Source organism: Bos indicus x Bos taurus, chromosome 5, assembly GCF_003369695.1.
Source record: "Bos indicus x Bos taurus breed Angus x Brahman F1 hybrid chromosome 5, Bos_hybrid_MaternalHap_v2.0, whole genome shotgun sequence".
NCBI classification, from domain to species: domain Eukaryota; kingdom Metazoa; phylum Chordata; class Mammalia; order Artiodactyla; family Bovidae; genus Bos; species Bos indicus x Bos taurus.
Window position 1 is genome coordinate 51,629,035 of NC_040080.1, and position 104,615 is coordinate 51,733,649.

At 40.6% G+C, this 104,615-nt stretch overlaps 2 protein-coding genes across 3 annotated transcripts; one reads left to right on the forward strand and one right to left on the reverse strand.

Annotated features, from left to right (window-relative positions):
• The first annotated feature begins 6,697 nt into the window (after positions 1 to 6,697).
• ALDH1L2 (aldehyde dehydrogenase 1 family member L2) lies at positions 6,698 to 69,084 on the forward strand. 2 transcript variants are annotated; one of them, XM_027541908.1, is made up of 23 exons: positions 6,699 to 6,850; positions 21,227 to 21,371; positions 22,571 to 22,805; positions 24,789 to 24,954; positions 29,335 to 29,436; positions 29,638 to 29,727; positions 32,106 to 32,240; positions 33,662 to 33,787; positions 34,558 to 34,649; positions 37,286 to 37,433; positions 41,885 to 42,004; positions 42,621 to 42,748; positions 44,422 to 44,572; positions 48,174 to 48,244; positions 48,326 to 48,431; positions 52,443 to 52,530; positions 53,061 to 53,154; positions 54,314 to 54,413; positions 55,021 to 55,119; positions 57,312 to 57,477; positions 59,339 to 59,444; positions 62,153 to 62,352; positions 65,202 to 69,084. In XM_027541908.1, the coding sequence occupies exons 1-23, from the start codon at positions 6,803 to 6,805 to the stop codon at positions 65,255 to 65,257; spliced, it is 2,772 nt and encodes a 923-aa protein (XP_027397709.1). In that variant the 5' UTR covers positions 6,699 to 6,802; the 3' UTR covers positions 65,258 to 69,084. The 2 variants fall into 2 exon arrangements, with proteins under 2 accessions (XP_027397710.1, XP_027397709.1); XM_027541909.1 differs by lacking the exons at positions 59,339 to 59,444; positions 62,153 to 62,352; positions 65,202 to 69,084 and having other exon boundaries at positions 6,698 to 6,850; positions 57,356 to 57,442.
• Positions 69,085 to 71,114: 2,030 nt separating this feature from the next.
• Positions 71,115 to 82,464, reverse strand: C5H12orf45 (chromosome 5 C12orf45 homolog). The gene is made up of 4 exons (XM_027541910.1): positions 82,287 to 82,464; positions 80,093 to 80,179; positions 77,494 to 77,630; positions 71,115 to 74,795 (listed from the first exon to the last, which is right to left on the reverse strand). The coding sequence occupies exons 1-4, from the start codon at positions 82,399 to 82,401 to the stop codon at positions 74,556 to 74,558; spliced, it is 579 nt and encodes a 192-aa protein (XP_027397711.1). The 5' UTR covers positions 82,402 to 82,464; the 3' UTR covers positions 71,115 to 74,555.
• Positions 82,465 to 104,615: the final 22,151 nt, after the last annotated feature.

Below are 104,615 nucleotides of genomic sequence, written 5' to 3' on the forward strand. Positions count from 1 at the left end.
GAGTGGGTTAATTAAAATGAGAATTTATAGTCAAAACACCATTCTAAAAATGAATAACATAGAGTATTCAGCAGCACAAATTAAGAATAAACACAGACGGCTATGTTTCCAAACAGTAAAAATGACTGCACATCAGTTTGAGTCAAAAAAACAGTCAAATAAAAGGAGAGTGAAAACTCACAGAATTTTATTCTAAAATCCTGAAGTTGACTGTGAAAGTAAAAATTTTAAATGCTTAAAAAATTTATAGATTATATGACTTGCAGTTTCATAAAATTATCAGTGAATGTGCTACCTACAATTTAACATTAAATAGATTGCTGGGCAACATATCATAATTGAACAAAGCCCCTGAAAGTCAGATGCCAGTCACAGAAGTAGACACTTACTGATGGCAAACTGAGTAAAGATTTCAGTGTGATATTCTAGAAGCCCAAGACCATAAACCACTCTTCCTATACACAGCTCTACACACAGAGCTTTGTGTGGAATCTCTTGGGTTTCCATTTGGCACATCTTCTATCACCTGATGTGTAAAATCAGTTCTGACATTTGCAAAAGGTTGTACCAATTACTATATTCACAAAAATGGCACAAAAGTGAATTCAACAGGTTATGCGTGTACATACTTCGTTTGCATCTTCAACAAAAACAAAAAGATATTCTAATACTAGAGAAGTGAAAAACACTAGGACCATGGGCTCTCTTGAGTAAACATCAGTGTCACACAAAGTTAGACAGGAATGGGGAAATATTGCCCAAGAAAAAAATTCTACTTTTAAAAATGAAACAAGTTTAAGGGAAATCAAGTTCGGCTATAGAGGCACAAGTCTTTCACATTTCTTTGAAATGTGTGATATCTTCTAATCTGTGTTCTTAAACTTCTGTTTTACAAAATCTGAAAAGAAAAAGACACAAGAAAGTAATACAATAGAGATTATATGAGACCACCATTATTAGAATCATTCTATATAATACTCATTTAAATTTGTCCTCATATTTACCCTCTCTAGTGCTCTTCACTCCATTTCTGAGCTTCCATCTAGTATTAATTTTCTTTCTGCCTGAAGACTATTCCATTCCTCCCAGCCTTCCCAACTTATCCAACAATTTTTTATTATTGCTTTTATATTTTCATGTATATATCTTGTTGATATATACATATATCTCCAAGACTTTATTATTGGTTTTGTTCATATGGTCAGTGTTTACTTAAATTCCCTCACGTATTTGCCTTTTTGTCAGTCTGGGCTTCCAAGTCAGTAATTTTTCTCTTACTTGAAGGACACTCTAATATTCCTTTTTGTATGTCTACTGATAACAAAGTCTCTCAAGTTTTTTATTTTAAAGTTTGCTTTATTTCATCTCCATTTTTGCCAGCAATAGGGTTCGATCCTTTGGTTGGGGTTCCCCTGGAGAAGGAAATGGTAACTCACTCCAGTATTCTTGCCTGGAACATCCCATGGACAGAGGAGCTTGGTGGGCTACAGTCCATGGGGTCGCAAAGAGTCAGACACGACTGAGCAACTGGGCACGCATGCAGAAAGTCTAGATTAGCGGGTGTTTTTAGTTTTTGTTTGTTTGTTAACCTCTCTAGTTGCATTTGGCTTCAGTTCAGTTCAGTCCAGGCGTTCAGTTGTGTCCGACTCTTTGCGACCCCGTGAATCACAGCACGCCAGGCCTCCCTGTCCATCACCAGCTCCCGGAGTTCACTCAGACTCACGTCCATCGAGTCAGTGATGCCATCCAGCCATCTCATCCTCTGTCGTCCCCTTCTCCTCCTGCCCCCAATCCCTCCCAGCATCAGAGTCATTTCCAATGAGTCAACTCTTCACATGAGGTGGCCAAAGTACTGGAGTTAACTTCCAATTATAAAAAGAACTACATTTCTGGCTTTTATAGAGAAATTTTTAGGCATCATGTATGTTTTATTATATCTGTGTAAACATAAACTCATTTTCCAAAGTTGGGAACTGAAGTATATAACTATGGAATCTTCACTCAGGAAAAACCACACTCCTTGCTTATCCTCCCTGGTTCAGAATAATTCAAAATGAATATCAATATTTGGAAGTTTAACAGAAGCAAGGAGTCACAAAATGCAGTCAGGGAAATGGGTTAAATTGTCAAGGGACAGAGAGTATCTAAACCAAAACCCTGGATGTTTGTTGCAATTCTCCAGGCTTTAAGAATGGTTCTTTTCTAGTATACATGTATACATATCTGTATAACTGAGTGGTTTTGCCGTACATATGAAATTAACATTACATTGTACATAAACTACACTTCAATAATTTTTAAGTTATTTTTCTTTCCTTCTTACCTTCTTAAACACATGCATTCATTGATTTGTTCTCTCTTTCAACAAGTATTTTCTGAGCTCTGCTTAGTGCTAAGTACTATAAATCCTGATAAATAAGGCATGGATTCAGCCTTCAAAGAGCTTCCAGGAGAGAAGATGAAAGGTACATAAATACCAGTAACTGACTGAGGCATCCTCAGTTCAGTTCAGTCGCTCAGTTGTGTCCAACTCTTTGCAACCCCATGAATCACAGCACGCCAGGCTTCCCTGTCCATCACCAACTCCCAGAGTTCACCCAGACTCACGTCCATCGAGTCAGTGATGCCATCCAGCCATCTCATCCTCTGTCATCCCCTTCTCCTCCTGCCCCCAACCCCTCCCAGCATCAGAGTCTTTTCCAGTGAGTCAACTCTTCGCATGAGACGGCCAAAGTACTGGAGTTTCAGCTTTAGCATCCTTACTTCCAAAGAAATCCTAGGGCTGATCTCCTTCAGAATGGACTGGTTGGATCTCCTTGGTGTCCAAGGGACTCTCAAGAGTCTTCTCCAACACCACAGTTCAAAAGCATCAATTCTTTGGCGCTCAGCCTTCTTCACAGTCCAACTCTCACATCCATACATGACCACAGGAAAAACCATAGCCTTGACTGGACAGACCTTTGTTGGCAAAGTAATGTCTCTGCTTTTGAATATGCTATCTAGGTTGGTCATAACTTTCCTTCCAAGGAGTAAGCGTCTTTTAATTTCATGGCCTCAGTCACCATCTGTGGTGATTTTGGAGCCCAAAAAAAATAAAGTCTGACACTGTTTCCACTGTTTCCCCATCTCTTTCCCATGAAGTGATGGGACCGGATGCCATGATCTTCGTTTTCTGAATGTTGAGCTTTAAGCCAACTTTTTCACTCTGCACTTTCACTTTCATCAAGAGGCTTTTTAGTTCCTCTTCACATTCTGCCATAAGGGTGGTGTCATCTGCATATCTGAGATTATTGATATTTCTCCCGGCAATCTTGATTCCAGCTTGTGCTTCTTCCAGTCTAGCATTTCTCATGATGTACTCTGTATATAAGTTAAATAAGCAGGGTGAAAATATGCAGCCTTGACGTACTCCTTTTCCTATTTGGAACCACTCTGTTGTTCTATGTCCAGTTCTAACTGTTGCTTCCTGACCTGCATACAGATTTCTCAAGAGGCAGGGTCAGGTGGTCTGGTATTCCCATCTCTTGAAGAATTTTCCACAATATATTGTGATCCACACAGTCAAAGGCTTCCGCATAGCAATAAAGCAGAAATAGATGTTTTTCTGGAACTCTCTTGCTTTTTCCATGATCCAGCAGATGTTGGTAATTTGATCTCTGGTTCCTCTGCCTTTTCTAAAACCAGCTTGAACATCAGGAAGTTCACGGTTCATGTATTGCTGAAGCCTGGCTTGGAGAATTTTGAGCCTTACTTTACTAACGTGTGAGATGAGTGCAATTGTGTGGTAGTTTGAGCATTCTTTGGCATTGCCTTTCTTTGGGATGAGAATGAAAACTGACCTTTTCCAGTCCTGTGGCCACTGCTGAGTTTTCCAAATATGCTGAGGCATCCTAAGATGACCTAAATCAAATCCCTTATGGTTATACAGTGGAAGTGAGAAATAGATTTAAGGGACTAGATCTGAAAGATAGAGTGCCTGATGAACTATGGACGGAGGTTCGTGACAAGAATCAAGACCATCCCCAAGAAAAAGAAATGCAAAAAAGCAAAATGCCTGTCTGAGGAGACCTTACAAATAGCTGTGAAAAGAAGAGAAGAGAAAAGCAAAAGAGAAAGGGAAAGATTATGCAGAGTTCCAAAGAATAGCAAGGAGAGATAAGAAAGCCTTCCTCAGCGATCAAAGCAAAGAAATAGAGGAAAACAATAGAATGGGAAAAACTAGAGATATCTTCAAGAAAATTAGAGATACCAAGGGAAGATTTCATGCAAAGATGGGCACATTAAAGGACAGAAATGTTATGGACCTAACAGAAGCAGAAGATATTAAGAAAAGGTGGCAAGAACACACAGAAGAACTGTACAAAAAAGAGCTTCATGACCCCGATAATCACAATGGTGTGATCACTCACCTAGAGCCAGACATCCTGGAATATGAAGTCAAGTGGGCCTTAGGAAGCATCACTATGAAGAAAGCTAGTGGAGGTGATGGAATTCCAGTTGAGCTATTTCAAATCCTGAAAGATGATGCTGTGAAAGTGCTGCACTCAATATGCCAGCAAATTTGGAAAACTCAGCAGTGGCCATAGGACTGGAAAAGGTCAGTTTTCATTCCAATCCCAAAGAAAGGAATGCCAAAGAATGCTCAAACTACCACACAATTGCACTCATCTCACACGCTAGAAAAGTAATGCTCAAAATTCTCCAAACCAGGCTTCAGCAGTACATGAACCGTGAACTTCCAGCTGTTCAAGCTGGTTTTAGAAAAGGCAGAGGAACAAGAAATCAAACTGAGAACATCTGCTGGATCATCGAAAAAGCAAGAGAACTCCAGAAAAACATCTGCTTTATTGACTATGCCAAAGCCTTTGACTGTGTGGATCACAATAAACTGTGGGAAATTCTTCAAGAGATTGGAATACCAGAACACCTGACCTGCCTGGAGAAATCTGTATGCAGGTCAGGAAGCAACAGTTAGAACTGGACATGGAACAACAGACTGGTTCCAAATAGGTAAAGGAGTACATCAAGGCTGTATATTGTCACCCTGCTTATTTAACTCATATCATGAGAAACGTTGGGCTGGATGAAGCACAAGCTGGAATCAAGATTTCCAGGAGAAATATCAATAACCTCAGATATGCAGATGACACCACCCTTAAGGCAGAAAGTGAAGAAGAACTAAAGAGCCTCTTGATGAAAGTGAAAGAGGAGAGTGAAAAAGTTGGCTTAAAGCTCAACATTCAGAAAACGAAGATCATGACATCCAGTCCCATCACTTTATGGGAAATAGATAGGAAAACGGTGTCAGACTTTATTTTTTTGGGCTCCAAAATCATTGCAGATGGTGATTGCAGCCATGAAATTAAAAGATGCTTACTCCTTGGAAGGAAAGTTATGACCAACCTAGACAGCATATTAAAAAGCAGAGACATTACTTTGCTAACAAATGTCCGTCTAGTCAATGGACCTTTGAGTTGTATGTATGTGAGAGTTGGACTACAAAGAAAGCTGAGCGCCGAAGAATTGATGCTTTTGAACTGTGGTGTTGGAGAAGACTCTTGAGAGTCCCTTGGACTGCAAGGAGATCCAACCAGTCCATTCTAAAGGAGATCAGTCCTGAGTGTTCATTGGAAGGACTGATGTTTAAGCTGAACCTTCAACATCAACTGAAGCTGAAACTCCAATACTTTGTTTTGGCCACCTGATGTGAAGAGCTGACTCACCGGAAAAGACCCTAATGCTGGGGAAGATTGAGGGCAGGAGGGGAAGGGGACGACAGAGGATGAGATGGTTGGATGGCATCGCTGACTCAATGGACATGAGTTTGGGTAAACTCCGGGAGTGGTGATGGACAGGGAGGCCTGGGATGTTGCAGTTCATGGGGTGGCAAAGAGTCGGACACGACTGAGCGACTGAACTGAACTGAAGACATGCATAGGGAAAAATCTTTCCCAGTTCAGAGGAGTGAAAGATTACTTTGGGGATGTCAGGAGGTGGGGGAGGAAAAATAATCTGGAAAACATTTGTTTTCTCCAGGAGGCAACATTTGAGGTATACCTTTAAGCAGAGAAGGAATTTGGTCAGGCGGCAAATTTTCCTGGGAGGTATTGTCCAAGAAATCATAGACAAGTACTACATTCAGACTGAATTACAGGTGCAAAGGAATTGCAAGAAATAAGAGTAAATGCCAAACTACAGATGCCTTGAATGCCAGGCTAAGGAGTTGTGTTTGATACAGGTGTTCAACTAAAGCCTGCCTTGAGCATTTCTTCAGGGAGGTGAGGGGAAAGGACCCATCTATCTGTCTGTCGTCTATCAGGGATCATCTCTGTGCCAGGCCCTTTGTCAGGTGCTTTATACACAATCTCATTAAATGTTCTTATTAGACTACGAGGTAGGAATTGGGACCCTTACGTTGCGAAGGTGCCCCCACCCCTTACTTCCGTGGCTCCACGTTGTCTTTTCAGGACTGTGTTAAGGACATGAGTTGGGGTGTCAGATTGACCTTTAAGGCAGATCCTTATATACCTCAGAAGTGTGAGTAACTGGTAGAAGATCCCTCAACTAGTGAGGGTGGAACAGAGGCAGCCGCCAGAAGCCGTCCCTCTGGCTGGACACCAGGGCAGCTCCGGGAGATCAGCGCACGCCCCGCCCCGTCGCACGGGATTGGCCGCGGGAGCCCGGCCAGGCGAGGGGGCGGGGTCGTAACGGGGGTCCCGGGACTCGCCGGGGACCCGGAGGCTGCAGGCCGAGTCTGGGCTGAGTTGCTCCCGGGCTGCCCGCGCGAGCGCTCCTTTCCAGCATGTTGTGGCGGGGCGGCCAGGCGCTCAGGCGCTTCTCCACCGGCCGGGTGAGTTCGCCCGGGCGAGCGTCCCGGCTCTCACCCGGGGGCTGCTTTCCAGATTCGGCGTGGGCCGGGCGGCGGGGCTAGGGTGGGCAGCTGTTTACTTTGCAAGACAACGTTTGTTTGTTTGTTTTAAACTGGTAGAGTGGAGGTAAAGGTCGTAGGAGGGTCCCGAATGGGCTTGTCGAACGAGCCTTTGTCCTCTAGCGGGAGGGGCTGAGGATGTCTGTCTGGGATTGACAGGGTGGAAACAGTCAATCGACCAGGGGCACAGAATCGGCTTCCTTTCAGCTTTCATTTCAATGCTGAGACCCCTGCCTGGTTACGAGATGGAGCGGAGGTCCAGGACCGAGTCCACCTCTTGGAGGAGAGTGGCATCAAGTCGACCGGGTCCTCCTCCGCAGCCCGACAGGTGTCAGCGCTCCCGATGGGCATGCAGTGCCCATTCACACAATGGCAGTCCCAGCCGGTGACTGCCAGCTCATTATTCCGGAGCTGCAGATGGCAAGCTTTCTACGATTACCAGGCGCTGCAGAAGCAGCCACCCTGGAATACTGGTAAACAATGATGCAAGAACAGAGCCCTGGCCTGGCCCGGCCCGGCGCCTTGGAATTGCATCAGCTTCTCCAGCGATGAAATGAAGGCGGACACGTTGCATGTGGGGCTGACTTCAGCACTTCAGGGGGCCTGGGGAAGAGATGCATCTATGCATCTAGGCAGAGTCCGAGCTGTTAAGGGAAGAAAACAGATCCATCCCATGTACCTCATCTCTTTTATAGGAAGTGCATGTTTGCTGTGTTATAAAAGAGTTGGCATTTTGATTCCTCTTCTCTGCTAGAGTCATGTGTGCATGTGTACCTATCCAGATATTAAAAAAAAAAAAAAAAACTTGGAGCAGAGAGGTCTTGAGTCGCATCCAGAACTGGCCAAAAGTTGCATAAATGGGAAAGCTTTGGTCTCCCAGACAGCCACAAGTAATGAGAATTCACTTTATCCCATGCTGCCAGTTCTAGTTATTTTTGTAATAAGGGGAAAGAGACCTGTTGTGGCAAAGACTTTGCTGTTTTTCCTTTGCAGTGCTCTGGACTCCTCCTTAGCTCTCTCTTGCTACGTGGCACATGGGAATCTGTGTTGAATGGTACAGAGAGCAAGGGGCTTGTGTTTGCCTGTTTCATTGGCCTCCTCTGTCAACATCTTTAATTGTCTTTTTTGGAAGCAGACAGGATTCTTGAAGGATGAAAAGATGTCAATAGTGGGATTATATAAGCTTTCAGTAATAAAAGATGAACATCCCAGGTAGCAAATGGCATAAACAAAAACACCCAAGTGGGCAAGCACCAGGCATGGTCCGAGGTCAGGTGCCTGAGTCTGTCTCCAGGAATACATGTGGGAGAGCTGTGCCATATGGCTGGGGAGAAGGCAAGTTCTTCAGTGGCCAAAAGGAGAACATGGAATATTAGGTGTTGCATTTGGGGTGTTTTACTCTGTAGAAAATGGAGATCCATCCTTTAGACTGTATTCTATAAGAATTGTTTTAAATCAAACACGGCTGATAGGAGTGCAAAATGGTACAGTCACTTTGGACAACTGACTTTTTTTTTATAAAGGTAAACATACACCTATGACATGACCCAGCAATTGCCCTCAGAGGTATTTACCCTAAAGAAATGAAATCTTATGTTCATTGGAATATCTATTTATGGATGCTTGTTGTTGTTGTTGTTCAGTCACTTGGTCATGTCAGACTCCCTTCGACCCCATGGACTGCGGCACTCCAGGCTTCCCGGTCCTGTCCTGGATGTTTACAGAGGCTTTCTTCATAATTACCTATTTAAATGTCTTTCAGTTGGTGTCAAGATAAGCAAACTGTGGTATATCTATCCATATGGTAGACTCTTACTCAGAAAAAAAAAATGTAATGAACTATTGATAAAAACAATAGGGATGAAGCTCAAATATGTATGCTAAATGTAAGAAGATAAACCCAAAGTGTTTCATATTTATATGGGTCCTCAGGTGGTTCAGTGGTAAAGAATCCCTCTGCCAGTACAGGAGACATGGGTTCAATCCCTGGATCAGGAAGATCCCCTCAGGCCACCCACTGCAATATTCTTGCCTGGAAAATCCCATGGACAGAGGAGCCTAGCAGGCTAGAGTCCATGGTGTTACACAGAGTTGGACACGGATGAGCAACTGAGCACATATCATGCCACATTCATCTGACACTTTGGAGAGAGTGAACTATAGTGATAGAAAAAAAGACCAGTGATTATCAGGGGTTGGAGTTAGGGGGAGGGAGGGACTGTAGAGGGACAGAATGGAATTTGGCGAGATGATGGAATTGTTTTATATCTTGATTGTAGCAGGAGTTACATGACTGTATGATTGTCCAAACTCACAGAATTTTACTCTGAAAATGGTGTTTTATTGTATATACATTGTCAGTTCAGTTCAGTTCAGTCGCTCAGTCATGTCCGACTCTTTGCGACCCCATGAATTGCAGCACACCAGGCCTCCCTGTCCACCACCTACTCCCAGAGTTCACCCAGACTCACCTCCGTCGAGTCAGTGATGCCATCCAGCCATCTCATCCTCTGTCGTCCCCTTCTCTTCTTGCCCTCAATCCCTCCCAGCATCAGAGTCTTTTCCAGTGAGTCAACTCTTCGCATGAGGTGGCCAAAGTACTAGAGTTTCAGCTTTAGCATCATTCCTTCCAAAGAAATCCTAGGGCTGATCTCCTTTAGAATGGACTGGTTGGCTCTCCTTGCAGTCCAAGGGACTCTCAAGAGTCTTCTCCAATACCACAGTTCAAAAGCATCAATTCTTCAGCACTCAGCCTTCTTCACAGTCCAACTCTCACATCCATACATGACCACAGGAAAAACCATTGTCTTGACTAGATGAACCTTTGTCGGCAAAGTAATGTCTCTGCTTTTGAATATGCTATCTAGGTTGGTCATAACTTTCCTTCCAAGGAGTAAGTGTCTTTTAATTTCATGGCTGCAGTCACCATCTGTGGTGATTTTGAGCCCCAAAAAATAAAGTCTGACACTGTTTCCACTGTTTCCCCATCTCTTTCCCATGAAGTAATGGGACCGGATGCCACGATCTTCGTTTTCTGAATGTTGAGCTTTAAGCCAACTTTTTCACTCTGCACTTTCACTTTCATCAAGAGGCTTTTTAGTTCCTCTTCACATTCTGCCATAAGGGTGGTGTCATCTGCATATCTGAGATTATTGATATTTCTCCCGGCAATCTTGATTCCAGCTTGTGTTTCTTCCAGTCCAGCGTTTCTCATGATGTACTCTGCATATAAGTTAAATAATCAGGGTGACAATATACAGCCTTGACGTACTCCTTTTCCTATTTGGAACCAGTCTGTTGTTCCATGTCCAGTTCTAACTGTTGCTTCCTGACCTGCATACAGATTTCTCAAGAGGCAGGGTCAGGTGGTCTGGTATTCCCATCTCTTGAAGAATTTTCCACAGTTTATTGTGATCCACACAGTCAAAGGCTTCGGCATAGTCAATAAAGCAGAAACAGATGTTTTTCTGGAACTCTCTTGCTTTTTCCATGATCCAGCAGATGTTGGCAATTTGATCTCTGGTTCCTCTGCCTTTTCTAAAACCAGCTTGAACATCAGGAAGTTCATGGTTCACATATTGCTGAAGCCTGGCTTGGAGAATTTTGAGCATTACTTTGCTAGCGTGTGAGATGAGCACAATTGTGCGGTAGTTTGAGCATTCTTTGGCATTGCCTTTCTTTGGGATGAGAATGAAAACTGACCTTTTCCAGTCCTGTGGCCACTGCTGAGTTTTCCAAATTTGCTGGCATATTGAGTGCAGCACTTTCACAGCATCATCTTTCAGGATTTGAAATAGCTCAACTGGAATTCCATCACCTCCACTGTAGTGATGCTTTCTAAGGCCCACTTGACATCACATTCCAGGATGTCTGGCTCTAGGTCAGTGATCACACCATCGTGATTATCTGAGTCATGAAGATCTTTTTTATACATTGTACCTTCATCTTAAAAAACTTTTTAAAATCACACAGCACTTTTGAGTTTGTATTATACCAGAATCAAGGAAGAATGAAAAAAAAAATCTCTCAGAATTTAATAAAATCCAAGGAGAAAATTTACTTAAAACACTTCCTGGCATAATTAATTCTCTGTCTTAAAGAAATGGCCTTACAGTTATTTAATGATCTCAGCTTAATGATATGGCTGGATCTTTTTAAATAGTGCAACTATCAGTTCAGTCGCTCAGTCGTGTCCGACTCTTTGGGACCCCATGAATCGCAGCACGCCAGGCCTCCCTGTCCATCACCAACTCCCAGAGTTTACCCAAACTCACGTCCATCGAGTCGGTGATGCCATCCAGCCATCTCATCCTCTGTTGTCCCCTTCTCCTCCTGCCCCCAATCCCTCCCAGCATCAGAGTCTTTTCCAATGAGCCAACTATTCGCATGAGGTGGCCAAAGTATTGGAGTTTCAGCTTTAGCATCAGTCCTTCCAAAGAACACCCAGGACTGATCTCCTTTAGGAGGGACTGGTTGGATCTCCTTGCAGTCCAAGGGACTCTCAAGAGTCTTCTCCAACACCACAGTTCAAAAGCACCAATTCTTCAGCACTCAGCTTTCTTCACAGTCCAACTCTCACTGTATCTAGCAATAAAACCCTTGTCAATGAGCTATTATTGTCCACCTCCAGTATCTTGCCTGGCTGACTGCTTCTTAATTTCTCCCAATGACGGGGGCTACTTAGGCATTATATTTATTTGGCAACCTGTTACTTAGCTCCTCTGCCAGTGTCTGAGACAAGCATGACTGGTGCTCTGGGTTCAGGACTTGGGGTTACTTTATGATCCATTTCAAGAGGACCCTTCCCTGCTTCTTAGAACCAAGTACTGACTTTACATCCTAGTTCTAGCAACTAGGTCCTTGACTTGTTTCTTTATTGCATGACCCTCTGCTTTGGTGTCTAGTTTAATTTAGGACCCTCAAATTCAACTTCAAACCACATTAAATTATATATTATGTACTGAGCACTTATATATATTATGTACTGTCTAAATCCTGAAGAAATAATAATAAATACCATTGGTCTAGGACTTTATATGCAACAGGTACTGTTACAAATGCTTTGCATATACTCATTTAGTCTTCATAACATCTCAGTGAGGTAAGTAATATTAATATGCTCATTTTACAAAACAGGAAACTGAGATGCAGAGAAGTTAAAAAACTTTTTCAGAGTCTCATAGCCAAAAAAGAAGGAAAAAAAAGAAGAGATAAATAGTCCCTGCTTTCAAGGAGTTCATAGATTACTAGGACAAATGATTAAACTTGCCTTTAGGTAAAGAATAATAACAAAATGGAAATACAAATGGGGAATAAAATACGAATAGGCATTCAACCAAACTAGGACAGGGACTCTTCTGGTTGCCTTTAGCGTAGGAATCCCAAACAAAAATGCCCACAGAGGCCACACAGGTAAGACGAATGAGGCATTTGGGCTGGACTGAGTAAACCACATTCAGAGTTGAAGGACAGCATCCCCTGGTCAGCTCCAGCTGACCATTGCCACTTGGAAATGTTGATCATGGTTGACAAGCCTCCTGATTTTTAAAGAGAAGTCAGAAATTCAGCCTGCTAATGCAAAACCTCCCAAAAATCTTATCATAGTTCTTTTACTAATGCTCTGTGGGCCAAATATAATCCTCTTGTCAGGTCACTGATTTGCAGCCCCTACCATGCAACAGGGAGCTTCCCTGATAGTTCAGTTGTTACAGAATCCTCCTGCAATGCAGGAGACCCTGATTCAATTCCTGGGTCAGGAAGATCCCCTGGAGAAGGGATAGGCTACCCACTCCGGTATTCTTGGGCTTCCCTGGTGGGTCAGCTAGTAAAAAATCTGCCTGCAATGTGGGAGACCTGGGTTCTATCTCTAGGTTGGGAAGATCCACCTGGAGAAGGGAAAGGCCACCCACTCCAGTATTCTGGCCTGGAGAATTCCACGGACTGTACAGTCCATGGGGTCACAAAGAGTCAGACATGACTGAGCGACTTTCACTTCACTTCACCACTCAATAGTCCTGTACAGATGTGAGAGTTGGATAATGAAGAAGGCTGAGTGCCCAAAAGTTGATGATTTTGATTTATGGTGCTTGAGAAGGTTCTTGAGAGTCCTTTGCACAGTAAGATTAATTCAGTCAATCCAAAAAGAAATCAACCCTGAATATTTATTGGAAGGACTGTTGCTGAAGCTCTAATACTTTGGCCATTTGATGCCAAGAGCTGACTCTTTGGAAAAGACCCTGGTGCTGGGCAAGATTGAGGGCAGGAGGAGAAGGAGAAGACAGAGGATGAGATGGTTGGATGGCATCACCGATTCAATGGACATGAGTTTGACCAAACTCCATGAGATAGTGAAGGACAGGGAAGCCTGGTGTGCTGCAGTCCTTGAGATCACAAAGGGTTGGACATGACTGAGAGACTGAACAACAACAGCAACCACACACTGTGCCCAGAGCTTGGCAAATGCCCAAAACATGTTTCTTGAACAGATCTTGCACGCTGTCAGGCATGATTTGGGAAACCACGTGCCAGAGGGTCCCTTAAGAGTTAGGTATCTCGCTGTCGCAGAAAAATTCATTTTGTTTTATTCTTTTGTGAAAAAGGTCCTTTCCCATTGGAAAAACTGCCAGTTCTCACAATTTCTAACATAGGCAGCTTTGACCTTATTTTACACCCTGCTCAAATGGTTTTATTAAGAAGGGCTTTGGATTAGCTCAGACTCTTAGCACTGTGCCTTTAAGTTTTCTGTAGAAGACTGCATTTTGTTTTTTTTTTCCAATCATTAGAGCATAATGAGTTCATATTAACTTGCTTCCCAAGAGAGTTTCACCAGGATGTGGATAGCTGCGGGAATGCAATATTTGATATTAATAGTTTAAGAAGCAAAAGCCCTATATCCTGCAAAAGGCTCTTCTAATGCAGATTATCTCAAGGGAATTCCAGGATAATAGCACTTATCACCCAGATTTAGAAATACTCTGAATCATTTTATGCCCCCTTCTTCTTTCTCACCAATGTAACAGATTCTGCTGGACTCCCCATTTTTATTTTAAGGATTTTATTTTAAGAGTAGATGTCATCCATCAGCTTTAAAAAATGTGAACCTCTGCTCTGTATCCCAGTTTTGCTGACAACACTGTACATTGATACCATACTTCCTCGTTGTAAAGTCAAACTTTTGTGGTACATCCTCTCGTGCTTCTGCAAATCCTAATAAATTCTGACTATGACAAACAAACAAAACAAGCACTGAGAGTATCTCAAAGAATGTCCTCTGGTCACCAGCCTTCACCCTTTAACAAATGATAACTGTGTCCCATGTCAGGACCACCATGGTAATCCATTAGAAAGTCTGATGAAACTGTATCCCATAACTGACCTGTCAAACTATTGCCAAATTTTTCTTTAAAAAAAAAAAAGAAAAGATGGGAGGAGGAAGACCATCAACACAGGAAAGCAATAGAAGTACATCTGCTGAAGTGAAATAGATCTGAGTTTGAATCCTGCCTTTACTCCTTATTATTATTGGACATGGAACAACAGACTGGTTCCAAATAGGAAAAGGAGTATGTCAAGGCTGTATATTGTCACCCTGCTTATTTAACTTATATGCAGAGTACATCATGAGAAACACTGGACTGGAAGAAACACAAGCTGGAATCAAGATTGCTGGGAGAAATATCAATAATCTCAGATATGCAGATGACACCACCCTTATGGCAGAAAGTGAAGAGGAACTCAAAAGCCTCTTGATGAAGGTGAAAGTGGAGAGTGAAAAAGTTGGCTTAAAGCTGAACATCCAGAAAACGAAGATCATGGCATCCGGTCCCATCACTTCATGGGAAATAGATGGAGAAACAGTGGAAACAGTGTCAGACTTTATTTTTTTGGGCTCCAAAATCACCGCAGATGGTGACTGCAGCCATGAAATTGGAAGGAAAGTTATGACCAACCTAGATAGCATATTCAAAAGCAGAGACATTACTATGCCAACAAAGGTTCGTCTAGTCAAGGCTATGGTTTTTCCTGTGGTCATGTATGGATGTGAGAGTTAGACTGTGAAGAAGGCTGAGCGCCCAAGAATTGATGCTTTTGAACTGTGGTGTTGGAGAAGACTCTTGAGAGTCCCTTGGACTGCAAGGAGATCCAACCAGTCCATTCTGAAGGAGATCAGCCCTGGGATTTCTTTGGAAGGAATGATGCTAAAGCTGAAACTCCAGTACTTTGGCCACCTTATGCGGAGAGTTGACTCATTGGAAAAGACTCTGATGCTGGGAGGGATTAGGGGCAGGAGGAGAAGGGGACGACAGAGGATGAGATGGCTGGATGGCATCACTGACTCGATGGACATGAGTCTGGGTGAACTCCGGGAGTTGATGATAGACAGGGAGGCCTGGTGTGCTGCGATTCATGGGGTCGCAAAGAGTCAGACATGACTGAGTGATTGATCTGATCTGAGATGATTATTATTATTATCTGTGGCCAGGTTACTTAACTTCCCTGAGTCCTGTTTTCTCATTTGTAAAATGGATCACAGTGAGTCTTAATGATGTATGATAAGGATTTGATACATTTTTTTAATTAGTGAAAGGGGTTCAATAGAGTGCCTGCCTCATGGTACACTCCCATAGGAAAGGTTCATTATCATCGTTTTTATTTACCTGGGTATTACTTGTAGTATAATAAGAATACTAGCTGACATTTCAGTTCAGTTCAGTTCAGTTCAGTCGCTCAGTCATGTCTGACTCTTTGCGACCCCATGGACTGCAGCACACCCTGTCCATAACCAACTTCCGGAGTTTACTCAAACTCATGTCCATCGAATTGGTGATGCCATCCAACCATCTGATCCTCTGTTGTCCCATTCTCCTCCTGCCTTCAGTCATTCCCAGCATCAGGATCTTTTCCAAGGAGACAGTTCTTCACATCAGGTGGCCAAAGTATTGGAGTTTCAGCTTCAGCATCAGTCCTTCCAATGAATATTCAGGATTGATTTCCTTTAGGATGAACTGGTTTGATCTCCTTGCAGGCCAAGGAACTCTCAAGGGTCTTCTCCAACACCACAGTTCAAAAGCATTAATTCTTTGGTGCTCAGCTTTTTTTATAGTCCAACTCTCACATCCATACATGACTACTGGAAAAACCATAGCTTTGATTAGACAGACCTTTGTCGGCAAAGTAATGTCTCTGCTTTTTAATATGCTGTCTAGGTTGGTCACAGCTTTCTTCAAAGGAGCAATCGTCTTTTGATTTAATGGCTACAGTCACCATCTGCAGTGATTTTGGAGCCCCCAAAAATAAAGTCTCTCACTGTTTCCATTGTTTCCCCATCTATTTCTCATGAAGTGATGGGACTGTATGCCATGATCTTCATTTTTTGAATGTTGAGTTTGAAGCCAGCTTTTTCATTCTCCTCTTTCACTTTCATCAAGAGGCTCTTTAGTTCCTGTTCACTTTCTGCCATAAAGGTGGTATCATCTGCATATCTGAGGTTATTGATATTTCTCCCAGCAATCTTGATTCCAGCTTGTGTTTCATCCAGCCTGGCATTTCACATGATGTACTCTGCATTTAAGTTAAATAAGCAGGGTGACAATATACAGCCTTGACGTACTCCTTTTCCTATTTGGAACCAGTCTGTTGTTCCATGTCCAGTTCTAACTTGCTTCTTGACCTGCATACAGATTTCTCAGGAGGCAGATCAGGTGGTCCGGTATTCCCATCTCTTTCAGAATTTTCCACAGTTTATTATGATCCACACAGTCAAAGGCTTTGGTGTAATCAATAAAGCAGAAGTAGATGGTTTTTCTGGAACTCTCTTGCTTTTTCAATGATTCAACAGATGTTGGCAATTTGATCTCTGGTTCCTCTGCCTTTTCTAAATCCAGCTTGAACATCTGGAAGTTCACAGTTCACGTACTGTTGAAATGGCTTGGAGAATTTTGAGCATTACTTTGCTAGTGTGTGAGATGAGCACAATTGTGCAGTAGTTTGAGCATTCTTTGGCATTGCCTTTCTTTGGGATCAGAATGAAAACTGACCGTTTCCAGTCCTGTGGCCACTGCTGAGTTTTCCAAATTTGCTGGCATACTGAGTGCAGCACTTTCACAGCATCATCTTTCAGGATTTGAAATAGCTCAACTGGAATTCCATCACCTCCACTAGCTTTGTTTGTAGTGATGCTTCCTAGGGCCCATTTGACTTCACATTCCAGGATGTCTGGCTCTAGGTGAGTGATCACACCATCATGGTTATCTGAGTCATGAAGATCTTTTTTTGTATAGTTCTTCTGTATAGTTTTCATTTTTTGAGCATTTACTATTGCCACACACCACGCATTGCCACATTACAGGCTTTATCCCACTAAATCCTTATGACAATAATAATAGTAAGTTATAGGATAAGTTACTATTATTATTCAGATTTTAAGTGATACCCAGCAGCTGGTGTTATAGAAGAATGATGGCACTGACATGATAACTGGGTTAGAATCTCAGAGCTACCACTTAGTAATGATTGGACTCCAGGCTGTATCTTAATCTCTCTATTTTAATTTCTTCATCTGTGCTACGTTGCTTCAGTCATGTCTGACTCTTGGTGACTGTTGCCTGCCAGGCTCCTCTGCCCATGAGATTCTCCAGGCAAGAATACTGGAGTGGGTTGCCATCCCCTTCTCCACTTCATCTGTAAAACAACTTATTAATGGCTGTCTCTGAGAGTCATTGGGCAATCAAATGAGATAACATATATTAAATACCTGACACACCCCAGGGCTTCATTAAAATGTTTGCTATTACTTCACCACTTCTTTCTGACCCAGACTGCCCAGGGCAGACACATTTTGGAGGGATGGACACACACTCTAAACACCAGAGATTTGCTGATTTGCATATGCCTGTCAGTCAATGGAGAGCTTGTTAAAATGCAGCTTCCTGGGCTAATATGGTGCAGAGACAGGGTCCAAACTTCCTCATATGCTTTTGAGTTAATGCCAACTTCCTGAGGGTCTGACTCAGTAAATCAGGGGTGGGACCCAGGAAACCACATTTTTAACATTTCCTTCCAGCTGATTCTGCCAACACGGACCGTCAGTCCTCAGATCATACTTGGAGAAATAAGACTAAAGTAAAACATCCCAGTACAGTTCTTTAGAATTATACTAACTCACGATAAATACTTAAAATCATTAACTCTGAAATTTTCTGTTAGAAACTTGCCTTTATAGTTTCAGTTTTACCACTAAGCTCAGAAAGTGTTTCAGTGAAAGTAGAATTTCCAGAGATACTGACATGGTTTCTTTAAACACTTTCTGGGGGACTGTTGATTTAGGAATTGAAATCCCAATAATGAGATGACAGCTGGGGGCACACTACATTTGAGTCAGCTCATCCTCATGGCCCTTGATTGTTTTACGACTAATATTTAGGAAGTCTTAAAATATTTGGCATTGGTAATGGTGTGAGGTAAAAGCCAAATTTTCTAGGCTAGCAAGCGCATTGGTTCTGTATCAAGCAACAGCATTAATTATAGGATCTGAAAATAGAGTATTTACCAAACATTTTGAGTTTTTGAATGAGAGGAAATGAATAGTTACGTGTTATCTGTAGGCAAATTGAGCTGTTCTTACAGAGTAAATCTGTCTGTTTGTAAGAATCTGTTAGATGTTGAAGCTTTAGGCTCTTTGGGGATAGAAACTTTGGCTGGCCCTTGAAAGGAATTTTTAAACCCAAACCCTAATTGATTAATTATGAGCTCACAGGGAAGGTGTGAACCTGCATGCTTTTAAGTTCATGCCTAAAAAGGGATGTCATTTATGCCCTTAGTAAAGTGAATTCCTATATAAGGAATGTCATATGATATTTCTACAGAATCTAAAAAGAAATGATACAAATTATTTACAAAACAGAAACAGACAATGACTTATGGTTGCCAGGAGGGAAGAATGAGGGGAAGACATGATAGTTAGGGAGTTTGGAACCTACATATACATATTGCTATAGTTTAAATGAATAACCAACGAAATCCTACTGTGTAGCACAGCGATCTCCACTCAGTGTGGCAACTTGGATGGGAGGGGAGTTTGGGGGAGAATGGATAGATGTATATGTATGGCTGAGTCCCTTTTCTGTCCACCTGAAACTATCACAACTCTGTTAATTGGCTATATTCCAATATAAAATAAAAAGTTAAAAAAATTTTTTTAATTAAAAAAATTTAAACCAATAAATAAATAAAATAGGAAATAAGGGAAATTTAAGTTTCTTATAGTCAGAGTTTAACAGTGAGGCTTTGCTAATTTAGAATGACTTTCTGGAACATTAATGAATCCTATTCAAACTGAAGGAAAAATGTTCTATGTCCAAATCCTGTGGAGCTGAATTCTAATGTGGTGGAATGAAAGATGAAAAGAACTCTGGGGAGCCGGGGTTGGTTCTTTGCCAAAACAGGATTCACATAGGAGGTCATGACTCTCTGATTACCATCCCTACATGCACAATCCTGCATCCAGCCTGCTTCACCTGGTGACTCTCTTCACCATCTTAACAATCGTCACGTCAACACGTTACCTTAAGCTTTGTGAAAAGACTTCCTCTTGGGAGAATTTACAAAAGGTATAATTGCTTAAAGACAGTCCTTAAAAACTTTAACTCTGTTAGTGTCATTCTTATCTATATGATGTTTATATTTATTGGCCATCAGTGTATTTTTGTGCATCACTGTAGTGTTCTAAAAAGAAGGCAGACTAACACAACATTGTAAAGCAATTATACTCCAATTTCTTTTTTTAATTTGAAAAAAATAAGTTGGAAGAGATGGGCAGTGCTGGCTCATTTTAAGTACCTATGTGGGCTTTGGAGTCTGACAGCCCTGGATTCAAGTCCCACCTTTGCCTTGTTTTGCCAGTATGACCTTGGTGATAAACTAGATTTTTCTAAGCCTTGGTTTCTTCATTCATAGAATGATACAAAATGAGGGGTAAGAAAACAGGATAGTTGTGAAGATTAAATGAATGAAATAATGGGCAGACCTCAATTTCTTCTCTAAAACCTGTGGGGCCAAATGTGTTTGGGGTTCAGAGTTATTCACATTTAATAGAGTTTGTATGGTACGTAGAAACTTACGTGCACTTTATAGTAGGGTCTGGGTTAGTATCTGTAACTAAGCACATGATTGATTTTCTCTGCAGCAAAGCATACTATATTAAAGACTATAAATAGTATTGTCAGTTCAGTCAAGTTTGAAGCCAAATGATTTTGTGTTAATTTATAAGACACCTTCAAAGACTATAGAAAAACATTTTATTAGATCAATCCAGATCTTGAAACCAAATGAGTTTAGATTACTATTACTTACCAAGAATTTTGGAATTCTAGACTATGTGAAAAAACATAGAATTGTCTACTATGTGGCAAAACCTTTAAAACATTATTAAAGCTTTTACTTACACAGTGCTGTGTGTCAGACACTGCTTTAAGCCTAATAGATATTGTCATCTACTTCAATCAGAATTGTGTGAGTTGGTGTTATCTGCATTTTATAGATGAGAAAAAAAGGCAAATAGAAGTCACTTACTTGAGGTCACACAACTAATAAGGGGTGGGTGGCACTAGGCTTTGGCCTCTATATTTTACTAGATGTTGATTCTTGGCTTTTTTTTGGAGGTGAGAGATGAATCAGCTCTTATTTCTAAATTGTGGGGCATAAAACCATTGTTTTATTGAGGTAGATCTTGCTGAGAATTACACTCTTTTTAACTGTGAAACTTGGGCTTATTTGTTAACATCTGGTTTCATTTTATCAAGGAGTTGAAATACCTTGTAAAAATATATGCAATCTCAATGATTATAATGAATAATCATGTGAGTGAAAACAAAGGGAAAATGAGGAATACTTAGGTGTGAAATTACTTGCAGTATGTAGCATGTAGTCTGAGTTCAGTGTATGTCAATAAATATTTTACTTTGTAAACCTTTAAGCCTTTTGTAGTCCTTACTATCTGGTATTATTGAGAAAAGATTATTTATTATCCGTGTATCTTCTATCCATACTAATGTTGTTGTTTAGTCGCTAAAGCGTGTCTGACTTTTTTGTGACCCCATGGACTGTAACCTGCCAGGCTCCTCTGTCCATGGGATTTCCCAAGCAAGGATACTGGAGTAGGTTGCCATTTCCTTCTCCAGAGGATCTTTTCCACCTAGGGATCAGACCTGTGTCTCCTGCACTGCAGGCGGATTCTTTACCATGGAGCCACCAGGGAAACCCATCCATACTAATATCTGTCACTACTGAATTGTTTCACAGGTTTGTTTCAAAAACAAGTTGAAAGTAGCACTTATTGGTCAGAGCCTCTTTGGACAGGAGGTCTATAGTCATCTCTGCAAAGAAGGCCACCGAGTCGTGGGAGTGTTCACAGTTCCAGACAAAGATGGAAAAGCTGACCCACTTGGTGAGTGTATCTTGGAGCAACTGGATCATGGACTCTGCACTTGGCCTTCTCAGGCCAAGTCCATTTGTATGGTGGATACAGACTCAAACATTCTCCCTTCTCTTGTGGGCCTCAAGACAAAGATGCAGGCCCCCGTTGTACTGAGTTTCTCCACTTACCAATGTGGTAATCATCAGGTCCATCAGAGGAATTTCCAAGCATATGTTTTTCCTGAGTTACGCTTGTGACTTTCCAAAGGTTCTATAAGACATGTAGAATAATGTCTGATGCAGAGGTGCCAATATGAATGCAGGGAAGCCCACATCCAATGATAGCAATTGATGTGGACTTATAAAGAACACATTTATCTCAGACAAATTAATAGCGATGGCTGCTTGACTCTTAACAGTAGGTAAAGAAAATAGCCATCCTCAAAGCAAACCTACAGTGTGATTCTGATTTGCTCACTTTAGCTATGTTGAAAAAAAGGGCAAGAAACAGGTATTAGGTTAACCAAAGAGTTGATTCATTTTTTTGGTAAGATGGTACAGAAAACCCAAATGAGCTTTTTGGTCAACCCAGTAGAAACAGTCTACAGGTAGAGAATAAGAACTAGCATCTAGAAACCTTGGCTTGTGACTTGAATCTTTATAAATCACTGGTATGATGCAATATATTGGTTGGGAAATAATATCTATGATAACTCTAAGTTTATTTTCTTGAAAGAAGCAGCTCTGGTGTTTATTCTAGTTCCTGTTACTGGGAGAATTGGATAAAGGCAGTCAGAAAGTAAAAACTCCCAATTATAAGATAAGTAAGGAGTAGGGATATAATGTACAACCTGATAAATATAATGAATACTGCTGTATGTTACATATGAAAGTTGTTAAGAGGGTAAATCCAAAGCATTATCATCATAATAAAAAATCTTTTCTACTTCCTTTATTTTGTATGTATATCAGATGAAGAATGTTTACTGAGCTTACTCTGATAATCATTTTCATGATGTATGTCAGTCAAATCATTATGCTGTACACCTTAAACTTATACAGTGGGGCTTAAAGCAGCTACCTTGGGCCATGAGATGGTCAGAATCTAAATTGTTCTTCATCATGTTTTATTTATAGATGTTTCATGAAATTACAATGTGTGAACTCATAGTAATACAAAATTATGGCCCAAACTTTTTTGATGAAAATAATCTTCTCTTTCATGCTCAGCATTGGCTGCAGAGAAAAATGGGACCCCTGTGTTCAAGTTCCCTAGATGGAGAGTCAAGGGCAAGACCATAAAGGAGGTGGCAGAGGCCTACAGATCCGTGGGTGCTGAGCTCAATGTGCTTCCTTTCTGCACACAATTCATCCCCATGGATGTAATTGATGGCCCAAAGCATGGTTCCATCATTTATCACCCGTCTATCCTTCCCAGGCACAGAGGAGCTTCTGCTATCAACTGGTGAGATTTTTCTTTAAATAACCAAGATGGGCCCATTTCTGTTGCCTGTAATCTTTCTGTTTTTAACCTAGAAGATTAAGGAACTAGGTATGCTTGAACAATTGTGAGATCCTGATTGCATGAACTCCCTGAGATCTTGAGGTACTGCATAAGCCAGAACAGCATTCCCAAGAATCTTCTATGGCCTATTGGCTCCACTGGATGTAACTAGGTATTTAGCAAGCAAAGGTCCTGTGTTCAGACGAGTCTGGTTTATGCTGGATTTCTGTTTCTCAGAACTTAGAGAATTTAATATGTGCTTTCATGTGAGCATCCTAATCTCCAAGGAGGAATGTGAGTACAAAGTGTTCCTCAATTTATTTGGCCATAGAACTTTTTTTGCATAGAGTATCTCAGGTACATTTCAGGAAATGCTGAATTACCTGAAGTTATCTTTCTCATGGTCTATCTTCCCCCATTCAAGGTTAAGTTTCTTGAGGGGAGAAAGGACTATGGTCTAACGTTTTTACTGTCTTAAGGCCCAGGTTCAAGAACACTGCCTGCTCCTGCCCAGTATCATAGGTACACTATCCTGTGGGTCAAGGTGGGCCTTTCTCATCTTCTCTACCATCTCTCCTTTACCTGCATAACCCCCAGCTCTCTCTCAGGGTCAAGTTATCATATAGGCAGAAAATCTACCCTTGGTTTAAATGTGGTGAAAAACATTTAATTATATTGAGCTGACCAAAAATGTCATTCAGATTTTTCTATAACATACTATGGAAAAACTCATGTGAACTTTTTGCCCAACCCAATGCTTCAAGACTGATTACATGAATTGATTTCTTTTTGGCTCTTGTAAATAGTACTTTAGTGAATATCTTTGTATTTAAACATGTATTTTTTTCTCATTTCACATTGCTTCCATGTGCAGAATCATTGACTCAAAGTATATGAATATTTTCAAGGCTCTTGATAACACAGTGCCAATTAGTTCCTCAAGATTTCTGCAATGAGTAGTTGATTGATTGGTCAGTTGATTGAGTTGGTCTTCTTGGCTAGTAGCTCAGAGAGGTAACAATGATCTCAGTGAAGAGTATGGCTGACCTATCACTTCATACTCTGTCTATATTAGCCTGCTCTCTGATATGCTTTTATATATGTATTCCCATCTATCTGGTTTATTGTATATATTATAAGGCCTGTGTGTGTCCATACAAAGTTGCTTCAGCCGTGTCTGATTCTTTGTGACGCTATGGATTGTAGCCCTCCAGGCTCCTCTGTCCATGAGATTCTCCAGGCAAGAATACTAGAGTGGGTTGCCATGACTCTCTCCAGGGAATCTTCCAGACCCAGGGATTGAGCCCGAGTCTCTCATGTCTCCTGCACCTGCAGGCAGGTTCTTTACCACTAGCGCCACCTGGGAAGCCATAAGGTCTGTAGGGTCAGTATTTCCTCTTAGGCTAAATTTATAGAACACGTAATACAAGTAGTTGAATTAATCCACTCTCTTTTACTATTATTTATTTATAGACAATCTAATTCCAGCTCTAAGTGATGCCTATACCTGAATTATACAACCTAAATTAAACATCATTCTCCTTTCAACACTGCAATGACTATCCTCTGTTTTAGCTTTCATGATCGTATTCTGCCTAATACAGGGTCAGGTGCAATGTGGGAATTGGGCCCTGGTGGGCAAAATTACTTGATGTTGCAATAGAAAGCCAACACCTGGGAGTCAGTGAGACGTAGTACTGATAGTCTCTGATGCCTTTTCATTACTGTGTGTTAATAAGAAAGATTACAGAGATGGGGATGTATAAAATCACAGAGCCATTAAGTTGTATTTTTTTGAATGCTGATATCGTCTGGCCCTGCTCTAATTTTCACAGTAGCTTCATTCACTGTCTATTTTCCACTGTGACCACATTGTACTTTCATGTTACTAATTCACCTTATGATACAGTTAACCAATGTGTTACGTTGCAACTCTTTTCACAGGACTCTGATCATGGGAGATAAGAAAGCTGGGTTTTCTGTTTTCTGGGCTGATGACGGTTTAGACACAGGACCCATCCTTCTCCAGAGGTCGTGTGATGTGGAGCCCAATGATACAGTAGATGCGCTTTATAATCGATTTCTTTTTCCAGAAGGAATCAAGGCCATGGTCAGTACAATTATGCCATCAAGGAGAATCTAGTAAACCTTTAAAGTTTTGGCAATGTTTCTCTTTTATTGAGAATTTGCTCCTATGACTTTTTACTAAAAATAAGTCTGAAAAACAAAATTAGATTTTATTATATTTACTAATAGGATGGTATATTGAGGGAGGAAACCTGAACTTCAGAATTTCTTATTCTGTGAAGCTGACTTATTCTTCTGAGGATAGTGATCAACTGGATAAGGTAGTCATCAAACTTCATTTATTTTACCACCTGTTTGGATCTCCATCCTGTTTATAATGACTAATTGTTAAGAAGTAGCAGAATGTGAAGAAATTTTGCTATGTAATTTGGACTTCCTTCAAAAACATTTAAAATCAGTCTATGTGATAAGGCAAAATTTGACACTGCTTTATTTGTTCAGGTATGCTCTGAATTAAAAACTCAAAACATGCACATCATAAAAAAGTGATATATTAACCTGTAAAAACATTGAAAGATAATTTCAGTATTATTTAATATCTTCTAGTGTTTGATATGGTAAAAGTACAGCACAGAGGTGGACAATAAGATAATATAAAACAGCAGCCATTGATTTAGGAGAGAGGAGAGCAGTATTTTGTTTGTTATCATTTAATGATTAAGGGGGGGGGGGTGCTTCCCTAGTAGCTCAGACGGTAAGACATCTACCTGCAAGGCAGGAGACCTGGGTTTGATCCCTGGGTTGGGAAGATCCCCTGGAGAAGGAAATGGCAACCCACTCCAATATTCTTGCCTGCAGGATCCCATGGACAGAGGAGCCTGGCTGGCTACAATCCATGGGGTCACAAAGAGTTGGACACGACTGAGTGACTGACACAATGATTAAGAGAGTAGTTCTTGTTCTACCATTTGTTTAAAGAGGGAAGTCATTTAGCCTGTTTAGCCTTGGTTTCCTCATCTATAAAATGTGGACACTACTGCCTGACTTACAAGGTTGTTGTTGTGAAAATTAAATGACATTTGTGTAAAGCATCTGGTACACAGTAGGTGCTCAAAATGATCATTATAATCAAAGTAGTATTCTGTGTGTTCAGTAGCATTTGTGCAAACCTGGATTATAGCCAGAAATGGGTGGAATGAATGAGCTTAGCTTGAACCTGTCCCAGGTGGCTCCCTCCACATGCTCTTGAAGAGGTTGGAGTACTTAGCTGTGAGTATTTAGAGAGAAAACTGAGAACATGAGCTCACATAGGTTTCCCAGTGAAGGACACAGGCTCTCAACTCAAGGTAAAAATAAATGGTGCACAGAAGGGGACACAGGACACATCCCAAAGGCAATCAGACTCATGGACAGACTAATTTTTTTTTATTCCAGGTGTCCTAAACTATAAAGCAAGGTGAATTCCTTAAACATAACAATGTATTATTTTCTAGAATCATCATGATGAGCAGAAAAAACCCGCAATGACTTATTTTACAATTATCTTCCTAAAATTTCCATTGAAAAAGCAAGAGAAGATTGAAATGTGTTTAAATAAAGGAGTCATGTTTAAAAGTGCAGGCTGGATATTGACAGTAGATAGATCTGGATACAGACCCTTCTCTGACACCTACCAGCTATCTCTGTGATCTTGCTGCTGCTGCTGCTAAGTCGTTTCAGTCATGTCCGATTCTGTGTGACCCCATAGATGGCAGCCCCAGGCTCCCCCGTCCCTGGGATTCTCCAGGCAAGAACACTGGAGTGGGTTACCATTTCCTTCTCCAGTTCATGAAAGTGAAAAGTGAAAGTGAAGTTGCTCAGTCATGTCCAATTCTTAGCGACCACATGGACTGCAGCCTACCAGGCTCCTCCATCCATGGGATTTCCCAGGCAAGAGTACTGGAGTGGGTCGCCAGTGCCTTCTCTGTGATCTTGAGCTAGTTGCTTTTTCTCAAGCTAGTTGCTTGAGGCTTTTTGCAACCTCCTATGTAAAACAAGACTGATAATATCCACCTTGTAGGACTTGTGTGATGTTAGTTAGTTAGTCACTCAGTCATGTCCGACTCTTTGTGACCCCATGGATTGTAGCTGACCAGGCTTTTCCGTCCATGGAATTCTCCAGACAAGAATACGGAGTAGACTGCCATTTCCTTCTTCTAGGATCAAACCCAGGTATCCTGCATTGCAGGCAGATTCTTTACTCTCTGAGCCACCAAAGGATATTTTACATAAAGAAGCTAACCCAGGTGTGTGTGTATGTGTTAAGTCGCTTCAGTTGTGTACAATTCTTTGCGACCCTTTGGACTGCAGCCCACCAGACTCCTCTGTCCATGGGATTTGCCAGGCAAATATACTGGAGTGGGTTTCCATTTCCTATTCCAGGAGATCTTCCCTACCTGGAGATTGAACCTGAGTCTCTTATGCCTCTTGCATTGGCAAGCAGGCAGATTCTTTACTACTAGCGCCGCCTGTGAGACAGTCAATTCCTAGGCAGGTTGATAAGAAGTCTGGGGGTCCCCAAGGAGAGAGGGGTCTGGAATTCTCAAGGAGGAAAGGACAAACTTTTTTTCCCCTCTACATTCCTTAGGATTATATAACAGTAATATATCCTGCTTGAGGACAGTTTCTGGAAAAAACCTTCTGGTTAATCCTGTTATCTTAAAATGTAAATTATGGGAGTGGGCCTAGTAATGTCTTTACAACCTCCAGATATTCTTCTGATTCACTGTAATAACTAATTAGAAAGTATGTAACTCCATTGCTAACACTAGCGAGAGGGCACTTTCTGCCGCCTTCTGATGTCTATGTTAGAAGCTTTCTCTATCTCTTTTACACTTTAATAAAACTTTATTACACAAAAGCTCTGAGCGATCAAGCCTCGTCTCTGGCCCCGGATTGAATTCTGCTCCCCCGGAGGCCAAGAATCCCGGCGTCTTTCATGGTTCAGTAACAACCTTTCATCTTGGGGTTCGTCCGGGATTCTTCAGGACAAGGTAAGGATGCTTGGAGCTCTAGTTCTTTGTTCTCCTAGCAAACACGTTTTCTGCTGTACTTTACTAACTCTACAGTATGCTTGTGTGAATGAATACACTCCTTGAGCAAAACAAGTGAGGAGGAGCCCTGCTCTGAGGTTCTGCCGTGACCTCATATGGCTTATGGCAGAAACCTATCGGGGGTTTATACCGACCTGCCAATGCCAAGAAGCACCCAACGTGTCCTTCAGGGACCGACCAGAAATGGGCAAAGAGTGTGGACTGAACTCTCCTTTCTCAGTCAAACCTTCCAGTTTCTTTGACCATTTCATAACTCCTTGGGAATTAGAACTACTAACCTATCTGTCGGATCATAGACTTTCAAGGGACTTGTGATTTATGCTGTTACTGTGTACTGTTACTTAGGACCCCAACTTGGATTGGTAGTCAGGAAGCGCCTAGCCTTGCTAGGAGTCAAAAGTTCAGAAGCTAGATGGAGCATCTCTGAGGTTAAAGGTTACTCAGATTGGAAGTGCAATGGGTTTCTTCCGTTGGTAATGCTAGCTCTTAATGGGCCAGAGGAGGCTTTCCAGTGGCTTTTGTCCCAACTCCTTAGATATTCTTTCTGTGGAATCTGTGGGAATGAAATGGAAGGACTGGCCCTAATAACTCGAGGACAAAAATCAATTTTTCCTCACTGGCCAGCCCTTCACCATCTCTTTTGCTATTGCTTATTCTGGTGTGGTGATGCTTGGAAGAAACATCTCAGTTTTATGTTCATACTGGTCTTATTGTGGTCAGGAATATACTCAGGGTTGTGCCGAATGTTTCCCCCAGCAGTCTTAGCTTGGGAAGCATTCTGGAAGGTTACTGATTGCACCTCAGGTGGCATCAGAGGCAAGCAAGGTTTTAATGGTGAGGAACCGGACATCAGTCTAGGATGTCATCAGGTCTACCCCTGGTGCATCTCTGCCCTGCCTCGGTGGTAGAACTGGGAGGGACGAGTACAGCGCCTGCATCAGTAAGGAACAGACTAAGTCCGACCAAGGAAGGGAAGCTTTGGTGTAAAGTCTGTCTACACCCCCATGTAGATCAGGGAGGGATGCCTTCAGTAGAGAGATGGTCTGCTGGTTGCTTCTTTCTCTCTTACAGATTGGGGCTAACAATTCCAGACCCCTAGCTCCTCCTTGAGAACCCCAGACCCCTCTGTCCTTGGGGAACCCCGGACTTCTTATCAACCTGCCTAGGAATTGACTCTCTCACCTGGGAAGCCCCACCTAACACACTGCCTGGTACAATTATGGATTCAAAGAAATGGTAGTTATTTTATCAAAGTCTGACTCTCTGGACAGATTTATATGTAGTAATTCTGTTAAACAGAAACTTCAGTTAAACAGACCATGTCATTGTTGACCACTGGACTCTAACACCGGTAACATGTTTGGCTTTAGGTGGAAGCTGTCCAACTCATAGCTGATGGTAAAGCTCCTCGCATTCCCCAGTCAGAAGAAGGAGCAACATATGAAGGTATCCAGAAAAAGGAAAATGCTAAGGTATTTATATCAACTCAGTTACGCATCTCAGAATTCACTGTCCCCCACCTTCGAGCAGTTCTCAGTGTACCATTTCCTCAATGAAAGGAAAATCTCCAAGCCCCCTGCCCTATCCCTACCCATGTCTGCCACTGATGAAGAGAAATGTTTCTCCTGCCTTTGAGACTTGAGAAGTTCAACCTGTGCTTTGCACATTCCTAGATCTCTTGGAATCAGTCTGCTGAAGCTTTACATAACTGGATCCGAGGTCATGATAAAGTCCCTGGAGCCTGGGCAGAGATAAATGGACAGGTATGTTCTAGGGGCCCAATGTTTTCTTTCGGCATGTGACCTTTGTAAGAGGCATTACTCATGAGTCTAGGCGTCCCCTGGTTCTTCCTTTGCTTGTGAGGAGAGTTTGTGTTCTAGGTACACATGACCAACTAAAGAGTTTAGGTACACTAGCCAGCTAAAAGAGCCTAGGTACACATGGTCATGTGGTCCATTTTTTACTCCACACATATGGAGCATTTGATGTGAGGCAGACACTAGGCACAGCCTCTGCTCTCAGGGAGACTGCAGTTTTATGGAGAAAGCAGGGAAATGAATAAGCACTCACAAGACAGTAAGACAAACGCTGTAACTGAGGTCCAGGCTCAGGTATCTTAGGAAAGGCTTCCTAGAAAAGTTGTTTGGCTTGCACTTCAAGAAGAGGTCAACAAGTAGAGAATGAGACACAGAGTTAAAGACCAGAGGTAGGAGAGCATGTTACCCAGACAGGAACTTGCAGTAGAGTTCAGAGAAGCTGGGGCCTCAGATGTGAGGACTGGGAGTGAGAGGATGGGGAAGAGATGCTGCAGGGGTGGTGGGCAGGGGCAGGAAAAGCCTTCTGATACCTGGGGAAACTCCACTCAACTCAGCTTCTCCAGCTTCGCCTCCTCTAGGAAGTCTCCTGACCTCATACTCCCAGCCTGGCAGGACTGGGTATCCGTTTTCTCCTTTCCAGTAATGCCCTGCCTAGCTCTGACTCAGCATATTGTCTATTGTAAGCATTTCTTTATGTATCTATCCCTCTACCCACCATAGACTGGGAGCCCCTCAAGGGCAAGGGCATCATGCTGTTGTCTTGATAGTCTCAGCCCTTCAGCTGGGTCCTCAGTGCATATTAGATATCAATAAAACTATATGGGATCAGTGAAGAACCAAAGGTGGAAGTCCAGTGCCATGGTTAAGAGTAAGGAATTGGAGGGTACTACGCTAAGTGAAATAAATCAGAGAAAGACAAATGCCATATGATATCACTTATATATGGAATCTAAAAAATACAACAAAGTAGTGAATATAATAAGAAATAAACAGACTCCAAATATAGAGAACAAACTAGTGGTTACCAGTGGGGAGAGGGAAGAGGGGAGGAGCAAGACAGGAGTAGGGAATTGAGAGGTACAAATTATTATGTATAAAGTAAGCTACAAGTACATATTGTACTTCAATAAAACATTTTGTCATGGACATCCTTATACAAATGTACTCTTGATTACATGAGGAATACTGGATATACATCTTGGACTACAGTGACATCATATAGCATATGAATATATTTTATCACTATTGATAATGCCTTGTTTTTCAAAGCAGTTATACTCACAGACACACCAAAAGTGTGGGATCTGAAGCCAGAATGTTTCCAGTAAAATTCTGGCATTGCCTCTATTTGCTGTATAACCATGGGCAGGCTACTTAACCATTGAGTACCTTGGTTTCCTTGTTGCAGAATGAGACTAATAATAGTGCCTCCCTCATTGGTTTGGGGTTGTTGTAAAGATGCAATGAGTTAATACATGTTAATTCATCTAAGAACTTAGTCCCTGACATAGAATAAATATTCAATAAATATTAAATAATAGAGTTGTCAATAAATGGTAGCTAATGACCATGGAATTATAAGAGAATTATATAAGAATTATATATGGAATTATATAAGAATCTGCCTACCAATGTAGAAGATGTAAGAGACACAGGTTCAATCCTTGGGTTGGCTCCTGTATTCTTGCCTGGGAAATCCCATGGACAAAGGAGCCTGGCAGGCTACAGTCCATGAGGTCACAGAGAGTCAGACACGACTGAGTGACTGAGCACACACGCAAGCATAGAATTATAGTAATTATTATAATAACAATAACAAGTCAATTAATATCCAGTTCTCTTAGTTCCAGTCTGGATCCGGTCTTGTTTCCATGAGCTTACCCACAAAGCTTCCTGCACCTCCATCACACATTCCACTGCAATGCAATAGTCTGTTTACTACTCTGCACCTGCCTCCCTGAGCCCACATCAATACCTCCACTTCCCACAAAAACTCTACCTTCAGGCTGCAAAGTCTGTGAGAGCTTTCATGTCATTCACTTGTGTGTCAATGCAAATAAATGATACATGTATACTTGCATCCCCTGGATGTGGGGTGTTTTTCAACTCTTCAGTCATACCCTCACAGACTGTCTCTTGCTTTGTGTCATTCCGATAGGTGCTTGATATAGTCTCTTACACTGGCAGTGGGAGGTCCCTCATTTTGGCATAAATGAGAATGTCAGCTGTTTTTTTTTTTTTTTGCAGGGCATGCTGCTTTCATACACCCTTATAAACAGCCTTCATTTCCTCCTTTCACAACTTGGGTTTGGTCTCTTTACTAGGTGGTCACTTTCTATGGCTCGTCATTGCTGAATAGCTCCGTCCCTCCTGGAGAACCACTGGAAATTAAAGGTGCTGAGAAGCCTGGTCTTGTTACCAAAAATGGACTTGTTCTTTTCGGTAACGACGGAAAAGCAGTGAGTGCTCGATAGGGTTACCTATAAAATCACTTTGGTGGTTTCCTTCAATTACCCAAGCTCTTGAGGGAGTCTGGCAGGGTAGACTCCCAGGACAGTCTGGCTGTGCAGTGGGATATAGGAGGTTTAAGATGTCTGTGGCCCATTTCTCTCTGGGGATGAGCTGGCTTTATGTGCCTTGATTGAGAACCAGGCATCTCAGGATGGACCCACAGGACCTGCACGGCCTGCTCCGTGATACAGTAGAAAGAGCTTAGCGTTTGGTCAGGAGCCAGGCTGTGAATCCCTGCTCTGTCACTCACTGGTGTGAGCAGGATGCCTCTCCCTCGGAGGCTCCGTTTCTCCGTCTACAGAACGGAGAGCGTGGTCTGGTCTGGGAGGATCAGGTGGTGTGAGCCTCCTCAGATGGTCCTCCCTTTGCCAATAGGGAGATGCCCATCTGCACTGCCTGCACTTGGGAGCATGAACTCTGGCCCTCGGTGGGCTCTTGGGCAGGTGCCCAGTGAGCAAAACAAAAGGGAATTTGCAGCTCACAGATACCTTCTCCTGGCTCACAGGATACATCAGTTAGTAAGATGGTAGGCCTCAGAGTCCAGCTAGTCCTGGGTTGTAACCTCAGCTCTGTTACTTGCTGTGAAGCACTGGGAAAATTACTAAACCTCACTGAGCCTTCATTTGCTTATCAGTAAAATGGGGAAAATAAGGACATTATCCCCATTCTCTGCATCTGTCAGGATTTAGGAGACTGAATAAGATACTCAGCATATACGTACTTAGCACTGTGCGTGCTGCAGACTAAGAGTTCAGAAGATGGTAGTAGAGGCAGTAATAGTGCTATTAGTAGCAGTGGTACTCATTGTCAGCTTTAGACCCAATTCCTCTATGCAAGTGTCAATTTTAGGGGTGTTTATCATCCATTTTGAGATATATCTACCCCTGGACTTAACTTTCTCCTCTCTGCAGCCATAACTGAAATACCATTTCAGCCCTTTTACACATAGTAGGTAGTGCTTTTAATCCATATTTTCCTATTTGCCAAATAAGCTGGTCCTTATACTCACATACAGAGAAGGCAATGGCAAGCCACTCTAGTACTCTTGCCTAGAAAATCCCATGGATGGAGGAGCCTGGTGGGCTACAGTCCATGGAGTCACTACGAGTCGGTCACAACTGAATGAATTCACTTTCACTTTTCACTTTCACGCAATGGAGAAGGAAATGGCAACCCACTCCAGTGTTCTTGCCTGGAGAATCCCAGGGACGGCAGAGCCTGGTGGGCTGCTGTCTATGGGGTCGCACAGAGTCGGACACAAGTGAAGCGACTTAGCAGCATACTCACATAAGACTCTTTCTGACACCAATCTCACTTTTGAATTGTCCTAATTCTCAATTCTTCTGCTTGTTTTGTCTTTATTTTACAGCTGATGGTGAGAAACCTGCAGTTTGAAGATGGAAAAATGATTCCTGCCTCTCAGTACTTTTCATCGGGTGAGATGTCAATGGTGGAACTCACAGCCGAAGAGGTGAAGGTGGCGGAGACCATCAAGGTGAACACGTGAAGTTTTTAAAGTTCCTTGTCTTGGAACAATTCTTGTAACCATTTTTGTAACTCGTACCATTAATCCTCAAAGGAGGTGGGATGAAACTTTTATTTCCTCTTTTTTTGTATTAGCTGCAAAAGGAAATCAATGCCAAAATTTATATGCACATTTATTTCTCATTCATATAAGTAATCCAAGGCAGTTCTAGGTTTGCATGGGGGTAAAGTGGGAATATGAGGGTTAGGGGTGGAGTCAAGCAAGAACCCAGGCTCTACTATCTTCAAGGACCTGCTGGGTGTTATCTCCATCCCAGACAGCCAGGAAGAGCAAAAGAGCACAGAAAATTGTGTGACAAAGGTTTTGCATGGGCCACGATTGACAGTGTTATTGTTGTTTAGTCGCTAAGTCACGCCTGACTCTTTTGCAACCCCGTGGACTGTAGCCCACCAGGCTCCTGTGTCCATGGGATTTCCCAGGCAAGAATGCTGGAGCGGGTTGCCATTTCCTTCTCCAGGGGATCTTCCCAATCCAGAGATTGAACCCACATCTCCTGCATTGGCAGGTGGATCTTTTTAACCACTGAGCCACTAGAGAAGCAAGATTGACAGCACAGGTCACTTACATTCATATTCACTGGCTAGAAGTTGGTCAAACGGCCCTCTCTAATTGAAGAGATGCTGAGACATGTAAAGAAGTAGGTTTCGTGAGAAGCTAGCTGGTCTCTGCCAGTGTTCTACACGGCAGCTCCCTCATAAAGTTTCCCTCGTGTCGTGTAGGTCATCTGGGCTGGAATTTTGAGCAATGTCCCTGCTATTGAAGATTCAACAGACTTCTTTAAATCTGGAGCAAGCTCAATGGATGTTGCCAGGTAAAACCACCACCTTAGTGACTCACACCCCTGCACCAGGGATTTTCACTTTGACCTTGAAAATCGAATCTAAATCCTTTGTACTAGATCTCATCACTCTATCATACCCATCTATTATATTTCTCTTTCCTTCATCTTTCTTTGCTTGTTTCCATGGTCAAATACATGTATTTGTTCTCTTTTCTTTGTTGCTAACTATGAGTGTTTTCATATTGACTATACACCTAGAAAACCACCCTACTAATTGTTTATTTCACTTAAAAATATGTCTTCATATTTCACATTTCTTCAAATTTCTCATATTTCTGATTCTCCTCCAATTGGAATTGGGAAGCTCTGAGTGGAGAATGTTAATTGGAATTTTCCTATATAATTGCATCTAAAAGGATATCTAACATTGATTATGCTTACCCCAAATCTTTTTTCCTAACTCCCCAAGTTACCCAGTATGGTATATCTAGAATGAGGATTATCAGACTTCTTGCAAGAGTAAGGGTAGTCACTCTATAGTCAGAATTTCTCTGCAGAAGTTTGCAATAGGTAGAAAGGGCTAGAGGACTAGAAAGCCACCCTCTATGGCATGAAGAGCAGACCAGGATCCTAATAGTGGAGAGTCTTGTAGAGGTGCTTTTCCTTTGAGGGCCACCGTATGGCTTTTTACTAAATAAACAAGGTAAAAGTCTTCATGTTGACAAAGCAAGTGTTCTTGATGAATATTCTGTTCATGTATTCATTCATGTATTTTTTAAAATAATTTTTATTGGAGTATAGTTAACTTTCAGTGCTGTTATTTTCTGCTATATAGCAAAGTGAATCAGTTACACATTGTTGACTAAAAAATACAGTCGCAACCTGAAAGTAGAGAGTTATTTTATTTCGTGGGAATGTTTAGGACTCTGAGCCCAGGAGACAGCATCTCAGTAGCTCTGAGAAAACTGCTCCAAGGAGGCAGGAGGGGAAGTCTGGCTATATACAAGTATGCAACAAGGGGAGCAGGCCATCTGAACGTCAAAAATCAGGTATCCGAGCTAAGGAATTTGGCATTCTGTGTATGGGGAGATGCACGCCTCTGGGCTTGCTGAATTCATTCCTTTCACATGCAGCTCAGCTACCTGGGCACAATCCTGTTTCCCTGTTCACCTTGCTTCTTGCACCCCCCAGCTCCTCAACAATCCCCATGGGGGTGGCAGCATCTGCTGGATCTCAGTTTTGGGAGCCCTTATTCACATTTGGAGGCCAGAAATCACTGATAGCTATGACATTTTTTAGGAGAAGGCAATGGCACCCCTTTCCAGTACTCTTGCCTGAAAAATCCCATGGACGGAAGAGCCTGGTACGCTGCAGTCCATGGGGTCGCTAAGAGTCGGACACAACTGAGCAACTTCACTTTCACTTTTCACTTTCTGCATTGGAGAAGGAAATGGCAACCCACTCCAGTGTTCTTACCTGGAGAACCCTAGGGACGGGGGAGCCTGGTGGGCTGCCATCTATGGGGTCTCACAGAGTTGGACATGACTGAAGCAACTTAGCAGCAGCATGACATTTTTTGTTTATTGAAATGGCAGGAGATATTTTCATTTCACACATGCACATATGTTCACTCTTGTTTAGATTTTATACTCATATAGGTCACTACAGAGCATTGGGTAGAGTTCCTTGTGCTATACAGTAGGTTCTTCTTATTAGTTATCTATCTTATATACGTGTGTGTGTGTGTACACACTCAGTTGTGGTCCAACTTTTTGTGGCCCCATAGACAGTAGCCCACCAGGCTCCTCTGTCCATGGAATTTTCCAGGCAAGAACACTGGAGTGGGTTGCCATTTTGTATTCCAGGGGATCTTCCTGACCCAGGGACAAACCCACGTCTCCTGCATCTCCTGCACTGGCAGGCAGATTCTTCGCTAACTACACTGCTTGGGAAGGTTCTATTTAGTACCCACCTTAGCCATGTGGGCTTTCCTGGTGGCTCAGAGGGTAAAGAATCCGCCTGCAGTATAGGAGATGAGGGTTCGATCCCTGGGTTGGGAAGATCCCCTGAAGAAGGGTATGGCTACCCCTTCCAGTATTCTTGCCTGGGTAATTCCATGGATGGAGGAGCCTGACAGGCTACAGTCCATGGGGTCCCAAAGAGTTGAACACAACTGAGCAACTAAAACTTTCACTTAGCCATGTAATACAAACAAATGTTTGTTTTATTCTTACACCGGATCCAGAGAAAACAGTCTATGATGTGACTTTGGTCTCTCATAATGATCACAGTTCAGAACTTTTCTTTATTCTTTATTCCTTGAGTACTTTCGAAAGGATAGAAACAGATTTTATGTGCCCTTTATCACCTGCTGTGTGCTGTGCTTAGTCGCTCAGCGAAGAGTGGTGTCCAACTCTTCTCTCGAAAGTAATGAAAATATCTTTGCTTCAGTTTCTTATATTAAAAAAAATTGCCACTGTCTTTTGAGAAAGCTTTAACATTTTTTTCCTCTCAATCTCATTAATTTCTCTTACTAATATAGACGATCTCATGGACTATAAATAAGTATGTGACATACGTCCTACTTCAAAGCAACCTAAATGTAATCATACAGTCCTCGAAACTCTAAAAAAATGTAAGTAATGTGAGCTGGTTTTTCTTTTCAGACTGGTTGAAGAGATAAGACAGAAGTGTGGGGGGCTTCAGTTACAGAATGAGGATGTTTATATGGCCACCAAATTTGAAGACTTCATCCAAAAGGTCGTGAGGAAACTGAGAGGAGAGGATCAGGAAGCAGAGCTGGTGGTGGATTATGTAAGCCTGTCCGTGGTGTTGAAAAGCTACATGGTTAAGACCTTCATGCTATAGAAGAATGCTGTGCCTTTCATGCTTTTACATTTACAACTTTCTTAAAATGACAGTTTTGAGATTTTAATTCAGATACCACACATTTCACCTTTTTAAAAATGTATAATTCATTGTTTTTGAGTATATTCACTGAGTTGTGCAACCATGACCACGATCTGATTATGGGACTTTTTTTTTTTTACCTCCCCTAAAGAAACTCCATATCCACTGGCATTCATGCTCTCCTCTCCTCGGCCCTGGCACCAGGAAACCACCAATTTACTTTCTGTCTCTATGGATTTGCCTATTTGAGACATTTCATACATGTGGAATTAGGCGATATTCTTTCACTCAGCTAATGTGTTCAAGGTTCATCTAGATTCATCGACATTCTAGAGTAGATTATCACTTTATCCCTTTTCCTGGCCAAGCAATAGTCCATCATGTGGATAACTATGTTTTATTTATCCTTTCCTTGGTTGGTGTACATTTGAGTTGTTTCTGCTTTTTGGCTATTATAAATTACACTGCTATGAAAAGTCACGTAGGGTTGGCCAAAAAGTTCATTTGTGTTTTTGGTAAGATGTAACAGAAAAACCTGAATGGACTTTTTGGCCAATATAAGTTTTTGTGTGAACATATGTTCTCAATTCTCTTGGGTAAATATCTGGAAGTGGAATTGGTGAGTCATATGGGAGCTCTTGTGTTTAACTTTTTAGGAACGACCAGTCTGCTTTCCCAAGTGCCTACACCATGTTACACTGCCACTAGCCATGTAGGAAGCTTCTGATTTCTCGTGTTCTCGCCAGCATATGCTGTTGTCTGATTTTTTCTATTTCAGCTGTCCTAGTGGGTGTGAAGCAGTATCTCACTGCGGTTTTGCTTTACATTTTCCTAATGACTAGTGATACACATCTTTTCATGTGCTTATTGGCCATTTGTATATATTCTTTGGAGAAATATCTGCTCAACTCCTTTGTTGTTTGGCTGTACCAGGGGCTTGTGGGGTCTTAGTTTCTCAACCAGGGATGGAACCCAAGCCCCTGGCCGTGAGAATGCCTAGTCCTAACCACTGGACCACCAGGGAAGTCCCTCAAACCCTTCACCTGTTTTTTTAATTGGGATATTTATCTTCTTAATTTTTTAGTTGTAAATGACCTTAGTATATTTTAAATAGTAGCCCCTAATCAGATACATTATTTGTAAATATTTTCTCCCATTCTGTGGGTTTTCTTTTCACTTTTTTGATACTATCCTTTAACACACACAAGTTTTAAAATGTGATTAAGTTTGATTAATCTGTTTGTGCTTTGGCCACTTGTGCTTCTATAAGTCTTGATTTATGCCTCTTTCTCTCCTCTCTTCCTCCTTACTGCTCTTTTTTGTTAAATGGATATTGTCTAGTATGCCCTTTTAATCTCATTGTTTATTTTGCTATATACTTTTAGTTATTTCCTTAGTGGCTGAGGATTCCTAGAGACGTTTTTCTTAAAACATTCTTGCCCAGATTAATACCAGTTTAATACTAATAGTGTAGAAAAAATCTGTTGTAGTATAGCTCTGCTCCCTACCCACTTACCTGTGCTATTATTGTCATACAAATACCTCTTTATACAGTATAAGCCCATCAACATAGTCTTATAATTATCGCTTTATGCAGTTTTCTTTTAAATCAGATAGGAGAAGAAAGGAGTTTAAAATAAAAATTACATTTATATTGACTTATGTTTACCTTTGTTGGTTTTCTTTATCTTTTCAGGTAGATTTAAATCACTGTCTTGTGTTCTTTCATTCTGTCAATGACACCTTTTAGTCTTTTTCGAAAGGCAATGTGCTAGCAATGAAGTATCTTAGTTTTTGTTCGTTTGAGAATGACTTAATTTGTCCTTTGTTCTTGAAGGATATTCTTGCTGTATATGGAATTTTTGGTTGACATTCTCTTTCTTTCAGCACTTTTAATATATAATCTTATTGCTTTCTGGCCTCTGTGTTTCCGAGGATAAGTCATCTGTTAATTTTATTGAGGATCACTTTCACGTGATGAGTTGCTTCTTCTCCCTTGCTGCTTTCAAGATTCCCTTTTTGTCTTTGTCTTTTGACCATTTTATCATGATGTGTTTAGGATGGATCTCTTTGAGATTTGTCTACTTGAAGTTTATTGAGCTTCTTGGATGTGCAGATTAGTTTTTTTAATAAAATTTGGGATATTTTCTGCCATTATTTCTTCAAATATTCATTCTACCCCTTCATCCCTCTCCCCTCATTCTGAGACTCTCTTTATGCACATGTTAGTACATATGATAGTGTCCTGCAGGCTTCTAAGGCTATATTCATTTTTAAAATTATTTTTCTTTCCTATTTTCACACTGGATGTCTCCATTGACCCATTGTTTGGTTTTCTATTTCTTTCTTCTGCCTGCTTGACTCTCCTGTTGAACCCCTCTAATGACTTTTAAAATTTCAGTTATTGCTCATTGCTTTTTATGGTTAAGTAGTATTCCTTTGTAGGTTTTATATATATATATATTTTTTTGTATAGTAAAATATTATATAAATATATATATATATCTCACATCTTCATACATTGATGGACATTTAGGTTGTTTCCTTGTCTTGGCTATTGTAAATTGTGCTGCTATGAACACTGTAGTGTATGTTATCTTTTCATAATTAGAGTTTTGTCTGGATATATGCCTAGGACTAGGATTGCTGGATGATATGATACTGTTGCAGGAAGGGGACACCTTCCAGGGCCCGAAACTGGGCTCTTGTCTAACACTGGAAATGAATTGTCCGAGGAGACACATGTGCTGACAAAGCAAGAGATTTTATTGGGAAAGGGTGCCCAGATGGAGGGCAGTAGGGTAAGGGAACCCAGGAGAACTGCTCTGCCACATGGCTTGCAGTCTCAGGTTTTATGGTGATGGGATTAGTTTCCAGGTTGTCTTTAGCCAATCATCTGACTTAGAGTCCTTCCTGGTGGTGCACGCCTTGTTCAGCCAAGATGGATGCCAGAGAGAAGGATTCTAGGAGGTGGTTGGACATGTGGTGTCTCCTTTTGACCTTTCCTGAACTCTTCCGGTTGGTGGAGGCTTATTAGTTCTGTGTTCCTTACTGAGACCACCTGTCATAAAACAACTCATGCAAATTGTTACTATGGTGCCTGGCCAGGGTGGGCGGTTTCAATCAGTGTGCTTCCCCTAACAATACTACTTTTAGTTTTTTAAGGAACCTCCAGCACCCGACTCCAGTACTCTTGTCTGGAAAATCCCGTGGATGGAGGAGCCTGGTGGGCTACAGTCCATGGTGTCGCTGAGAGTCGGACACGACTGAGCGACTTCACTTTCACTTTTCACTCTTATGCATTGGAGAAAGAAATGGCAACCCACTCCAGAGTTCTTGCCTTGAGAATCCCAGGGACAGGGGAGCCTGATGGGCTGCCGTCTATGGGATCGCACAGAGTCAGACACGACTGAAGCGACTTAGCAGCAGCAGCAGCATACCATTTCCTGTAGTGGCTATACCAATTTACTTCCCACCAACAATGTAGGAGGGTTCCCTTTTCTCCACACCCTCTCCAACATTTGTTATTTGTAGACTTTTTAATGATGGCCATTCTGACCAGTGTGAGGTGGTACCTCACTGTAGTTTGGATTTGCATTTCTCTAATAATTAGTGATGATGAGCAGCAAACTACACGTTTGCTATTTTTTTGTTTCTTTTTTAAGCATCCTCAATTTCTCTATATAAAATAATTTCTTAAATCATTAAATTTTCTCTTTAATACCTTTAATTGAAGTGAGATTTTATGCCAATAGTTCTCTTTCACATATATTATTTTAATTATGTCTCTTAATGATTGTATGAGGCAGGTATATTATCATTTTATTGTTGAAACAAACCGAGATTTATAGAGGTTAATGGACGAATATAAATTCACTTGCCAGCTAATAGTACAGACTACAATTTAAGCAGCACATATGTAAGAGGGGGAGACTGAAAATGGGGAAGGAGACTGGAAAGAAAACTTAAAATGTCACCAGTATGAAAGTAAAGAGTGTTGATGGGCAATTTCAAAAATTTGCGTGACAGCAATGGCTGAACTCCACAAGTGGTGGCACTAGATGGCGGTGTTTCCATTATCTGGAGATCTTCTGAGTCATCTTTCATCTCAACGAGGAAGAGACAGATCTTTACAATGCCCGACTCAGACCACTTTGGTCGTCACAGAAGCTGACCTCCTGTCTCAATGGCCACTCTAAGCATCATAAGGCCTAACTATTACATCTGCTTGTCTCTTCTGAACAGTAAGCACTGGAGTCCCACTGACAACTTTTCTGTCTGCATTAGTGAATAAGCTTCTTTTTTGCATAAATATAGAAATCTGTTGATTTTATTAATGTAACTCTCTCTCTTAGGTTTCAAAGGAGATCAATGACATGACAGTAAAAATGCCATATCAGTGTTTCATAAATGGACAGTTCACAGATGCTGAAGATGGACAGACTTATGATACTATCAACCCAACAGATGGATCTGTGAGTTGTGATTTAGTGTGTGCAGTAACCACTGATCATGGATTTTTTTTCATTTATACACCATTATAAAACAGTCTTTAGAATTACTTATTCTATTACTCTGTCTCTCTATTATTCTGTTACTCTGTCTGAGCACTTAATATAAATGTACTTCATGTATTCTTTTAAACTATTCAGCTCTGGTTCTGGCTGCTGTTATCTACTGTAACTTACTTTTAAGAATGAATATTTATGATGAATTTAGATGGGTCACTATACCTATATACATACAGAAGTACAATTCCACATGGAGCTGTATATGTGAGAAAAATCTCAGAATTTGCAAGCTCATGGTGAGAAATTCAGCGTTCCTTAGGCGGGAGAAGAAATAGGTACAGTTTCCTACATGTGTCTTCTCATAGTGTAGTGTGAATGAGAAGTACTGAATTTTAGGCTCACAATTTTCGTGTTAAAATGGTTTCTTTTTCTTTACTGTATTACCAGAAGTTTACTGTAAGTATTGATTTTCCATCATCAAAACTCTTTGAATTTTATGGCATAATATTAATCTCAAGAAAAAGTTGTATATCTCTCTATAAAAATAGTCTATAACCTATGTTTTCTTACCTTGAAATAGACGATATGCAAAGTATCCTATGCGTCTTTGGTGGATGTTGATAAAGCAGTAGCAGCAGCAAAAGATGCTTTTGAAAACGGTGAATGGGGAAGAATGAATGCACGAGACAGAGGAAGATTGATGTATCGGTATGATTTTTTTAAGAGTACGAGTCTGAGGACTTCCCTGGTGGTCCAGCGGCTAAGATTTCACGCTCCCAATGCAGAGGGCCCAGGTTTGATCCCTGGTCAGGGAACTAGATCCCACATGCTACAACTGAAGATCCTGTATGCTGCAGCTAAGACCTGGTGCAGCCAAATAAATAAAAATTTAAAAAAAAAAAAAAAGAGCACAAGTCTGTGGCCTTTGGATACTGACTAACATTGCCAAGATTTAAAAAAATTTTTCAAGACTTTCTATTATGCACCTATTAGATAGTATATCTTTTGTTACTTCCATCATATAAACTCCCATATATGGGAGTTCCTGATTTTTGTATTTTTGCTTGTTTCAGTCATCATCCCTGTATGAGCAGTTTAGTAAAGGACTACTTATTTGTAAAGATGTAAGCAAGGTCAAGGGAATTCATTATCAAGGATAATGAAGCACTCAGGCTGGAGGGGTAAAACAGGGAAACTGCTCTTACTGCAAGGCCTAATGGGACAGAGGAAGGGGCTGTTACTAGAATCTGGCAAGATCTGTGGCTGCAGGAGGAGACCACACCCGTGGGTTTCAGTGGAAGGACACAGCAGCTACCGCTGCCCATCCACAGCCTACCAGTCAGCCATCCCCAGACCACTTTATCCTCCAGTTTGGCAGTCTCCTGGGGCTGCCTCCCACTGGCCTGTCATTAGCCATGTCCAGTGAGAGAACCCAGAAGCCTGTGATGTAATCTGTAAAAGTCATCCTCCAGGGGTCACAGAGCAGGGCGGAGACTGGATTACAAGCAGCACATGGAGAACATCCAGCACCCTGCTGTTTCCACAGAGAAATTTTAAATCTACTTGATGTGTGAGGAGTAGAAACAAGGAGGAAAAACATGAAGGCTTGGAAAGGGTGTTATAAATTGGTAGCTGAGTATGCCAAGCGTAATTAGATTCAATCCCAGATTCAGTTTTCTGCTTACTAAATGACAAATAGCTGATCTTGCTCAAAAGATCTCCTAGAGCAGGATCTGGAAGAAATATTAGGGAGGAAGGTTCCAAGCCTGACCTGGAATGGTCTGAAAGAAACGGGTCAGAACCATGAAAGGAAGGAAGGAAGGAAAACAAATGGAAGAGGTAGACACAAAAGATGAATTTTGACTATTTCATAGTCATTAGTCAGTTTCTAGGTATCTTTCCACAGAAACCAGACAAACAGAAGCCTGTTGTGGTGTTTATAGTTCATTCCATGTATTTCTGTCTTGTCCTTTTCAGCCAGTGTTGGAAATATTTCTACACCAACCAGAAATCCTCAGGTGTTCGTGGGTTCTCCAGGGGTGTGGGTCGCCCTCTAACATCTCCCAGTGTATTCAGGAACTATCCACGTTCCCACTGTGTTCTGTCACTGATCTCCTTGGCTGACTGTGACTCCATCACTCTTACTTCTTATGCGTCTATAATGCGAATGATACAGACTTCCAACACCCTCTGCCTCTTCATGATAACTCTTAAATTGTTCATGCAATTATTAGTTCAATGCCTGTCTTCCCTATGAGACCACGTTCTCCATGAGGACGGGGACCTGGTCCATTTGTGTGAATTCTCAGCCCTTAGGAGGACGCCTTTTACACAGTAGAGACTCAATATCTGTTGAATGGATTTCTTTCACTGGCCAACAGACTTGCAGACCTAATGGAAGAGAAACAAGAAGAACTGGCAACCATCGAAGCCCTCGATTCAGGGGCTGTCTACACCTTGGCTCTGAAGACTCACATTGGAATGTCTGTGCAAACATTCAGATACTTTGCTGGCTGGTGTGACAAAATTCAGGTAAGTGCAAAATGTTGTTTGTTTCCGTGGAGATCATTCCTAGAGGAAAATGGACGAATGTTTGTTAGTTTATAAAGACCCCTTGTCAGAGTCACCACTTCCGTAGGTTTTCTCATCTGATCCTCATAACAGTTATCTGAGGTAGGTAGATAGTTGTCAACTCTTATTACAGGTGAAGAAACTGAGGCTTGAGGACAATGAATGACTTACCTATGGTCACATAGTAAGTAGAGCTAGGATTTGAACTCAAGATTTTTCTGAGCTTGAAATCTAATATTGTTCTTTGTTTTGTACTATAATATCTCTTGAGAGCATCTAATAGTCTTGTTGGCATATAGACAGAAGCTTGATATAATGGAGGAATTGAAGACTCAAATACCTAAGGAGGTCAGAGAGCTAACATAGTTGGGCTATGCAGACTGGTTATAAGAAAAATTTCTTAAAAACATAAATTTGATAAAAATGTCAATTTCCTTCTTCTTACAAGAAAATAAATAGCACATGTGTGATGATAAATGGCAACTACACTTGGCTTTGGTATTGAGATACAGAAGAGAAATAGGGCTTGCAGCAAACAGCAGAATGCATGCCACTTCTGGTCTCATGGTAACCACTGAAGCACCAGCCATCACAGCCACATTCCTAAAAGCCAGGAGTAAGTGGGAAAGAGGGAGAAAGGTAAAAGGACTTTAAGAAACATTCCCATCCTCCCTACACTTTGTGTTTGTATCTCCCATTGGCTGTCTCTATCTGCTAAGGATACTGGGAAAGTTTTTTCTGGTCACATTGCTGTACCATCATTTTTATAGAATCAGAGAGACCACCTGGTTCCAGGCCTCATCCTTGCCACTTACTAGCAGTTGTTGTTATTTACCTCTCTCAGCCTTACTTTCCTCATCTGTAAAATGGTCATGATAATCCATACCTTGCAAACTACGTTATGAGAATTAGAAATGAGTGTTTATATACTACAAGTGTTTATATATACAGAATTAAAGTCTGTACTATAGTAGGTCTTGCACATAAGTGTAGTTTTTATTATTGTTCAGCTACAAAGTCATAAGTATTTAGTAAGAGCAATTTAAGTCCATCCTTTATTCTCAATTATGAAATCCAAATAGTTCTGAAACCTGAAAATTGATTTGTTTGATTGACTCAAACTCATTTGGTGCCAAAATCTTACCCAAACCAACATGAGTCTATAAGTTTTATTCATCTTCAGTTCAGTTCAGTTCAGTTCAGTTCAGTCTCTCAGTTGTGTCCGACTCTTCGCAACCCCATGAATCGCAGCACGCCAGGCCTCCCTGTCCATCATCAACTCCCGGAGTTCACTCAGACTCACGTCCATCGAGTCAGTGATGCCATCCAGCCATCTCATCCTCTGTTGTCCCCTTCTCCTCCTGCCCCTAATCCCTCCCAGCATCAGAGTCTTTTCCAATGAGTCAACTCTTCGCATGAGGTGGCCAAAGTACTGGAGTTTCAGCTTCAGCATCATTCCTTCCAAAGAAATCCCAGGGCTGATCTCTTTCAGAATGGACTGGTTGGATCTCCTTGCGATCCAAGGGACTCTCAAGAGTCTTCTCCAACACCACAGTTCAAAAGCATCAATTCTTCGGTGCTCAGCCTTCTTCACAGTCCAACTCTCACATCCATACATGACCACAGGAAAAACCATAGCCTTGACTAGATGGACCTTTGTTGGCAAAGTAATGTCTCTGCTTTTGAATATGCTATCTATGTTGGTCATAACTTTCCTTCCAAAGAGTAAGCGTCTTTTAATTTCATGGCTGCAGTCACCATCTGCAGTGATTTTGGAGCCCCAAAAAATAAAGTCTGACACTGTTTCCATTGTTTCCCCATCTATTTCCCATGAAGTGATGGGACCGTATGCCATGATCTTCGTTTTCTGAACGTTGAGCTTTAAGCCAACTTCTTCATTCTCCACTTTCACTTTCATCAAGAGGCTTTTTAGTTCCTCTTCACTTTCTGCCATAAGGGTGGTGTCATCTGCATACCTGAGGTTATTGGTATTTCTCCCGGCAATCTTGACTCCAGCTTTAGAGTGAATACTCATAGTTCACTGAATAAGTGTTCAGTGGGTTGCCTTTCCCTTCTCCAGGGGATCTTCCCAATCCAAGGATCGAACCTAGGTCTCCTGCATTGTAGGTAGATTCTTTACCATCTGAATCACCAGAGAAGCCCAAGATGACTGGAGTGGGTAGCCTATTCCTTCTCCAGAGGATCTTCCTGACCAAGGAATCAAACCAGGGTCTCCTGCATTGCAGGTGGATTCTTTACTAGCTGAGCTACCAGGAAAGCCCTGGATAAATACTAATATGCTTGATTATGGGAGGCAACCCCAAACATTAATGGGGGTTATAGATATTATAACATTATATAAGGTATTGTTTATGCATTATATTATGTTTCTAAAGTCAAATTCTGAATCCCAAAGCACACCTGACCCTAGGGTTTCAGATGAGAGATTATACACTTGTATTAGTAACAGCAATAATATTTTATGTGGCAAAACAGATGGATAGTTTCAGTTAAAGATTACTGCCAAAAATCAGTTGGGATCAAATTTAGCTGCATATAATAGAAAACCCAACCAAAGAGTCTTTTTATCTCACTTTCAAGGAGTCCAAGAGCAGGCAATCAAGACTAGTCTGAGACAGGAAGATTCCTTCTCTCTCTTTGCCAGGCCATCCTTAGTACCATGTGACTGCTACCGTCACGGCTGCCTCTTGGTGTCATGATAGCCACTGCAGCACCAGCCTTTTTAGCAACATTCTGGAAGGAAGAATGAAGAAGTGAGGGAATAGGTAAAACAGCACTTGTTTTAGCTGAGTCAGCCTACTTTAAAGAGTGTTCCCCTTCCAGTGCATTGTACTTACATCTTCCATTAATCATCACCATTTGCTATGGAAACTGGGGAACATAGTACTTTACCTGGCACATTGCCATCCCCATTATTAACCAAGGGTTTCTGTTACTAAGAACAGAGGGGAGAATAGATATTGGGCAGGCAATTAACATTCTCTGCCATGCCCAGAAATTGGGAATGGAGATGATCAAATTAGAATTATGTGTTTTTTTTCTCCTGTGTCTTAGTTCTTTTGAGAAGGGCATAGCAGTTCCTTTTTAGGTGTGGCTATGTTTCTTATAAATTGAACACTGCTTCTTTTCTCAAACTGTTGATTTTGTATTGGGATATAGCTGATTACCAATGTTGTGGTAGTTTCAGGTGAACAGCTAAAGGACTCAGCCATGTACAGGTATCCATTCTCCCCCAAATTCCCCTCCTATCCAGGCTGACACATAACATTGAATAGAGTTCCATGTGAACACTGCTTTTTTAAATATCAGCTAAGAGAAAGTAAGAGAGGCAGATAGAAAATGGATTCATTGAGATTAAATTTACTCATTTAAATTAATAAAGTAGGAACTTCCCTGGCAGTCTAGTGGTTAAAACTCCATGCTTCCAGTGCAGTGGGTGCAAGTTTGATCCCTGGTTGGGGAACTGAGATCCCACATGCTGCATGGCAAAGAAAAAAAAAATGAAATTAGTAAAGTAGTATCAACCTTTTTTATTCTTTAGGGTTCTACAATTCCCATCAACCAGGCCCGTCCAAACCGCAATCTGACCTTTACCAAGAAGGAGCCACTTGGGTAAGACAAGGAGAGTGCCTCTGAGTGGCGTGTGTTAAGTTAGTTTGAGGGGACTGAGGCTGTCTCTTTCTCCTCTTGCAGAGTCTGTGCCATTATCATCCCCTGGAATTACCCGCTGATGATGCTGGCATGGAAGAGTGCCGCGTGTCTGGCAGCAGGCAACACCTTAGTGCTCAAGCCGGCGCAGGTAAGACACGCGAGACCAGGTGTGGCATCTACCCCTCCCACAGACGTACGTTGACAAATATTATTTCTTGAAAAAAATGGGATCATATATTACACCATCTTTTCATATATCCTGGGCATCTTTTCATATTAGTAAATATTCATTTTTAATAGCTACCCAAAATGGGGATTCCAGACTTTAGAACATCCATGAGAATGGAAGCAGCATAGTGTATGTCAGTGAAATCCCCTGAATTTCTACAAACCAGTTCAGTGCTTGCAAAATGCCACATGCCCCGAACTGAGGGAGTTATTTAGAGTAGTTATGAAATAGCAAAAGAAGTTTTATGCAGGCATTCAAATTTTAATTGTCAAAAATATTGTAAAGTTATTTACAATAAGATGTGGGAAAAGCATGCAAATAATGTACATAATTGTAGCTGTTTGAAATATATATGTATGTGTAAAACAGGAAGTTAGTTTAAAAATAAATGATAGAGTTCTCAAAAACATCTTTTCAATGCTAGAGTAGCTTTTCAAGAAAAAAAAAACGTAGCAAACTTAACACCTGGCTAAGCATTTCCTCCAGACAGTGCACAGGAGTGGACATTCTGAGGTACCCAAGTTGGTGGGGAAAGCTTGGTCTCTATTCAAGAAGAGTCTACAGTTTGTTACCTATTATTTTTTTATTTCTTCTTTTAGGATTAAAAATTTTTTTTTCATTTGGAGCAACTATATAGTCATGTGACCACAGCCATCTTGTTTTCCTCATTAAAAAAAAGATATACATTCAAAATTTTTTAAATTAAAAAAATACAAAGAGATAGATGATGAAAAGTCTCCCTCTTATTCTCCTGGCTAACAAGTTTACCTCCCTGAGGCAACGAGTGTTTTTGTTATTTATTAGTTTCTGAGGTATTCCAGATATATTCTCTGTGTATACAAGCATATTTTTTAAATTAAATAATTAGGTAATTTTAAAAATATTTTTTAACCAACTGAAAACCACACAGGAGGAAAAGGGTTAATGAGAAATTGCTAATCAAGAGGCATAAAATTTCAATTATGTAAGATGAGTAAGTTCTAGAGGTCTGCTATACATCATATTACTGGACATGAATTTGCACAAACTCCAGGAAATGGTGGAGAACAGGGAAACCTGGCATGCTGGGAAGTCCATGGGGTCACAAAGAGTCAGACATGACTTAGCAGTTGAACAACCATAATGTTGTATTGTACACTAAACAAATTGTTAAGAGGGTAGAGGTCATGTTAAGTGTTCTTAGCACAATACAATACAATATAAAAATAAAATGAAGTAAAATAGAAGCACTCTCTACATACTTACCAAAAAGGGAAAAAACTTAAAAAAAAAAAGTTTCCAGTGTAAAAAATGTGTTAGTCACTCAGTTGTGTCCGAGTCTTTTCGACCCCATGGACTATAGTCTGCCAGGCTCCTCTATCCATGGAATTCTTCAGGCAAGAATACTGGAGTGGGTTGCCATTTCCTTCTCCAAGGGATTTTCCCAACCCAGGGATAGAACCCTGGTCTCCTTCATTGGAGGCAGATTCTTTACCATGTGAGCCACTAGGTAAGCCCAGTGTAAAAAATAAACAGTATTTTATTTAACCTATACCTAATTAATGGATATTGAGATTTTCCCGCCTTTTTGCTGTTATAAACTGTGTTACAATTAATAACCTTTTAAATGTAGCATCATAGGACTTCCCTGGCAGTCCAGTGACTAAGACTCTGAGCTTCCAGTGTAAGGCACGTGGGTTTGATCCCTGGTCAGGGAACTAAGATCCCATATGCAGCACAGCAAAAAAAAATTTTTTTAATTGAAAAAAATATACAGCTTCATGCACATATGCAACTATCTTTGTAAGATATGTTCCTAATAGCAGAATCACTTAGTTAATAGATCCATGTTTTGTGTGATAGATATTGGCTCATTCTTTCACAAGGATTGAGTAATTCACCAGCATCCTGTATGAGTGCTGTTTCTCCCGAGCAGCAGCACTCATTAAACAGCAAAAAACTAGTAAAATGAAGAGAGGAGGCAGATAACTTAGCCCAGCAGTGCTCAATCCTGGCTGCACATTAGAATTGTCTTTTAAATTCTCTCTAGAATTTAAAATTCTAAATTTTAGAATTCTCTTTTAAAAATACTAATACCTTGGCCCCACTGGCAGAGATTCTGATTTAACTGGTCTGGGTCAGAGGCCAGACCTTGGTATTACTTAACTTCTTCACATTAGTTTCTAAGGTACAGCCAGAGTTGAGAACCACTAGATGGTGGTATCCAAAGACAGTGCTAAGCATTGGAAAACTCCAGTGACTACACGGAATATTCAAAAATTACAAACATGTATCGAGTGCACACTAATTGTCAGGCATATTATCAGTGACAAAGACATGAAATTTCTGTCCCATGGAAATTACTAATTCAGGATAGTTTTTAAAAGTCTTTCTAATCATGATGATTTCATACTAGAATTTTCTTTAACTATAGTAGATATAAAGCCACTATTTGAAATATCTTCTTGCCAATTTTAAATATTTGAGCATTTGAAAAATTTCTCCTCAAGTATAACTAGGTTGACATTTTTTTAAACGTCATAATGTTTATTGCCATGGACCTGTTACTTGAAGGAGGAAAAATGTGAACCCTGTTTTTTTGTTGTTGTTGCTTGTGTTTGTCCTATTAATATTACTGTTTATTATGCAGTTTCTATATAGATTCCTTTTCAGTCTCTTGACCATTTTATTAGCTAAAACAACAATATAGTCTATGAATATGCAAGCAGGCCTGTAAACTCCAACACATGGCAATATCCTGAAAGCATAGTGAGCAAGTGAGGAAGCCACAGTCTGTCCCTTGGCCTTGTGAGCTCCTGTTCTTTCCTAGGACACCACACTTACCTGTGATCAGTGATCCTCTGACCTTCATTCAGACAGAGTGAGAGTACCGTTATCCAGCCCCATATTAACTGTTAGCTATGTTTGATTTATTTCCTGTCTTTCTCTGTTAAAATATAGAAATAGAAGCTCTACTATTTTTCTATTCACAACTCAATTTTCGTCCATTCCATTTTTTGAGACCAAGCTAACAGAATACTAATTTAAGACTTAATCAGCATTGGTTTTTCAGTGTAAACACATTACTCTCATTTTGCTTCTGAGATATGCATTGCTGTAATAGATCTTTAAGATGAGATCCATAACTATACCACTCTTTTTGGTAAAAAGAAAGGGAAAATATTATGTGTTCACTGAGCAAAAAGAAACATGGTAAGGATAATGAGACTAATGAGGTTGATTAACTTGGGAGGATGACCTAGGAAGGATGGGGGAAGGGGTTCTCAGGAGAACACGTCTTTGAATGTACTGTTGTATAATCCTCACTTTTGGAAGCATGTTTCCCATACTCTACAAAACAACAAATGAACAAATAAAGAAAAAAATATAATCAACATAGCTGAGGCCAACATTGAATACAAAAAAAATCAATTAAGCCAAATTTCAAATTAATAACAGCATCACGCTAAAAGCAATGAGGAAGGACTAACCCAAGAAACTTTTGATTGACATTTGGACTATATGGCCTCAGACTGGAGGCAAAAACACTGTAAATAATATTGAAGTTAGTAGGCTTCTTTTTCATAGGCTTAGTAATTTTCAAAATATTTTCTGTATATTTTAAGACTAAGCAAATAAGTAAAATATATTGTGGATGTTGAGATTATATCATACTCCTTAAACAGTTCAAAAACACAGAGAGCGAGGAAGAGGATAAAGCAAACAGTAAAATATTAACATTTGAAGAATGTGGGTGACAGATACATAGGAATTCTTTGTACTGTTTTTTGCAACTTTGCTATAAGTCAGAAATTACGTAAAAGTAAGAGAAAAAATAAACTCTAGTAAAAACAACAACAACACTAGTGTGGCCATAAAAGGATAGCTGGGTATTGGTCCACAGGACAGGACAGAGTCTGAAGAAGGCAATTTCTGTCTACTTCTGCTCAGGTCACGCCCTTGACTGCTTTGAAGTTTGCTGAGCTCTCTGTTAAAGCAGGCTTTCCGAAGGGGGTAATCAACATCATTCCAGGCTCAGGTAAGCCAAGAACCTACTTTGCTGTAACTAATGAACAGTTTTCCCACTCGAGTCTTGTCCTGACATAGCTGTTGGATTGGTCAAAAAGTTCATTCGGGCTTTTCCATGCCATCCTATGGAAAAACCTGAATGAACATTCTGTCCAATCCAAAATATTAAAACTAAATACAGTTTAGCAACAGTGCAATAGAAACATGTGCTAATATCTTAAAGTGGAAATACAGTGGCAGGTGAATTGGGTGGGAGGGTGGAAGTTGTACAACATCATAAAACTACCCTATGGTGTCCCATTTCCGTTTTTTAAAATTACTTTAGAAGATTAAAAAAATTGAGACATAACCCATCTTTGGGGTACTGACAATTGCATGGAAGACATTATTCAGATTTTTGTCACGCTGTTATTATTATAGAAAATGTAAAACTAAGATTTAAATGAGAGCTTGGAAAACTGCTTCAGTGAATTCAAAGACACCTCTACCCTAAGACCTTGATAAAGTTTTAATTTGTGTTTTATTCCATTAATCGCACAGGTGGTGTAGTGGGACAGCACCTTTCAGAGCACCCTGATATCCGCAAACTTGGTTTCACTGGTTCCACTCTGATTGGCAAACAAATCATGAAGAGGTATTGGCTTTAGTGTGCTGATTTGCTAAGGATCCTGTTAAACCAGGTCTTTGGCTTTGTGTTTACTTTTTTAAATAAGGTGCTTTTGGAAGGAGAAAAATCACATCGAATGTAGAAGAGAAATCCTATCACAGCAGGGTACTGAAATGTTTGAATACAGTAAAATACTTTCTAAAGTGTAAAACCCAAAGTCAGTAAAACCAGAGATGTATTGAAAGCCTGCAGGCTTCTGGTAGCTTTAACAATCTGGCACAAAAAATTTTTGATACTAAAACTGTGGCCCAAATTGGTTTTGGAAGCCTAAGTAAGAAACTGAAAAGACATACAAAAGACAAATCTGGATTATTTATAAAATGCATTCCTGAAAAACAGTAACATTAGTTCAAAAAAATGCAAACCATCCAAATGTCTAAAATAAGGCAGTGGTTAAAGTTTGTTAACATAATGGAATACTGTGCGGTCAGGGAGAATTTTTAATAACTCTAGACTGTTATTAAATGGTAAATGGAAAGAAAAATAAGGTATAAAATTGTACATATTGGGTAATCCTAACTATGTTAACTAAGGCAAAGGCTGTGTTTGGAAACAGACCAGAAACAAGTATATCAAAATGGTTAAAAAAGAAAATAGTCATCACTGAGCCATGGAATGGAATTTTGTGATTTTTTTTCCTTCTTTCTGAATTTCTAAATGTATTTTAAATGCTTTAAATAACAAATTTTTTGCAAATAGGAAGTAATAAACAGAATTTTAATAACTTCTAAAAATGGATATTTTCCTCCAGTGTGCCAGTAATCTAGTTAAATGTTAAGTTCTTTGCCAGGCCTTTATGTAATCAAAATTCTTACACCCAAAGAATGTATTCACCCATGAGAATCTCTAATTATTTGACCACAGAATTTTTAAAAGACGCAATTCTTACAGAAGATTTCTAACAGTCACAAAGCTCACAGAATAGTGTAATGAACCTCCATGTACGTGCTCATCACCCAGCTTCAGCTGTCATCACCATTCTACCATGCATGTTTTGTCTTTGAATAAGTTTCTTAATATTTCTGAGGCTCAATTATATTTTACATCCTAAGTAGTAATTGTGTCCAAGAAATAAGAGAAAGAAACTGAGAGAGTAAATGCTCATATTCCATTTATTTTTCTCCAGCTGTGCTATAAGCAACTTGAAGAAAGTTTCCCTTGAACTTGGTGGAAAATCCCCACTTATAATATTCAGTGACTGTGAACTTGACAAGGCTGTGCGAATGGTAAGAGGAGATCAAGTCCAGTGAAATAGGTGCTACTTCTGAAACACATTTCAGCTTCTTGTTCATCAGGTGCCTTAAAATGAGGTCTGGTTTTATCTGACCATAAACAGAAACCATTCTCTTTATGCTTCAATTTGGGATTGCTCAGGGCACTTAATTTAAAAAATAATGTCATTATAATTAGAGGTGTTTTTAAAACTTGGAGGCCAGCTTTTTACAAACAGATGAAGAGGTTTATAAACATTCATGATTTATATAAACCGATGTAGAGATTCTAAAAGCAAAATTTGGCATGCAAATATTACATTTAAATGTATAGTCTACATTTTCTTATAACACAAAATCTTTTTATCGGTATGTCATCCTTGATAGGTACATCTCTTGTAAAGTACTCATGGATAGAAAAGGGGAAAGGAGAAATAAAATTTCTAAAAATATCAAAACCAAGAATCTCTAAGCATCACTAACTAGACCAAGGGCTTGTGTTTTTTTTCTGATTTCTCTGTATTGCCTGCTATTTTATGATAAGACAATTCTTAGTGTGTGCAATTTTATGACAACCTTGACTTCCCAAATAACAACAGTATTTTGTATTTTGCTGCCAAAGGGCATGGGGGCAGTATTTTTCAACAAAGGAGAAAACTGTATTGCAGCTGGTCGGCTGTTTGTGGAAGAATCCATCCACGATGAATTTGTGACAAGAGTGGTAAGCATCTTCAGATTCGCTCTGTGAGTTGGATAGAAATTGTCTTTACTTTCAAAGTACTTCTGGGATTATTAGTGATGATAGTATATTTTTAAAAAACAACACAATCCTTATTTTTTAGAAGTACTTTGTGACATATTTACAGATTAGATTATGATATCTGGATTTTGCTCCAAAATAATGCAGAAGGGGAGGAAGTAAGTCAGGGAATAAATTGACCATGGCTTGGCAGTTGTTGAAGCTGACTGATGGGTATGTGGAGTTTCATTATATTATTTGGCTACTTTTATATATAATTATAACTTTTCATAATAAAAAGTTATAGGTCTATATTAAAAAACCTGATAAAGTATACTGAAGAGCTATTATTACCTTTATCTTGCTCTGTATTTATAGTATATTAGATCCTTGATATTTATGGGATATATACCCCTAGGTTATTATAAATCCCTAAATTGCCTATGAGAGGTATACCACTAGATTCTTACAAACCCTGAATTTACAGTAAAATGACAGCATATATATTTCCTCCACTAAGATAGATACATACCTACATACCCCCTGATGTTGGACACGATTCCGTAAATATGAGACTAGAAGCATTTATAGAACTATTAAGATGAATTCTGTGGTAAAAATGAACTCTGAACATACTGCAGTGTATCATCATTATGGTTGTAGTAATCACAAATTTGTTTCTAGTTGAAAACCCAGCACCCAGCTTTTCTTTGCCTTCAGAGCCAATTCCCCAATTCCACCCCCAAGAAGCAAAGGCATCTTTCCTCATGAGAGTAGGAAACAAGGAAGCCATACAGAAGGGCAGACGGCAGGCAGTGTCCAGCTCATGAGCACCCCGCAAATTCACGTTTCTGCCTTAGTAAAATACAGGGCACAGCATGACACATCATGGGCTTTCACAACTACAACTTGTTGAAATTTCAAATGCTAAGACCAGAAATGTCACAGATTTGCTGCTATCAGTCCATCAACAATATGTTTTGCACACATAGGAACAGGATTAATTTCTTTATTCAATGGCTATTTTTTGAGCACTTACTGAGGGATTTTAGCCAGACCTAAATTCAAAATTCATGGCCCTGTGGGGTTATGGTAACTCCCATTCTTTCTCCTTATTAGAATTGGTCTTAACAACAAGAAATTCAGAAACAGATTAAGATAACTAAGGAGCCCTAGAGATTGTCATTCTGAGTGAAGTAAGTCAGACAGAAAAGGAGAAATATTGTGTGACTCCCCTTATATTGGAATCTAAAAGGAAATGATACAAAATGAACCTATTTACAAAACAAACAGGCTCACAGATTTGGAGAACAAACTTATGCTTTGGGGCAGGAAGGATGGGGGGACAGGATAGTTAGGGAGTTTGGGATGGACATGTACATACTGCTGTATTTAAAATGGATAACAAGGTCCTGCTGTATAGCACGGAGAACTCTGCTCAATGTTATGTGGCAGCCTGAGTGGGAGGGGAGTTTGGGAAAGAATAGATAGATACTTGTATATGTGTGACTGAGTCTCTTTGCTGTCTACCTGAAACTATCACAGCATTGTTAATTGGCTGGAACTATCACGACATTGTTAATTGGCTATACTCCAAAATAAAAAGTTAAAAAAAAAAGATAACCAAGGAGCATGTGTGAGTGATGAATGTTCCATGTAAAGATGGTTTTTCATCAGAACATTCTAGTATGTCCTCCAGTGTGGCTATACCGTGAGATTTTCACGAGGGCAGTCGGCCACATTTAGGGAGAGGAAAAGACAACAATGTGGCCATTTTAGAAATTACTTTGCCATGAAGAGTATGCTGTATTGACAAAAATTCCAGAACATCAGGTTTGCTATTTTAATGGATTAACATTCAAGATAATTTTAATACAATGCATGTGGCTTGTGTTCTGTTTAAAACTCAGTGGTTAAAAGCTTGGGCTTTCACATCAAGAAAACTCTACAGTATTTAGTGGTCGTGTGCCCTTGGGCTAGTCACTTAGCCCCTCTGATCCTCAGTTTCCTCATATGTAAGATGGAAATAAATATCTACCTCCAATGCTACCATGAAGACTAAGTGAGGACCATCTGGGAAGAGCTCAGTACAACACCCATCACCCAGCAGAAGCTTGGTGAAGGGTATCCATTACTAACAGTCAATTGTGTTTTACAAACTGGGTGATATACAGGTGGAAGAAATTAAAAAGATGAAAATTGGTGATCCACTTGACAGATCTACTGATCATGGGCCCCAAAATCATAAGGCCCATCTGGAAAAGCTTCTGCAGTACTGTGAAGCTGGAGTGAAAGAGGGGGCCACCCTGGTGTACGGAGGAAGACAAGTCCAAAGGCCAGGTATGATCACCTCCAGGGGAGGGATGCTGGGGGCCTGGCTTCTTAAGTTGGAATAATTGGTAACAGGCTTCATTATAGCACCATCTTGCCTCAGAAGTAAACAGTGGCATTTATGTTATGATCAGAAGAAATACGTTCTAGATCCTGCTTGGCCACTTTTAAGCTGTGACACCTTCAACAATAGTTTTGTTGAGCCCTAGTTGTAAAATGCGATGAAATGTGCACATCCTGCTTTACGAGGCTGTGAAAATCAAATAAAATGATGTGACAGGCCCTTAGCTGTGCAGTAAACAAGCGTAATGGATAAGTGTGTTTCAGGAACTGGCGGTTTTCATTCCTGGCAATGTGAGGCTTAATCTTAGCCAGTTTAGCCTGGGAAGGATTCATTCCTGTTGTGTAACTGTTAATGAAGAACTGACTCATTAGAAAAGACCCTGATGCTGGGAAAGGTTAAAGGCAGGAGGAGAAGGGGATGACAGAGGATGAAATGGTTGGATGGCATCACTAACTCGATGGACATGAGTTTGAGCAAGTTCTGTGAGTTGGTGAAGGACAGGGAAGCCTGGTGTGCTGCAGGCCACGGGGTTGCAAAGAGTCGGGCATGACTGAGAGACTGAACTGAACTGAACCCAGTACTTGTTACAGAAGTATGTGAATGACTCCATGTCATGATACCCAAAAGGAGAGAAAAATGAACAAACAACAGGTGTAAAACCTCCTGTCTTACTGTGATAGACTGAGTACCAGCCGTACGACTGGATATGATATGTCTTCTATGGGATCCAGTGTGTAACACACCATCACCGATGAAGTATTCTTGCCAAAAACATTTAACCATGAATCTAACCATGCCTTTATGTCATATTTTCTATTTAAAGAAGCACAGGGGATAGGGAAACAAATCAAATATCATCCCAAAGAAGCAATGACAAATCTGAAATGCCTAAGATATTCTGCCGGACAGCTGAATCAGTTTGTTTAACAAAGTCATGCATGTGTGCTAAGTCACTTCAGTCATGTCCGACTCTTTGCAACCCTATGGATTGTAGCCTACCAGGCTCCTCTGTCCATGGGATTTTTCAGGCAAGAATATCAGAGTGGGTTACGATTTCCTACTCCAGGGGAATCTTCCCACCCCAGGGATCGAACCTGTGTCTCTTGAATCTCTTGCATTAGCAAGCAGATTCTTTCCCACTGTGAATTCACCGGTTTAACAAGTCAGTGCCATGAAAATTAAGGGGTGGGCATAAGGGAGGAAATGTTCCAGATTAAAGCTATCTAACAACCAAATGCAAAGTGTAACTTATTTGAATCCCTGAATCAAACAAATCAACTACAAAGAGATATTTTCTAGAAATCAGAAATTGAATACAAATATCAAATCATTATGTTGTACATCTGAAATTAATGTTATGTGTCAATTATATCTCAATTTAAAAATTAGAAGTTAAATTGAAAAAAACTATGAATAAGGGATTAGCGTTAATTTTGTTAGGTATGATAATGTACATTACAATTTATACTCCAAGTATTCTAGTACAAATCTATGTCTCTGGAATTTGCTTTAAACTATATCAGCAAGGAAAAAATGAATCAAATCTAGCAAAATATATACATAAAGATTTATTTTACTATTCATTATACTATTTTCTCTACTTTTACATATGTTTGAAATTTTTGTAATAAGGACATTAAAAGTATAAGAACCTAGGATTGTTAACACCAAATAGGAAAATGAAAGTCTTCTTGGTTTTACTGACCCAGAAGGGAAGAAATAAAAGTTGTAATGTAATTAAATGAGAGAACTACTAATTGAAAATTACACTATAATTGATGTTATTTTCTTCTGGTTTTCAAATAGGCTTTTTTATGGAACCTACTGTCTTCACAGATGTGGAAGACCACATGTATCTTGCCAAAGAGGAATCCTTTGGGCCTATTATGGTCATTTCTAAATTCCAAAATGGGTATGTTCCTAGGCATAATTTAACTGGGTTGACTAGATACAGGTTTTTTTTTTCCCTACCACTGTGCTATATACAGAGCATACAGTTAAAGAACATACAATTTCTGCTGCTGCTGCTAAGTCACTTCAGTCGTGTCTGACTCTGTGCGACCCCATAGACGGCAGCCCACCAGGCTCCCCTGTCCCTGGGATTCTCCAGGCAAGAACACCATAGCGGGGTGCCATTGCCTTCTCCGATACAATTTCTACCATAATAATAATTGACAAATAATTAGAAGAGAATACTAACTTACAATGTAAGTTGAAATAAATTTTTGCTCCTTAGCTTAAATTAATGGCTGACATCATATGGTATTTGCTAGTTTTAATTTTTGTACAGTTGGCATTTGAAACATCTCTGGAATAAGGCCAGTAACTGAGACTAACAGAAGTGGTTTTTGCATTTACATTTTTAGAGAAGGCATCATCTATGAAATCTGATTTTCCCAAAGAAAGAGTGGAGTGTTTTCTCCACAGGGGATCATGCCCCCAAAAACCTACAACTCAACTCTTTGTAGAAAGCCCACAGTCACCTTATAAACAACCGTAAATGACGTACTGGTTTGTCAGGGTCCCTGAAACTTCCCAAAGTGTTTAGCATATCAAAGAAGTCCATATGGTAACTGAGTTCCTATCATAATATTTAATATAATAGACTCTCTGGTATACTGCACACAGTTCTTTAGAATTATGGCTTTAGTTTTTCTTTAACCAATGAGAAGGTGGTAAAAAACAGAATACCCAGTTCAGAAGGGCTTCTTGGTCTTTGATAGATTGTAAGAGAACTTTGGGGACACTAAATTGTAGTAACATTTTGACATACTGATTGAAAGATGCTCTTTTAACCTCTTTTCCTAATTATAAATTCCCCTATATGATAGTCGTGTTAACCATGCAGATATTAGAAGCCAGGTTTAGAGAATGTAAGCCTACATAAATCACAGATCCTATCCTCAAGGAGGTCACCATCTAATAGGGGAGACAGACAAAGAGACAGGCAGTTAACCCAAGAGGGTGTAGGTGGGAAATGCAGTGGGTGGAGTCTGCACTGACCACCCCTGTGGGCTTGGGTTACTAGCGTAATTCCTCTATTAAGTTTCTCTATTTGTAAAGTTTATCTATTTGTGAAGTTGGGCTAGTTATTAATAGTATCTATGTTTTGGGGTCATTGTTGGTGATGGACAGGGAAGCCTGGCGTGCTGCAGTCCATGGGGTCGCAAAGAGCCAGACACGACTGAGCGACTGAAGATTTAAATGTGTTTGCTGCTGGTGCAGTTGCAATCATTGTTATTATTCTAAAAGTGGACAAGGTGTACTATGAAGCTGTGTGATCTCAGCAGTCCTCAGTGGGCACTGGCATCCAGCCATCTTTCAGCCTTAGTCCAATCTATGAATATCTTCAGTGCGATCAAGTGCAGTGCATCAAGTGTGAGAGTTTTAGCAGAGTCTAGTCCACTCCAAATGAGATTCCACATTTCTCATGAAAGTTGAAAATTGGATAGAGACAAGATTACCTTTGAAAATCCCTAGGGGAGGCACCACATTCAAGCCTTTGTTGTCTCTTCAAAGAATTCAGCACAACTAATTTTTCTTCCAGCTTTGGAACAGAAATCCCATTTCCTTGCCAGATCCCCAGATGAAATCTTGGCTTGCATTTACTGGCCATGTTGTAGAAATTTCATGTTTTTTGTTTTTTTTTTTAACATTAGGATGACACTCATAAAAATGAGATACTGTATGGCAGGCACATGGGAACTGGAACAAGTGGAGACACGAGTGGGTTCATGTCTGCACTGACTTGGCCACGCACACATACTGAGACAGAAGGCAGGGAAGTCACCAGACCCACTGAAGGAATGATTTTACTACCCTTTTATGGGATTAGCCTATTAATTGAGTTCACATTTGATGTTGCCACATCCTAGTATAAAGAAAAATGAAATGTTCTCTTTCTCCTTGGGAACTTCCTGTCTAGTTGGAAGGTGACTGAGTTGGAGGAACGTGGGCTACCCAATTATAGCTGACTTTCACTGAGCATTTCCTTTGTTCCAGACACTATTGGCTCATTTAATCCTTATGACAACAGACAGGAGGTGCTATTATTACTATTTTCATTTTTTCACAAGAATACAGAAAAGCTGGGGGAGATGGGGTCATTTGCCCAAAGGTCACCCAGGCAGTCTGGCTGCTGAGCCTTCTCACTGGGCCACTCCACTCTACCGCCTAAGCAGTAGCACTGATGGGATCTGAGAAGGCTTCAGGGTGAGGCATGGAATGAGCCCTTGAACTGTGCATGTAAAATCTGAATAGATGGAGGGACTGAGAGGGTGCTCTGAGAATATATAATATCTATATATGGAACTGAGGGGAAAGACAAATGGGGTAGTCATGAAGGAAAACCAATGAAGACGATTAAAAAGATGACTTCAGCTCAGATTTTAAAGGGTGTCACATGATATATGTGAAAAAATACAATACTAGGGTTGTAATATCTCATTGGGCGTTTCTTTTGGTGTAAGCCTGGAATATTTCATTTATAAAAATGTAAGCACACTGGCAGTAACGTTTTCCTGTTTCTAACACAGAGGGGAAAAATATTAGAACATAAAATGAAAGTGTTTTGCTTTTACGTTTAATGAGGTTTTATGTCTTCCTATAAACATCTTATAGGGACGTCGATGGAGTGTTGCAGCGAGCAAATAATACAGAATACGGCTTGGCCTCAGGAGTTTTTACAAGAGACATAAATAAAGCCATGTATGTGAGTGAAAAACTAGAAGCAGGAACTGTTTTTATTAACACCTACAACAAGACGGATGTGGCTGCTCCTTTCGGTGGATTTAAGCAGTCTGGGTTTGGAAAAGACTTAGGTATGAATATGCCTTACCTTTCTACTGCACATCATAAAAAGCCCGCTTCGTGCTTTGTCCAACACTTGTATATTGCTTTAAAGGGCATTTCCCACGTGGTAGTTGATCTGGGGTTTCAAGGGCATTGATTTTTCTTTCAATGTTAAACATTTTTTAAAAACTTTTTATTTTATTTGGAGTATGCTGATTAACAATATTGATAATTTCACGTGGACGGCAAAGGGACTCAGCCACACATATCCACATATCCATTCTCCCCAAACTCCCCTCCCATCCCAGGCTGCCACATATCAATGGTTAAACATTTTATTGAACATAACATACATATAGAAAAGAACACAAATTGTATGGAAAAAGGCTTCCTTTTAAAAAAGAAGATTCCTATCGAAAAGAAAACACTGACAATTTAGCTAAAATATGTTTGGTTGTTTCTTTTAACCTGACATTCAGCATGAACTTGGTTTAGGTGTCATGGGACCAAGTGGAACCAAGAAAGGAAAATGGGTAGAAGGCAACAACCAGCTAGCTCCAAGAATGTATGCTGTCTCTGAACCACTTGGCAGTCTTTCAGAGTCAACATTGAAACTGGCAGAGTTTTCTGGGCCTCTGGGAGCTCAGATGTAGAGTTTGCAGAAAGCCCCAAAACGTAATTTACAGTGGGCAGCAACATTATCACATTTCCAGTAATAGCTTATTTTGAAAACTAAATACATACCAGGCCTATAAGAGCATATGAGCAGCCCTCACAATAGCCACGGGAGCATTGCTATCCAGTTGCTAAATTGTGTCCAACTCCTTTCGACCCCATGGACTGTAGCATGCCAGGCTCCTTTGCCCATGGGATTTCCCAGGCAAGGATACTGGAGTGGGTTGCCATTTTGTTCTCCAAGGGATCTTTCTGATCAAGGGATCGAACCCGAATCTCCTGCATTGGCAGGCGGATTCTTTACCACTGAGCCACCAGGGAAGTCCCAGCCATGGGAACCCAGATGCTATTATTATCTTTATTTTACAGATGAGGAAAATGGCCCTTAGAGAGACTGGGTAACTTGCCCAAAGTCAGCCAGCCAGCCATGGACAAAAAGACTGCAAAGCGAGGTCTTCCAGCTGTGTAGCCCATGTCCTCACCCCTCACAGTCTGGCATGTTGTTTCAAAAGTTGAAATGTTTGTGATTTACCAAAATTACAGTATGCTTGTTAATTTGGGGTATTTTTACATCTTCTCTTTCCTGATGACATTTGACAATTTATTTGCAACAATAAGAGTGACTCCCGTTTTAAATTCCATTGAGTTGAAGTTTAATTCTTTTTTTTCTTTTCATGTCTTCAATCTGGCTTTCATCCCTGGATCTAAACTACAGGGGGAGATTTTCTTAGGGAAATTATTATCAGGAAGCAATAGTGTTAGCATTATCAGGAAGGCAATAGTGTTCCATTTGTCTTTGGATAGAGAATGATCGATTTGTCTGTTTTATTATAACACAGTAAACTTTGTCTTAACAGTTTCTTCCTCTCTGAATTTGAAACTCCCTCAGCTCAATGGTTCCCAGCTGCACACTGGATTAGAATCACCTGGGAGCTTTAAAAAAAAAAAAATGCAAAGATGCTGATTTAACTGGTCTGAGGTGTGACCTGGGATCAGGAATTTTAAAAGCTCCCTAAGGTGATTCTAATTTAACAGTAAGAACACTGAGTTTAAACTTAACTCCAGAATCATATACTCATTAGTTTCACTCATGGTATTCATGCCCCTTAACTGCTGTAGAATCGATGATTGCGGAAGCTCAAAACAGGAACGGCACAGAAACAAAATGGCAGACCTATTTTTTGCCTGGATATGCCTTCTGTGGATTTCCCAGGTGCCTCAGTGGGTAAAGAAACCGCCTACAATGCAGGAGACACAAGTGGCCCAGGTTCAATCCCTGGGTCAGGAAGATCCCCTGGAGGAGGGCAAGGCAACCCACTCCAGTATTCTTGCCTGGAGAATCCCATGGACAGAGGAGCCTGGAGGGCTTCAGTCCATAGGGTTGCTAGGAGTCAGACACGACTATAGTAACTACATGCACGCATGCATGCCTTCTGTGTCTTTAACATACTATGTAAGTCAGGAAAAATACATTTCTCTTTTCTCTAACAAAATTAAACAAAATGATCTCAAACTTCACTCTATTCTGCATTTATTGTAATTGGATTTAATGCATTTAACTGCATTTAATATAATTACATTTAATGTAATTGGAAGGACAGTATCCTGATCACTTTTGTTCAGCTTAAATGGCGAGGAAGAGAGATGAAGATTTATCATCAAGCCAGGACATAAAGAAGGGTTTTGGGTAGAGGTTGATAAGTCAACAGTGTGGTCCTTAGAAGGCCTGGTAGCTGGTCTAAACCCTTATCCTCAAAGTGTAGACCATGAGCATCAGCATTTGGGGAATGGTTAGAAGCATATAGGGATTCCTTGGTGGCTCAGACGGCAATGAATCTGCCTGCAATGCAGGAGATGCAGGTTTTATTCCTGGGCTGAGAAGATCCCCTGGAGGATGGCATGGCAACCCACTCCAGTAGTCTTGCCTGGAGAATCCCCAGGGACAGAGGAGCCTGGTGGGCTATGGTTCATGGGGTTGGAGAGTCAGACACGACTGAGCAACTTTCACTTATAACCTTGGGGCCTCTGCTGGATTTAATCCAATCAGACTCTACAGTGTCATAAGATCAGGTGATTCACATGAAATCGAATGTTTGAGAAGCACTGTCTCAGCCCCACTCTCTTGCTCAGTGAGATACACTACACCTGGCGCCATCACGTCCACCTGTGAACACAGTCCATCAACTGCTTTTCTCTTTCCTAGGTGAGGAAGCTCTAAACGAATACCTCAAAACCAAGACTGTGACGTTGGAGTACTAGAGCAGTGCCATCCTCAGGAACTCCTCGCGGGCCCACCACTCTTCAGCTCTCCCAGTGAAGAAGCCTGGCTGTGCCGAGGACAGAGGTGCCAGCCGCCAGCCGAAAAACATGCACAGGGACCATGAGGAGGGTGGGGCCACATGTCTAAGCATTTACACCTGTGCCTGAGTGTTTTCTAATACCCCTTTTATACCTTCAAATGATGTTGGGTTTTGACTATGTTGTATACCACACGTATTTCTAAAATATTGAGCTGCTTTTTTTCCCCCACCAAGACTAATCCTAATCAAGGTTGTTCGTTTTGCAAACATCAATATGATGCAGTTATAGTACAGAAAGTTGGGAACCCTTGTATAATAGGTAAGGTTTTAACCTATGAACCAGGCATGTGGGGGTTATTAAAAAGATTTTCTGTAATCTTTTAAATATATTTTTTAATTGGAGGATAATTGCTGTACAATATAGTATTGGTTTCTGCCACAGAACAAGGCAAATCAGCCATAATTATACGTGTATCACCTCCCTCTTGAGCCTCCCTCCCTTTCCCTCATCCCACCCATCTGGGTCATCAGAGGGCACAAGCTGGGCTTCCGTGCTATATACCAGCTTCTCACCAGCTGTCTGTTTCACACATGGTAGCACATACATGTCAATACCACCTTCTCCATTTGCCGCAATCTTTCTTCCCCTATTATTTTGCTCTCAAGAAACAGTATATCCCCCAAGGAAAGCGAAGGAAGTTTTTTTATTTTCTTTCGGAAATAAGATACATCATTATGCCCTTGATGTTCTATTTTTCAACCCACTGTGATAAGTGACCAGCTCATAAACAGTTCTTGAGTACCTACTAAGTACGAGGTGCTATATTATGTCCTGAGGAGTACACAAAGTTTAATGACATGATTTTTGACTTCAAATAGTTGAAATTCTTGTCAACAGCTTTTAAAGTGAATTTTACAGTATGATATATTATTAAGTAAGTAGTTTTTGGAGGCTGATCTTGGTTCATATCATACCATCTTACTGTCTATGTGACTTGGGGAAACTGATACAATTTCTCCAAGCCTCAGTTTCCTTGTATGTAAAATGGGGACAGTAATGCCTCCCTCAGGAACCTTATGATGAGGTGAGGATTCAATGCAATAATCTTAGTAAAGCACCTTGCACTGGGCTTTGTTCATGGTAAATACTCAATAAAGGGCAGATTGGTTACCTAATATATCAATATAAAGCTGAGAGGTGGAATCTATAAAATAGGGATAAAGTTCCTATCTCATTAGGTGTCGTAAGGATTCAATGGGATTATACACATAATGCACTCAACAAGGTGTCTAGATCATTCTCTGTGCTCAAGAAAGAGGAATTATTACAACTCATGAAGCACTTCATAATTGCCTGATGCAGACAAAAACAGGTGGGTAAGTAGTCCAGGTGTGACTAGCAGAAGGTGAGATCCTGACTTGAAGAGTCTCTAGAAGTTTGTCAGAGCAATTAATTTCCATTAATTCTCTTTTTAAAGTAAAATTTCAGTAAACATTCCTATCTCTCTGGCTTTGAAGAAGCCCTTAGGGATTACTTAACTACTTTGGAACTCAGCAGTTTAACCAAGAAGAGTGCAGGGAATTGTTAATCAATAAACAACAATAACAAAATCAGGGGCAGAAAACTTTCAAAAGGAAGAATATTAGGTATGATCCTGGCATGATCAATAGAGCAAATTTTGCCTGTAAGCTGGCACAGGTAAAATTCTAAATTTGGACCCAACAGGGTCCAAATTGATAGTTCATATTTGAATAAAATGACAAAGTTCTTATTATAAAGGAACCACATTTTAAATGCAGTTTTTTTACTGATTTCATGTGATTTAAAATATCACTTTATTTTATACAACTGAATATTTTACTGATAGATGAAATGGCAAACAAAAACATGCCCATTTCTTTTAGACTGACTTTTACCTTCTAATATTAATCTCAGTAGCAGTGCTTTTAATCTTTTGGGGGGGGAGTCATAAACCTCTTTTGAGAATCTGATAAAAGCTATGGATCCCCCTGTCCAAACTCACACCTGCACACCTAATTCTGCAAATATCTTCAAGAAATTCACAGACCTCCTAAAACCCATGCTTGAGCTCTAGATTAAGAACTCATTTTTCCATAGTGAGTTTTGAAGTTCTTAGTGGCTTGAGTTTTTATATCCGATTGCTGACCAGAGTCAAAGGCTACATGGGATTTATAAAATGACAGGTGAATTTGAATGAGAATATAATGATACACAGCCTGCTAGGTAATTTAATTAACATACAGAGTAATTTATCACCATTTCTTCACATCGCTGATTATTTTGCCAAAGGATAAAGCTGTGATTCGTTCCCTTAACTGGGGAGTTGAGGAGGTGTAGACACTTTTAAACGTTCTATTTTCCTTCCATTTCCCAGTGTTGCCCTTTTGTTCAAACACCCTTCCTGGCCTTTCCTGTGCCCAACTTGGTTTTAAGTATCTCTCCTCTATACTTTGTCTGGAACACAGTTCTTACCATGTGGTGCTGGAATGATTGGTCTTCCTAATTAGATATGAGACCCCTTCCCCACTCCCAGGATTGGCATCTGTCAATAATAACAGCTATCACTTATGTAGGGGCTGCTGTATGCTAGTCACTATGCTAAGCCAACTTACTTAAACTTCACATCTGAAAAGATGAATAAATCGAGGCGCTCTTTTTACTGGCTCCACCCCACCAAGAGGTTATTGCGTTTCCTGACTAGCCTTCCTGATCCCTCCCTGTGTGGTTCAAACCCTAAGTCAGAAATGTGTCACTCCTCTGCACAAAACCTCCTAATGGCCCCCATTTCGCTTACAATAAAGTCTACCACTTACCATGCCTGCAAAGTCCTATCAACTTTGTTCCTGGCTACCTCTAACCTCATCTCCTACCATCTACCCTCTCATTCTGTTTAGCCACCCTGGCTGCCTTGATGTTCCTCAAACTGATCAAGCACACTCCTAACTCCTAAGTGCAGGGCCTTTGCACTTACTGCTCCTTCTTCCCAGCAGCGTGCTGGTAAATATTTAACAAGTGGCTCTCTGGGGAAAAAAATCAAAAACAAAATTCTGACTTGTAGCATTTTCTGATTTCTGTGTATAAATGCTCTCATACTGGCTGCTTTCAAGGTACAAACTTCACTGAACACAGAATTGGGAAGAGATACGTGTGATTAGAACAAGTGTGGGCTACAGCCAGTACACCACTGCTTCTTTTTGAAACTTGTCCCACACACCACCTCCCAACAGGCTGCCTCATCTCCAGGTCTCTGCTCAAACACCATCTCAGTGGAGGTCCATTCGCTGATCACTCTTCCTAAAATAGCACATGAGATTCCCACATCCACACCTCATTTGTCCTCTCATTTTGTCATTTGCCTTCTCCTGCATTGTTTTTGCAGCACTTATCACCACATGGTTATTAACCATCCAGCTCTTCCCATTAGAACTGAAGCTTTGTGAACAGGGGCTTTTGTTCAATGCTGTATCTCCAGTGTCTAACACATAGGAGGAGTTCAATAAATATTTGTTTTCAAATGAAGGAGGTTAAGTAACCAGCCCAGATCAAACAGCTATTCAGTGGCAGAGCAGGTACTCAAGCAATGAAGCTGAAAGTCTTTTAACCAAGCTAAGATCCCGTTGTTGCCCATAACCAAATCAGACCCTGGATAATGAAGAGTAGGCATGTGTTAAATATTTGTCAAACTCAAAGCTAAACTGAGTGTAACATGAACTGTGAGAGCTTTTGTGGAAACATCAAGAGACAGGGCAAGAAAAAAAAAAAAAGAGACAGGGCAAGGAAACAAATTGGTTTCCCTATACCTGCCTTTTTAAGAAAACAGAAGCTCTCAAGGGAACCTGGTCTAGAAGTAGGTTATCAGACATGAACATGATTGAAAGGATGAATTATTATGATTATTACTATCATGCAAATAATACCTAAGTGGACTTTTAATGATTAAGTCACACCTTATTTTGTAAAAATAATAAAATGAGAAGGTAAGATTCAACCACTCTCCACAAATAACCAGATGATATCTGAAATTGTTCCAGATTTTTTTCTATGAATATACTTTTTTTTAGAACTAATATATACTGTACATAACTTTATCTGCTTTTTTCAATTAAAAATACGTAACCATCTTTCTATGTCAATAAATACCTCTACATATGTTCACTGGCTTTAATTCAACTTGTTCTCTTATTGTTGGACATTTATATTTGCTTTTTGACTGTTTTAAACACTGCAATCAATCTTTTTTTTTCCCAAAAAATATTTATTTGGCTGCACTGGGTCTTAGTTGACCCGACACGCAGGATGTTTTGTCTCAGCACGCGGACTCTCTAGTTGCAGTGTGTGGGCTCAGTAGGTGCAGCACACGGGCTTAGTTGCTCCGAGGCATGTGGAATCTTAGTCCCCTGACCAGGGACTGAACCCCAGTCCCCTGTACTGCAAGGCAGATTCTTAACCACTGGACACCAGGGAGGTCCCCGCAATCAATCTTATATAGAAGTTTGTGAACAAAACTGTATTTGCTTAATTAGAATAAATTCCTAGAGGTGTAATCTCTGATTAAAAGGATATAGCAATCTTGCCAACAGTTTCTCCACATTTTTGCCACCACTGTATTTTTCTTATAGCATAACACCTCACACTTACCAAACACTGTTCTAAGCACGTGATAGGTATTAAGTCATTCATTTCTTATTAATACTAAAACCACATAAGGGAGATACTATTATTCCCATCTTACAAATGGAAAAACTAATGTAAGTGGCTGGGCTGGGATTGATCCTGCTTCAGAGCCTACGCTTGTGGCTTTGTGACTGGCACAAAGACCCATAACGGCAGTGTGGGGCTGACTGAATTGAAAATGTGGCTCCACCACGTAAGTTGCATGGGGTCTTAGTTGCAGAATGTGCAATCTAATTCCTGGACCAGGGATTGAACCCGGGCGCCCTGCACTGGAAGGACAGTCAGCCATTGGACCACCAGGGAAGTCTCTCCACCACTTACCTATTGGGAGGCTTTAAAATTTTTGCTTAGTGTCTCCCTGCCACTTTTTTCTTTAAATCTGTGAAGTAGCTATAAGAGTATCTCATAAGGTAGTGGCCTTTTTTTTTTTTTTTAAATAAAAAAGAACTTCACTGTCACAAAACTAGAAATCCAGTGATAGCTTTGTCAAGTTATTTGATGCAGTAATTCAGTGATGTTCCTTGCTTCTCTGTGCTCTCCTTGGCATGCTTACTGTGGCTCCAGGTATGCCCACTAGGTCAGAGTGGCAAGAGCCATATCCAACCACAAGATATCCACGGTTCCAAAGAAGGAGCCATTTTTTCATGTGCCTTCTTCGGAATAAGAAATCCTTTTCTTTCCAGAAAGTTTACTAACAAGACTTGGCTTGTGCCGCTTTCTGAAGGTTGTCACATACCCATCGCCCAAACCAATCACTGCCAGGATTTTCCATGAACAAATGGTGGAGAAAGTGAAAGTGTCACTCACTCAGTCGTATCCAACTCTTTGTGACCCCATGGACGGTAGCCTGCCAGGTTCCTCTGCCCATGGAATTCTCCAGGCAAGAATACTGGCGTGGGTTGCCATTCCTTTCTCCAGGGGATCTTTCCGACCCAGGGATCGAACCCGGGTCTCCTGCACTGCAGACAGATTCTTTATTGTCTGAGCCACCAGGGAAGCCCATACGGTGGGGAGTCACCCACAAAGATGCCAACATTAAACTCTGGGGAAAAGTCTACTAATCAGTTAGACAAAAGACAGTAGTAAACCTGTCTTTCTTCAGGACTGGTGACCACTGATGTTTAAGATGTATTACTTTATTGGCGTCAAGAGGAAAAAAAAAGTTTTTTTTCATGAACATTTACTGTACATTCCAAGTGAAAGGCACCATGCCAGGCACTGAGGGAAATACAAGTGAAAGGCTCAATCTCTTCGTCTTTTCTGCCACAGCTGTGGACTCAGGCACAGGAATACAAGCTACTTGGCAAGGCAGTGTTTTTTTTTTTTCAATAAATACCACATTTGATGCACAAAGTATTATGAGGATAGAGGAGATTCATTAAGAATATTTTTGCTTCCAAGACCATTAAACCTAATTACCCAGTTTAAGACTGTCAAAGAGCCATAAAAAGATAACACACAAGGCTAAAGAGAACATTTGAGCAGCCTTAGCAGGAACAAGACTGTTCAAATGGCAGCCGTCACCTTACACCTAAGAATCAGGCAGAGAATGCACAGGGTCAGACCAACCAAAGCATGACGGTGACTCAGTTTCCAAGAGACTGTAGAGCAAGCTGCGTACAAACAAAACAGCTTTTTCATTAAGGTATAACATACATAAAGTACACAGATGTTAAATGTGTAACTCGATAAATTTTTCTATGTGTGAGAGTGGTGGTAACGCACAAAACACTCAGAATAGTGGCAGGCACACAAAAAGGTTAAGTACTAGTTAAGTACTAGCTGTTGTTTCACCTGCCACTTCAACAGGTAAAAAAGTATAACCTTGGTTTTATTTGCATTTCTTTGAAAAATGGGACTGAGCATTTTTTTCCCTGTGAATTATCTGCTCACATCTCACTAACTCAGAGTATTACTTTTTTTTTTTTTTTTTACTAATTTGTAAGAGCCCATTTTATACTAATAACTCTCATTCTTTGCCTTTTATTGCAAATATTTTTCCCAATTTGTCCCTTGACTTTAGTACATGGTATGAGCCTAGATTCTAACTTTGTTTAAAAACAGCCATCCCTGACACTGTGTATTAAACAATGGATCCAATTTACACTTAACTATTGGAAGGAAAGTTATGACCAACCTAGACAGCATATTCAAAAGCAGAGACATTACTTTGCCAACAAAGGTCCCGTCTAGTCAAGGCTATGGTTTTTCCGGTGGTCATGTATGGATGTTGAGAGTTGGACGGTGAAGAAAACTGAACACTGAAGAATTGATGCTTTTGAACTGTGGTGTTGGAGAAGACTCTTGAGAGTCCCTTGGAATTCAAGAAGATCCAACCAGTCCATCCTAAAGGAAAACACTCCTGGGTGTTCATTGGAAGGACTGATGTTGAAGCTGAAACTCCAGTACTTTGGCCACCTGATGCGAAGAGTTGACTCATTGGAAAAGACTCTGATGCTGGGAGGGATTGGGGGCAGGAGGAGAAGGGTGATGAAAGAGGATGAGATGACTGGATGGCATCACCGACTCGATGGACATGGGTCTGGGTGAACTCTGGGATTTGGTGATGGACAGGGAGGCCTGGCGAGCTGCGATTCATGGGGTTGCAAGGAGTCGGACACGACTGAGCGACTGAACTGAACTGAAAAGGACAACCCTATCACATATTAGATTTCTTTTTTTCCTCCAATGTCATAAGAATGTCCAGAGAACTGAATTTAGGTGACTTCTTTAACTGTATAGAACACTTAGTTGTATTATATGAGATAGCCAAAGAAGGGGAGAAATATTAAAATTCTACGTACTAGTATGTAATTCTACACTGAATAGTCTCTTTCACTGACCAGTCTACTACTTAGGTATGCATTTCTGGTGAACTTACACCTTCATATCCCCATGGATACCATGGCTTAAAATGCCCTGTACATCCCCATATACCTGTTGATTCATTTATCTACATCATTCAGTGCCTACTGTATACCATGCACCATGCTAAGGAGTGAACCAGACAAATGCAATTCTTCCCACAATGTGGCATAAATATTAGCTGGTAGAAGACATTATTTAAATATTTGTTAATTTATTTAAATACATATTTACACCAATAATTCATCACAGCTGTGTTTGGTGCTACCAGGTACAACATGGTATCTTTTCTAGCTGAGAAATCTGGTTTCCAGATCTGTTCACTCTGCATACTTTTAAGGCACAGCCTGGGTTCCAATTTCCAATGGGAAATACCAGAAAGAACCTTGAGAATAATCTTCAGAGTATTCACAAGGATAAGGTGAGGAGTAAGAAAAAAAACAGTTAAAAAAAAAAACCCTAAAACATTAGGGAACAAAGTCCCATCAGCTCAATGCACTTGGAGACACTCCTCTAAATTCTCTAGTTTACATCCTGAGCAAAGCCAGTTCCATGGCAAATAAGAACCCAAACAAGTTTAATAAGGTCAAGAATAAGGCAGAAAGGAGACCCCAAAGTAGGATCATTTTGTCTTTTGAAAGGGAAAACCAATTACTATCTTTTTATGTACTGTGCCCTATTTTTCTTGGGGTGTCCCTATTCTCTACAATGAACAGATTTCAAAACTGGGCAACTGTGAGGAATAATTTTAATAGTTGAAACAAACAAAAACATTGCTTTATGAGAAAAAGAAAAAACAAAACCAAAAAAGTAAATTCTACATACATTCAGAGAACTGAACTTAGATGACTTCTTTAATTTTATAGCACACCTGGTTGTATTATATGAGACAGCCATGGCAAGGGAGAAATATAAAAATTCTACATATTAGTATGTAATAAGGGGCTACAGAGTCATCGACAGTGATTAAACCAATTTAATCCAGTTTAAACCAGTGATTAAACCAGAACACCAGTTTTCCCGCTCAAATTGGAAAGGAATTTTTTTTTTTTTAATGAAAGTAGATATGTCTGAGGGTGGCTAAATGTAAGTAATTATTTTCTTTGTAAAAAACTTCTTTAACCCCAACTTCATTGACCCCATTTTGATGGTAATAAATAAGTCTGACTTTATAAAAACTTAAAAAATAAAAACCAACCTAGGTTGTTTTATCCAAGTGGACAATTTAAAGTAAAAACAAACAGGTGATATGTATTTTTACCTTAAAATAAGTTTGAGATTTCTGAAGTCTATTCTATGAAGAAGGATGCCAACAATCTCACTCATTACCATACATAAAATTAAGCTTTCTAAACGCAATCTCTTTAGCATGAAAACAAATACAGTGTGCTCTTAGAGGATCCCCAAATGCTATCCCTTCCAGCTCTTTAAAAGCCAGCTTCTGTTTCTCCAAGAAACAAAGTATATTCAATATTGCAAAAAAGCACCATAGGTATCTGAAATGCAAAACAACTAGTGAGTCACACTCTTTTCCATAGAACTGAAGTCAAGTGAAATGAAGTCGCTCAGTCATGTCCGACTCATTGCGACCCCGTGGACTAGCCTACCAGGCTCCTCCGTCCATGGGATTCTCCAGGCAAGAATACTGGAGTGGGTTGCCATTTAATTAGCAGGCATCTATCACCTGTTTCTTAGATCACTTATTTCCCTGTTTTTCTTTGTTTTCACTAGCAAGACTGTCCAGAACCTCTATCTTGCCTTTTCCATCTTCTGAATGAGGAAGCTTAATATTATCTATGGTGACTTCACCTTCCGAAGAGGTGCTGTCGTCTTCATCCTCAGATTCTGAACTTTCCTCTGAACTGTCTTGTGAATTCTCTTCCGAACTGTCCTCTTCTTTCGAATGAGACTGATTCATCTCAAACAAGGCCACGTCCTGAAAGAAAAAAAATTACACACCATGTGGGAGATTTATTTTGGGGCAGTTCCCTAAAAAGTTATAAAAACAACTTTGGGAATGACCAACACTTAGCACAAATACTGAAGCACAGAAGACAGGAAATGTTTTTAATACAATACTATTATTCTTTCCAGAGATGGCAATGGCACCCCACTCCAGTACTCTTGCCTGGAAAATCCCATGGATGGAGGAGCCTGGTAGGCTGCAGTCCATGGGGTTGCTGAGAGTCGGACACGACTGAGCGACTTCACTTTCACTTTTCACCTTCATGCACTGGAGAAGGAAATGGCAACCCACTCCAGTGTTCTTGCCTGGAGAATCCCAGGGAAGGGGGAGCCTGGTGGGCTGCCAGACGTCTATGGGGTCGCACAGAGTTGGACACGACTGAAGCGACTTAGCAGCAGCAGCAGCAGCATTATTCTTTCAGTTGCCAGAGTCTGGCCTAAGGATTTACTTTTATTACAAGTCTAAAATGTTCCTCACAGCTGAATTCTATGTAGCTGAATCTACCCAACAAAACTCACTCAACAAATATTAACAAATACCAACATTAACCGGGCACCACATTAGAATCTCAACAACAACAACAACAAAATCCTTGCCTTGGTGGAACTTATGTTTTTGAGCAGGAGGTGGCAAACCATGGCCTGCAGGGCAAACCCAGCCCCCTGCCTGTTTTCATGCAGCTCATGAACTAAGAATGCTTTTACATTTTGAGTGGTAGGAAAAAAACAAAACAACAAAAGAATAGTATTTCATGAAATGCAAAAATTGTATGAAATTCAAATTTTGGATTCCATAAAAAGTATATAAAACGTGCCTACTCATTACGTATCATCTACAGCTGTCTTTGGGGCTTCACAGGTGGCGCTGGTGGTAAAGAACCTGCCTGCCAATGCAGGTGGACATAAGAGATGTGGGTTCAATTCCTCGGTCGGGAAGATCCCCTGGAGGAGGGCATGGCAACCCACTTTAGTATTCTTGCCTGGAGAATCCCATGGACAGAGGAGCCTGGCAGGCTATAGTCCATGGGGTCGCAAAGAGTTGGACACAACTGAAGCGACTTACCGAGCGCGCACACACACACACAGCTGTATTCACATGGAAATGGCAGAAATAGACAGTCATACCGGAGACAGCATGGTCCACAAAGCCTAACGTTATTTACTATCTGGCCCCCTACAAATAATGGCTGCTGACCTCTGTTTTAGTTAAGAAACAGGTTTTCCGGTGGTCCAGTGGGCCCACGCTCCCAATGCAGAGGGCCCAAATTTGATCCCTGGTTGGGGAACTAAATCCCACGTGCTGTAACTAAAAGCCTAAGAGCTGGTACAGCCAAATAAATAAATGTATTTTTTTAAAGGCAATAAACAATTACTCAGAAAGCACAGTGTAGGGCAGTGAAAAGTTAAAGAAGAAAAAAAGAAGAAAGAAAACCATTGAGGTGACAAATGATGAAAGATGGAGGAATTTGGGGATGGGATTTTACAAAGAGGGAAAAGGCCCAGAGCCAAGGAGACGGAGGCTGGAGTACAATCAGTGAGGGTCCTTGGTGGGAGAGAAGGTCAATGGAGAGATGGAGGCAGGATCACACTGGCCCATGAAGGACTCTGAATTAATTAGAAATGTGATGGGAAGCCCCCTGGTTCCCAAACTGGGAGCCACATACAATGTGTCAAGAACAAGCTTTGGGGGGAAAAATGTGGAAGCAGAAAGCCTGGCTGGGAACTTCCTGGGATAATCCAGAGGAGAGACTGTCATCACCTAGAGTGAGGGTCCTGGGTGCCGAGCAGGAGTGGCTTGATTCGAGATGTACTCTAGATGCAGAGCTGCCATATCTGCTGATGGATCAGGTATATGATTATTAAAAATGGTGTCAGATCTGTCCAGACATGAGTGTTATAAAGGGGATTTCAGTGCAGAAATAAGAGGAGCCCAAAGTGAGAGACTGGAGAAGGCAATGGCACTCCACTCCAGTACTCTTGCCTGGCAAATCCCATGGATGGAAGAGCCTGGCAGGCTGCAGTCCATGGGTCACTAGGAGTCGGACACGACTGAGCGACTTCACTTTCACTTTTCACTTTCATGCGTTGGAGAAGGAAATGGCAACCCACTCCAGTGTTCTTGCCTGGAGAATCCCAGGGACAGGGGAGCCTGGCAGGCTGCCGTCTATGGGGTCACAAAGAGTGGGACACAACTGAAGCGACTTAGCAGCAGCAGCAGCAAAGTGAAAGACAATTTCACACCTGAGTTATATAAGCAGTTTTTCTGTTATACACATTGTTTATTTTTGCATTCTCAATGAATCAGACTCTGATTACTTCTTTTGGGCCTTGAATGGGAAAATTTTTAAAAACTCAGGACACTTAGTATATAAATGCTTCTAGATAACACATGTGTTATTGGAGTGGAAAAAGCCTTTCTATGATTCTGAACGACTAAATTCCTAGACTTCACCCAGGGAAGCTTGCTGACTTATGAGGTTATTAGGATTAAATAACTCGGTCATTTAATCATCAAATGACTGAGCACCTGTGCAGTACTGGAAACATGAGCTGACTTTGCAAAAAGGAAAATAACACTTGGAATTAAAATTTAAAAGTTCTCTTTCTTTTTCAGGTGATGAAACATATTGTTTATTTTATACTATGAAATGAAAACAAGGCATAGTTACCATTTGAATAACTTGTCCAACAGTCTCATCAGTATTTTCAATATTGAAATGACCAGGTGGTGCAGCTGCCATTTCTTTTCTTAGCTTTTCGTTTGCCTGAGCCATCTGTGGGAGAAAGGTCCGTACTTGGTCCAATACTAAGGAGCGAAAATATCATTTATCAATATTTATGTTAGTCTTTGGCCAAACTTTTAAAATTCAGAATTTCTATATAAACACTTCTCAATCTGACAGGAATAATAACAACAGTTCAATAAAAAAGCATTCAAATTCCTTCTATTTTAAAACTTCTCATTCTCTTCTGAATTCTTAAATGGTGGGCTCAGACAGTAAGTAAAGAATCTGCCTGCAATGCAGGAGACCCGGGTTCGATCCCTGGGTCAGGAAGATCTCCTGGAGAAGGGAATGGTTATCCATGCCAGTATTCTTGTCTGGGGAATTCCTCTGTCCATGAAAAACAGTATGACTGTACAATTCAGCAATTATTTCTCAATGTTTTCTGGTTTTCATATATGCCCAGAACTGAAAATTCCTAGAAGAATGGCATTCAACAGACAGTAAACTGATTAAGTAGGCAGTTGGACTTAATAGTTAAATGCATGAGACTCCAAGGCTTTGGGGTCAGACTGCTGAGGCTCTTCAGAGAACCCCAGTTCCACGTCTTACTACCTGAGTTACCTGGGCAGGTTAATGAAGCAATGGATGTTGATGAGGCCCACATCTGTTTCCCTTTCTTCTGATAATGATGACTTTCTTAAGCTCTGTCACTCTTAGTCACTCCTGTTCCTACCCAGTTCATGCCTATGTATTCCACAACCTTGGCCACTGGGATTCGGTCTCATGACACCGTGATCTGGCAAGCCAATTAGAGATCACCCTGGGACTCTGTTTTGGACTGTTGAGAAAGATGTCCATTCTTCCAGAGTCAATGACTAGGTGAGTTGCTGAATGTAAACCTAGAGCTGCTGATAAACTGGCCCACCTACCACCCATCATCAGGGAAGAGCTGGTTCTAGATAAAGTCAACACCTACAAAAGTAGAACTAAGAGATATAGAGTGGCAGATCCCAGGTGACGCTGAGCACCTGGATGATGCAGATGTACCTGAAATCACTGGGGGTATTTTTCCCCAAAAAATGAGCCAACATCAGTTGGCTAAAGGCAACTGGATCTGGGTTTCATTCATGTGCAACCACAGGAATCTAATACATTTAATTTAACCAATCAAAATCTCAGTTTACTCATCTGTGAGTGCTAAGCACAGGGGAGACAAAGAACAGGGATATGTCATTTATTGAGTTAGCTCTCAAGAGAGGCCCAGGATATAACCATGCACATCATGAGCTCTCAGAACTTAAGTCACTGACACAGCCATGTAACAGTGGACTAAAATGTTCAGAGCATGGAAGAAGAAAATGGAGGTGAGGATCAAGAAATGGCCTTGAATTGTGAAACAGGACTGCTAGGATTCCAGATGGTATACCCAACTTGGAAAAGAATTTGGCAATCTTTTCTCTATTAAAAAATACACTCTGGGGACTTCCCTTGGGGTCCAGTGGCTGAAACACCATGCTTCCAATGCAGGGAGGTGACAGTTCCACCCCTAGTTGGGGAACTAAGATCCTACATGATGGGTGGCACGGCCAAAATACTAAAAAATAAAAATTCTTAAAATTCCACTCAGAGATATGTACCCTCCAAAAATATAAACCTATGTCTACACAAAAACTTATATTTGAATGGGGACCCACCATGCAATCATTTCAGCTGTTGTACATTTAGTGCATATTATGGTTAACTTCCCCTCGACTACTCACGATTTTGTAGTTTACAGACATGATAACCTCATGTATCATTTACACCATTTTTACTAATTCTTGTCTTTATTTTCTTTTAAACATTAAAAGGGAATTACACAAATGCTAAGTGTTACATAATGCTATCTGAACAAAGTCTGACTCACATATATTTAGAGTATGTGATACACCAATATCACAGAGTAATTAATAAAAAGAACTGGCCCTGTTATGAGTAACGTTTACCATTTAAGTAACTGTGTCCAATTTAATCAAATCTGGTGGTGTTTTCCCACATCCGTGTGTGAAATTTAGGAGTCAGTAACCTCTGGAAACATTCCCCATGGAGTTTAAGAATAGTTGATTTTGATTTCCAAAAATCCATCCCACAAGTTTTTCTGGGCAAGGTTACCCTCTTAAGTGTTAGTCACACTCAGTCGTGTTTGACTCTTTGTGACCCCAAGGACTGTAGCCTGCCAGGCTCTTCTGTCCATGAGATTCTCCAGGCAAGAATACTGGAGTGGGTTGCCACTCCCGTCTCCAGGGGATCTTCTCAACCCAGGAATCAAACCCTCCTGCCTGGTTTAAGCCCCATTCTCTTAAAGCAGGGGAATAATACAAGAAATTTTATCCCTGTGCACTGAATTCATGATGTAATTTCCAAGTAAGACTTGCTAGAATGGACTCTCTGACAACAAAAGCAGACACTGTCCCAACAAATAAGTGATTAACTAGGCAGAATTTCATATCACAGAGGGTTCTTGAGAGACAGAGAGAAAGAGAAGAGAGGGAAGGGTACTTACAGGGACTCCTCTCTATCCGAACTGTTTGAAGAGTAGAATTCTTTCTGGAATTAGGCTTGGAGTTGATGAACAACCTGTCCCATATACCTGCAAACACACACACACACACTTCCTTTATTACAGCACAAAGAAATAGGAGCCCAAGAGCAAACTTTGCAAGACTACCCTCCACCCTCAAGTCTTGACTGTTCCTTCCTCACTTTCTAACACATTAAACAAAAAAAAAAAAAGAAGGAACATTCCAAGTTCCATGACAACATTTTAGTTCTTTCTGCAGATCTCCCCCCTTTAAACCTGTCTCTTACATCTCTGCCTCACCAATGCCAGGTAGTAAATGCCCACTAAACTGCACCTTTCTGGGCCAGAAATCTACCAGCAACAAATGTAGGTCGGCAATGACAGAATGCAGGAAGCAGTACAGAATACATAAGGGTTAAGTAAAGCCAGAAATGGTTTACCAGCTACATTATATTGGGCAAATCACCTACACTTTTTGAGTATTAATTTCTACATTTATAAAACATCTCTGCCTGGTAAGTTCCCTTTCAGTCAAGATGTCTGATGTAGACAAAACAGCCCTTTAAAGAGAACCCCTTTAGCCTTTTCACAGCTCCTCAAATCAACCCAACTCTCCAGCCCATCAGAGCACAGAGAACAGGACTTACTTTCAAAACCCAAGGCTTTATGCACCCCGGTTCCCACACCTGGAAAATCTCTTCACTCTGGCATAAAAATCCTGTTCACCCTCAAAGCAGCAGCTCCACACTCCTAGCTACTATCAATAGCTTATACCTAATAATTGGATTAGTGAAAAGAGCATGGACTCTGGGGCCACACCGATTGGATTCAAATGCCAATTTTGCCACTTTCCAGCCACATGATCTCCAACAAGTTACTTATCTGTGTGATACACCAGGTCTCAGTTTCCTCATCTGTACAACTGCCCTAACAGAACCAACTCCACACAGGGAAGTTGTGAGGATTAAATTTAGCGAATTAATTCCTGGGGCAGAGTAGGCACTAAGAAGCTTCAGCTATTATCGGATGCTCTGGATTCTCAAAGAATCTTTTTTCAAGTTAATATTTAATGAGGATATGTCCAAGACATTACACTCATTCTTCTTCTCAGAAAAAAAAAAAAAAACCAAACACTATAGGTACTACTACTTCCATTTTCCAAATGTAAAAACTGAAGCTTTGGGGATGTAAACAACTCTCCTACTATGGTGCTGAAGACTCTTGAGAGTCCCTTGGACTGCAAGGAGATCAAACCAGTCAATCCTAAAGGAAATCAACACTGAAATACTCATTGGAAGCACTGACGCTGAAGTTGAAGCTCCAATATTTTGGCCACCTGATGTGAAGAGCCCGACTCACTGGAAAAGACTCTGATGCTGAGAAAGATTGAGGGCAGGAGGAGAAGAGGGCGACAGAGGATGAGATGGTTGGATGGCATCATCGACTCAACGGACATGAGTTTCAGGAAACTCTGGGAGATAGTGAAGGACAGGGAAGCCTGGAGTGCTGCAGTCCATGGGGTCGCAAAGCGTCGGACACCGAGCCACAAAAAAGTTCCACAGCTGGTTCTGCTCTTCCTTGAGCCAGCCATCTGTTCTAACAGCGTCTACCACTCGAATGAACTTTATTCTCTTCAAACACCGCCCCCCTCCAAAAAAAGTTCGACAGCTAATTACTCGTGGGGTTGGGATTCGAACCCTAGTTTTTTTTAGCTCTCTATTATGATGTCTAAAAACCTATGAGGGTTTCCTGGACGCGTCTCCCTCTACCAGAGCAGCGCACTAAGGGAGCGCACTAAGGATGGCTCTGTGAGCATCTGCAGAGAGAGGGTGCTCAATCCATAATACTCACCTGCTCCCCTTACTAGCCAACTGCTGGAACCCAGACCTGATTCTAAGGTCGTCCCCTTGGGAGGGGGAGGGGTGCGGGGGAAGGTCGTGCTGCGGGCCTCAGCACTGGGCACTCAGCACTGTGCCTAAAACATGAAAACACAAACCACCTTCGGGCTCGAGGCCGGATGCCCATACCTAGGCCGGCCAGTCCCCCAACCCCGCAGCCGGGGTGATGTCCGGGTCCCTCGCTAGCTAGGCAGGTAGCCCCTGACCCGCAGCTCCAGCAGCGCCGCCCCCAGCTGCACGTGCGCGCCCCACGCCGCTGCCGACCACCCATTCGTCACCTCCGCGGCCGCCGCTCCCCGCCATCAGCAACTCCTTGGAGACCGAAACCCCGGAGCCATCCCGCGAGGACGACGAACAGCTTGGGCCGGAGTGGGATTCGCCGGAAACCTCCATGCTGCTCGCTGGTCTTCACAGCGGCCTCTCCAAGCCCGGATGCAGGAAAAAGGCTGGGGTAGGAGGCGGGGCCAGGACTGCGATTGGAGGAAACTCGTAGGAGCGGGGCTAGGGGCAGCGCGAGGGAGGCCCGCGGAGAGGGCGGCACCTAGCGGAGTCAGGAGGCCATTCCTATCCGGAGAAAAGGTAGGTGGAGGCTCTAGAGATCCTGTGATTCGATGAAAGAGCTAGCAAGGCTGGATTTAAAAGTGAAGAGCGCACCGTAGGGGCTGCCCTCCTCTTCAAACCTCTGTGACATAGAACACACTTTGACGGTCCAGTGGTTAAGACTAGAACTTTCAGTTCAGGGGGTATAGGCTGGATTCCCGGTCTGGGAGCTAAGATCCCACATGCCTCCCAGCCACGAAAATAAAAATATAAAATAGAAGCAATATTACAACAATTTCAATAAAGACTTTTAAAAATGATCCACACCAAAAAGAAATCTTAAAAAAAAAAACCATATAATCCTATTTTTATGGGTATAGTTCAGAAGTGTTAACTATTTACATTGTTATGTAACAGATCCGTAGAATTTTTGCAAAACTGAAACTCTATATTCATTGAGCAACGCCCCACCCCCACCCCTCCCCCACCATTGCATCCTGCCTCCACCATTCTAATTTCTGTTTCTGTGAGTTTAACTACTTCAGATATCTCATATAAGCGAAATCATACAAAATTTGCCTTTTCTTGACTGGCAAATTTCACTTAGTATAGCATTCTCAAAGTTTATCCATGTTGTAGCAAGTAATAGGATTCCCATCTTTTTAACGGAGAAGGCGATGGCAACCCATTCCAGTACTATTGCTTGGAAAATCCCGTGGACGGAGGAGCCTGGTGGGCTGCAGTCCATGGGGTTGCTGAGGGTCGGACACGACTGAGCGACTTCACTTTCACTTTTCACTTTCATGCTCTAGAGAAGGACATGGCAACCCACTCCAGTGTTCTTGCCTGGAGAATCCCAGGGACGGGGGAGCCTGGTGGGCTGCCGTCTATGGGGTCGCACAGAGTCGGACACGACTGAAGAGACTTAGCAGCAGCAGCAGCAGCAGCAGCAGCAGCAGCGTCTTTTTAAAGACCGAATAGTATTCCATTCCATGCATATACCACACTTTCTTTATGCATTTCATCCCTTGGCAGGTGTTTGGGTTGCTTCCTCCTGGGTACCCTGAACAATGAGGCAGTGAACATAGATATGCAAATATATCTTCCAGGTACTGCTTTTAATTCCTTTTTGTTTAATATTTATCTATTTGGCTGTGCCAGGTCCTAGTTGTGGCATGCAGGATCTTCCATCTTCATTGCAGTGTATGGGATCTACTTCGCTGACTAGGGATCAAACATGGGCCCCCTGCACTGGAAGCATGGAATCTTAGCCACTGGACCACCAGGGAAGTCCCTGCTTTCAATTTGTTTGGATATATTATACCCAGAAGTGTGATTACTGACTATATGGTAATTCTATTTTTAACTTTTTAAGACCCTTCAGTGTGTTTCCATAGTGATTGCACTATCTTATTCCTACCACTAGGGCATAAGGGCTCCAATTTCTCCACATCTTCGTCAATGTTTATTTGCTTTTTCTTTCTTTTTTTTTTTAATAGTGGCCATCCATCCTAGTTGAGTTCTTCTCTGGTGGCTCAGATGGTAAAGCATCTGCCTGCAATGTGGGAGACCTGGGTTCGATCCCTGGACTGGGAAGATCCCCTGGAGAAGGAAATGGCAACCCACTCCAGTATTCTTGCCTGGAAAATCCCAGGGACAGAGGAGCTAGTAGGCTACAGTCCATGGGGTCGCAAAGAGTTGGACACAACTGAGAGACTTCACTTTTTTTCTTTCTTTCTTTCTAGTTGGTGTGAGGTGATAACTCACTGTAGTTTAGATTTGCATTTCTCTAACAATTAGTGATGTTGAGCATGTTTTCATGTGTTCATTGGCCATTTGTGTATCTACTTTGCAGAAATGTGTATTCACATCCACTGCCTGTTTTAGTTCAGGTAGCTTTGTTGGTGTTGAATTGTAGGAATTATTTATATTTTCTTATCAGATATATGATAATAGACATAGACCATTATGAACATACAAGAACTCAGGAAATATTGCTCCCAAACCCTCCTTGAGGAATTTCCTAGAAAATATGATTCAGAAAATAATTGGAGAAATGCAACTTAAGTTTTGGTAGTGAGCATTTTACAGTAGAATTGTGGGAAAACAGTGAGAATAAGGTTGAAAGAATAGTCTTTAATTTTTATAGGTTTTGATAGTGCGGATATAAAACAAAAAAGGGGGAGAAGCAGAGACTATATAGTAAGAGGAAATCTGACTTTTTAAAAACTTGGAATAAAAGGATAGTATTTTAAGTTAGATGTTGGGGGTAATGGAGAGAAGAGAAAGAGGAGGTTAATTGTAAGTTACAATGTTGTTCATAGTAAGACAATATCAAAATAAAAGGGGACTGAATGATATTGAGTACAGTTATTAGAACAAAATAAAAATATTCATAAATATAAAAATTAATAAGATAGAAAGAAAAGAATTCAGGCTCTTTCCCCTAAAAGGAAACAAAAAGATACTTTATAATGCTAAATATAAATATAATGCTAAATACTAGAATCTGCAAAGAGGAAACTATCATTAATATCCACGTGCCTAATAAAATAGCAACAAGTATCATAAAACAGAAACTAAAAAGGAATGCAAAGAAAATTAAGCAAAAACTCTAATAATTGGAAATTTTAACACTGTTTCAGAACAGACTATATCTAATTGAACAAAAAATTATGTGGTTACAGAAGACCTAAACAAAATTATAAATAAAGTAGAGGTAAAAAATCCACCTTACCAATTCAGGAGACGCAAGAGACACAGGTTTGATCCCTGGGTCAGGAAGATACCCTGAAGTAGAAAATGCCAAGCTGCTCCAGTATTCTGGCCTGGAAAATTCCACATACAGATGAGCTTGGTAGGCTACGGTCCATGGGGTTACAAAGAGTTAGATTCAATTGAGCACACACACACAGATATAATAAATGTAAACACTGAATCCTGATAACAGAGATTAAACCTTCTTCTAAGTCACATGAAAAATTCACAAAATTGCTGTATTATAGTCCACAAAATTTCAATACATTCCAAAAGTATAAATGATATAAGTGGCCTTCTGTGATCACAATTCTATATAACTAGCAAATAATGACTTTTAAAAAAGTCTCTTCCACCTAAAAATGTAAAAACACACTGCTAATCAATCCTTGCATTAAAAGGAAATAATGAAATGAACCTTTACCCTTAAAAAACTAACCACTAGCTTAATGTGAGTCAAAATACAGGGGTGAAGGAAGGTTTGAAGGTATAAATATATGAAATAAAAGGTAATGAAACAATAACCATAAAATCAAAGGAAATATATAAAAACGTATAAACGCTACTTTGCACAACTCTATGCAAAGGAAATTGAAAGCCTAAATGAAACCATTTGAAATGGTTAATGTTCCAGAAATATATAATTTACAAAATTTCCCCAGAATTCAATAGCAAGTCTAAATAGAGCAATTTTTATAGATGTCACAGAGAGGGTTGTCAGAGCTCTCACATAAAAACACCATGCTCAGTTGGTTTTACAAGGGGATTTCTATCAAACTTTCAAAGATCAGATAAACCTAATGCTACTTAAACTATTTCAGAGCATGGGAAATAAAAGTAAAATTCCCAAGTTCTAAGAAATGAATATAGCATTGATACCCAAACTTCAGAAAGACTGTACAAAAAAGAAAATCATAGAACTGGCTTAATTGGTTTCCCTAGAAGCCAGCCTAGAGATGAGGTTCAAGTGCAAGTAGCTTTGAAGCCAGAAGGGGGAAGAGAAACAAAGAAGGAAAGGAACCAGTATTGTGTTATGTGCTCAGTTGTGTCTGACTCTTTGTGGCCCCATGGACTGTCCATGCTCCTCTGTCCACGGAATTTCCCAGGCAAGAATTTACTGCAGGGTAAGGGTATCTTCCCAACCCAGGGAATCAAATCTGCTTCTCTGAAGTCTCTTGTATTGGCAGGCGGATTCTTTGACCACTAGCGCCACCTGAGAATTAACAATAATGTGTTACTATCAAGCAAATTGTGGCTAAGGGCAACTGGAACTTAATACTGCTGGGGAATTCTCAGTTACCCTCAGTGAGCCTAGGTATTTGTCTACTAGCTCATGTCAGTTATTGGTTGAGGGCTGCTCCTACGTGGTACAAGTTGCCCAGCATTTCCAGCCTGTTCTTTGCTTTCTAGTTAAGTGGGCTCCAGTGGCAAGAAAAAATCTTCAGGCAGAGAGTTACAAATGCTGGTCATTGAAAATTGGGCAGGGGCTTTCCTGGTGATCCAGTGGTTAAGAAGCCTCCTGCCAAAGCAGGGCACACAGATTCGATCCCTGCTCTGAGGTATATTCCACATACCTCAGGACAATTAAGCCCTTGGGCTACAACTCTGAAGCCCACCTGCTGCAACTACTGAGTCCATGAGCTCTAGCCCATGCTCTGCAACAAGAGATGCCACTGCAATGAGAAACCCATGCTTGGCAACTGGAGAGCAGCCCCTGCTCATGGCAACAATGAGAAAGCCCATGCCAGCAATAAAGACCCAGTGCAGCTAAAAATTAAATTAAATTAAATTAATTAATTAAAACAATTTTTTGAAAAAAGAAAATTGGGCAGAAGTGTATATAAATAGTAAGTGCCAATGGGATGTGGGTGAGGCACTGACAACCTTTACGACAAGACCAGTCTTAATTATGAATATTGATGCGAGAGATTTGTTGTTGTTCAGTCGCTCAGTTGTGTCCAACTCTTTGCGACCCCATGGAGCAGCATGCCAGGCTTCTGTGTCCTTCCCCATCTCCTGGAGCTTGCTCAAACTCATGTCCATTTAGTTGGTGATGCCATCCAACTATCTCATCCTCTGTCATCCTCTGCTCCTGTCCTCAATCTTTCCCAGCATCCAGGGTCTTTTCTAATGAGTCGGCTCTTAGCATCAGGTGGCCGAAGTATTGGAGCTTCAGCATCAGTCCTTCCAATGAATATTCAGGATTGTTTCCCTTTAGGATTGACTGGTTGGATCTCCTTTCAGTCCACAGGACTCTCAAGAGTCATCTCCAACACCACAGTTTAAAAGCATCAATTCTTCAGTGCTCAGCCTTCTTTATGGTCCTACTCTCACATCCATACATGACTATTGGAAAAACCATAAGCTTTGACTAGATGGAACTTTCTTGGCAAAGTAATGTCTCTGCTTTTTAATACACTGTCTAGGTTTGTCATAGCTTTTCTTCCAAGGAGCAAGGAGCAAGTGTCTTTTTATTTCATGGCTGCTGTCACCATCTACAGTGATTTTGGAGCCCCCCCAAATAAGTCTCTTACTGTTTCCATTGTTTCCCTATCTATTTGCCATGAAGTGATGGGACCGGATGCTATGATCTTCATTTTTTGAATGTTGAGTTTGAAGCCAGCTTTTCCACTCTCCTCTTTTACTTTCATCAAGAGGCTCTTTAGTTCTTCTTCACTTTCTGCCATGAGGGTAGTGTCATCTGCATATCTGAGGTTATTGATATTTTTCCCAGCAAACTTGATTCCAACTTGTGCCTCATCCAGCCTGGCATTTCACATGATGTACTCTGCATGTAAGTTAAATAAGCAAGGTGACAATTTACAGCCTTGATGTACTCCTTTCCCAGTTTGGAACCAGTCCATTGTTCCATGTTCAGTTCTAACTATTGCTTCTTGACCTGCACATAGGTTTCTCAGGAGGCAGATAGGGTGGTCTGGTTTTCCCATCTCTTTAAGATGAAACAAATTAAATACTAGCAAGAGAATCCAAGAGTACATTAAAAACTAGATGCCATACAAGAGGTGCTTATTCTAAGAGGGATTAGTATAGTCTTTAGTATATTAATAGTAGTATTGTCATTAATATATCGGTTTAACAGTTACAAAGAAAAATCATATAATCGTATCTACAGATGAGCATTCAGTAAGATGAAAACTGATACCCATTATGCATAATAAAATCATATATACTTCTGCCCCCAAATCAGCATTTTACTTAATGGGTAAATGCGAGGCTTTCTTCCTAAAGCCTCTAGAGGAAATGCAAGGATGTTCAGTCTTTGCTATTACCTAAGCATTGAATTGGCAATATTAGCCAAAACATTTACACAAGAGGAAACAGAAACATAAGACTTGGAAAGTGTGAGGTAAGACTATTTCTATATACGAATGTTACAATAGTATATCTGAGAATAGGAGTGGGGAAAGAATCAGAAAAACTGCTACAAATGAGAATCTTGTAAAATAGTAGGAAATAAATGCAGAGAAACGCCACCCAGTTTGAAAATATAGTGGAAGGGAAAACCCATTTATAAGATAAACTAAAACACCTAGGCATAAGCTTAACAAGAAATCTTCAAAAAGTATATAAAGAAAACCATAAAATATTCTTGAAAGATAAAGGATAGATTTGAATAAAAGGAAATATGTAACAGATATATCCATTGCCTTGGATAGAAAGACTCAATATCAAAAATACTGTCAGTCTCCTAAAGTCCACCATGAAATTTCCATAATCCTAATAAAAATGCCATCAGGTAATCTTTTCCCTTTGAATGATGAAAGAGTTCATACAAAATGACAGTAACAGCAAGGAGACTGAAAAAGAGGAGCTACAATGAGAGGGAGGTGTTTCCTCTATTAGTAAAACGTACTGTAGAGTCTGCCTAATAATTAAAAACAGTCCTGATGCACAAACTAAACAGAGGACAAAAAATACAATTCAGGAGTAGATCCCCATGCTTTGGGAATTTTAGTGTAGATAAAGGCAGCATCTCAAATCAGTAAGGAAGAGAGGCACTTTTAAATAAGTGCCTCTTACTAGGGGACTGCCCTGGTGGTCCAGTGGTTAAGACTCCATGCTTTAAATGCAGGGGTCCTGGGTTTGGTCCCTGGGTGGGGAATTAAGATCCCACAGGTAATGTGGTATGGCCAAAAACAAAACAAACATGGTATTAGAACAAAAGAATAGCCATTTGAGAAAAAAGGAAAAAAGGTAAATTTGGGTCCATTCCACACACTATGCATCCAGACAAATTCCAAATGTATTAGAGAGTCAAACTTAAAAAATGAAACTTTAAAAGTAATAAAAGAGAGCTAGGAAAAGAGAGGGCAATAGAATGTTTTCTTTATAACTGAAATGGATGGGGAAAACTTTCTTAACTATCATTCAAAATCTAGAATCAATAAGAGAAAAGATTCATGAATTTGACTATATAAAAATTCAAAAATAATTTTTACAGAAGAAAAATAAGCATAAGTGATGTAAGAAGACAAATGACACATCTGAAAACAAGACTTCCAACTTATATCACAGAGTTAATACCCATAACATTAAAAGCTTCTAAAAACTGAGAAGAAAAAGACCAATAACTCCACAGAAAAAAAGGTTAGAAAAGTGAACCAACAATTCACAGAAACAGAAATACAAAAGTTGCTCAAACACACTCATATTTTAAAAAAAATGCTGAAACACACTCATATTAAAAACACACACATAAAAGAAAAAGACATTGGGGAGCTACTTCTCATCTATCAGAATGGCAAGAATGAAAAATTAAAACATACCCATTGGCAAAGTAATGGGGAAGCAGGCAGTGTCGTACATTAAAGTTGGGAATGAAAAATAATAGAGTTGTTATGGAAAGGAATTGACATTATCCAGTAAGTTACATATATGCATTTACCTTATACCCAGAAATTCCTATCAATATTCTGGGAAAAAATTTAAGATAACGTAGGCACTGTGGCACTATTTGTAATGGTAAAAATGAAAATAACCTAGATGTCCATCAATGGGGGTCTATTTCAATAAACACAAAATGAAATACTATGCATGGTAAAAAGATGAGGTAAATATGTATATCCTGCTATGGAGGATCTTCTGGATATATTTATAAGCACATAAAGCAAATTTGTTTAATAAAATGAGGAAAATACCTATATATGTTTATATACACACACATACAGATACATATGCATGTATATTTTCAAAAAGAAGCAATGGAGGATAAGCCAAAAATAAATAAAAGTTATTATTCATTTCATATAAAAATGTTACTTCATTTCATAACATTAACAGAAGGGAAAGGAAGGAACAAGGAAGGGTGTTAGACTTTTCTGAATGTGTTCTGTTTAATCATTTTGATTTTGGAATCCTGTAAATAACCTATACTTTAAAAAATTAAATACAAAAAGAAAGAACCCTCTTCCCAAAACTTAAAATGGACAGAAGTAATTGAATTTAACTGTATATCAAGTTTGTGGCACAACACAGAAAAGACTTATTTTAGATAACTCTAAAACTTAATATTTGGACAGTACATCCTTAATAAGATATATCTTAAAGAGAAAGACAATAGCCACACACCCTCAACAAATCTTAAAATTTGCATTCTATCATCTTAATTTTTAGTACTCCTATTGATATGGTAGGCTGCAGTCCATGGGGTCACTGGGAGTCGGACACGACTGAGCGACTTCCCTTTCACTTTTCACTTTCATGCATTGGAGAAGGAAATGGCAACCCACTCCAGTGTTCTTGCCTGGAGAATCCCAGGGACGGGGAGCCTGGTGGGCTGCTGTCTATGGGGTCGCACAGGGTCAGACACGACTGAAGCGACTTAGCAGCAGCAGCAGCATTGATATGATTATTTTGAAACTGCTTATATAAATATTCTTGTTGTAATTGTTTAGTTGCTAAGTTGTGTCTGACTCTGCAACCCCATAGACTGCAGCACGCCAGGCTTCCCTGTCCGTAAACTATCTCCTGGAGTTTGCTCAGATTCTTAGATTTTTAAATACTGTTAGATTCTTAAACATTCTTAGATAAAGCAAATAAAGTTATATAAACACGAATTGCAGCTCAGATTTTTTGTGTAAGAGATAAGAGGTAAAGCTCTTCTATAATCTTAAATTTAAATTGGCAATATCTGTATAAATTCATGATTTCCTTTTCTCTTTCTGAAAAACTACTTATTCCCTAGCTTGGCCCACTGGCAGGTCTAGAAACAGTAACAACCCTTTGTTACAAGTATTCCTGAGCCCAGGTGGTGCCCACTAAACAACTTTCCCCACTATTAAGAAAAGGAACAGAGCTTCTTAGACACATGGCTGATTTCATGTCTGGGTCAGGAAATATAAACCTGGGACACTGGGGGAACCAGAAAGCAAGGAGGCTCTCAAATACTATTGGGGTCATGTCAAAAGGAATCTGGAACTAACTCCAGAAATTCCCACTAGCTCAAATGAACTAAATCTGACTCTGCCAACCATTCTGATATCACTAAAACTATGGCCAACCCAAGTTTGTGTGGTTCTGACTTTAATGTGTTAAGAAGCGCACAGTGCCACCTAATACATTTTGTAAAACAATGACATTTCTAAATCAAGCCCCTAGTACAAACTACCATTTTATAGGAAAAACGAGAAACAGGGATTAGTGAAACCACTCAAGAAATCAACCAATCAAATCTAGAATATGGGAAATTCTACAGGATAAATTTCTGTTTTATTCAAAATGAAAATCATAGAAAAGGAAGATAAACTGTTTTAAACGTTAAGATACTTAAAAGGCATATAAGAAGCTTGTTGGTTGACCTGCATATATTATAACTTACAGTTATGATCATCAGTTTAGTTCAGCGTCTCAGTCATGTCCGACTCATTGCGACCCCAGGGACTGCAGCATGCCTGGCTTCCCTGTCCATCACCAACTCCCGGAGCTTACTCAAACTTATGTCCATCGAGTCAGTGATGCCATCCAACCATCTCATCCTCTGTTCCTGTCCTCAACTTTTCCCAGCATCAGGGTCTTCTCAAATGAGTCAGTTCTTCACATCAACTGGCCAAAGTATTGGAGTTTCAGCTTCAGCATCAGTCCTTCCAATGAATATTCGGCACTGATTTCCTTTAGGATTGTCTGGTTTGATTTCCTTGCAGTCCAAGGGACTTTCAAGAGTCTTCTCCAACACCACAGTTCAAAAGCATCAATTCTTTGGTGCTCAGCTTTCTTTATGGTCCAACTCTCACATCCATACATGACCACTGGAAAAACCATAGCCTTGACTAGACAGACCTTTGTTGGCAAGTATTGTCTCTGCTTTTTAATATGCTGTTTAGATTGGTCATAGCTTTTCTTCCAAGGAGAAAGTGTCTTTTTATTTCATGGCTACAGTCACCATCTGCAGTGATTTTGGAGCCACATAAAATAAAGTCTGTTACTGTTTCCATTGTTTTCCTGTCTATTTGCCATGAAGTGATGGGACCAGATGCCATGATCTTCATTTTTTGAATGTTGAGTTTGAAGCCAACTTTTTCACTCTCCTCTTTCACTTTCATCAAGAGGTTCCTTAGTTCTTCTTTGCTGTCTGCCATAAGGGTGGCAGAGGTTATATGAAGGTCAATAAAATGGCAGCCCACTCCAGTGTTCTTGCCTGGAGAATCCCAGGGACTGGGGAGCCTGGTAGGCTGCCGTCTATGGGGTCGCACAGAGTCAGACATGACTGAAGTGACTTAGCAGCAACCTTCATATCTGAGGTTATTGATATTTTTCCTGGAAATCTTGATTTCAGCTTGTGCTTCATCCAGCCTGGCATTTCACATGATGTACTCTGAATATAAGTTAAATAATCAGGGTGACAATATACAGCCTTGATGTCCTCCTTTCCTGATTTGGAACCAGAGGTTATATAACCAGAGGTTATATGAAGGTCAATAACCTTCATATCTGAGGTTATTGACATTTTTCCTGGCAATCTTGATTTCAGCTTGTGCTTCATCCAGCCTGGCATTTCACATGATGTACTCTGAACATAAGTTAAATAAACAGGGTGACGATATACAGCCTTGATGTCCTCCTTTCCTGATTTGGAACCAGTCTGTTGTTCCATGTTCAATTCTAACTGTTATGTCTTGATCTGCATACAGATTTCCCAGGAGGCAGGTCAGGTGGTCTGGTATCCCCATCTCTTTCAGAATTTTCCACAATTTATCGTGATCCACACAGTCAAAGGCTTTGGCATAGTCAATAAAGCAGAAATAGATGTTTTTCTGGAACTTTCTTGCTTTTTCGATGATCCAGTGGATATTGGCAATTTGATCTCTGGTTCCTCTGCCTTTTCTAAATCCAGCTTGAACATCTGGAAGTTCACAGTTCATGTACTGTTGAAGCCTGGCTTGGAGAATTTTGACCATTACTTTGCTAACGTGTGAGATGAGTACAATTGTGCGATAGTTTGAACATTTTTTGGCATTGCCTTTATTAAAGATTGGAATGAAAACTGACCTTTTCTAGTCCTGTGGCCACTGCTGAGTTTTCCAAATTTGCTGGCATGTTGAGTGTAGTACTTTCACAGCATCATCTTTCAGGATTTGAAATAGCTCAACTGGAATTCCATCACCTCCACTAGCTTTGTTTGTGATGATGCTTCCTAATGACCACTTGACTTTGCATTTCAGGATGTCTGGCTCTAGGTGAGTGATCACACCATTGTGATTATCTGGATTGTGAAGATCTCTTCTGTATAGTTCTTCTGTATATTCTTGCCACCTCATCTTAATATCTTCTGCTTCTGTTAGGTCCATACCATTTCTGTCCTTTAATGTGCCCATCTTTCCATGAAATGTTCCCTTGGTATCTCTAATTTTCTTGAAGAGATCTCTAGTCTTTCCCATTCTATTGTTTTCCTCTATTTCTTTGCATTGATCACTGAGGAAGGCTTTCTTATCTCTCCTTGCTATTCTCTGGAACTCTGCATTCAGATGGATATATCTTTCCTTTTCTCCTTTGCTTTTCACTTCTCTTCATTTCTCTCCTATTTGTAAGGCCTCCTCAGACACCATTTTGCCTTTTTGCATTTCTTTTTCTTGGGGATGGTCTTGATCACTGCCTCCTGTACAATGTCACAAACTTCTGTCCATAGTTTTTCAGGCACTCTGTCTATCAGATCTAATCCCTTGAATCCATTTGTCACTTCTACTGTATATAGTTATGATCATGGGCAAGCTCTGATGATGGGAGAAGGGAGGCAGGTCCTGGTTGGTGATTAGGTGTTACCATAAAACTTTCCCAAGAAATTGGAATTAAGATTGTTATCCAGGGACTTCCCTGGTGGTCCAATGATTAAGACTGCCCTTCCAATGCAGGAGATGTGCGTTTGATCCCTGGTCAAAGAAACTGAGATTCCATGTGCTGTGTGGTATGGCAAAAAAAGAAAAAAAGAGCGCTCTCCAGAAATTAAATGTAAAACTAACCAACTTGGGCCAAGGCCTGCTATTGAACTAGCTGAGACGATTAGGACGATCCTAATTGGTTTAGGCCAATCAGGGCCTACCCCTCCAGCTGGGGGTGGATAGGTCAATATCACCCAGAAGGCAGCGCTGCTGTGATAGGGAGAGAGTGCAAAGGAAACTAGGGAAGCATTCACATCTCAACTGCAGTCAATAATATTTGGGATTGTTTTGAGGTTTTCTCCTCAGGGGTAAATTTTACTCATTTTTTTATCTTCAGCAGACTAACCAAACTGATCGTTTGTATTGCTAACTTTTCAAGTTGCTATTACCTGGCTCTCAGGCCTATAGGCCTATATGCTTAATTACCCAGTTTTGTAAATCAAAACTATTTTATGTCTAGAGATACGGATACTTAAATGCTAAAAATTATGGTGTAATTAGATTGCAAATAATTGATTTTCATTAGCCTCTCAATTCATCTATTTAACACTAGGGATCAAATCAAACATTTGTGTCAAAGAAATGCTTTATTTTCTAGCAACATAAAATGTTCACCCAGTGGAGGAAGTAGGGAGGCATGCAGAACAAGATTTTATTTTTCATCCTGAAGCTAAACTGGCTTAAACCTTGATTCTCTGCCTCTTGTGCTGAAATCTTTAAGTTATTTTTTTAAGAGTTGAATTTTGTATATAGTGCAAGGCATCATTTCTTCATCAAAAGGAACAAATGAGATCTGTGTTAAATTCTGCTAAATATTAATGAACAAGAAGCGATAATACCCATGAGTTAAATCCTAAGAGAGGACTGGAAGGAAATACCTTTTTATTAAAAAAAATCACAAATTGTGTATGGTTTTACTGTTCCTTTTTTTCTGGTCCTACATACCACCTCTTTCATTTATCTTACGTTAAGAATATTTTGCAAGAATTGACACATTTGAGTCAGTTCTAATGAGATGGATGGACCTAGAGCCTATTATGCAGAGTGAAATAAGTCAGAAAAACAATATTGTATATTGATGCATATATATGGAATCTAGAAGGATGGTACTGATGAGTCTGTTCGCAGAGCAGCAGTGGAGAGACAGATATAGAGAGCAGACTTATGGGCAAGGGTAGGCGAGAAAATGGAGAGGGTGAGATAAATGAAGAGAGCCTGGAAGCATATACACTAACATATGTAAGTAGACAGTCAATGGGAATTTACTATATGACTCAGAGAACTCAAAACTGGGGCTCTGTAATAACCTAGATAGGTGGGAATGGGCAGGAGATGGGAAGGATATTCAAGAGGGAGGGGACATATGTATACCTATGGTTAACTGATATTGATATATGACAGAAATCAAACCAAGATTGTAAAGTAATCATCAATGAATTAAAAATAAATAAATATTAAAAATTTTTAAAAATAGAAATTGACTTAGGAAAGAAAAAAAGAATATTTTGCAAGATTAGACACTCTGATTACAAACTATGACAGGGCTCCCAAATTGCTATGCAGGACAGAGAGATCTCTATGATTTTAAAATGAATACTTTCATTTTCACAAAAGCTGTCTTTGAAGCTGCCCAAACAGACCACCTACACACTGGTTAGAAGCTCCTGTTTTGTTTTGTTTTAGCCAAGAATACAGACGGTATCAACAGAGAAGTGGTACAGAGAGCAGGAGCAGATACAACCATCATATTTTTGTATGACTTTTCCCTCTGCACTGGTGGAATGTTACCAAAATAATTTTTTATGTCCCTCTTCCCCCATCTTTGGCAACCCACTCCAGTATTCTTGCCTGGAGAATTCCATGGAGAGAGGAGCCTGACGGACTAAGGTCCATGGGGTCGCAAAGAGTCGGATATGACTGAGCGAGTAAACACACACACTTCCCCCTCTCAATTTTTTGGTCACATTTTTGGGGGATATAACTTCTGATTTAAAAGAAGACAAGTTGCCACAACAGTATAAGCCCCGTAAACCTTTTATCCAGATTGAAACATGGATCTATTTTGCCCCATTTGTTTATTTATTGATTTGTTTTTGACTGTGCTGGATCTTCCACGCTGCAGTCTTTCTCTAGTTGTAGAGAACAGGGGCTGCTCTCCAGCGGCAGTGCCTGGGCTGCTCACTGTGGTGCCTTCTCTTGTTGTGAAGCACAGAGGCTTCTGCATAGGCCTCGATAGTTGACGCTCACAGGCTCAGTAGTTGTGGGCCACTGGCTCTAGACCATGGGCTCCATAGTTGTGGCACATGGGCTTACCATGGCACATGGGATTTTTCCAGACCAGAGATTGAACCCATGTCTCCTGCATTGTCAGGTAGATTGTTTACCACTGAGCCACCCTTTGTCATATTTCTCTCTCTCTCTCCCCACACCATACAACACAATCCTTTCTTTGAATAACTTGAGAGCAAATTGTAAACTTCCTGGTCTGTATTTTAGTGTATAAATCCTAAGTATAAGATAAGGATATTTTCTTACATAACCATAGTACAATAAACAAAATCAGACAGTTTACCATGAATTTATTTCCACTATGGAACCCACTATTTGTATTCAGACTTTGTCTTAGTACTGTCATTTATGACTTTTTTTTTTTTTTTTTGGCCAGGCCAGTATCAAACACAAGGTCATGCACTGCATTCAAGCCTTTTTATCAATCTGTGATAAATAGTTTTTCAGTCATCAGTCATCGTTTGCCATTTATAACTGACATTTTTAAAGAGGATAGATGAGATTTCGTAGAATATCCCTCAATTTGGGTCTCTCTCCTGTTTCCTTGTGGTTAGACTCAAATCATATATTCCGGCAAATTAATCACAGAGCTGATATTAGGTCCTTTCAGTCCATCATGTATGTTCATGACGTAGATTTGTCTCACTACTGGTGATATTAACTTTGATCACTCAGTTAAGGTGGTATTTGTGAAATTTCTGCTCTGTCAAATTACTAGTTATTTCTTTTCAATTAACAAGTATTTGTGGGGAGAGATGTAAACATATTGTCTCATTAAAATTTCACTCAATTTTTCATCTACTGATGATTTTCTATGTGAAAGTGAAAGTCTCTCAATCGTGTCTGACTCTTTGCAACCCCATGGACTATAAAGTCCATGGAATTCTCCAGGCCAGAATACTGGAGTGGGTAGCCTTTCCCTTCTCCAGGGGATCTTCCCAACCCAGGGATCGAACCCAGGTCTCCTGCATTGTGGGCAGCTGAGCCACAAGGGAAGCCCAAGAAGACTGTAGTGGGTAGCCTATCCCTTCTGCAGCAGATCTTCCCGAGCTAGGAATCGAACTGGGGAATCGACTTAGGAATCTCCTGCATTGCAGGCGGACTTTCTATGTATGAGTTGGTATTCTATTGTGAGAAAGCTTTCTGTCCTTCCATTTACTTATTTGTTCACTTATTTATGTCTGTTTAACTCATGGATTTTTATTCTATTTAAAGGGCTTTAAGCCATTACTATTATAACTTATCTTGATACAAAATTGTCCCAGAGGGAGCTCTTTCTATTTGCAAATCTCTCCTTTTCATGTATCCTCGTCTTTTTTTGCACACTTCATTAATTTCTGGTACAAGTTGTTGCAGGCTCATTTTGTACTTTCCTGTCCCCAGCCCTGGAATTAACCTTTTCTCCAAGGTTCCTTTTAATGGTGAGAGTGGTATTTGGAAAGTAAGATCTGAATGTGTTAGTTAGCTAGGTGTGCTAATTGTGGCTCCTTGGTAAAGAATTTGCCTGCTAATGCAGCAGATGCAGGTTCAACCCCTGGATTGGGAAGATCCCCTGGAGGAGGAAATGGTAACCCACTCCAGTATTCCTGCCTGAAAAATCCCATGGACAGAGGAGCCTGGCAATTTACAGTCAATGGGGTCACAAAGAGTTGGATACAACTGAGTGAGTGAGCATGAACACACAGTAGCTAATTGCTACCAATGTGCCCTAGCTCTTAGGCTTTTCCATTGTAGAGGGCAAGGAAACACATACATACATATCCTTATCCACAATATATCTATATTTATTTCTATATTTATCTATATTTAAAAACTTCAAGAATGAGAAGCTTGCCACAGTGTGCTGGAACCAATATGAACCAGCTCACAAAAGCTGATTACTAGCTATTTGTAATTTTTTGAGCTGATCATTGCCTGAAAATCAGTCATGGGACCATTTATACCATTGCGATTGGCAAATGCTGCAAATCAAATTTTCTTATTCCCCTTCCCCCCTCCTCCCACAGAGAACCAGTTTAGCAGAGTACCACTGGAAATCTGACTTTCATTATTCTCAATATATTTATTCATCATACATTACATGGTAAAAGGGAATTAAGGTTGCTAATCAACTAACTTTAAAATAGAGAGATTATTCTGGATTGTCTGGTAGGCCCAATGTATTCACAAGGGCCTTTAAAAGTGGAAGAGGGAGACAGAAAAAAAGAATCAGAGTTGTGATGATGAGAGGGTCAGAAATGCTGTGTACACTGCTGTCTTTGAAGACAGAGAAGGGGGGCCACAAGCCAAGGAATGTGGTCCACCTCTAGAAGCTGGAAAAGGCTGGAAAAATAGCCACCAGCATCCCAGTGTTAGAGAAAGCCTGTCTCCCAACAACATCCAAAATGTCAGGCTCAAGGAGCAAGAACAATGCCATACGTAATTACATTTTAAAATCTATTCATAATTCTGCTGGGAGTGGAACTAGAACAGAAAATCAAAATGCCAGTAGCAGCATCACTAAATGCAAAGGAAGTTCAATTAAAATGTATTTATTCATTCATTTCAGGGTAAAAATTATTGAGTATCTGTTTAAGGCTAAAAATGGTGTGCTAATCTGAGATACAAGGCCCCGCTGACAGCCTAGTAGAAAGATGGACAGATAGGGGACTTCCCTGGCGGTCTTGTGGTTAAAACTCTGCCTTCCAGTGCAGGAGGCACTGGTTCGATCCCCGGTTGGAGGATTAAGATCTCACATGCTGTGAGGTGCAGTCAAAAAAGTTTTAAAAAAATCACCTAGGTGCTAGTAAAAAGATTCCAAGGCCTTTCTCCAGGAAAGTTTGGATTCAGGAGGTCTGTAATTAAAACAAGCACCTGTGGGTGATTCAAAAAACGAAAAAAGGAAAGATGGACAGATAATTACACATTACAACGTGGTATTTTTAAGTACTATGATCATGCCCTTCACTGGCTGTCATGGAAACCAAGAGGGAAGACTCTGAGTTCACCTGGTGGGTACAGACCTGGGAAGGCTTCTGGGAGAATGGAGTGTCCTAGTTAATGAGAACAGCAAGCCCTGAAGCTGGGAGGCAGGAACCGGTGAGCACAGTTGAGGAACAGCAGGGCCCTGATAAGTGATCAAAGACAGCTGACCTCTGCTTTCTCAGCGATACAGTCTAAGACAGCAGGAAAGGGAACCCTTGAACCATTACCGTGACTTGGTGGAGGAAAATTCTCTATAGGGATCAATCAACAAGTTGCTCTAAAAGAGGCAGAAGCACCACTCTGAAATTCTTTAGTTCCTTAAAATCCCCATCCCCCCTCCTTTTTGCACAAGTAGTTCCCTCTGCCTGGAAGACTCTCTCCTTCCTATCCTATCTTACCTCTTAAAATGCCTTTTAGTTTAGCCACTGATCCTTTACACTTCAGCCCACCATCACTTCTTGTAAGGCTTCTCTGACTTCTGCCTGTCTTCCCTCCCCGGAAACTTTGGGAGATGCTCTTGCTCTGTACAACTGCAGCCCCTCAGACTCCCTCTCCCAGAGCTCCAGATATTGCTGTAGTTGTCTATTGAGTGGTCTGTCTTCCCTTACAGACAGTGCAGTGGTAAACTCAGGAGTCGTCTTTGCATTTTACAGCTGTGGCATCTGAGGCACACTCAGGGCTCAGTTCCTCATCCACAGAATGGTAATAACAATAGTATTTACTGTACAGAGTTGTCATGAAGACTGGATGAGTTCACCTAGATGGGCATTTAGAACCGTGAGCCCTCACCAGGTGACCTCACACCAGTCTCCTGAATTTCTTCTTGCAGTCTTTCCCCTTGCAGCAAATGGTAGTTCCATTCTTCCATCAATTGACACCAAAACGTTGGAGGCTTCCTGAACACTTCTCTTTTTCTCCTGCATGCGTGCATGCTAAGTCGCTTCAGTCGTGTCCCGACTCTTTGCAACACCATGGACCCGCCAGGCTCCTCTCTCCATGGGGATTCTCCAGGTAAGAATACTAGAGTAGGTTGCCATGCCCTTCTCTAGGGGATCCTCCCAACCCAGGGATCAAACCCACTCTCTCATGTCTCCTGCATTGGCAGGAGAGTTCTTTACCACTAGTGCCACCTGGGAAGCCCCCTTTTCTAGAATATTCCTCATTTAATCTATTAGCAAATCCTATCTCTCAGCTCCACTGTCAGACGTATTCAGAGTCCAGGCCCTTCTCACCACTTTCTCTGCAACCAGCCTGGCCTGTCCCCTCAGCGTTCTCACCTGAGTTATTGTGAAAGCCTCCTTGCTGGTCCTCCTGCTTTTGCCCTCCTTCCCTCACTCAGTTCTCCATGGTGACACCATTGTTCCCTAAACCACTTCTCTGCTCAGATACTTTTGGTGGCTCCTGTGTCACCCAGAGTGAAAGCCAAAGACTTTACTGTGACCTATGATCCCATGACCTGCCTCTAACCCACTGTCCTGACCACATCTGTGACCACTGTCCCCTTGATCAGGTCACTCCAGTCACACAGGACATGGCTCTTTTTTTTTTAATTAAAACTTTAGTTCCAGGAGTTAGTGATAGACAGGGAAGCCTGGCATGCTAGAGTCCATAGGATCACAAAGAGTCGGATATGACTGAGCAACTAAACTGAACTGATTAAAACATTTTTTTAAAATTGGGGATATAGTTGCTTTATAATGATGTGTTAGTTTCTGCTGTACAACAAAGTTAATCAACTATATATACAAATATGCCTTCCCTTTTGGACCTTTGAGAGAGTCATTTCCTAGGCAGGTTGATAAGGAGTCTAGGGGTCCCCAAGGAGAGAGGGGTCTGGAATTCTCAAGGAGGAAGAAAGGACAAACTTTTTTTATTTCTTCACATTCCTTAGGATTATATAACAATAATGTATCTTGCCTAAGGACAATCTCTGGATTAAACCTTCTGTTATCTTAAAATGTAAATTATGGGAGTAGGTCTGATGAGGTCTTTACAACCTCCAGATATTCTTTGGATTATATAACTTCATTGTTAACACTAGCAAGTGGGTACTCTTTCTGCCCCCTTCTGATGTCTATGTCAGAAGCTTTCTCTGTCTCCTTTATACTTTAATAAAACTTTATTACACAAAAGCTCTGAGCGATCAAGCCTCGTCTCTGGCCCCAGATTGAATTCTTCTCCTCCAGGGGGCCAAGAATCCCGGTGTCTTCGCATTCAACAACCTTTCACCTTCCTCCCACTCCGCACCCACTTCCCACTCCTTTAGGTCACCAAAGAGCACTGAGCTGAGTTCCCTGTGCTATACAGCAGGTTCCCACTAGTTATCCATTTTACACATGATAGTGTAAATATCCCTGGAGAAGGAAATGGCAGCCCATTCCACTATTCTTGCTGGGAGAATCCCATGGACAGAGGAACCTGGCAGGCTACAGCCCATGGGGTCGCACAGAGTCAGACACAACTGGGCAACTAACACTACTAGGTCCACTATAAATACTTGCTGAATGAACAAGTGAATGTTCTAGAAATTCCCAAGAAGGGTGTTGATAACAGGGGATGGGGACAAAGAAACTGGAACATATGCCTCGAAACATGTACTGCATGGGCTGCATGTCTTCTGAGTCATGGTTTTCTCTAATCCTTTTTCTTTATGAGTATTTTATATGGTTTGCAGGACCACTTTAAAAAAATATTTATTTATTCGGCTTTTCCAGGTCTTGGTTGCAGCATGCGGGACCTCTTAGTTGAGCAACGTGGGATCAAGTTCCCTGATCAGAGATTGAAACCTGGGCTCCCTCACTGGGGATGCAGAGACTTAGGTTCTAGACCACCAGGGAAGTCCCTGCAGGACCACTTTCAAACAGTCCACAGGATAGTTCTTGAACCTCAGTGATCATCAAAGCTACCCGCAGAGATTCTTATTTAATTGGGATTTTAAGTAATTTTGAGTGAGGATTTAACCCTTAGTTTCCTCATATGAAAAACGGGATTATAACTATAATCCTTCATAGGGGGTAAGGATTAAAATAACCTCTGTGAAGTGTCTCACAGTCAATTTAGGTTCCGTTTGCTTCTCTCATTTTCTCTACAGTTTAGAGGTTAAATTCTTACAAATCATATTTCATGTTCTTTTTTTTATATACAAATTGTTTATTTTTCATCAAGAAAGCATTTCAAATTACTGTATTTATATTTCATGTTATCTTAAAGTTTAGCTTTGAGTTTATCTCCAGTCCAGATCTCTGAGTTCCAGATTTATTCTCCAAATATATTCTTAGCATCTTCACTTGGATATCTCATAGAGTCAGCAAACCCATCATAGCCAAAGTAACTCAAAATGATCTCCTTTAGACTTCCTCCTTCAGGTTACCCCTCTCTGGGAAAAGTATAAGCTCAAGCCAGAAAATGGGGAGTGATTTTTGGATCCTTTTCTCTCCTTCACCTTTCACACACAGTCAAAAATCAAGCCTTTGCAGTTCTAACCCTCACTTATTTGTTTGATTCACTGCCTCCTAGTTCCCATTGCCTACAACCTGGTCTTCATGCCTCCTCCGTGGCTCCTTTCTTAATTGTGCTCCCTGCTGCAGCCAGAAATGTCTTCCATGAATACAAATTTGATCACGTCCAAATGGACCATTTCCAGCTCTTCAGTGGCTTCCTTTTGTCTTTTGGAATAAATAAAGTCCTCGTCGTAGCACTCAAGGCTCCTGCTGTCCTCTCCTGCAGTATTAGCCATCTCACTCCAGCCACAGTGGTCCCTTCTCAAGGCCTCCACAGGTAGAACCCCTTCCTACCAAAGGGCCTTCAAACCTGCAGTTTCCAAACTCCACTCCCCACCCCATCCCCTTCCTTTTGTTGCCAGGCCTCCTACTCCTTATTCTTCAAGGCTCAGATTAAATGTCACTTCTTCAAAGGGCTCTTTCTTAGCCTCTAGAACAGACAGGTCTCTTTGTTACACACTTTCATAACTCCCAGGCCTCTCTCTAGCAATCATCACAACCGTGATTACTACATATCCTCAATTCTAAGTCACTTGCTTCATATTTAGAGTTGCCAGCTGTCAGGTAGAAAATGAAGTTATAATATGATGCTGTTGCCTGCACACATTGGGACCTAACTTTTCAGAAGGGGGTATCCCTTCACCAGCTTCCACCTTGAGCTATTTTCAGGGTTGAGATTTAAATTTGGATTCCAATTTGAAGCTTAAAATAACTAAATGTATATATATGTGTGTGTGTGTATATATATATATATACACACACACACACTCCATGTTGTGGCATATAGAATGAGAGGCACTGCATGAGGAGAAAGTTGCTACATGCTGGCTAGTAAAATTCAGGGCAATGGAAACCATTAGCTCTCAGGAAAAAAAACGTTGGTAGGATTTTCTAAACCGGCAGAGGGTGGTGTATCCTATGTATGGTTTGTGTAGAAATCTTGAGACTACAGGACCCAGAGGAGGTATGTATCTTTTTGGAACTTTTACTTCTAGCAAGCTTTCAACAACAACTATGACAAAAGCTTTCAAGAGGAGTTAATTACCTCGGGGTGATATGCAATTCAAAACCTTTAGAACAAAAATCATTTGAAAATGCAGTGGAAACACTGTTTTTCCACTTCCTTGCAATTATACTTTCATTCCTAACCAATGTTTAGGGGTGA

Excerpts from the sequence above, each read along its gene's own strand:
- ALDH1L2 (XM_027541908.1), top strand. The coding sequence starts at position 6,803 with ATGTTGTGGCGGGGCGGCCAGGCGCTCAGGCGCTTCTCCACCGGCCGG. Across the intron at positions 29,728-32,105 it reads GGGCAGAGATAAATGGACAG|GTGGTCACTTTCTATGGCTC; the intron begins GTATGTTCTAGG and ends TCTCTTTACTAG. Across the intron at positions 52,531-53,060 it reads CAACATCATTCCAGGCTCAG|GTGGTGTAGTGGGACAGCAC; the intron begins GTAAGCCAAGAA and ends TTAATCGCACAG.
- C5H12orf45 (XM_027541910.1), bottom strand. The coding sequence starts at position 82,401 with ATGGAGGTTTCCGGCGAATCCCACTCCGGCCCAAGCTGTTCGTCGTCC. Across the intron at positions 80,180-82,286 it reads GGGGAGCGGCGGCCGCGGAG|GTATATGGGACAGGTTGTTC; the intron begins GTGACGAATGGG and ends GTGTGTTTGCAG. Across the intron at positions 77,631-80,092 it reads TCGGATAGAGAGGAGTCCCT|TATTGGACCAAGTACGGACC; the intron begins GTAAGTACCCTT and ends TTCGCTCCTTAG.